A 121,896-nucleotide genomic window follows, 5' to 3' on the forward strand; every position below is an offset into this window, starting at 1 on the left:
CCGTGTCTTGGAGCTCCTGTCTGGCTGCCCAGTAGGGCCTGTCTGAGAGTGCAGCTGACCCTGAGGATCCACAGAAAGGCAAAGGGGCCAGGGCCAGGCCTCAGCCCACTCTGCCCCTGGGCTTTGAGCTACACAAGCCAACACATGAACTCACTTGTCCTTTCAGCCACCTCGGCTTAGATTTTCTATACCTGCCACCTGATGAAGTCATAAAAACTTAACTGCCACCCCTGAGTGGTCACCACCTAACTTGCTGGCCACCACTGACCTTTCTCCATCCGTACAATTTTGTTACCTTAAGAATGTTAGGCAGATGGGATCTTGAGTATGTGTGTCTTGAGACCACCCTTCTCCTTCAGCCCAGTGTTCTTGAGATCCACCCAAGGTTGGAAGCGGGGGTAGCTGCGTGTTGATGGCTCCTCCCCTTCCATTGTTGCAAATGTCCATGGCTTCCTTGTCCATTTGGGGACTGCAGGACACCTGAGTTATTTTTAGTCTTTATAAATAAAGCTACTATAAAGCTATTATAAATAAAGCTACTACAAACTTTTGTATGAACATAAGTCTTTGTTTTTCTAGCATAAATCCCAAGAAGTGTGATTTCTGAGTGGTGTGGTAAGTGTATATTCAAGTTCGACTCTATAAGAAACTACTCAAATATCCCCAAGGTGGCTGAGAGTCAGTGAGAGGTTGTTTCTCAGCAGCTACACCAGCATTTGGTGTTGTCACTGTTTTTATTTTAGTCATCCTGATGAGCACAGAGTGATATCTCATTGTGGTTTTAATCGGCATCTCCCCCATGGCCAATGATATGTTGAACTGTCTGTTCAATCTCTTGCTCATTTTCTAATTGGATTGTTTGTTTTCCTGCAGCTGAATTTAGAGCATTTATTTGTATATGTTTTGGATGCAAGTCTTTTGTTAGGCATGTGATTTGCAGAGATCTTCTCTCAGTCTGTAGCCATGTTCTTTCATTCTCATAACTGGGGTCTCTGCAGAGGAGAACTTTGAATACTTACCTATTTTGATGACTTCTCTCAGTCACCATGCCTAAATCTTGGTCTGCGTTGACTCCCCATTCCCTATTTTTCACATTCATTCCATCCTTCCAAACATTCAGGCTCCTTTGCTGTGCTGTTCTGTAGGCATATCCCTGGCTCCCACAGTGCCAGGGATATGCCTACAGAAGTGTGGCCTGATGAAGTCTACATGCAAAATGTAGTCACAACTCAAGGACGAGGCACACAGAAGGGACCCAGTAGTCAGTGGTGGGGGCAGGTTCAGGAGAGAGTCCTAGTGAGTGAGTCCTGTGCTGAGGTCAGCATGATGGAACTGAGCGGGCACAGTCAGGGCCGAGGGAGAGTATCCAGGCCAAGGCAAGCATATGCCTGAAGAACCTGGGTCCTGGGTGTGAGGCACGTTGGGTAATGGCGAGTCCTCCAGCTGCTCGGGAATCAGGCACACAGGGGAAGAGGTGGAGAGAGCTGAGACTGGAGGGAAGAACAGGGAACAGGCCTGTAAGCCACACTGAGATGCTGAGCCTTCTCACTCTGTGTCAGCAAGTCTAATTCATCTTCTCTCCCTTTTCTCAATTCCCTTACATTTCTCAGGTCACCTTCCCAAGTTGGACGATTGCTAGTTTTGGGATAGCCTCTTTCAACGACCTCTCAGATGCCCCCCAACTCCCGCCTGTCCTAACCCATCCTGCACTGGGTTGCGTAGCTTTACCCTTCACTCCCCAGCTCAGGGACCTCCCATGGCTCCCTCTGCTGCTGGAAATTAGGTTGGGTCAGATGCTGCCCTCTAAGGCCCTTAAAAGTCCCATAAACTCCAGTGACTGCTTCGCTGCGTCCTTGTCATTTTTGGTCTCCATCACTAATCCCACACTGCGTTCTACTTAACCTGCATGTGCTCCTACCATTAATCCTACTGACCGTAGACTCCTGAGTTCAAGGGCCTATCACAGCCTGTGGCACTTAGTAGGTATTCACACATGTGGGCTGCTGTAAGGAGAAGCAGTGTGGAGGGCAGCCTGGGTGCCCAGGGATCCTGCACGGTAACGGCAGCACTTTCCCATTCAGCTACACGCGCTTTTTGCATGGGTCAGGAACCACAGACTTGTTCAGCTACTCATAGAAGTGGACATGATGTCATGTCTTCCTGCTGATTTACATCTGTGGAATGTGATGGGTAATGAGAGGAGCAGGCCGTTCCCTAGTGGGCCTCAGTGGGGAAGAATCACTCCTTTTGCTCCTTCTCACCTCTTAGCAAAGCATAATTTTTCCCACCACAAAAGTGTGGGGTAAGGGGAAAAAATGCACCAGCCATCAACCAACTCCATCTCTCCTTTCTCTGAAGCAGAAATCTTCCTATTTCTTCCAACTTTTCCCATGTGAATCTAATTGCTGTGCCCTAAATAGCAATAACTGATTCTGAAATTAACAACAGAACCTTGTTAATGCCATATGAAGCCAGCTCTGGTGTGGGTGGATGTCTTAGATTATCCAAGGGAGTTTAGCTGTCTTAGTGCCGCACACTCCTATAAAAATAATGCCTCCTACCAGGCAGCTCTTGACCCAGATCTCAGAGGGGTCTAGTGAGCCGCCATCCACAGATGAGGGCTGGTAGCTGTCTAAATAGCTGACAGCCCCAGTTTTCTGGAAACTGTGCTCACAGTGAGGTGGTGGCAGCCTTATTGGTGATCCTGAGCCCCCAAATCCCCCCTCCTACCCCACTTTGGAGGCATGGGAAAATTCTCAGGCTCAGAACTTAGGGACTAAAGCAGAGAGCTGCTTCTGGCTGGTACAGCCCTGAGCAGGGACAGACCACAGACAGCAGAGCAATCCCAGCATCCAATGTTTGTGTTTTAAAAAGCCACTTCCTACCTAAGCAAGTAGGTGTTATTACGTCACACCTTTTATAACCGATGACATGTAATGGTTTATCTGAACTTTATTTTGAAATGTATATTACAACACTAAAACAGAATTCCAATAAACCGTCTGAAGAAAGAATGTGACTGGAAGTACCCGAACCTACATCCACCTTGGGGATGTGTCTCTGATTTGCATTACACAAACTTTTATGTAGTTGGTGTGGTCACAGCATAATGCCTCCCTACGACATCCACAACCAAATTTCCAGAACTGTGAATATGTTACCCTGCACACAAAAGGGACTTCTCAGGCGAGATTACGTTGAGGATTTTGAGATGAGAGATGATTCTCATTGTCACAATGAGCCAATGTAATCTCAAGGGTCCTCGTAAGAGAAAGAGGGAGGCAGAAGGGCCAGAGTCAGAGGGGGCTGGGAAATGCCGTGCTGCCGGTTTGAATAACGGAAAGGGGCCACAGCCGTAGGGACCCAGGTGCCTCCAGAAGCTGGAAAAGATGGAAGGTGGATCCTCCCTGGAACCCCCAGAAGGATGCCGCCCTGTGACACCTTTATTTCAGATTTCAGATCTCCAGAATGGTAAGATAATACATTTGCGTGGTTTTAAGCCCCCTCCCCAAAGTTAATTTTTTTCATTCAATATATACTTACTGGATGTCCATGATGTTCCAGGCCAGTGCTAGGGATCAGCTGGGAACCCAGGAGGTGAGGTCCCTGCAGGCCAGAGTGTAGACCATAGTCACACGTAGACAGAACAGAACTTCCCGTGTGTCTCCTTTCTACAATCCCATGATGGAATGTCCAAACAAGGCATTCCATCATGGGATTCAGTTCCTGGGCTAACCCAAGGTCAAACAGAGGGCAAGTTCAGTCCTGGGGGGCAGGGTGGGTGGAGTCACAAGGCTTGGCAGTGGTACCATACTGATGGGAGGGGCATGTCGGGGTTCACAAAGCCGGGAACATGGAGACCCTCAGGAAGAAATGCTTCCGTGTTGCAAGTTTCCTCTCAAGGAACACTTCGCCAGCCCTGTGGTCTCCAATAAAGTCCAAATTCTAGCAGGGCTTTCAAGACCCCAACAAGGGGTCCCAGCCGCCTTTCAGCCTCCACACCCTCCACTCCCGATGAGCCCGTTTAGATTCCAGCACACACCGCCGTCTCCACTTTTCCGTGCCCAGACCCCTCCAGGTGGAATGCGTTTTTCATTCTCAAATGCCACCTCACTTGGAGGGTGACCACATGCCCTACAGGTCTGTGTCTGCCCACAGCACGCCCCTGTTCACAGACACGCCTCCCACAGCACGGACCAGCCCCTGGGCAATGGCCTGGCCCTCCGCCCCTACGCTCCCTCGCTGTGTCCGGCCCAGCACACAACCCGGAGACGAAAAGATTAAAAAAGAGAAGATCCCAATGGGGAAAAAACCCAGCCACTTAAAAATATTGTGGAACAACCAGGGAAACCTGAACACTGATATCTGATGATTTTAAGGAATGGTTGCCAATTATTTTTAGTTGTAAATATGGAATTGTGGCTGTGTGGGATTTTCAAGCTCTTATCTGTTAAAAATACTTTCTGATATGTTTATAGATAAAATAGTAAGACGTCTGGGACTAGTTTAAAATAACCCAGGGAGGAAGTGGGTGTGGTGCAGACTAAACAGGGCAGCAATGGGCTGGCCTCACCACCATGGGGCCCAGTACTGGCTTACAGGGCCCCGAACACCGGTCTCCCTGCTTCGTCTGTGCTCGACGGTTTGAATAACAAACATCACAAACATATGAATTTATTTTCCCTGTGTTGTCTTTTACCAGCTAATTGCCTGAGACAAGAGGTTGGACATCTCTGACCCCAGCTCCTAAAATTATGGAGGTGACTGAACCAGTGTATTCAGTACGTATTCTTCATGGTGCAGAGGGAGAAGGAGGTCATAGAGGAGGTGTAACTTTCGACACTTGAGGCTCTCTGTCTAAACCTTAGGCCTTAGCAGGACGTGTATTTTTTAAGGATCTCCTCCATTTCTATCTGTGTGTTTCCTTTCATTTTCCTATTCTATAAAATAAAAACCACTAACGCCCTTCAGGCGCACCTTCCGTGTTTCAGAAGAGTTTAGGAGCAAACAAATGAAGCACACGATGCTTCAAAAGACCTTGAGCGCACAATGCAACAACGGGCTGTCAGAAACGGAAGTCCCTGTAATCTGTTCGCCTGCATCACCTCCATCTTCACAGTCCAAACCCCGAACCATGAATGCCATCCCCCCGCCCCCCACCAAGGACAGAGAGGGTCGCATGGCACCCACGACCTACCAAAGGCAAGGGAAAGCGATGCCGCATGTTTTGCTAAACCTGGCACCCACCATGCTTAGCAACACTCCTGCCTTGTTCAACAGAGGAAATGACTTGTTTTGATAAGACAGAGCTACATGCTGGTAAAATCAGATAAATGAGGTTGGACTAAAACGTTTCCTTGGCCAGCATTCCAAGTTTTTTGCTTGGCCCAAGAGTCTGGTGTCGTTTGGGGAAAGCTAAGAGAGCCCAGGGCAACCTTCTCGATGTTGTCAGGGTGCTGCACAGGACTGCGCTCTGCGACTCGGTGAACGGCATTTTTCGTGGTCACACACCACTGTGACTGGAGGCCGACCCCTCTCAGGCAGTAAAGGCCAAGCTCACCAGGTCAAACAAGCTGTAAAATCTTTACAGCCCTTGTTCTCACTTTACACACCATTGCAGCGCTTCCTCTCCCGCCTCCAGGGTGTTGGCAAAGGTCTAATGTCCCTTTATTTACTCTCAATCAGTTGCATTTTATCCATCTCTCAGAAACAAAAAACAGAAGTGTCAAATAGAGACTTGGTTCTGGATGTGACCCTGATTTCTGCAGCCCCAGGGGACAGGCATGACCTGAAATAAACTCTCCCACAGCAACCTCCCAGATAGAGCCTCTGGACTGTGATGTCAGCACCCAGTAGAGGCTGGTGGGAGGCCCAGGACACGGGGGAGCGGAGGGCCCTGGGGCTGGAGGAGGGGCCCAAGATGGAGCCATGGTTACTGAGACGTGGCAGACAGGCCCTGGGACTGTGGGCATGGACAGAGGCCACGTGAGAGGCCTAGGTGTGGTTTGGTGGTGCCCATGGCCCAGAGCATGTGCTGGGGAAGTCCCTGAATCTTGAAAGTAATTGCCATGTCAAAGATGCGTGAACTCACACACCACCTCCACCACTGTGTAGGCTGGGGTCAAGGCTAAGCCGCTCCGGCAAAGAGGCCCAAATTCACAGTGACAGTCAAGGAACTAGGAAGTCTACTTCTTGCCCACACAGTAGTCCAAAGTTGTTGGGTAACGGCCTGATGAAGTAGCTCATGGGCCCAGGCTCCTGCACTCTTGCTGCTCTGTAATTTCCTGGCCACGTGACTATGTTCTCAGAGCTGCTGAGGTTGGAGGGCACCCTCTGCACACCCTTGGCCTGGGTCTGGTTCTGCTGCACGGTAGATGCAGAGCCCTCTGAAGGTCGGCCAAGGGCGTGTGGAGATGCTCTGAGAACAGAGTCACATGGCCAGAAAGAACATTGCAGGCTGAGTGTCTCTAACTGAGGAGGGAGGGGTGAAAGCATTGAAAAACAGCCATCACCACTGCACCCGCATCTTGTATGATCAGCTTGAAGCTACATGGGACCAGAGGGCATGTGTTTACATTGATTTTGTCACAAATAAATGAGTAGCAAAGTTTTCTAAAGACTTTCCTATTGATTCTTTAAATAGGATTGAGAAAATATCCCTTGTCCTTGGACATTATTATTATTATTATTATTATTATTCTAATCACCCCTGGAATGAGTCAGTAACCAGGGCTGGCTGAGCCATATGAGGGCCTGAGACAAAAGCAAAAATATGCACCCTTGTATACGTGCATTTATATGTGTTTTTCTGAGACATTATTTTAAAAGATATTGAAAAATTGAAAAGCAGGTATATTAAAATAATATTTTAAGTTTAAATATTTCATTTATACTAAAAGAATATTTGTTATAATTTAATTTTATTAGACACAGTGGAATGGACATAAAGGCATCAATAATGTTTTCAGAGTGCACTTACGGAAAACAAGTAACTTTAGATTGGAAAAAGACGTAAGAACGTGTGTAAAGGAATACATGGAAACCCAAGAAAATAAACACACACCGGTGTGCAAAGTGGCATTATTCAAACAGCCAAAGAGTGGTGACAATTCAAGTGTCCATTAGTTCATGATGAATAAACAAAATGTGTCCATCCACACACTGGAGGACCATTCCGCCACTGGGCAGTGGAGGTCTGACACGCGCTGTGATGCGGGGGACCTTGGAACACCATGCTGAGTGTGAGGGGCAGTCACACAAGATACATAATGTACAACCCTGTTACAAGAAATGTCCAGAAGAGGCAAATCCATAGAAACAGAACACAGTTGGGTGGTTGCTAGGAGCTGGGGGGAAGAGGAATGGGTACAGGGTTTTACTATAGTGATGGAATGTTCTGGAATTAGATAGAGGTGGTAATGGTAACAGCACAACATTATGAATTCACTAAATGCCACTCACTTGTTCACACTGAAATAGTTTATTGTCTGTGACTGTCACCTCAGTGAGTTATTTTTAAAGATGTCACACACAGAGAAAGAAGGAATCAAGTTAGTATTGTTGGGATGGTAGGCACCGATAGTGTGACGTGGACCAGTCGGCGGTAGGACGTTTCCTAGCAGTGACATGGAGGTTTCTTGTACTGTAAAAGATGACAGCACCTCGCAGCCACCCAATGGGTTGCAGGAAGGACTGGGGTTATTGTAAGAGGGCTGTAGAGACACTAGAGCCCACGGAACTGGCCAAACTGAGTTCAACCACTTCTGCCTCAGACATTAGGCAAGATTCTGAGCCTCACACTCCTCATCTGTATAATGTTAACAAGGCAAAATAATTTAATTAAAGTGCTCAGCAATGTAGTAGACTCTCAAGAGGCAGCTGTGCACTAGCACCTCCCCCAGCCAACACCTTGTAGCTCTCAGATGCCTGCAGGCCTTGTGCCCCCAGTACCTAGCATGATGCTTGGCGCTTGCTAAGCCCTCAAAGATTTTCTTCTGTAGAATAACTTTTTTTTCCCCCTGAACCTACACACACAGCAACACATTGCAACTGGGATCATACATGTAAATGACAATGACCGCAACACACACTAGGCAATGTCTTCAACATGAGTTTCATAAAAATTAAAGCCATTGGCCCAGGAGTTCTATTGGACAAAGACACACAAGGAGGGTATACCATTAGAGCTTCCCTTCTGCATTTCAAATGTGATTCGATTCTCATGCAGAGTCCAGAAGCCTGTCTGTGCATGAAGTCAAGTTGACTTATAAAATCCCTTTGCAATTCTCTGGTCCTCAACAAACATGCAGTAAACAGGGGTGTCAGCCCCTTGTAGTGAAGCCTTTCAGGCTGTGGGAGGGGAGGCTGGACTCCACTGCAGCCCAGAGAGGAGAAAGCAGCATTCCTGTCTCCTTGGCTCCAGCCTCAGCATCCTCCCACCAAAATGTAGCAGCTTCCAGGCCTGCCTGCATCACACTTGGCAAATCATGACTCTAGCGGGTATAACTTCAACAAGTCATTTATTTTGTTAAATCCCTGGACATCATTAGCTCATTCTCGGCACCAGAATATACTGCTCTCCTTGCCTTTGGGGCCAATGAAATGTGTTCTCCTAAGCCCTGCTCTGTGATCATATAGGATTTGGCAACTCTGACCAACCATAACTAATTGGTTGTGTTCCTCTTGCCTTTTGCAATAAAAAGCCAGTAAAAGAAAATCCACTTTTGTGTGATGTATAAATCATGCCCGTCCCAAACCCCAAAAACCCGGAGTGGGAGGAAAGCCCCAGCATCCTGGAGCAGGCTCCTCGCGTGCACTTCCTCGGGATGGGCACGCCATTTCAGCTCTGTGCACGCACAGATCATCCCGAAGTTCCGCTCGTCCTGGGCAGGTTAACTGGGTGCTGGTCGTTTACAGGCTGGTAGCTCAATACTGCTTGCAGCAAATTCAATGTACTGGCCGGGTTTGCTCTGTGCGCAATTACTGGGAAATCTCCTGTGTCGTGCAAACAGGCGATTATAACCTTGGACTTTGTCAGTTGCAGGGGACTGAGGGGTGACTAAACATGAGAGCATCTCTGACAAGGAAAGTGCCAGGGATGAGAGGATGGACATTCTTTCTCAAAACACATGCTAGTCTGTGCTATGAAGCTGGTTCCACTTTTAAGCCCCAAGACTCTAGCAGGGAAATAGATCCCGAGGGAGCATGGGCTTTACTGTCTGCCTTTTGACAGGTCACGTAGCGTGATAGCCAGACTTGAGGGGTTTGCCCCCGTGGGAACTAGGGGGAAGAGGACCTGCGTTCACACCCCTGCCTCTGCTTACCTGACTCAGGGATAGCCTCATCACAATGTGGGGTGCCCCGTGTCTGGCATATAAACACAACCCATCAGCACGTCACAACGGACAGTGTAACAGGGGTGGGTTGATTTGCAATTAAATTCTAAGAACTCGACTAAATATATTGGTTGTATCTGGAATTTGTTTTATAGATGCCATAGTGCCTATTCTTGGCTCCCCAAAAGAAATTTCAACAAGAATTCCCTTCTCCATTAAGCACCAAATAAGAACTGCCCAACAAACCGATCTTTTGTGAAAATGGGTGGTCCTGAGGGAGGCATCTCCGGGGGTACACTGCCTGAATCCACTAAGTGATCTAGCAACTAAGTGCTTACATTTGCAAAGCTGGAATTTCTTTGTAAAAGAACTTGGCCTGTGTGCAGTCTTTCTTGTTACCTAGAATCTTTGATTCAACCACTAGTGAAGATCAGATTAAGGGCTAATGGAGAACACCCTACATGGTACAAAGACTTCTCCTGAATACTTTCTGATGCATACAGTGACCTCGTCACAGAGAGAGGCATACTATTATCGCTGTTAAGGACTATCTCCAACCTTGGAGCACGTGGCAGTATCTCTGCACTGTCACACTGGACATCTTTGACCTTCAAGACCCACCAGGCTATCTCAGCATCTCAGCAAAGCACCTGGTCTTGCGTTGCTGTTTACTATGAAGTACAGACTTAGACTCTGTAAGTTAAATGTTAACTCACAGACCTTTTCTGGTAAAGAGGCAAATAATTTCTGCCCACAATAAAATTCAAAAGATATATATTTATATACCTTATGTAAATATATTTATTTATATGGACCAGATTGGTGTCTGGCCTAGCCTGCTTGCTCTCACAGTCCCTCTTTAATGCCTGTGAACACCCTGTTCCTACAATGCTCTTTGAAGAAGCTTGATCAGCTTCCTGGCTCCCTCATGCATGAGTCAATAACTCTTCGATACTTGTTCATTCTGTATCTGGGTGAGAGTCAGGTTTTGAAACTTAAGACAACTATGCCACATTCATGGGGCAGGAGAACAAACCATCACCTGAGAGAAGCTCGGGCGGGCGCATCCAGAGGATGGGCCCACTCGGCTCTGCCGCCGGGGTGAAACAGGCAGCCACCAGTCTTACCTTGAAGCATGGGGAGGGCAGACAAGTCCCTGCAAGGTCTCTCCCCGCATCCCTGTCCCATCACCCAATGTTACGGGTTGAGAGTATCACCCCAAAGTCATGTGTTAAAGTTCTGACCCCATGGTATTTCAGAATGTGACTTTATTTGGAAATAGGGTCATTGCAGATGTAACTAGTTAAGACGAGGTCCTAATCCAACATGACTGGTGTCTTTGTGAGAAGAGAAGAGACACAAAGAGAACATTGTGTAGAGACAGAGAGATTGAAGTTACCTGTCCACAAGCCAACGTCTGCTGGCAAACTCCAGGAGCTGGAAGAGGAAGGAGAGCCAGGGTCTGGCGGGCTGCTCTGAGAAGGGCGTGGCAGACCACCTGCGGAGCCTGGACCTTCAGCCCTGCACTGGCCTGTCCTTGAAGGTTAAAACTGACTCTTCGTTTGCTAAAACAGCTGAGTCAGTTCCAAAGGCTCGGGAGGCTGCTATAAATATTCTGGATACTCTCCAAACTGACATCTCTAGACCTCTTCAAGCTCTGTGTCAAACCAGTTCTTCTTTTTTCATTAATGAAAGCAGAGGCTCTTCAGTTTGTTTGAAACTTGGAGGGCTCGGCAAGCTTCGGCCCTTACGAGATGTGTGCCACCGTTTACTCAACTTCTTTTTAATGACTTTGTTTACGTGTCCCCGGCATTCATGATCCAGGACTCAATTTCTGTCGGCCCTGGTGGGTGTTTTCCCACTGAGCTCACAGCATGACTCCTTTGGTCCCAAGACCTCCTTCCACCACTGTCTCCTGAGTTTTAAGGCAGTCCAACCGAAATACTCCACTGCCATCCTCACTGCTTCTCATACTGAGCTGATTTCAGTCCTTCCCCACAGAAGGACCCCTCTGGGACACCTATCAGAGGAAAAGGTGTGGAAGTGACACACATGAGGAAGGCCCAGTCCTGGTTTTATCAGGTCACGCAACCACACTTCCATCCCAGACTTGAAGGGTAGAGACAGGTTCTAACTCCCTTTCTACCCATTTGCTTAGTTTTCCTAAAAACTTTTCCCCATCCCTCATCAAAGAGGGGAGGCTTTTGAAATTCTTAGGGACTTCCTAAATCTCTTGTTCTTACAACTAGCCCTGATTTCTTTTAGGTAGATGTTAAGTGACAAAGCAGACCTCCTGGGCTAGTCTGGTGTGCTAACTCTTCCATGATGCTCCCCAGTTTCAACCCATCAGGCACTCTGTTGTCTCCTGGCCTCACCAAATGTGAGCAACACTCTCCCTGGGACACCCACAGAGGTGACAACACCCCCTCGCCACCACCTGCTCCCTTATGCTGCTGGGTTTGGGCTGAGAAGTGCCATTCGGTGCTTTCTCCAGAAAAATCCATGTCACTCCTACTTTCTTTTGTGAGAACCAAGTGAGCCAACTCAGTCTTCTGAGACAGTTTGTCAGGGGAGATGGTTATCAGCATAATTTTCTAAATAAATAAACTAAGTTATATGACTTTTCAAAGATCCTGATGGCTGTTATAGATAAGAGAAGTTAACGGTCAGATGAATAATCAGATAATTCCCCCCAGCAAACAAAGCAATCCTAATGACCTTGTAATTAGGTCTTTTTAGCCTTAGCTGCCTGAGCATGCCACACGCAGGCAGGTGTGTGCTCACAGCTGTCTTCAGGACGTCTGAGAGAAAGCCAGGGAAGATGCTTTCATCTGAGCCTGTGTGACGCTTCTCTGGGTGGAGTGTCCCTGCTCTCACTTGCTGTTGTGCCTTCTGTCATTTACTTAAACCCTCCCAAGTTTCTATGTAAGTTCTTCTTTTTTTTTTAAATTTTAATTTTAATTTTAATTTTTTTGGATATATTTATTGATTATGCTATTACAGTTGTCCCATTTCCACCCCTTCACTCAACTCCATTCTGCCCACCCCCTCCCTCCCACATTCCCCCCCTATAGTTCATGTCCATGGGTCATACTTATAAGTTCTTTGGCTTCTACATTTCCTACACTATTCTTACCCCTGTCTATTTTCCACCTATCATTTATGCTATTTATTCTCTGCACCTTTCCCCCCCCTCCCCGTCCCAATCCCCTATTGATAACCCTCCATGTGATCTCCATTTCTCTGGTTCTGTTTCTGTTCCAGTTGTTTGCTTAGTTTTCTTTTGTTTTGGTTTTAGGTGTGGTTGTTTATAACTGTGAGTTTGCTGTCATTTTTACTGTTCATATTTTTGATCTTCTTTTTCTTAGTAAGTCCCTTTAACATTTCATATAATAAGGGCTTGGTGATGACGAACTCCTTTAACTTGACCTTATCTGAGAAGCACTTTATCTTCCCTTTCATTCTAAATGATAGCTTTGCTGGATACAGTAATCTTGGATGTAGGCCCTTGACTTTCATGACTTGGAATACTTCTTTCCAGTCCCTTCTTGCCTGTAAGGTCTCTTTTGAGAAATCAGCTGACAGTCTTATGGGAACCCCTTTGTAGGTAACTGTGTCCTTTTCTCTTGCTGCTTCTAAGATTCTCTCCTCTTTAATCTTAGGTAATGTAATTATGATGTGCCTTGGTGTGTTCCTCCTTGGGTCCAACTTCTTTGGGACTCTCTGAGCTTCCTGGACTTCCTGGAAGTCTATTTCCTTTGCCAGACTGGGGAAGTTCTCCTTCATTCTTTGTTCAAATAAGTTTTCAAGTTTTTGTTCTTCCTCTTCTCCTTCTGGCACCCCTATAATTCGGATGTTGGAACGTTTCAAGATGTCCTGGAGGTTACTAAGCTTCTTCTCATTTTCCCGAATTCTTGTTTCTTCATTCTTTTCTGGTTGGATGTTTCTTTCTTCCTTCTGGTCCACACCATTGATTTGAGTCCCAGTTTCCTTCCCATCACTATTGGTTCCCTGTACATTTTCCTTTGTTTCTCTTAGCATAGCCTTCATTTTTTCATCTAGTTTTTGGACAAATTCAACCAATTCTGTGAGCATCTTAATAACCAGTGTTTTGAACTGTGCATCTGATAGGTTGGCTATCTCTTCATTGCTTAGTTGTATTTTTTCTGGAGCTTTGAAGTGTTCTGTCATTTGGGCCATTTTTTTTTTTTTTTGTCTTGGCACGTCTGTTACTTTAAGGGGCAGAGCCTTAGGTGTTCACCAGGGCGGGTAACGCTGGTTGCTGCGCTGTGACACTGTACATGGGGGAGGGGCCTAGAGGGAGCAATGGCGCCCGCTCCACTCTCCACCTGCTTTCAGTCTTTCACTCCGCTACTCACAATCAAATTGGGCCCCTCTGGTTCTGGTTCCCGAATGGGTGGGCTTGTGCATGCTCTGGGCCCCTGTGGGTCTCTCCAACAACCTCTCCTGTGAGGCTGGGAGTCTCTCCTGCTGCCGCCCCAACACCCATGGGCGTTTTCAGTCAGAGGTTTGAGGCTTTATTTCCCCCGCGCTGGAGCCCTGGGTTACATGGTCTGCTTCGCTCCCCACCGTTCGTCCCGGTTTATCTGTGCGCAAGTGTGGGGCCGCGGGGTGCTACCCACCGCTCTGCCTGCCCTGTTCTCCACCACTCTGAGTCCGGCCCTCTCGGTTTATCTGTGTGCGAATGTGGGGCCTCAGGGTCTGCTAGTTGTCAGACTGCCTGCCCCGTTTGTCCCACACTCCGCCAGTCTCGGTCCCCCCATGGCCACTCGAGTCCTCTCCCCCCCCCACCCCCCGGTGCCCATCTCCATCCCTCCTACCGGTCTGGTTGTATGTCTTTTTTATCTCCTTGGTGTCAGACTTTCTTGCCTTTCGATTTTCTGTCAGTTCTGGTTGTGCGAGGAGGCGCAGTGTGTCTACCTACGCTGCCATCTTGGTTCTCCCCGTAAATTCTTCTTTATGCAACAGAGAATGCTCTCCCTCAGACGGGTCAGTTGATATTTGTAAATTATACTTGTTTTAGTAATATATGCTCATTGTAAAACAATCAATAGGTGCAGAAATATTGTATAAGAATAAAGTAAAAGGGGAATTTCCCTTCCCCAGGAAGTTGCTGTCAACAGCGTGTCCCTGGGCTGTCTACAGCCACTAACGGTCATGGAGATGGTGTTTTCCACACACAGCATCCCTTGGACATTCTGGGTTCCTCCCTCCTTCTCAGCTTTGACCCAGGACATTCTGAGGTCATGATTAAGCTCCTCTTAGAAACATGGGCTCACAGCTTTTCATCAGAAGGGCCCTTCCCTAGAATATAGCATCTCTCTCTTAGGTTCTGTGAAAGCTGCTGATTATCCTAGAAACCAGGGTTCCTAGGCAGTTCCCTTAAGAATCTAAGCACCTCCCTGTTCTGGCTCAGCATCTAGCTGACACTTCACATCATCCGTTGCCCTGCACAAGCCTTTATTTCCAGAGTTTCCCAGAGGCTGGGCCTCCCAGCAGGTGGTCAGCCTCCTTACTTCAGGTACCTCAAAGAAACCTGACTCATAACTTTCTGGTGAGACCCGAGTGATGCAGGAGGCCCATCACCCAACAGCTGTCTTTTGCATGCAGGCACTGAGGAAAAGCCCAAAGGCCCCTGTTGGGCTTGGAGCACTCAGTCCTGGTCAAACTCGGGGCTGAAAGTATGGTGCCATCCAAACGGAAACAGTCCACATGGCCCTTTAGTTCCCCCAAACCCTCAATGGCTCCCATGTACCATCCAAAGAAGGTCCAGTGCCTTATCTGGATACACAAACCCCTCTACTCTCCTTCTCTGTTTTTTTCCCTGTTCAAGAATGTATCAACAGAGGTGCATGTGCCGCTTCGTGTGGAACAATGTGACATTGTCTAAACAAGGCCGGATGTTCAGCACCCCTGACTCTGTCCTCTAATTGCCAGTGATGCTCCCCAATCACCGTGACAATGGAAATGACTTCCACACAGTCCCCAGCTGCCAAGGGTCACCATGGACTGTGAGCACCTCTGTGTATGAACATGAGTGAAGGCCGGTCAGCATGGACCACGCAGGGCCTTCCACACACGCGTTTCTTCAGCTCTTCTCCCCCACTGCCCTCTCCAACCCCTGGAGCACCAGAAGAAAACCATCAATGAAATGCTAAAGGGCTTCCGAAGAGGGAGAGGCCAGATCCAGAATGAGGTCCGGGAGTCAGCAAAGCAGGGGAAGGAGGAGGCATCACAGGTTGTGAGCAGAAGGGCCAGCAAAACCCCAGTGCAGAGTAAACCCAGCTCTCTGTGCCGAATGCATAGGCTTCACAGCGTGTGTGTGTGTGTGTGTGTGTGTGTGTTTCCCTGCCTTGGCCCAGTCTGGAAGGATCTGGGTCAGAGGCCATGAGTCACTGCTTTGACAGTTGAGCTGCCTTAATGGGAGATGTGAATCCAGACTTTGAGGGCATGTGCCGCACCCCTCGGGGAGCAGTGACACCAGCTGAGCGCTGCACGCCGATATAGTGATGCGATTTTCTTCTGGGAGACCCTGAAGGCTCCTTTCCCAGAGGTAGGAGTGTGTGGTCCTCAGAACAAGAAGCCCACAGGGTTGTCCTCCATCTAGAATGACCAGTTTTGCATCTCGTGGGGACCTGTTTGGTCCTCTTCCCTTGTATCTCAAGTGAGAAGGATCACAGCGAAGACGTCTGTGGGTGGAGGCAGAGGGTGCTCTGAGGTTCCTTGTGTGTTTTCCTGCTGCCCATCTGCAAACCCAAGTTTAGAGTCTTAATAACAGGAAGTGACAGTGGCACTGAGCATGGCGGGGGCAGTGTGGGGCTTCCTGTCCTTGAGAGCAGCGCCTGCTTTCCTGAGGTCACAAGACCCACGTGTTGGGGTGTTGTGGGCCAGCCTGCAGAGTATCCAGGCCAAGCCCCTGGAATACACCTGCTCTCAGTGAGGATCTGGCTGATTTCTCTCCTGGAAGAGGGAGTTTGGAGGCAGCTCAACTCCAGTCTGCAGCCCTGGGCATCCTGCTGTTACCTAAAGGGTCTTTGCCGAGATTCCCCCTTCCTCTAATTAAGCCTTGACCATATGAGCAGGTACCCGGCTACACTGGCTTCATCCCATCTCTGGGGTGGAACAGAGGCCTCCTTTGGCTACCGAGTTTTGCTGGCATCAAAGACCCTCCAGCTGCTTTGACCAACCAGCAAACCTGCAAGCTCCATGCTCATCCCTCCTGGGCCCTCCCAGAGCCAGGCGGATAAGGAGCCTGTTACAAAGGGGACGCTTCCAGCAGTTAGTTCATGGTTACTTTGCTTCCGTTTGAAATCCATGTGAAGTGTGTTCAGAGTTGTTTAGCTAACCAAAGTTATTTGGGATGCTAACTGGATACAAAAAGGACATTTTCTAGTTGGCATTGCAAAATCTATATTTTTGTCACAATAATAACATTAAAAGTCCATCTGTAGTTATGTGGTGCCACGAATGGGGGAAATCTGACATCACTCCCTCCAGGGGGACATCAGCTGGTGGCAGATGCTGCAGTCCAGCACCCGACAAGGAAGTTTCCTGGGAACTAGGATTCCATTAGATGGCTGTGGCCACAAAGAATAGACCAAACCCTGCAAAATAATGTCAGGGTTTCAGCTCTTTAAATACATTTCTAAGCTGAATCATAAGCTTTTCTAACAAATATTTTTATCAGCCAGAAGGGAAAAAAATATTCTCAAGAAAGTTATTGTCTTGGAAGCTCTAAAAATGTAAACTTTTATATCACAGCACATTTATCTACACCCCCAATGCAAAACGTTATTCTTCTAGATAAGGGGCATCTGTTGCATTTTGTCAACCTAGCAACTTCTTCTGCTTGGAGCTCTGCCCTGCCACGAGGGGGGCCGCTGATCCCGTGGCCTATTTCCAGTTAGAGTCACATATGCACGTCCCACAGATCACGAGTGGGAGGCAGCCCATGCAAGGCCAACCAACTCATCCCGGGAGTCCTAGCAGGGGCTCTGTGAGACCATGGGGGTTTCCTCCAGATGTGAGGATATTGCACGCGAGAGCAGCTGTGCCAACCCTGCCACTCCCGAAGGAAGCATAACTTCTGGAGAAATCCCAGGGTGTAAAAAGCAGAGTCCTGGCACTGTCGGATCCCTGAGGTCAGCGCAGGCCTGGACTTCTCAGTCGCCCAAACCAATGCATTCCCATTTGCAGTGTAAGCACTTTCGCATTGGATTTCTGCACATGCAGCCAAACTGGCCCTAAATAACACATTACTGAAATCTGCAAGTCTTACTGTAGTTATCCCTGGGCAATGGCATCATAGGTCATGGGCTTTGTCCAAATACAGACGCATGAGGATGACTGTGGCAACACATTTACGCTCTACAATGCTACCTTGGTCATCCCTGCTCCTGGGACCCCCCAGACCTGTAAGTCATAGAGCTGGCTGGAGGCCCAGGGGACCCCACTTGGCATCACCATCCATCCAGCTGCAGCCCTTCCCATGATTCTCAGCTCCCACACGGTTCCTCTGTCGGGGTGATTCATTATAGCAGTTCTCTTGTGCTAGATCTAAGTATGGGGATGTGTTTGGATTGAACTAATACCTGGTTAGTGGTAGCCCTTCTACAGTACACGCTCAACAGTGAGACTGTCGCCCTTTTCTCCTCTTCTAAGACCAGCAGGGAGTCAACAGTGGGAGCCGTGTGGCTACAGCAGGACTGGAGAGCCACAAGCACAGCTTGTACTGGGGCAGGCCGAGGGGTTCCCACTCACTGCCTCATGTAATTGCCACACTGCGCCTCAACAGTTAGGAAGTATCATGCTATTTTTCAGATAAGGAAATTTGGGGTGGAGAATAAAAGCGACTTGCGAAAGGTCACATTAAGTGGAAGAGGTGAAGTGTATCTATCCAGTTTAAAGGTCTCTCTCTTCCCACCATGTACTTCCTCCCTGTCCCATCTTCTCCCCTCCCTCGCTCACTCCCTCCATCTGCTCTGCAAACTCACCAGGATGAGAACCAGGACTTAGGTGAGGGTGAGGCTCTATGTTTCAGACTGAGGAGGAGTTAACCAGGCTACGGAAGGCAGCCTTGCCTGCAAATGGTTGTTCTATGGGAGATCCCTACTGTATTCCATAAAGCCACTTATATCTGGCATGAAACCCCACTGTAAGTAACAAGTTGCAGAGGGAGCCCCAAGGGTGCAGAGTAGGGAGAGCAAACATCTTCATCTGCCACAGGCTGCGGTGGTCCTGGGAGCCAAGACTTCTGATGTTAAAACTGAGCAAGGTGGTCACCTGCAGGAAAGGCCCTGGAGGACTTTAAAAAGGCCCAAAGGGATTTTTATGTTAAGGAGGTCTGACCACCTTCTTTCACTGTGTTCAGCCAGGTTTTTCAAACTTGTGGACAGCAACCCATAGTAATAAGTACATTTTACATCATGACCCAGTGCCCACTCAGAAAATCAAATAGTGGAAATGAAGAACTCACATCTGATAAACTCTGATAACCTCTATCTATTCTGTATCGTTAGAAAACTGCTGGTTAACAAAATACTGAATTGATTTCAAGACCTACCAGTGGATTGCAAAACAAGAAAGGAACACTTACCCACTGATTCTATGAGGCCGGCATTTCTTGGATACCAAACCAAGTAAAGGTAATACGAGAAAAGGAAATACCCTCATAAACATGGATGCAAAGATTCTTAACCAAATATTTGCAAGTTGAATCCAACAACAATTTATAAAAGAATAATACATCATGACCAAGGAGAGTTTATCCCAAGGCTGCAAAGTTCATTTACCATTTGAAAATCGACCAAGGCAAATTACGTGTTAATAAATGGAAGAAAGAAAAACATAGGATTATCTCAATAGATGCAGAAAAAGCATTTGACAAAATCCAATATCTATTCCTAATTTTATTAATTTTTAAAGATTTTATTTCTTTATGTTTTAGAGAGAGGGGAGGGGAGGAAGAAAGAGAGGCAGAAACATTGATGTGAGAAACACTAAATCGTTGCCTCCTGCACGTGCCCCCAACAGGGTACCTGACCCTCACTCAACCCAGACAGTGCCCTGACTGGGAATGAAACCGGCAACATCTCAGCTTGCAGAATGCCGCCCAACCCACAGAGCCACACCCGTCAGGGCTCCATTCCTAACTTTAAAAACTCACATGAAACTAGAAACAGAAGGGAACTTACTCATACCGATAAAGAGCACCTATGAAACTCCTGTAGCTAACATTGTACTTACTGGTGAATTATTTCTTAGGATCAGGAGCAAGACAGGAATTCCCGCTATCACCGTTTCTAGTCAACAGTGCAGTGGAGCTTGCCGTCGTTGGCAAGAAGGAAGTAAAAAGCACCCAGATTTGAAAGGAGAAAATAAAGTGGCTGTATTTACAGACATGATCATTTATGTAAAAAATGTTATTGAATCTACCAAAAAAAGCAATAAAACAAAATTTAGTCACACAAAGTTGTCGGATAGAAAACAAACATACAGGCCTGGCTGGTGTAGCTCAGTGGATTGAGCACAGGCATTCGAACCAAAGGGTCGCTGGTTCGATTCGCAGTCAAGGCACATGCCTGGGTTGCGGGCCAGGTTCCTATTTGGGGGCATGTGAGAGGCAACCACACATTGATGTTTCTCTCCCTCTTTTCTCCTTCCCTTCCCCTCTCTCTAAAAATAAATAAAATATTTTTAAAAATAAATATATAAAAACCAACTGTTTAAATAATCAGAAATTAAAATTAAAAAACATTTACAATAGGATAAAAAATGTAAAATATTTAGAAACAAATTCAAAGTGGATCATAATCCTAAGTGTAAAACTTAAACCTATAAAACTTCTGGAAGAAGATCTTTGTGGCCTTGGGTTAGGCAAATATGATTAAAAAATAAGAAACTGTACTTCAAAATTAAATACTCCGCTCTTTGAAAAAGCAGAGTTTCCATTCTATGGAAACGCAAGTCACAGATTGGAAGTAACTATTTGTAAATCACACATATGATAAAGGACTTGTATCCAGAATATTTAAAGAACTCTTAAAACACAACGAATAACTCACTAATTAGAAAAGCAAACATTGCAAGTAAAAGGAAGAAAAAGATAAAATTTAAAGACACTTCATCAAAAAACATATTTGATGGCAATAAGCACATTAAGCAACATCATTACTTATTAACATCAGTAATTATTAGAAACGTGCATATTCAAGCCACCAGATACCACTGTGCACCTATTAGAATGGCTAAACTTTAAAAGACTAACCATCTCAAGTGTTGGTGGGGATGTGGAGCAACTGGAACTCTTCTCCACTGCTGGTGGGAATGTACAATGGTAAACCACTTTGAAAAACAGTTTGTCGTTTTCCTGAAAAGTTAAACAAATACCTACTATACAGTCCAAGCATTTTTGCTCCGAGATATATCCCCAAGAGAAACGAAAGTTTAGCGCATGCAATAACCTGTATGCAAATGTTCAGAGCCACTTCATTGGTAATAGCCAATAACTGGAAACAAGCCAAATGTCCGTGAACAGGTGAATGATGAACAAATGTTAGCACATCCACACAAGAGAAGACTACTGAGCTATAGAAAGGAATAAACTGTCGATACTTGTGACAATGTAGATGAATCTGAAAAGAAATACACTCAGTGAAAGCAGACAAAAAGTCTACATACTGTATGATTCCTTTTATGTGAAATCCAGAAAATGCAAATATTCTGCAGTGACGGAAAGCTGGCCATGGTTTTGCCTAGGGACGGGGGTGAGGGTTTACGCTGAGGAGGGAGGACGTACCAAAGGGCACGAGGACATGTCTCTGAGTGATGGGTATTCTCCTAACTTGGTTGTGGTGGTGGTTTCACGGGAATGTACATATACCATAGATACATCAAAACTTATGTGTGCAGTCTGCTGCCTTACCACTACCCCTCAATAAAGCCGGTCCAAAAATAAATCAAATAAGTACAAACCAAATGTGACTGGTCTGCTCAGCCCCCAGCCCAGGGTCTTTGAAGACAGTTGATCCTTGGACAACATGGTTTGAAATGTGTAGATGGGCCCACTTATAGACAGATGTTTTAAAATAAATATACAGTCAGCTCTCTGTATTGCTGGGTTTCGTACCCGCAGATTCAACCAACCATGGATAGAAAACAGTATTTTAGATCCAGGATTGGACGTGTGTGGATTTAGGGAGCCAACTGTACGCTACTTTATATAAGGAACTTCACACCCACAGACTTTGGTATCTGAGTGGCGGGGGGCATGGAACCAACCCCCCTTGAATACCTAGGGACGGCTGTAGTTAAGCTTCTGGGGAATCAGAGGTTATACATGGATTTCTGAATGCGCTGGGGGAGGTCAGCAGCATCAATCCCACCCCAGCCCCAAGCCATTCAAGAGTCACCTGTACTCAACTCGCATTTACTGAGTGAACACCTAAATAAATGGTTGCGTTGACTTGAAATCAGCACCCACAGATGTGATGACAGGAGAGTGCAGAACTTTCACTTCCCTGCAAATCCCTCATTTCCTACCCCGCCTTCCACCCCACCTCCACACTTTCACCTGTTTATCCTCAGAAAGAGCTACCACTTTCCACCTCTGGACCACAGGCTGGCTGTCCACACACAGCATCCATTGTCCTGGGTCTCATCTGTCCCCTGTGGAGGTGAGCTATGTACTTCATTGTTGCTATTTCAGGGTATAAATACAGTGCTTGACAACACTTTCCAATTTTGAAACACATTATCCAATTTGTCTATTTTCCATCTCTTATAGCAAATTCCCTGCACTGGTAACTAGGTTGAAAATTTGGGACTTAGTGTGGGTCAGACATCTTCCACTGCTCCCCATGTGTGTTTTCTGTATTCCGTAGTTATCAAAATCAAAATGAGCAAGTGAATGTGAATGCATTTTATTAAACAAAGTTTCTACATAATGGGAGGTATCATGATTGCTGGGATACCAACTCAGTAGAGGGGGTGAATGGGGAGTGTGGGGAAAGGGAGTAAGATCCAGGCCCAGGCGTCAGGGGACCTGAAAGGTTCCATCCAGTGGGGCCATACTGATGCCTGGTCACCTAAAACCGTGAGCCACACCATGTAGGCCCTCCCAGAGGGGCAGGACAGAGGCCGGAATGCTCACTCTTACTTGGATCAGACTCTGAGAATTACATGCACTCTATGAACTCTCTTCCCCAAACACACACACATGATGCAGAGAATACGTGCAAACAATTTCTAGTTCATACACTTTCTGAAATCTACCCATGGGCTGCTGGTTTAGAGCCCCTAAGAAATAGAAAGAAGTGCCTGATCACAACAGTCTTCCTGAGCTCCGCGGTGTTTGCAGGGAACTGCCCTCACGAGGCTGCCTCCGAGGGGCTGGCTGACAAGGGAGTGCCGTGTAGCTCTGGTTCAGACCCAGGCGCAGGTGACTAGTCCATTGAATTGTTAATTCTATTTTAAGATGATCCTCGTGAACATTCATTTCCCCAATTTTATTATATTGGTGCTCATTAACCCACCTTTAAATGGATGACCTCAAAGCATTCCATCAGCAATGACGTTTCATTCTCCTGCTACAGAAGGGGAGGAGAAACAGGTCACGACCCCAAGTGTTGAACCTACTAAGCAAAATGACCAACCGTGTGGGGTGGAGGTGACTTGCTGTCCCTTTCTCATTATTTTGAGGTGTGGGGGCAACCGGGACTAGGATTCTCCAGAGGCCAGGCTGTGTCCAGGACGCCCTCCCCCTGCGTGCTGGACTCACACTGTCCGCTTCAGTACCCTTTGAGTGGTCTGCTATGTTTTGGTTCTGTTTGTGTGTTTTTTGCCTATGACTTTGCGAAATATTCCGGAAGGAGAGACAGAAAGTCTTGGTCTCTGAGAACAAGTACAATGTTGCTTTCAGCTAAAATACCCACTGGGAAACCTCAAGGTTTTCAATGTCATCATTATGGAAAACACAGATTACAAAAGGAAATAATTTAATGTCACTCCCTGGCCCCCATCGGGATTCAGTTTGACCTCAGTTTATCTTTTCTTTGGTGAGTTTTAAGTCTTGAGAAAATCTGCCCAGGAATGAAGAATCCAAAACGGATACGGAATATTTGGGCTGGGGGTGGCGGGGTGGGAAAGAGGTTTAAATCTGGTGAACGGTCAAATCGGAGTACCTGCACACGTTGCACCTGGGTGTGAGTTCTTTCCTTCTACTCCACTCGCACTAATACACTGCATCGCCGATTTAATGGAAACTCCTTCTCCAGGACGCGGTAGTCTAAGCAGCCTGCGTGTGAAGTAGCCACGCCCCGATGACCTGTTTCCCCTTCAATCTTTGATCTTTCCAGCGAAAACCAGCTGGGGCGCCAGGCAGCTGGTGGGAGCTAGCAGCCCCGCCCGCCCGGCGCAGCCTGGAGTCCAGTCCTGCCCCCGGCCGCGCGCCCCGCCCCGGCCACCCCCGGCCCCGCCGCCGCCTCCGCCCAGACCGGCTGCAAGCCCGAGGTGCCGCCGCCGCCGCCACCGCCGCCACCGCCGCCGGGATGTGACCTTCAGAACCGCCTGCACAGGATGACCGGAGCCACCGCCCCGCGGCGCCCGCGGCTTGCCACGGCCTCCCCGGCACTCTGACCGCACGCGCTCCCGGCTGTCCGCCCGGCTCCCGACCCCGGTCCCCGTCCCCTGTCCCAGGCCCCCGGCCTCGCCATGCCGCCGCCGCCCGGGCCCGCGGCCGCCCTGGGCACCACACTGCTGCTACTTCTGCTGGCCTCGGAGTCCGCGCCCAGTGAGTACCGCGCGGGGGCCGTGGCGCGGGATGGATCCAGAGACCCTCACAAAAAAACCCTGCCACCCCTAGGGCCAAGGGCAACGCCAGTGCCCGCACCCCACCCCGGCCCTGTGCGCCCCTACTCCATGCGCTCCTGCCCCGCCGCGGCATCCCCGAACCCGCTGCCGGGAGGACTGTGCCTGCGGAGCCCGAGTTGACAGCGGGTCCCCGCTCTCTCCCTTATCTCTCCCCGCTCCTCCGCGCTCCCCCTGGCTTCGTCCTCCCGCTCGGGTACCGGCAGCCGTGATGCTGCGGCCGCGCGAGGCGGCGCAGTTCCTGCGGCCCAGGCAGCGCCGCGCATACCAGGTCTTCGAGGAGGCCAAGCAGGGCCACCTGGAGAGGGAATGCATCGAAGAGCTGTGCAGCAAGGAGGAGGCCCGGGAGGTGTTCGAGAACGACGCCGAGACGGTAAGCGCGGGGGCCAAGCGCGGGGGCCCAGCGCGGAAGCCGTGCAGGGGAGGCGAAGAAGTGGGAATGTGTCTGCGGGGCGTCCTTGGGATTCTGTGGCTGGGCGGGACCGCGGTGCGGATCTTTAGATAAACCAGATCACCTCCAGAGTTGTCCCTGCAGCACCGCATTTCTGGGAAGATCCATCCGTGTGCACCCTTGTAGGGAGCCCTGGGTTTCCTCCAGCCACTCAGACTTCCCTTCCGAGAGTGTGCGGTGAGTTCTTCCTGTGGGGGAACCGTGCCGCAAGTCACACCCAGAACTCTTAAATAGGGAGACATTGATTTGGGAGTGGTGTAGGGGCAGGGCTTAGGGTATCCGGACCCCGGCCCACTCTCAGACCTCCTCCACACCTTTTGAGCCCCAGGCGATTAGGTGATTCCCAGGTGCTGCTGTTACATGGAGACACAAACAGATCTTTGAGCGGGGTCCTGGTGACACCCTGCAGTTCTCTTCAGCAGACCTCTGAAGGGAGCCACCTGAAAGGAGATACGCAGTACAGCGTATGATACCTCCTCCAGAATGGCATAGAGGCCGTTTTTAAAATGGAAAAGAAATCCCTTAGTTAAAAAACCCAAACAGCTTCCTACCTCCCCTCTCCCTCAGCTGGACTGGAGGTGAGGGGTGGGGCTGCCCACAGCTTCTTCATCCTAGTGAAGAGGGAAAGAGGGTTTGCCTGAATGAGGAATTAAGTTGTGAGGGCTGGAATTGCGCTCAGCAGTAGGTCCCAAAATATGATTACAGGAATATTCTAGAGCATATATGGGGGAGAGGCGTGGAAGGGGGCAAGACGGCAGGGGGTCCTCAGGGTGGGAGGTAGGAAAGGGCCCCAGCCTGTGCGCACATGCACACTCACCAGCCCCTTTCAGCAAGGTGCTCTTCTAGGAGCTGGTGATTTTCAGGGCCTGATGGCGCTGGCTCGGGTCCTATTTCTAATAATAATGTCCTTGGAGACTGGGACTCTGGGCAGCCAAGTGAAGGCAGGGAGCAGCCCAGGTGTGGACTTGGCGTCTGTGCAGGAGTTGTGCGATCTGAAGGGAGAAGGGACGTGTAAGAACATTTGTGGGGGTCGTGACCTGTGAGTCCTGGATGTATATCTCTCCAGGTCAAACGAGTTTGGAAAGCAGTCGGGATAGAAATGGGGTGGACGTGCATTACATCACTGCACGCTGTGAGGTCAGGGCAGTTTCACAGCTGTTTTTGGTTCTCCCAGAGTTTTTCTTTTAAAGACTTCTCTGGAATGAAATAAGTGTCCCATGCAATAAACGAATGGCTCTCTGTGACAGATGTAGTCTTCTTCTGGACTTATATTTCTGATAGGTTGACTTGACAATCCCTTTTAGGTCCCCCTTTCTGAAAACGAGCTCTGAAATGATTGATGACCACGTGAGTTCTCTCTGGCACGGTCAGCAGTTGCAGCGGCCGAGCTGTGATGGGCGATTTCCTCCAGTGTTACTGCCCTCCGTGTTAGTAGCAGCACAATTTCAGTCCTGTCCTGGGAGCCGGTTTGCAGGTCTTTTCTGGCCTCACTGGTTTCCCGTGTCTTTGATGATGAATCCTGGTAGCCAATGACTCACACCTCTGCGGAGGGTTTCTGAAGGTTCCAGCGGCAGGGCCGTGTGCCTGGTCACCGGAGATCACTGCCCAGCTATGGGATTGTGTGACAGGTCCGGTGTTCTCCATCCACAAGCCTAACCCGGAACATTCGCTTGTGCAGAAAGTGTGCATAAGGTGCTTGCAGGTGACAAGAGTTGAGAGCAGCTAGGCTGCCACCTGCCTAGGCATCCCCTGCCTGCCCTGCCTGCCCCAGCAGCCCCTGCTTGCACAGGAGAGAAAAGCCCTGACCTGGCTTTCCCTTCCTTTCTGGACATCCTACCATTAACCATGGTGCCTTCTTCCCAAAATGTGAATCCTGTCTCTCATTTTAATTGCTTTTGTGTTGCAATTTTAACTTTATTTGCAAATGTATGGGGTGAAGATTTGAAAAGAAACGTGGTCGGGATCCCACTAACTGTAAGGAAACCAGTTTTTCAGCCTGTGTCTGCACCGGGACTTGCACTTCCCCGTGCCCCGTGCGGTCTTGGCCCCTCCCCTTTGAGGCACAGCTGAGCTGCTTTAATGCTGGGTGTTGGGGGGCGGCGGGGTGACTTCTCTTATACTCCAGCCCCATCAGAAGTTTGTAAACTCTTTTTCACAGCAAAGCCTTCTATAATTTCCTAGAATTCTGTTCTCCTTCCCAAGCCCCATCCCCAAATAGTATTACATTTTTTCCATTGTCTGTCAGCCTCCCAAATTGAACTGGTTACTTCTGTGTCATCCATCCCAGATAGCTGGATGGCAGGCCCTTCGTTTTAACTACACCTTGTACCCTGTGTAGACTGTTGTGCAGGCCCTGTGCTCTGTTGTCTGGGTTTGGCCCTTAGCTTGTTTTCCTTTCTCTTGAGAGGCAGTGTGGAATGCTGGAAGGAGCTGGGTTAGGGGTCAGGGGCCAGGGTTAGGGATTGTGGGCCAATTCCAGACCCAGCTGCTTTGGTAGACCAGTTGTCCACTTTGTTGTGTCCAGGTTTCCCGTTCCATCTCCTTACTTTGGGGAGATCCATGTTCCCTGGCAGTGGGGAGACCCTCCAAATACTGTTCACTGCTAATATATTTTAGTAAATACAACACTTTTGAAAAAGGCGGTCCAATGAAATAACTGAAGAGTTCCTCTTCCAAAAAGTTTGGGACTCCCACTAGGAAATATTTATTCCTTGCCTTCAAATATAGCTCATTTTGTATTTTTTGATTGAGGCTGGTGGGGTGACCCAGGATGACCCAGCACTGACCTTATTTAGTTCAAGAAGTCCCCAGGACCTGGCCATGTGACGGTCACAGGACACCAGCATCCTGATGTGAAAGGCTGCACCAACATTGGCATTTCTTGGGTTGTAATCACCTGACCCTCTCCTGGGGGTGCTTGTAGGGAATGCCAGTCCTCCCAGGCCAGGGTCACCTTTGTGGCTGATTCTACCTGTGCCACCTTGTTGTCCACTGGGTTAGGATGCTAGAAGCAGCCACCTGCCCTCGATGTGTCTGGCCCAGTTGTGGCACACACCTGCCCGGCTTTGGCTCTGCCTTGGTGGTGGAGTTTACAACACCACGCTTTCCTGCTGGCAGAGGAGGCAGTGCTACCTGTCCCATGCCCATTCCTGGGGCTTTGGGGGCACTCTGGTAAAGGAAGCCCCAGACATGGGGACAGGGGGACTTGGGCACCTGCAGCTGTTACTGGACCAAACAGGGGCCTGCCCTGAGGGGGTCTGCCCAGGGCCAGCTGTAGTGTGTGGGTTCCTGACTTCGTGTAGGAGAGATTTCACACCATGAGTCCAGGTGACTATGAGGATCCATTTATGAAAGCTGGAGACAGTGAGACGAGGAAGGGCCTAGCATAGAGGAAGCAGCAGGAGAGCCTGGGCTGGGCTGCCTGAGCCTACTGGGAAGTCAGAGAAAAGGGGGCTTTGGGGACAGGTTTAGGGGATCAGCCTGGGACAAGCTGCCAGCTGCCCATTTCCTTTAGAGTTTAGGAGTTTAGGAGACGGAATGGCCTGGGCTGCTCTCCAGAGGGAGAGTGCGAATGCTGGGTCCTTTATCTGGAGGTTTTTATCTCTCTTAGGAATCTTAGGAGTGGTCTCAGGGGAGGGTTTCAGTAGCATAGTCATCAGTTCTCCAGGTGCGCCCTTTCAGGGTCCTGGTCTCCACTCATTGGTCAGTGACAGGGCAGGGGGTCTTTAGTCACTGCAGTTGGCTCTGGCATCGCCCACCTGGTTTTGCTGCTTTTCTGAACCTGGAGCTGAAGCACCACTGAGGCCTAGATGTTCTTTCCAGGGAGGGAAGGCCAGAGGATGAGAGGTTACCCTGGGGGCGGGGTCCTTGTTTTCCCAGTTTTGCTCCCTGGTGACCACCTGCACCTGGCTGTAAATTGCTCGGCCACTGTGTTCAGCTATCTGCCTCAGTTTCCCCATTCCACTTGCCAAGGAATTTTCCTAGCTTCTCACTATCCTGTCTTAGCGCCAGCTCTCTGGACGTCAAACCTTCCCGGAATTTGGAGGTTCGTATTTGTCGAGCACGTGGTATATGCTGAGCACGTGCTCTTGCTCTTCCTTTCGGATCTGAACCTTCCAAACTGAGCTGTTTTCCTCTTTTGGGCGAGGGAGGCGCCTGACCCTCAGTGATCTCCTTTCAGCAGGCAGCCCTCAGTGCCATGGCCCTTCCCGGTTCCTGGGGTCATCACACGCCTTGCTAGAATGGAAAGGGGTCTGGGGGCGCCGTCCTGACTCCCTGGTCATCCACTTCCCTCCTGGGGATGGATGGTCTCCCGCCCATGTTCCTTCTGTCCCCAGGAGAGTGTCCCAGGCCACCCATTTCTGCCACTGCCAATGCCTGTTCCTTCTCTCTAGAGCCCCAGGGGTGATCACAGCCCCTCCTATCTTGCTTCCTTTCCTCTTGTTTTTCTTTGTTTCTGGTGTTTCCCTCTTCCCTGCTTTTCCTCATGCTGGGAGCCTGGGTGGTCCAGCCCTCCGCTCTCTATGTGGGGGCTCTCCCGAGTTTCTCTGTAAGGTCACCCAGGCCAGCCCAGCAAGTCACCTTTCTACTTAAATCCTTTAAGGCAGGTGGGTTCGAGAGGCCTTAAAGATCCCATCTCAGTAATCACCCTTGGCTTTCAGAAAGGATTCTGGACAAAAGGCTTATCCTGGCCCGACCTGCTGCCCAGGTACACGTCACCACCTGGCAGCAGCACTTGGTGCCTGCCCTTCAGCAGACCCAGGGCTTGTTGGCAGCAAAAAAATTCCGGGCTGCAGTTCTTTTATCCCACCACCTGATTTAATCTGAGGTACAAACAGTAACATTTACACTACTTGCAACTGGCTAGTGGCACACCCCGAAGACTTCACAACATGCAAGACCACTGGCCTGTTCTGCAGCGCGTTCGTGGTCACCCCGCCCACCCCCACGTCTCTGTCTCTCTGTCTTTGGCTCTGCCTCTGCCTGTTCATCTCTCTCTCTCTCATTCTCTCTGTCTCTATGTTTCTCCCTCTCAGTCTCCATCGTCAGCTTGGTCTCTGTCTCCCTGTCTCTGCCTCTCTCTCTCTGTTTGCCTCTCACTCCTTCTGTCTCTACCTTCCTCTGTCTCCCATCTCTCACCCCTACTCCCACTCCCCGCAGCTCTTGCAGAGATTGAGGAACCCAGTGGTGGTGATAGGTTCTCTACCTCAGAGAGTTTAGGGGTGCAGGTTCAGAGCCCCGTGCGCTGCTGGCCTGGTCTTGAACTGCATCTGCACCCCCAGGACCCCTGTCTTTCTGAGATCTTGCCATCTTTGGGGACAGCTTGAGGCAGGCACCCCCTACAGAGGTGAGAAAACCCTTCCCTCAAGTTACTCCTTTTTGGGGTGGCCTGAGGGGTCTCAAGGGGGCAGAAGTGGGGTCTAAGCAGGAGGGTGGGGAGGGAGGAAGAGGGAGACTTTGTCAATCCCAGTAACTTGCCTCTGCGATGCAGGTCCCCTGGCAGCCGTGGTGACACGTTGGCTGCCACAGCCAGGACAGCTGCACCTTTCTGCCTCCCCACCTGCCCTCCACACCCCACTCTGCCTCCCAACACACGCACACTCAGCCACACAGCCACACATGACATATAGACAGGCATGCACTCAGATACACACACACACACACAGGGACACAGGCACAGACAGTGCACACACAGATGCCACACAAGGCCCGGAGTCTCTCTCTGCAACTGTGGGTGCATTGAGAAGTGAGCCCAGGTCCCTGGCCCTGTGGAGACCCAGCTCTCACTGCTCTCTCCGGGTTCTGTTGCCAAGGGAGCATCCTCATCCCAGGGCAAGGGGCTGCTCCCACTGACCGCTTTGGGCCAAGGCCTCCCTCCCTGCCTGGGACCTATCCCACTTGGGCTTTTGCCACCGGAGGCCTGAGGATGCCTGTCACAGGGGCTGGGTCGCTAAATTGTTGTTCGACCGGTTTTACCTTCTCTGGACTTGGCTCCTGCAGATGGCTGGTTAGACCAGAGCTGGCACCCACAGGTCCCCAGTACCCAGGCTGCCACTCTCTGGGGATGGGTCTTGAGCAGGAAACAAGCCTTGTCTGGCTCCCCCCTGTGCTTACCTGCATGTTTGTTTTAATCTGAGGAGTGTGGAGGGACTTAGAACCAGGCTCTCCAGAGTAATGACAGGCCAGGCCCCATAAATTACACCTCACCCTCGCCAGTGGGCTCCACATCTGTGGAGACCAATTAAAGACATTTCAGAAAACACTGAACGTCTGCCTTTGTTATTTAGAAACAAAACATCCTTTTCAGAACCTGATGCTTAAGGCCCGTTTCTGGAGATTCCGAGTAGCGGGGGTCAGGACAGTCAAACGCTTCCCAGGTCAGTGGGCTCCAGCACTGCTGGCGCATGTCCCGGTTTCCGCGGGCTTCGCTTTGCCCTTGTCCGCAGGTCGAAATGGGGAGCTGTTTCTTTCTTTTTTTTTTAAATATATTTATTGATTATGCTATTACAGTTGTCCCATTTCCCCCCCCACTCCACTCCATCCTGCCCACCCCCCTCCCTCCCACATTCCCCCCCCCATAGTTCATGTCCATGGGTCATACTTATAAGTTCTTTGGCTTCTACATTTCCTACACTATTTTTACCCTCCCCCTGTCTATTTTCCACCTATCATCTATGCTACTTACTCTCTGTACCTTTACCCCCCTCTCCCCCTCCCACTCCCTTATTGACAACCCTCATGTTCTAGTTGTTTGCCTAGTTTGGGAGCTGTTTCTGTAAGGCACAGAGTAGTGGCGGGCGTTTGATGTTGGAAATTCTCTGTGCCCCTTTAGCGGTTATTATAGTGTAATGAATTCAGTGCAAACCTGGTGCTTATGCCTTGTCGATTTGGACCCTGACAGGTAGTTCATTAAAAGCTTTAAATTAATCCTTAAAGTGGAGTTGGAAGTGGAAGAAGTTGAAAAGGACATCAGTTCATTATGTCCCTCTGACAGGGGCACAGATGTGCTCTGACTGATTGCATGGATTGAAAATGTAATATTCACGAGAGATAGTAACATGCTACTGTCATACTTGTTCATATCACATGTGTTTTTGGACTTGTGTTTTCAAATTGCAGTAAAATTTGTTTCTTTCTGATGTTGTTGCTTGGGATAATAAAATACATTTTTTCCACGTCTGCCCTTAAAACCTGCCTTCCAGACCCAGTTTTTCCAGGACCTCTTCTTGGAATGTTTCGCTCTGTGGAAAGCACATAGCTGGGCTCAGCCAGCTCCCGGGGGCAGGGATGCACCGGTTACGGCTGCAGCCACACACTCAGCTGCCCAGGGGCCTCCATGAGGCCAGGCTGGGGCCATCTGCCCAGGATGGCTGTGTGACTGGCGGCTGCAGGTGAAGCCTCCCTGGAACCTTCTGCTGTGAACACACATTTCTTTAGCACGATGCATCAGAAAGAAATGGAAGAACGTGCTTAGGAGGTTCCCGTTGGCAGTTGTCAGGGGCCCACACAGGCATGTGGGTTTGTGCTTCCCTCCTGCCTCACTGGGTAACAAACTCCTCAACTTCAAAGGCACACCCCCCATTTGTGACGTAGGAATCCATTGCCTGGGTCTGCGTCGCGTGCTTGCTGCAGCCACGTTCCCCGAGTTACTCCTTGTCCACAAGGAGTCTCCACACCAGACGTGTCCTGTGCTCGGTGCCTACTCACCACACGCACGCTGTGATTTAGCATGCATCCAGAGAGGCACCAAAATGCACTTGCACTTCCCTTTCATAAGCCAGGAACAAACAAGGATTTTGCAATAACGTTTGTGGCTAGTGAGAGTCTTAGGCGTCATCTCATTTTAGGCACTTACATGGAACTTAGGCCCAAGAATCTATTTAAAGACTTGTCCAAGTTAGCTCATTAGTGGGAGGGTTCAGATGGAAACTCAAGTCGCCAGACTCCGAGTTAAACATGCAGACCTTCAGAAGGTGAGCCTGGGCCCAAAACAAAGCGTCTACACGATGCGCTAGAGCGTGACGTCTAGAGAAAAATACCTTTGCCCCAAAGGTCCTCTCGGGCCCAGGCTGTCTTAGCTGCTAAATTGTTAATTCTGTACTCTGTTGAGCATTTTATTTTGCTCTCTTACATGATGGGAAGGTACATCATTTTGTTTTTCCCAAAGAAACATAAAAAGAGAAGTACAACTTTGCATTTGTGGTGTGAGTGTGTCTTCCCTGGTACCTGCCTGGTTTCCCTAAAGGTGCGACGTGGGCCCCCGTGGGGTGTAGGAGGAGGGCAGCTCATCCCGGGGCTCCCCTCCCACACTGTTAAGCCTGTAGGTGGGCACCAGTCCTGCTTCCCAGCATACTCTCCTCCTCTTTTCTGTTTCTCATCTCTTTTCCTCCCTCAGACTGGCTTCTTTCCTCCATCCCCATTTTGGTCAGTGCTGCTGCTCAGCCTCCCAGGCCTGGGGTGAAAGTTTGATGTCCCCTCTGCTCTTCCGTTCCCTCCCACCACTGCCTGCCACCGTGGCCTTGTCCTAAGGTGTCTCCTGTGGCATCTCTCTTAGTTATCGCTCCCATGACTGCCCAGGGCCATCCCTGGACAGGCTGACATTCCATCGTATCCATAAGGCTCCCCGACTGGCCTGTCTGTCCCTGGTCACACTGCCAGACAACCGAGCACAGTCTCTCCCCTGAAAGCTCTGGGATCCAGCCCCTGCCTCTCAGCCGGGCAGGTCCAGGCAGTGTGCCCTCCCCCAGCACCTGAGATCATGCAGGCCTCTTCCCTGCCCAGAACAGACTGGATTTCCCTCTCTGCACCTTTGCTCCAGCCAAACTCATGACTGAATGTATTCTACCTGCAGGCACCCTACTTGGGGCTCTTGGGGGTGTGGTCTTTGATCCTGACAGATGGACAGCGTTTGAATCTCAGCCTGGCGTCCGTACAGCCAGGGCAACTGCTGGAGCTCTCCAATTTCCAGTGGCCACTGTCGCTGGAGACAGGAGCATCTGCCTCATGTGACTGGGAGGATGACATAAGCAAAGGGAGTGTATTGTTTCCTCTGCTGCTGTGACAGATCAGCATCAGCTCGCAGTTCTGGAGGTGGGAAGTCTGCAACGGGTCTCTGGGGGCTAAAACCAAGGCGTCAGGCAGGCTGCTTCCTTCTGGAGGTTCCAGGGGAGAATCCATTATCACCTCTTCAGCTTCCTGAGGTGCCACAGTCCCTGCTGGCAGCCCCTCTTCCACCTTCACCGCCAGCAAGCTCAGCCTTTCTTTCCAAGTTGCCATTTCTGGTTGTCTCTCTGCCTGCCTCTTCTGCATGTAAGGACAGTGCAGACATAGTTTGAAAAAAGTCCTGTTGGTTCGCTCACGTCAATCTCACTTCCCCAGTAAGAACATGGCGGGCTCAGCAGGGAGGGCCCACCACCAAACACAGCCTCCCTAGGGCCCAGTTGCTTCCTGCTCCTTCCTGTCAGCACATCTTCCTCTCTCAGTGAGTGACATCCCTGCTTGGAGCCTGGGGAACCAAGGGGGTTGCTGAGCAAAGCTGTTGATGATCAGCCAGCGCTGTGAAAGTGAGAGGGGCCTGGGCCGGGAGAGCACAAGAGCACAGGAAGAGAGGCCTTTGCAAGTGACTCCACTGAAAGCGCATCACATTACCCAGTAAGTACGGAGACTAGTCCTGGGACACGAAACTGTAAAGTGGGAAGACAAATTCAGTCCATCTCATCCTTCGTGAAATTCGGAGCATACATGCACCTAGGCACTACATTTTTTAGAACGAAGAAAGATTGAAGTAAGAATTTGGGCAGGGGGCAGGACACAATTTTTCCGAAAACAATAGTGATTTTCAGAGCTTCTCTTAACCCTTAGATAATCAGGTGGTTCTCGTCTGAAACAGCCAACCTGTGGCCCTGGCTGACTTTTCCTTCTTTTATTGTTAACGGGCCTGAGCCCTTACTGCTCAAGGGCTCTGCAGTGGGGGTTTCCCAAACCATTCTCAGGGGTTCATGAAATCTTGACTTTTGGTAGATTTATAATTTTACTTTTTACATTTGTGTTTGCACTGTTTGTTAAATTCAGCTAGCCTGAGATTTTTTGCTGCATAATTTGAAAAATGCAAAACCAGGGATAGAAGATTATTTCTTTCTCATGAGAAGGGCGAGATGCAGACTGGACTGGTGCTGGTCAGTGGTGCCCAGGGACTCACATGACCTGTTGGTCTCTGCTGTGCTGGTGCAGGGTCTTCGAGGTCTCCTCACACACCTGTCAAATGCTAGAGCACCAACCATCACTTGTGCACTTTAGCAGGGAAGGTGGAGAAGCAAAGCTCCCCACCCCCAACTCTCTTTACTGGTTTTACATTGTCCTCATGTCTTATTGGCTAGGATTTAGTCACATGGTCGTCCGTAGTTGCGAGGGAGGCTGGGAATGCAGGGTAGCTAGCTGGGTGCATTGCAGCTCTAAGATAAACCCAAAGTTCTATTTCTGAGGATGAAGGGAAAATTGGGAATCTCTGCCATGAGGAAGAGGTATTTGGGAGAAAATCTCTTTTATGAAGTTAATTCCCGTGAATATTTTCACACCTGGTGATAGACACTGGAATTAGCCGTGTCAGAGAGTTTTTGCGTAATGCATCTCTTACACGGGTCTGTTCAGCGGCACTCACACAATCCCTGCCTTTTCATGTGCTGTTTGGTGGAGGGACCAGCCCTCCACTTCCCTGGTGCCCTCTGCTTGGCCTGTGCAGTCACTTGTCAACCTGCCACCGGGAGTGAGGGGAGGGCTGCAGCCCTCATCTCTGTAGGCCCAGCCGTGGCTGGGGAAGAGCCCGAGGACTCCACTCAGGGCCCCTTGTGGTTGCCAGGGACCCAGAGCTTGTGAGAAGCATATACATAGAGTGCAGATGGGTGGTGCTGTGGACAGGTACAGACGGCAGTGAACATCACCTCTGGGGTTTAGGGAGGGGGCCAACATCATCACACCTCCGAGAGCCACTGCTGCCCACACTGCAGCCCTGAGCTTCCAGAAGAGCGTGTATCAATTCACGTTGGTTACAAGTGTTTTGTCCTAAAACTGGTATGAAAAAGGCCTGGAGGACTTAGCTTTCCAGTGGGCTCTAGCCACCAATGAGCCCCCTGCTGGCTCAGGCCCCTGTCCCTGTCATACCCCGTGTGTTGGGTGCGAAGAGATAGCCATGGAGCAGGAGGGGTGCAAGGAGCTCTGGACTGCGTACTGCACAGGCCGTGTAGAGCTGCAGCCCGCTCCTGGGGTCAGTGATGGCGCTGCTCCCAGCTTTTGTCCCTGTGACTCAGGAATGACGGCCCGCATTTTGTCCAGTAGGAGCTCTGCCCACAGACATGCACTTCAGTGACAGGGTGGCCCCCGTCCTGGGAAGCCACCCAGTGTGGACAGTGGTGTCCGTGTTTCTTTCAGGCTTGTGGAGTGGCACCTGGTTTAGAGAATCATAGAAAATGAATTTGGGAGGAAGGAAAGAAGGGTTTTGTGTGAACCGTGTTAGAAGAGCATGCCCAGGTCTGAGTAATGCCCGCCTCAGGGATGAAGACCCCTTTGGGGGTCTAAGGGCAGGACTGAGTTTGGCTCTGAATGCCTCGCAGTGCCGCCGTGAAAACAGTGAGACCGGAGTGGTGGGTTCATCAAACTCTGAGAAGCAAAAACCTCAGCAGTGGCCATTCGAGCTGACATGACTTTGACAAGCTTTTCTCAGAAGCAGGGGTGCGAGCAAGACAGTGTTATGGGATTTATTTCCGGCCAAGATGGAGGCGCAGGTAGACACACTGTGCCTCCTCGCACAACCAAAAGAAGGACACCAATTTAAAAACAAAAAACAACCAGAACTGACAGAAAATTGAACTGTATGGAAGTCCAACAACCAAGGAGCTAAAGAAGAAACATATATCCAGACCGGTAGGAGGGGTGGAGGTGAACAGCTGGACAGAGAGGACTCAGGGTGAGGTGGCGGCTGGCGGACCTGGTGGTCCCACATTTTCATGCAGATAAACCGAGAGGAACAACTAAGGAGCCAGACAGACCGCACAGCCCAGGGCTCCAGTGCAGGGAAATAAAGCCTCAGACCTCTGGCTGAAAAACACCCATGGGGGTTGAGGCAGCGGGAGAAACTACCAGCCTCACAGCAGACTTCGTTGGAGAGACCCACAGGGTCCTAGAATGTACACAAACCCACCCACCCAGGAATCAGCAACAGAAGGGCCCAATTTGCTTGTGGGTAGCGGGGGAAGTGACTGAAAGCTGGCAGAGAGCGGAGCAAGCAATACTGTTCCCTCTCAGTCCCCTCCCCCACAGACAGTGTCACAGCGCAGCGACGTGGGTTGCCCCACCCTGGTGAACACCTAAGGCTCCACCCCTTGCTACATACTGGGTGCATGGAGACCAAAAAAAACCCGGCCCAAATGAAAGAACAGATCAAAGCTCCAGAAAAAATACAAGTAAGGGATGAAAAGATAGCCAACCTTTCGGATGCACAGTTCAAAACACTGGTTATCAGGATGCTCCAGGAACTCACTAGGTACTTCAACAGCATAAAAAAGACCCAGGCAGCAATGAAGGCTGCATTATGTGAAATAAAGAAAAATCTACAGGGAACCAACAGTGACGGGAAGGAAACCAGGACTCAAATCAAGGGTTTGGAGCAGAAGGAAGAAATAAACACTCAACCAGAACAGAATGAAGAAACAACCCCCAAAAATGAGGAGAGGCATAGGAACCTCCAGGACAACTTTAAACATTCCAACATCTGAATCAATGGGGTGTCAGAAGGAGAAGAGGAAGAACACGAAGTTGAAAACTTATTTGAACAAATAATGAAGGAGAACTTCCCCAATCTGGCAAAGGAAATAGATTTCCAAGAAGTCCAGGAAGTTCAGAGAGTCCCAAAGAAGTTGGACCGAAGGAGGAACACACCAAGGCACATCAAAATTGCATTACCCAAGATGAAAGAGAAGGAGAGAATCCTAAAAGCAGCAAGAGGAAAGGGACAGTTACCTACAAAGGAGTTCCCATGAGACTATCAGCTGATCTCTCAAAAGAAACCTTGCAGGCAAGAAGGGGCTGGAAAGAAGTATTCAAAGTCATGAAAGGCAAGGACCTACATCCAAGATTACTCTATCCAGCAAAGCTTTCATTTAGAATGGAAGGGCAGATAAAGTGCTTCCCAGAAAAGGTCAAGTTAAAGGAGTTTATCATCACCAAGCCTTTATTATATGAAATGTTAAAGGGACTTATCTAAGAAAAAGAAGATCAAAAATATGAACAGTAAAATGACAACGAACACACAGCTATTAACAACTGAACCTTAAAAAAAAACCTCAAAAGCTAAGCAAACAACTAGAACAGGAACAGAATCAGAGAAATGGAGATCACATAGAGGGTTATCAGTGGGGAAGTGGGAGGGGGAGAGAGGGGGAAAAGGTACAGAGAATAAGTAGCATAAATGGTAGGTAGAAAATAAACAGGGGGAGGGTAAGAATAGTATAGGAAATGTAGAAGCCAAAGAACTTATATGTATGACCCATGGACATGAACTAAAGGGGGAGAATGGGGTGGGAGGGGTGTGTAGGGTGGAGGGGAATTAAGGGGGGAAACTGGGACAACTGTAATAGCATAATCAATAAAATATATTTTTAAAAAAGCATTATGGTCAAAGGATCAGTCAATTCTCTTGACTGTCTCCGTAGAAAACACCTTATATACAGGGGAGGGCAAAAGTAGGTTTATAGTTGTGAGTATGCAAAAGTTCATTCTTGTATTGTTGTTTATTAATTATTGTGTTATTGCTTTATATTAAACTGTAGACTGCTTTTGCCCGCACTGTATGTATCCTGTCAACATGCAACATTACTCTTCCCCAGGTCTCAGCCTACTTTGTCAAAGAGCGTAAAGAGTTTTGGAAACAAAATTTCCGCCACTTATTTACTAAAAGAAGTAATACGTTCTTCGTTTACCACTTGAAAAATGAGCACCACGTGTTATATCGTGATGTGTGACTCCTGTTACAATGTATTGTGTAAGTCCAGACAGAAGTCCTAGATGTCCCACGCCCTAAAGGTTTGTGCCCAAATGGCATTGATGTGTTTGCAAAGCAGTTTCCACACCAATTAACACAGCGGGGTCCCACAGCGGTGCTGGGAGTGACTGTCCTTGAACTCGTGTATGCCTTGCAAGGCAGGAATTAAAGCAGCTACATAAAGGTGAGTGGCAATGTCAAGGTGGAAGCGGTCCTTAATGCCACTGGCTACCCTGTCCCTGCAGGGCCATTGTTAGCCCTGAGGAGCTGAAAAAGTTAAGGTAGATTTGTACCTGAAGGTATTTAGAGGCCCTAAGTTCTGGAACCTGCCCAGCTACACATAGTCCTTGAACATAAGCTCTGTGAGGGTGACTGTCATCAGTTCCACAGGGTCTGAACCCAGGTGATGGGATGTTTCTGTCTTGATAATGTACGTTTCGACAGGCGTGGCTGTGTAATGTTTGACAGCTTTCAGAATCTGCTCTTGGCATCGAGTCTGATAGCGAGACCCACCAAACTCTCCCCAAGCCACAGAGGAGGCCGGGCAAAGAGCCCGCAGGAAGGCCGGCAGCCAGGGCTCTGGAGCTGTGGGCTGGGCAGGCTGCCCGCGATAAGGCTTGCCCAGGGTCACTAGGTGGTTCTGAAGTTGGATTCCCAAACCCACTGCCCTGCCGGTGCAGAGGTTGGGCTGCTCCCTGATGCTCTTGACCTTTGACATGTCTGGGGCCACGTGGGCACAGACTTAGCCAGGCAGATGATTCCTGGTGGTCAGCGCAGGGTAGAGGCTGGTGAGAAGTTGTCAACAGACAGGAATTCCCAAGGATTTCACCAACCTTGTTCTCCTTTCCTGCTTTCCCCATATTATTGAGGGGACCATTTGGGTGACAGAGTAATTAGGGAGCAAAGGCAGAATAGGTGTGGGGTTTTTTTTTTTTCATGAAAACACTCCCTTGTAGTTTCCAAACAAATTGGCGGGCCTCATTTTCGAGTGGACCAAATGGACCAAATGGACCAAGTCTTTCCTGGGACTCAGCTTCTCAGAGCTTGGGGCACAAGCTTCCCGTGTTTACCAACCCACAGGGAACAGGAGCTCAGTAGGATGGCATCTAAGGAGGAGGCTGGAGTTATGGGTGATGCTCAACTCCATTTACAAAGGGATGTTTCCTAGCAGGCGGGCTCCCGGCCAAGACCTGCACACCAAGCCTCCTGGAGCCAGGGCTGCCCCACAGAGGGGCGTGCCCTTTGCACTGGGCTGCTCCCTTGTGGGCAGTCCCTGTTAGTAATGGTGACGGCTTAATTGTCCAATCTTATGTGCACGCTGTCTAATCGCCAGCTGGAAGGGTAGGGCCCTTGGAGGGAAAGTTAGGTAAATGTCAGTTAAGAGTGAGGATCCAAGTTTTAAAAACACATTGGCAGTTTGTAAACTTGAAGATCCATAATAAACTTCCATATTTTGAAGGAGATGAGCTGAGACCATTGGTTTAGATATTTCTCCCAGGGTGCTTATCTATGTTCGAATTAACAATCCAGTCTAATTCAGCGAAAATTGTAGGACCCTATGTTTGCCTGAACATTCATTCACACATTCCTTCAGCCCTCTCGTCATTCACTCATTCTTCCATCTATTCACTTTTTCTTCCAGGTATCCATGCATCCATCTGTCCTTCTTCCACCCACATGTTCAACAAAGGCTCCTGAGGGCCTTTCAGGGGCTGGTCAGCTCCAGGCTCTGTACTGGCAGAATGATGTGTCCTTCCTCTATTGCAGCTTCAGCTCACAGTTTAGCAGTACGAGGTTTTGCCCACTTCTTTCTGTCTTTAGTTGTTTAAGCAAAGTAGAAGCAAATCCCTGAGGCAGGGGTGGAGGGGGGATGGTTGCCAGAAGACACATGGCTTCATTTCCAGCCCTGGTGGTCCCAGCCTCCTGCTGGTCCGTCCATTCCCTGCCCTGACCCTTACACAAACTCGGAACCCAGGCCTTGCTTTTCATGGAGTCGAGAAGACAGAGGGTAAAGTATGCAGGTGGCTGCTCCCTGCTTCTGAGCCTGGCCATCTGAGCTGTGGCCTCTCTCGTGCGTCCCCAAGGGGTGCCGCTGCTCCTGAGAGTCCACCCAGCTCCTGGGCCTTGGGCCGAGGTTACGCCCTAACCCACTTGTGATGCAAAAGAGGGCAGCTCTCTGTCCTGTCTGGTGCGCCCATTCATGGAGATTTTCACAGGCCCTCATCTTCCGTCAGAACTTTGAAGGACAGTTGGAAATGTCTCTTTCTCTTGGGAGCATGTATAACATTTTTAAGTGTATTCATTGTAGCTATGCTTTTATTCTGGGTTAATCATCTCTCTCCTAGATTACCAGACAAATGAGCACACGCTTTCCACCCTTTCCCCACCCTAAATAAATCAAGTACACACTTCAGGATGAATTGTCACCAGGTTATGACCCTGTGGTTTCAGTGACCACATTCCCAATAGGTGTGGTTAACTGAGGAGAAATGAGCATGGTTTTTCTATTAATAATGTTTTCTCACAACAGTAGAACTCATTACTGAACACGGTCCACAAAACTATGAACTAGTCGTGGTTTGGGAAAATGTGATACACCTTTCTGGAGGGTTGTGCTAATGCGAATGTTCCTGTATAACTAGGCACTTTACTCAGAGTCTTTCATTGCTTCCAGTTCTTGCTTACTCTCTCTGTTGCCTAAAGCTGAGCGCACTTTCGGCATTCATTCTAAATCTTTTCTTTCGGAACCGGCACCTTTCCTTTTGTGACAAAGCCCTGTGGCCTTTTTCTCCCTCTCGACCCAGACAGGTGTCCCTCCCTGCTTGCGCCATCTTCCAGCCTCTGGTGCACGAGGTTGCAGCAGAGCGCACCTGGCCTTGCCTGCCTTTCCGGTGCTCAGAGGTTGGCTAATCCGTGACCGAAAGCGAGAGAAAGAAGTGAGGGAAGTGAAACCAGGCCTGGCGTGCGTGGGCCTCTGAATGCTGGCGAAGGGGGACGGCGCCCGCCCTGACTTTACAGCTCTGACTTCCAAAGCCGGCCTCTCCGTCACGTCTGCACTGAATGCTGTCTTTGCAGCTGTCACACAAGTTGCCATGTCAAAGCTGCTCTGACCATTTCTTTTCCTTTAGAGGACTTAAGAGTTTTGTTTTTTAAAATCACATCTAACCTGAGTGTGTCTTAGGAAAGTGTCCCCAGTGCCACCCCAGTCTAAGAACTCTCATTGCCCTCAAGTGGCACCACCCACTTTGCCTCTTTCCCAAACCGCAGAGAAGGGGGCGCTGGCCAAGCACGCGGGTGAAGGTGATGAATGAGTTTGTGCCAGGACCAGCATAGGAAGCTGGCAAATGTGCGGAAGAATGGTGTCCTGTGTGGGTGGCCCTGGGGGCACCTCTGCCTGTCACTCTGTAAATGCAACCCACCAGCTCGCGTCCATAATCTTTTGGGGTGCAGTATGCCACTGGGAGCCCTTTGCAGCTTCGGGACCTCAGTCCAACTCTGCCACCCATGTTCAGCCTCGATTTCCTCATCTGTGATAATGGGCTAATTAAAGAGGCCTGCCTTGGAGGTGGTTGTGAAAATCAAACAAACAATGTAAAAATACGGAGTGTCACCAACAAACAGTTGACACCCAACATCTAGTGGCTGCCATTGCTTAGTCAGTCACTTGGTTCCATTAAGGGGGGTAATTAGGGCCAAACTACTCCACAATTGGCCCTGAGGGGCAGATCAAAGTGGACGTGCTGGGGCTACTTTAACCAGCCCATGGCCTGGGGTCTGTGTCTGGGGCAAAAGGATCCCGAGGGGCTTCCCAGCAGGTCCCTGCTGCTCGCCGAGATAGGGCAGGCAGTCCCTTACTTGACATACCCTGTACAGTGCAGACCTCTAAATCTGCATTCTCAGGTAAGAGGCGGTTGGCCTATACCCTCCATAACTCCCCGGCACCGCTGTGTTTTACAAACAGACTAAATGCAAATCAGTGCCCACGTGCTGAGAGTCCCACAGAGGTCTTCACGTTTCTGCGAGGACCCCTACCTCCGCGAGGGTCTAAGACTGGCGATATTTCCTGTCCTTCTGCAAGACCCTTTGAGTGGCACCTTCTAAGTCACTCTAGATGGCATCGCTGTTGCTGGCTACAGAAAGTCTAACCATGCCGACGACTTGGCGCACGTTCTGCAGAAGTACTTCCCTCCTGCCAGTCTTCCAGGCAGGAAGTGGCTTTCTGGGTGGTTCTTGCCCTGCTGGGCTTGGAAGTGAGCCAGCTGTGGAGAAATTCTCCACTGTCCTCAAACACCTGCCTCCCCGAGAGTCTGTTCTGTCTACTGAGGAAGAAAGGCGAGGTTTGATTAACCAACCGATGGTGTTGTGTGGGAAGCCTCGTATTGTGTCAGTAAACTGTTGCCCTTTTTCTTTTTCTGCAGGAATATTTTTATCCGAAATACTTAGGTAAGTTTAAATCACTGCTTCCTTTGATTGTCATAAAGGCATAGTTGGGGAATATGTGTTACAAGGCGGAGAAACGATTGGTAAAAACCTCATTACTGCGTTATTCCTGGAGGGAAGATTGCTTAATGACATAGCGAGTTTGAAACTGTCCACAGCACGCAGGGCAAAACACTTGTGTCTTTGGTACCGTAATGCTCCGTGTTAACTTCAGTCCAACACCATTATTTGCAAACCTCTTTTCTGCTCTGAGTCCAGGATTAGCTTATTATTTGGAAATATGGTTAATTTAGTAATTCTCAGGCTTTCTGATCTGAGGACTCTGTATTTCAGATATTATAGAGGATGCCAAAGAGCTTTTGTTCATGTGGGCTGTATTTATGGATATTTACCATGCTATTAATTAAAACTGAGATCATTAAAAACTGTTTTTTATTTAATTTGAACAACGGGAATGTACCAGCAAACACCCTCTTGGCCATAGAGGGGTGATGTCATTGTGTGTAGGGGGGCCTCCGGAAAGCTCTGCTGTGCCCTGGGGAGGGAACGGGAGGAAAAGGGTGAATGGCAGCTAGCCTTACCAAAACAATGGCATTGACCTCCCAACAACCGGAAAGGGGCCTGGATGCCCGAGAGCTGCTCCTTTAGTCAGTGCCCTTTTAAGATGTTTTTGGATGCATACCACTTGTAATGAGAGAAATGTATTCCAGGGTCTTCCTTTTTAATTTTTTAAATGCAGGCTGGTAAATTTTCCCTTGGCCTTACATCCTCTTAGAGGCAGGCACCTTCTCTGAGCTCAATCTGGCAACAAGCAAAGTGGACCTGCGGCTGGCCCGGAAAAGCCCGGAACCCGCCCGTTTCTGGGCTCTCTGGGTATCTGGGGTTTGTTGCATGAGGCAAAGGGTGACCAGTTATCCCATGAGCGCCCCCTTCAGGGACCATCTGTTGCCTGTGCCACTGTCCTGGTAGGTGTGGAGAAGCACCGGGGACCTGTGGAAGGACCAGATAAAGTGGCTCAACACCCATTCTGCACAGCTTCACGTTTCACATCAGGCCAGGGTGCGCGTGCTCAAAATGCCCCGCATCCCTCCTCCCCCTGCTCGTGTGGGACATCCGCTGCCACTCGGTGTCCAGATGTCCAGAATCTGCTTTTGAATTTCCAAAGCAGGTTGACTTTCAAATTGAGGGCAGTGTTTCCAAACAGGGGTCAACTTGAAATGGAAGTTGAACTCTCTGACTGCGCTCAGATCAGAAAACTTTCAGAATGCTATTAGTGAGTCTTCTGCACAAGAGCAGAGGGACCCGCCGCAGAAGCCACAGACGGTGCTCAGTAACGCTCTTGGGTGCAGGGCCTGATGTCTTGGTGGGGGCTGTTTGCTGCTGGTCAGTGTGACAGCGTTTTGTTAAGATCTATTAACAAAGCTGAACCGCGTTATGGCTGGAGGACTGTAGCATCCCAGGAAAGGGGGATGATCTACTCTTCCAGAGGTGTCTAAGAGACCGTAGTACCCTTTCTAAAGTCCGTTTCACCTCCCGTGGCTGAAGAGTGACACACCATTTCTTTCTTGCAGCTTGCATCAGTAAATATGGATCTCCGTACACGAAACACCCAGATTTTGTTAAATGCGCTCAAAGTAAGTCTGTGTCCTTCCTGTCTTCCTCAAAGCCATGTGAGTTCGGGTAACTTTAAGCTTTGTGGTGGTTTTGGGGGGGTCTTAACTATTTCCATTATCTTAAGGGGCTGTAACACCTTCCCGAAGTCTGCTCCCTTTTCAATAAACTGTCTTGTGTAAGCAAGTATGTTTGGCTTTGAATCAGCAAGAAATGCTCACGGTATGAAACCTAAACCTTCCACAAGGGTGTAAAGAGAATGCCCATCGCTGGGCCTGCCTCCTGGTCAACCATGAGCTCCCTTTCCCAGAGGCCACCACGGTTGCCAGTTCTGAGAATATATAATATGAGCGGTGTCATATGATCTGACCCCTCTCTGCCACCAGATGCCATGGGTACCTTCCATGCCAGTACACGCAGAGCTGCACGAGCACGTTCCTGTCAACACTGGCGGGGGGCGAGGAGCGTCATTTGACCAATGCGTAGTGGTGGACTCCTAGGTTATTTCCAGATTTTTATTATTACAGACAAACCAGAGCGATAGCCTTGTACATTTGTCACCTCTCACATCTAAGTGAATCTGCAGGATAAATTCCTAGGGATGGAATTGCAGGGATGGAATTGCAGGCTCCAACCTGTGTTCCCTTTTCATTGTGACTGATGCCCCCCGCCCCCCACCCCCTCCTCCCGCCCCCGCCAGCGGCTGAGCAGGAGAGCCCACTTCTTCCACAGTCTAGTGTATTTTTCAAAACTTTCTGATCTCTTCCAATGTAAATGGTGAAAGATGACATTTTATTTTATCCAGTCATTTCAGTTGATGTTTTTCTTACTAATAAGTGAAGCTGAGCTCATGTGTTTAAGGTTTTATATTCTGTGAATGATTTGTTCATATTCTTTACCTGTTTTTCTCAATTTATAGGAGCTCTTGATTAGATTTTGCAAATATGCCATTTGTACTAAAGGTAACAATTTTCCCCCTCAGGTCATAACGCATCTTTTTATTATTATTGATGTAATTTTAAGTTAGCATACAGGAAAACTGGCATTCCTGTTGCATGAATTTTAACCCACCCATGGAACCGCGTGGCCACCGCTGCTGAGCCTGACTCAGGCCTGCCTTGGTCCCAGGTGCTTTGAAGTACGGCTGATTAATCGGCACCGAGCTCGTGGTGTTGGTGTTTTCACCGCACCTGTTCTGTGGGTGAGGAGAACTGAGGTGCCAGTCACCACACAGCAGGACTCTTCCTGTGCTTGGTGTCACAGGTCACCTGCCTCTTCAGGGACAGCCTGGAAGGCTGGCCAGGCCCAGGACTGCTCATAGCCCCTGGCTGGCCAGGGCTCTGTCCACGTGCTGGCCCCATGCTTCCTCTGACCTGCTCCCATCACAGACCCCAGCCTCGGCCAGATGAACAGAGGAAATGATCGATTTACCTCGGAAAGGGAGAGGAGTGCTGCTGTGTGGCCCGACTCCCGCTCGCCACTGGGCAGAGGCGTCTATTACTCAGAGAAGCCAAAACCCATGGCCATGCATGGAGGGAGACCTGGAGCCAGCCCCTCCCCTCAGGGTCAGACCGTGACCTCAGCCTCCCCAGGGGTCATTCAGGACCTCCCGGGGGCCTCAGGCAGACAGGGGAGCAGTTCAGCTTCAGGTCATTTTGGCTTTTTGTTTTTAGTTAGCATTTTTCGTTGTTGTTGTCAATTTGCCAAACCAATTTCTTATTTTATGATAATGTATTCAAATTCATTAGGTTGTTTTAGTTCCCAGGTTTTCAACTGTCCGTTTTCTGAGATTATAAAAAAGTTATCTAATGTTTTATGTATACCTGTGTGACCACCTGGGACTTCTCCTGATGAAGGACGGATCTGGATGTGTTCGTGTTTCTCCAGTGGGCCGCCGCCGTGTTCCAACAGCACTCACTCACAATCTCTGGGTTCTGCTCAGATCGCCGCAGTCCTGGGCTGTGTGGTTCCTGTGTGAGAGCTTCTGTGCATTGAAGTGACTTGAGTTGTTTGAGTAGCAAAGACCGTTTCTTAATTGGTTGAGACTTTTCCTCCTGGGTGGCAGACAGCCTGGGAGGTGAGGAAGGAGGGAGAATCCCAGAGATGTTTCCTGAGCTGCTGTTTAGAGGGGAAATCTCATAGAGCTGCTGCTTGTGCCCGACGTGTTAAGTGCAGTTTCTGGCAGACTAGGAAGCTGCCTCCCGCACCTGCTCTCTCTGTGCCGCCCAGGGCCCACTGTGACCCTGAGCAAGCCACTCGCCCCTTCCCTCCCCGGGACCAAGCACATCCTCCTCAGGCACCTGACCAGGGTCCCGTGCACTTCAGGTGACTCTTGGGTATGACAGAAGTCCCTGAAGCCTGAGATACTGCACAAATACCCCAACTGTCCTTGAAGAGGAACCCCGTAAAGACTGCCATGGAGTTGGGCTGTCACTCTGGGAAGGACGCGCCCCCTGTCTTGCTGTCCTGGAAGAAGTGCCTTTGGGCCTGAGTGCACAGGGGATCAATTCAGGCAACCTGGCGCTGTTTTCCTCTGTTCTTCCTAAAAACAGTCTCCGCTGTGTCACCGCTGGTGATCACAGACAGTGTATAGCTGAGTGCTTTGGTTGTCCATTATTGTTAAAATTCAAGCAATAGCCTCAAAGCCTCAAGCAACCACCTTTTAGTGTTCAGCCCAGACCAGCCCCAGGCCTGGGGCGAGTCTTCCACACACGGTCAGTCTTCCCTGTTCACAGATGCCCTCTCGAGCTGGCCTGCTTCCCGCGGGTGGGCCTGCCTGCTGTTGGTTGATTTCTGAAGTTTGGGCTTCGCTGCCTTGCCCAGGGCAGGTTCTGTGAGCCCCCGCCCGACTCTCCTCATGAGGGAGGATTCCTTTGCACTATCTCTTCGGTCAGAACCCTGGGCCCCAGGTTGGAGCGTGCTGTCCAGGTTATAACTTGTCATCACCTTCGCATTTTGGGAAGGGGGAGTAAAAAGCACCCGAGACAGCCATCCTGGTGGCTGTCAGCGGATGTTTCACATTCCAGGCCACAGTAACAAACAAGTTCCTTCCTCCCTTTCCTTCAACACAGGCATCTCAAGGCCAAGATAAGCCCCTTAGCTCCTAAGCAGCTCCTTCCATTCGGACACCCTACCTCAGGGCACGGGTTGTCTGTCAGCCCAGGAACCCTCTGCGGGCTTTCGGGGACGGGGATAGGGGGTGAAGTGGGCTCCCTTGGGTCTGCGAAAGTTTGTCTTAACTCCAAAGAGGTTTTCTTTTCACTGAATTTATTGGGGTGACATGGGTAATAAATTATGTAGGTTTCAGGTATACAATTCTAGGACACCTCATCTGTAGACTGCGTGTTCACCACCCCAAGTCGTGTCTCCTTCCATCCCCATTCATCCCCCCTTTCCCTCTCCACCCTTTCCCCACCCTCCTTTCCTCTGATAATTATCATACTGTTGTCTCTGTCTCTGAGATAGGGTTTTTTTGTTTGTTTGTTTTTTGGCTTAATCCCTTCACCTTTCCACCCAGCCCTGATCTTTATTATTTCCTTCCTCTGCTGCATGGATGTTTTTGGCAGGGAGCTGTAAGTGCCTTCTACGGGTAAGCAAGTAGGAACTGGGTCCAGCGATCAGAGGAATTCGGTCATGGAATGGTGGGTCACCTGCAGCCGCCTCAAGCCTACCCAAGGTCAGCCCTGCAGTCCCCACATGGGGCTCCAGCCACCTTTCCAGGCCACTGCACTCGCTGTGACGAGGGCTATGTGGGGTGGGGGTGGGGGGACGAGCCCAGCCCCAGGACTGGAGAGATGGGGGAACAGACCTGCTTTCCTGACTTAGTTCTGGCAGGGAGAGGCTCTGCCTGGGATGGGTGTTGTGTAGAAATCTCTTAGAAAATCCCACCACAGTAGAAGCTGGTATTGGCCCTTAGGCTCCTGAACTTTTTTTTAAGAGGGGTTAGGCATTCTAGGCAAATTCTAGATGAAGTTAACAGCCCTCCACACCAAAGGTACATGTGTGTACTTCCGAAATAACTTTAAATCTTTACCCATGTCAGATGGAGACTCACACCACCTCCCCAACTCCCCACCCGTGGGGGCCCATCTGGGTCTTGTGTCAAGTGTCTTGGGAGGCGTGAGGTGAACCGACTGCTCCACCCAGGCCCAGGTGCTGGCCAGGCCCGGCAAACATCACGCGCAGCTGGCTTCTCCAGCCCCCCTACCCTTAGAGCCCCTTCCTGCCAAGACGGAGTCAGGAAAGCAGGCCTGTCCCTTCTTCTCTCCAGTCCTGGGGCTGGGCTTGGCCTCGCTCTCCCCGTTCCTCCTGCCCGCAGAGGATGACCCTCGTTACAGCGAGCATGAGAAGGCAGCAGGAGGAGCATGTGTGTGAAGCGCCATTCCATGACCGAATTCCTCTGATCGCTGGACCCAGTTCCCTCTTGCTCACAGGTAGAAGGCATTTATGGCTCCCGGCCCAAAACAGCTGTGCAGCATCTCCGAAATACTGGGGACGCTGTGTTCGGTCCACACATTTGCAACTGTTTTGTTGGCTGCGATCACGCAAAGCGAGCCCACTCTGAGGTGCGCCGTGGAAAGCCCACAAGAGAAATGCGCGATGAGAGACTCGTGAGTTTGATTATGCAGATTCCCCGAGGACTGACCAGGGTGCCCAGCCATGGGCACAGCCAAGGGCATGCAGAGCTCAGTGGGTGTGGAGTCTGTGCTGGCGATGAGGGCCGACTCAACCTTACGTGAGCTGGGGGAACGCAGAGACCAGCTGCCTCCTGAGCTGGCGGCGGGGAACAGGCCTACCAGGAATCCATTGGGATGACAAGAGCATGCCCTGGGGTGGAAATGCCGTCTCCAAGTTTGGAGTCGGGCTGGAAATGCCACTCACTTTAAGAAAGAAGACTCCGGCCTGGTGCTTTCAGTGGCTGGAGGCCCAGTTCGTTGGCTTGAGCCTGATCCTGGAGACCAGGCAGTGGGATGAGTCGTGACTTCAGGTCTGGATGGGATGGGGGCGGAGAGGAAAAGCTGGAGAACCACCTCGTCCCAGTTCTCCCGGGGTCAGATGAGCATCTACCCGCCTGCCACATTACCTAAGATGACTCCTCGCTTCTAAATTTATAATGTGGCCATGCCTGATTCAGGTGCTGTGGATGGACTCTGGCCCTTGGAAACAATGCTAGTGAAAGGTGTGAATGCTAGTGGATGCTGCGTGTTAGAAAGAATGTCGTGTAGCTGGTCTTAGCCAGGCCAGGGGGCATGCCCCTGGTGTCACCTGCCCCTGTGCTGCCTGATCCGCCACCTGCCTGGGCCTGGGGATTTTTGACAACCAGTTGGTCTAGGTGACCACAGTCTCCAGGGCTGCTGGGGAAATGCACCTAGCTGCCCTTAACCAAAAATAAAACAAAGAGAAGCCTGTTTTGCTGTGTTTGTCAGTGCAGCTGAAATCCGCTCACTTGTGGACACGGGTGAGTTTACTGAGGGTCCTCGGAGTGTCTTCCCCCTCCCCACCCCCGACTGTGAACGAGCCAGCCCAGCCCTCAGTTTGGACTCAGCTGTGGACCTTGAGCTGTTAGGGGACTGGATAAAGCATGTGCCCCCTGGACTGGAGGAGAAGAGAAATAGGGAAACAGCAGTCACTGGGAGACATTTAATGTCTGTAGGCCCATGAGAGAAAGACAGTCAAAAGATTCTTTGAGGAGTGAAGGCAAAGGTGGCTTTAAGTGAGGGACGAGAGCAGGTCGTTCAGGAGCAGACGGTCACGTGGCGCTTCCTGTGGGAACTGGGGGAGACGTGCCGTGGGAGGGCAGTGTGGACCCTGCGCCTGGAGTGGGCTGAGTCAGGGCACAGCTCACTGGGTGAGACTCTTTGGAAAGCAGTGGTGAGGCAGGGCCTGCTGCTCCCCAAGACCCGTCTGTTCCTCCACTACAGCCTGGCCAGCTCAGGGTTTGCCAGCCTCCCAGAAAGTGGCTCAGCCATCGTGTGTGTCTGTGGACACAAGTCTTTCTCAGGCCAGTGGAGTCTGGCTGCTTCACAGTGTTTGAGAACTCAGACAGTGTGGCTGATTGAGTGGCGATGGCAGAGACATGGATGGGAAGGCCTGCCCCTGCCTGCCAGGCCCACCTTGGCACGGCCAGGGGCCTTGTGGAAGGGCTCTTGGAGCTCTGGGCACGATCACAGCTTTCCCCCGAGTACTCTGCTCTCAGCTGCTTGAAGCCTGGGAGCATGTGATCGCCACACGGATGGGGTAAGTGCCCGCTGGCCGTGTGTCGTGGAAACTTCAGCTGTGTTTATAGGAAGCTCTCTGTCGCATGGAGAGCCCTTGGAAGACACACCACGGGGACGATCTCTTAACCACAGTGCCTAAAACAAGTGGAAATTATGCTGGCGATTGACACGCTTATCCCAGGCAGATGTCTCCCCAAGCGAGCCCGTCAGAGCACACCTGGTGTGGGCACTGCCACCCAGGGATGCTGTGGGAGGGCGTGGGAGCAATACTGCAGCCTGGGTCTGGGGCCGTGCCCCATCCTGTGCAGGCAGATTTCTGGGGAAAAAGGGGGCAGTGCTCCCACAGAGACCCAGCCAAGTGGCGAGAATGCTTGCAAAGGTTGATGTGCTCATGATTTGAGTGGGCAGGGGGCTGGCCTGAGAGGGTGGAGGTGTCCATCAGGGGTGGGGGAATGGTCCTCATCTGCCTCGAAGGCCCTTGGGTCAGCCAGGGCTGTGTTGACCTGCTCTCTGGGAGGTCTGAGCTCATGGGGCTGAGCCAGGCCCACTCTTCTCCCTTGCTCCCTGGTGGGCCAAGGCCTCCAATGCTCTGGCCCTATGGGTGGGTGGCCACTCCTTCCTGGAACCAGCTGGGGGCCTGGCCAACCTGGTCTGTGACCCTACTCCTGCCCAGAGGTGGCCAGCCTGGTCTGTGACCCGGGCCTGCCTCAGAGTTCCCCTGCCAAGAGCCCATGTTCCCAGGGCCCGACAAGAGGCTGTGCTGCCGCCCGGCATGACTGGTTCCTCCCAGCTGGCCGGGAGCAGCTCAGCACAGTAATCTCCTTCCTTTCCTCCCAGACCTGCCTGACCAGTGCTATCCAAAGCCCTGCAACAAGGAGGGGACCCAAGTCTGCCAAGACCTCATGGGCAACTTCTTTTGCCAGTGCAAAGCCGGCTGGGGGGATCGGCTCTGTGACAAAGGTAAGGCCACCGCAACCACGGGACAAGGCTTGAGGGTGTGAGTGCTGGGACCTCCCTGGAGGGCCACCCGAGAGGCCCCCAAGCTGGAGAGGCTGTGTCCTCTCCCTGCTTGAACTCCCTCCCTGCCCCAGTTGGAGACACAGCCATGCAGGCTTGTTCTGGCTGAGACAGGAGTGGGGAGGCATGGAGGAGCTCACAGGGTGTCCTAGCAGTGAGCCCCGCACTGGCCAGCCTCCACATAGCCCCCAGGCGAGGACAGAGAAGATGGGCGAGCGGATCTTCCTCGGCCCCTCATCAGAGTCATCCCAAGAGTGAGAATGTTTAGACAGTGCTGGAGGCCCTGCTTTTGCCTCTTGGGACAGGGGCACTGTCCAGCTCGAGAAGCCATCCGTCAGCTCCTTGGGAGAACTGGGGAGGAGCGGAGTGAGTCTTCTCCAAAAGCAGGCCTGGAACAAAGCAAAGAGCCACTGTAAAGCAGTACAATTCCATCTCCGACATCCCTTGAGTCTGCACATGCACATTGATAACAAAGAAGCTGCAAGAAAAATCCCCCAGCACCTGGTTAGGACTCTCAGGCGAGCCTCTTCCCTGTGGCCGAGAGCCCTGTTCCCCCTCAGGGCCTCCTGGGGCTCCTTCCCAGGGCAGCTGAGCTAAACTGGAGGCCCTGCCCACAGGCAGCCTGTGAGGGCGAAGCTCAGCCCGTGTGGGGCCCGGCCAGACTGAGCTGGGGCCTCGTGGTTGCCCAGCTGTGTCCATCCTGGGCACTTTTCACTCCCGCCCCCCTCCCATGCACACTCGGACAGTTACAGAGCTGGCACCATGGACTGTCAGCACCCACTGCACAGGTGGCCTCCCTGTGTCCTCCTGCCCATGGTCTGAGGGTGGATGCAGTGGAGATGGACCTGCAGACGCTGCCACAGGTTCAAGGCGGGTTGCGTGTCACCTCTGGGCTCTCCCCAGTCCCTCTGTGTCCTGTGTGTGCCCAGATATCAACGAATGCAGCCAGAAGAATGGGGGGTGCAACCAGATATGCTACAACAAGCCAGGCAGCTTCCACTGTGCCTGCTACAGCGGCTACACACTTTCCCAGGACAGCAGGACCTGCCAAGGTAAGGCCCTGGGTCTGGACCTGCAGGCTTTCCCCGGCCCCTCTCCTCCCCTCTCGGTCTCCCTCCTCCCTGCTCCTCCCCTCTTTTATTTGGTAATTGCCAAGTTGCTGAATTGTCAGTCACATTGGCTCTCTGCAAGAGGCTGCTGGCGGCAGCTGCTTCTTTTGCTCCTGGAGAGGAGGGAGGAGGTTGTCCAGAAGAACGAGCACATGCCCGGGCATGTCAGCAGCCAGAGGGAGCTGCCCCAGCACCACCTCACACAGGATGAGTCACTGTGTCTGTGGACCAGGCCGGCCCAACAGAGGCGGAGCTCAGTACCCCGGCCCTGCCCGGGTGCGGCTGCTGGGCCTCCTTCCAGTGCCATGGCACCACAGGTTTCTCTGTGCAACTCGGAGCTCAGGACATCTCCAGGGCTTGGGCAGGGGCAGAGGCTCCCGTCCCAGGGTCTCACCTCTCGACACACACCCTGCTCACCTCCCCAAGGCCCCGCCCTGCCCAGCTGCCAGCCTGCCTCCAGGAAAGACCCACTCCCTGAGCAAAGCAGCAGGCAGCTCAGCAGCCCATCCCTCTTCTGCATGCAGTCCGGTCTGGGCTCCCTCGGGGCCTAGCACCCTGTGCCTGCCCAAGAAGGACACCGCAAACTGTGGCCGTGTCCTCTGCTCCTGTGCAGCTGTGGTGTGGCCTGGTCAAAGCCGCAGGGGGCTACCCAGGAGCGGCACCCCACGTTTCAGGGGGCCGCTTCCTCCTCTCTCTCTGCCCTCCGATCCAGGCGTGCTAATGTCTGTCTGGCTGCGGCATCCCTGAGAGTCTGGGCACGTTTCTCAGTGCTGCCCGCAGTGCACCCAGGAAATGGACAGACGGAGTTCGGGGAGAGCAGTATCAGGCACCACGGGGCAGATCTTGGAGTCAGGACAAGGTCGACTTTGCCCTCTTGGAAAACAGCTTCCACTTTTGTCCACATCGGTGGCCCCCATCACTGATGACCAGGAGGCATTCTTGCATCCATGACGGTGTTTGCCTGGGTGCTCAGCGTAACCCATTCCCCTCCACCTGCCCGGCTCAACCTGAGACTGGCAGCCCTCCATCAGGGCTGCCGGCCAGGGGCCACGTCCAGACCCAGCTCTGTGGCGTCCTGAGGAAAGTCTTGCACCCTGCAGGCATGTCCTCGTCTTAAGAGCAGCTGAGGACACTGCCGTTGTTGGGCAGAAGTGTTTTACACGGCACCCAGGGGTCTCACTATTACTTGAAGGCCCTACCTGCAGAGCAGAAGCTCTTGAACTTGGTTCGTGTCTGTTGCACCTGCCACCATGGGGGAGTTCGCAGGGCTGCCCGGACTCACTGTCGGGGTCTGAGGTGGAGCTCTCTCCTGGGCTTTTCAGATGCCCCCGGCGATGCCACTGTGCACCGCAGAGGGAAGCGCTGCTTTAACCTTCTGGGATGACCCCAAGTGACCAAATTACTAGTCTACTTTCAACCTCCCACCAAGTCTATGAAGCTTGAGGGGGACACAGTGGTCTGAGAGAACCCCTGCATCCTGTGGCCTTTCCCCCCAGAACAGTATGCAGGACGGCAGGGTGGGACTCTGCACCTGCCTGAGTCAGGGGGCCGAGAGGCGCTCCCATTATCGTGGCTGATTAGTAACTAGTGCGATGGCAGGAGCCCCACCCTCATGCGGGTTTCAGGGCGTGCCTGCAGGTACTGGCCTCACACAGCTCCCCTCTCTTGGCCATCCCTATGTCTTTTTGGACCTTGAGACACCAGACTGAGGCCCAGGATGCTTTGGAGAATGAGGACCGTGAGAGAGACTGGTTCTTCCATCACGTCCTCCTTGGATGCTGGGAGGAAGGAGGCGGAGGCCCCTGAACCCCTGCTTCAAGCACTGTCCCTGGGAAGCATGAGAAAAGGGGGCGCTGGGCTGGTGAGTTCAGGGCACAGGACTCTCCACCGTCTCCCCTCGGCTGCAGGAAGGGACTAGGCGCCTCAGGCTGTGTGGCTGGGCAGGCGATCTGGGCTGGGCCCTCTCCCAGGAGGAGAAGCAGAGGAGGACCCCATGGGAGGAGGGGCATTGGCACCTGTTTCAGGGCTGGTGGGCCCCTTGACCATAGTGTACCCAGTGGGGTGGGGTCTGGGCTTTCTGCACCCAGTGCCAACACCACCCACTTGCCTGCTCACATTCAGCTGTCTTGGGTCATCGCACTCCGTGATTACCAGTTAAACAGCGGCATCCTCAATGGGCAAAGTGTCAGGAGGGCTGAGGAGGAAGGAGGAAGGAGTGGAGACAGCTAAGGCCAGGGAGGCACCAAGGATGGGGGTCGGGGCACAGTCTGGGCCCCCAGCCCCACGAGCTGCATTGCAGGAGGTTCTGCAGCAATACAGCTGCTCTGGGAGAAGAAAGTGAGGTGACTTAAGGTCATGATGGACACAGTGGAATTTGGGGTTCCAGCTGCTGTTTCTTTTGGGGAAGAGATGGCCCAGTGCTGGGTCTGCTGGGATGCGGCAAGGACAGACTCCAGCTGGGAGAGAAAGCCCCAGCCCCGGGCCCTTCCCTGGTGCTGCTGTGACAGCTCTGGGACTTGTGAGGAAGGCAGTCTCTTGGGTCCTGCCTGCCACCTGAGTCAGACAGTTTGAGGGGGGCGCCAACCAGGCCTAGCAGGGCCTTCAGGGGCTCTTGGGCAGCTAGGGCTTAAGGAACCTTGTCTAGGTTATCCTGGAGTAGCTAGCAGAGGCCAGCTGTGGCCACTCTGCCCGGCAGCAATGCCTTAGTGGCCTGTGGGGACAGGTCGCTAGGCACTGTCTTGGTTGCTGACTCAGGAAGTCTGGAGGCTGATCATCTTTGCAGATCAGAAGCCTTTGTGGAGGCGGTGAAGGCTGCTAAAGCCTGCAGGGCGGCCCTGAGATCGTAGCAGGATACTATCTGCTGTGGTCAGAATTCGCTCTGATAAGCCGCCCTTTATGCTGGGCACGGACACACTGACCCTGTAGCCCCCAGTGTGAGCGTGGTGCAGGGGGGGGGGGAGGGCTGGCCATCTCCTCCCTGCTCCTTGGGGCTCTGCCTGGGGTCCCCGGTGCAGCTGGTGCCAGGCTGAACCCACCGCCTCACTTGCTGAGGGAGGCCGGGTTTCTAAGGTCCCGGGCGTGGGGTTGGCCAGCCTGGCTCCTGAAATGAAATGCAAGTTCAGGAGCATCGCCACAGATCAATACTAACACTGATAAAGGAAAGCCCGGCAGTTTTACACACTTCCCTTGGGGAACACATGCTGTTTGCGTTGGCTCATTCTTACATCCGTTAGCAAGGTCTTACAGTTTTCATGTTCGAAAGCCTGTGTTTGTTGGTAAAGTACCCCTGTAAAGAAACGAGGAGTAGTTGTGAAACTGCAATACAGGGTTTTATGTTGCCATCTGAGGAATCACATGTTATTCGAAGTGACAATTGCACTTTCTAGATATTCCTTCTGTTGCTGAAGGAAATGGGTTTTTCACTGCAGGGTTTCCTCCTTATTGGTTGCCAAAATGGCAGAGCGGATGGAAACATCTGGACGTTGCCTTGAGTATGTGTCAGTTCCGGGGTGTTTGGTTTCCAGCGGACAGAGCCCAGTGTGAGCAGGGAGATGGGTCCGGGTGCCCAGAGGGGAGCAAGGGGCTGCAGGGTGCTGGGTGAGACTGAAGGTCTGAGGCCCCCGGGGTGACTTTTTTACCTTCCCATACTGCAGATATTTAAAGTAAACACCAGTTCTGTGCACACCTCCGGCCAAGCAGTGCTCTGTCCAGTGCCTGAAACTGACCTTCTCGATCGAGACCCTGATCAGAAATTCCCTCCATCCTGGATCCCTGCTCCTGGGCCTAGAGCTGTAAAGTCCAGTGGGTGGGAGGAAGGGGCAGGCAGCAGAGGGCTGTAGGGGAAGAGGGCAGGGTCAGGACCAGGGGGCCCGGCACCAAGAATGCCTCTCAGGTGCCTGTTCTCTGCCTGCCAGCCAGGGCTGCCGTAAATTTCTGGCTCACTACCGGCAGGCCTGGGCTGGCTGCATCCGCCCCATCAGTCTGGGCTACAGCGGGGGTCCTCTGGCGTTTTTTGCAGACATAGACGAATGTGCAGATGCAGATGCCTGCGGGGAGGCGCGCTGCAAGAACCTGCCGGGCTCCTACTCCTGCCTGTGCGACGAGGGCTACGAATTCAGCTCCCAGGACAAGGCCTGCCGAGGTACGCTGCCCCAGCCGCTGCAGGCACTGCCCACGCACACACACCTGCACCGCACACATGCATAAACACACACTGTTATGTACACATGGACAGGCCCACACACGTGCGCACACACCATACCTGTGCTGCATATGCACACCGTTATGCACACATGTGCATGTCCATACATGCATGCACAGCACACACCTGCACCACACAGAAACATGCACACATGGGCACACACACCCACAAGTGTGTGCCACACACAAACATTCCTATTATGTACATGTGTGCACACCCCCGCACATGTGTGCGCTGCACACAGACATGCACATCATGTGCACACACCACACTTGTATATACACCACACACATACACACACATGTGCTTCTTGATGCAGCCGGGCACCTTCTCCAACATGCCACAGGCACAGAGATAAGATTCCACGAGAAGACACCCTGTGGACTATGGCAGACTCAGGCTTCTCCCCAGCCTCAGCTTGACCTGCTGAATTTGGGGACAGGCTGATGAGATCTTCCCTCCCCAGTTAGTCCCAGCCGTGTCCTCAGGGAGTGCAGAGAAATGTGGTCTCTCACCAGCTTCTTGCCTAGTGCCCTGGCAGCTGCCCAAAACTTGCGGGAGATGATAGGGTGGTCCCAGCCCCACCCCCTCCTCCATCTCCCCTCCAGGCCCGTCCCTCAAGCCCCTCACACACCCGGGGACTCCTGTCCATGGCACAAACCTGCCCCGAATCTTCAGGCCAAGCTTCGCACAGATGTGCTTCGTTTGCTGACCTGGTAGCCTGCTGGTGGGCTTAGCTTGTCCTAACGTCCTCCTTCACACTGTACAATACCTGCTCCCTTCAGGAAAGGGCAGAGGAGGCATGGAGAGCTGAGGCGGGCCGGGCCTGGGTGCTGAGCGGGACTCAGGAGCCGGGGCTGGGGGCGGGGGGGGGGGAGTTCTGGGAGTGGGGTTCTGGGGGTGAGGGCCTCCTGAGTCACCTAGCCTAGAATTCGTTTTCATAGTGAACACACCAACAAAAAGTGTGTGTGGTTGTGCAAAGTGAGGTGACATTTCCCTTGTGGTTGGCAGATGTGGACGAGTGTGCAGAGGGACGCTGTGAGCAGGCCTGTGTCAACTCCCCGGGGACCTACGCCTGCCACTGCAATGGACGCGGGGGCCTCAAGCTGTCCCAGGACATGAACACCTGCGAGGTAGCACCCCCCACCCCCCGTGGCCAGGATGCTCTGGCCTTGCTCTTGATTTTGCTGGGCTGCCCAAGCTGGCTCCTCTTTTGGCCCTTTAGCAACTGGTGGGAAGGTTTGCTGGGAGAAACACTCTTGCTGAAAGGCCTGGTATACTTGGGGCCACATGGAGAGATGTGGGGTGGGCCCAGGGGTTCGGTCGTATTTATGAGATTGCTACAGCAGCCGCCTGCTCCGGGATGGACCAGGCCGTGTGGGCCTGCAGCGTGACTTGTTTGCCATAAGTGTATGTTTCCTTGCGCCCTCTCGTCTGCCCAGGTTTGGAGCCCGATGTGCAGTCAGTGCTGCCCCGCCCTTGGTGGGCCCCTGGCTGCCCCACTGAGGCTCCCTGCGGTTCTCTCCAGGCAGTGGAGAAACCACACTGTAGAGCAGCTTCCAGGAACAAGGGAAACAAAAGAAATAAAAAAGCACACCTGACTCACTCAACTTGGTAAAGACAAGCTTCCAAGAGTTTGAGTCTTCCAATGCTGCTTAACTGATAATTTTTTTAAATCACAATTACTGTATCATTATGCACGAAGAACTTGTTTTTAAAGATTTTATTTATTTACTTTCAGAGCGAGTGAACAGGAGTAAGAATAAGAGAGGAGAGAAATGTTAATGTATAAGGGACATACCAGTCACTTGCCTCACCCACAACTGGGGACCTGGCCTGCAACCCAGGCATGTGCCCTGACCGGGAACCGAACCGGTGACCTTTTTGTTCACAGGCTGGGGCTCAATCCACTGAGCCATACCAGCCAGGGCCAGGAAGAAATTTTTAAAAAAATGAAATGCGGGCCAAGACAAGTAACAGAAAACCTAGAAAAACAGTCCAACCGATCCACTAAAGTACACACACAAGTTCTAGCAGTCGGAACACTAACATGCCCACGATGGCCCCAGGACCTCAGGGAAAAATATTACTGGATAGCAACTTTCTAGAAACAGCAGTCTCCTCGGCCTCCATATTTTATCTACTTTACAATATTTGTAGTTTGTTTTTATTATTCTCTATCCTTTTCTGTATGTTTGAAATCTTTCGTAATTTAAAAAAATAAAAGGAAAAGGATCGTTAGCAGGGAGAGGCCCTGCAGGGTGTTCAGCTGTAAGTGCCCGAGCCCAAGGCTTCCAGAGAGGTCGGACCAGCCTCACCTGCAAGCCCCCGCACGGTGGGTGGGATGTCACGGGATCCCGGGGTTTCAGCCAGAACGCAGCCCTGATGCCCCAGCGCTGCCTGTGCGTGTGCCAGGGGCCCACACTGGGCGGGGTGTGGGGGCAGGCCGAGGGCTGCTCTGGCATCCTGACAGGCCCTTTGTAACTGGAAGCAGGGCCGAACCAGGGCCTGGCCCTGCCTGACACTCCTCGCTCCCGTTCCGACAGGACATTTTGCCCTGTGTGCCTTTCAATGTGGCCAAAAGCATGAAGTCCTTGTACCTGGGCCGAATGTTCAGTGGGACACCGGTGATCAGACTGCGCTTCAAAAGGTTGCAGCCCACGAGGTGAGGAGGTGGCTCCCACAAGGCAAGCACACCCAGCAGCACCCCAGGGAAGTGGGCCACCAATGGCTCCCCTCCTGTGTCCCCGGGCCGGCTAACACACAGATGACCAGTCCTGGCCTCCCTGGCCACCAGCTCAGTCTTGGCACAGATGCAGCCACAGCCCAGTTTCAGCGCTGGGCTCTGGGTTGGCACCAGCAGGACACCTCCCCGAGGAGCTCAGCTCTGGGTGCTGTGGGGCGCTCGGCCTGGGTCTGCAGTGACCTTGGCCTGCGCACCTGCTTCTCTTTCCTAGGCCAGTTTGAGCTCTCCCGGGGAAGGCGGCGGGGACCACAGACCTGTGTGTAACCAGTTTGTTTCTTGGCATTGGCCCTCAGGTTGGTGGCGGAGTTTGACTTCAGGACCTTTGACCCCGAAGGCATCCTCTTGTTTGCTGGAGGCCATCAAGGCAACAATTGGATCGTCTTGGGCCTGCGGGCTGGCCGGCTGGAGCTGCAGCTCCATTACCACGGAGTCTCCCGTGTCACCAGCAGCGGGCCTATCATCAACCATGGCATGTGGCAGACGGTAAGTGTGGCCACCCCTGCCCCTCCTGGGCCGGCCCGGGGTCTGCTGGGGTGCAGGCCCTGGCAGTTGATTGTGCGTGCACATGCCTAGCAGTTAGTGGGTGCTGCACATGGCAGGACAGGCCCTGTGCCCCCCCGGAAGCTTGAACTCTGGTGGGGCGTCAGCTCTTCATGTCATCAGCAGGGGTGATTCCACCAGGGGCCCCCTGGCTTTGTCTGGAGGCACAGTTTAGGGGTGGGGAGCCTGGCACTGGGTCGAGAGCAGGGGGCACTGCTAGATACCCTGCAGGGGGCAGGGTGCCCCCTGCAGAGGCGCCTTCGTTCAGACTGCGAATAGTGCTGAGAAACCCTGATCGAGGTCCAGGCACCTGCCCATCTCCATGTGGCCTGTCTGGGCTCCAGGAACTCACCTGTCAGCGTAAGGCAGGGTCAGATGGGACACACACCGTCTTGGGCTCTGGCTTCTGGAGTCTGCTCTGTTCCTGATGAAATCCAGGCATACTCACCCTCGGTGCCTCTCTGTGGAGAATGGCCTGGTTAGACCTGACCCGGAGGCAGCTGTCCCGCCAGATGTTGGCCTTGGAGCTCACTGCCTTGTCTGCATCCCAACGCCTGGGGCAGAGCAGCCTGTGCTACAGCAGGCTCCCTCCAACCATCCAGAGGCTCCATAGTTGGAAGTGGGCTTTCAGAAGTAAACACTTAAAAGAGAAATGAGAAAAGCATTCTCTTTTCCTTTAGAAGTGAAGATAAAATGGAAAATTTCACCCGGCTTCTGGGAATAAAAACGCTGTAGATTTTTGCTAATATTTCCATCCTGTCAAATACTACTTAGTTCCCTCTTTCCTGCCTTTAAAGTGCAAGTATCTCCAAAGCAGCAAAGCTACAGATAAAACAATAAATCTGGAAGGAAGCAGCCTCAGGGGTTGAAGCCGGTATCCCACTCCGAGGTTGTGGGGCACGAGAGGTCCTGGGTGGGTTTGGGGACGGTACCCTGTGGTGAGAAAGCTGGAGGAAGCCTGACCAGTCAGTGGACAGAGCTGCCACCGCCAGATGAACTGCACATCCAGGGTTTCTTCTGTCCCCCACTGCTAACCAGTCCCGCCCCAGCAGCGCCACTCACGGGCACCGCGTTCTCTCGGCCAGCTCAGGCCCAAGTACCTAAATGTTTCTCCACCTTTGACAAAGAGGGAATCGGCAGATTTCTGGAAAATCAGGAAGACACACAGTGTACAGAGCGATAGGTTTGAATATTTTTCTACATGGAAAGTAGAAAAGAGTGGAAAGTTTCAGAATGGACTCGTGTTCATTCAGCATTCAGTGTGTGCCAGGTGCTGAGTGAAGTGTTGGAAGTTTAGACGTAAAATGTGTTTTTCTGCCTTTAGCTGTGCACAGTAAAGGTGAGAAGGACCGAAATGGGGGAGCAGTGATGTCAGGGCTGACCCAGTGGGGTGATGACATCAGGGCTGACCCAGTGGGGTGGTGACATCAGGGCCGGGCTGACCCAGTGGGGTGGTGACATCAGGGCTGACCCAGTGGGGTGGTGACATCAGGGCCGGGCTGACCCAGTGGGGTGGTGACATCAGGGCAGGGCTGACCCAGTGGGGTGATGACATCAGGGCTGACCCAGTGGGGTGGTGACATCAGGGCAGGGCTGACCCAGTGGGGTGGTGACGTCAGGGCTGGGCTGGCCCAGTGGGGTGTTGACATCAGGGCTGACCCAGTGGGGCAGCGACGTCAGGGCCAGGCTGACCCAGTGGGGTGGTGACATCAGGGCCGGGCTGACTCAATGGGGTGGTGATGTCAGGGCCAGGCTGACCCAGTGGGGCAGCGACGTCAGGCATAATTCCCACTCCCTGGCTGAGGTTTAGGGAAGGGGCTCTAAGCCACGAGATGAGAGAAGTGGCTCCAAGTGGGTTTCCTTGTAGGGAGGGGTGTGTAGGGGTAGCAGTGCTGGCGGGGAGCCTGAGCCACAGCACCAGCTGCACGGAGGCTGTGTGGGCACTTGGATGAGGTGTAGGTGACGAGCGTTGTCAGCCAGAGCTTGGGTGTCTCTGAGTCCTAGGTGGCGATGAACGTGGTCGCCCCGAGGTTGGGTGGCCCTCAGAAAGTACACTCCCACCTCTCACAGCGCTGGTTTTCCTCAGATATCTGTTGAGGAGCTGGAGCAGAATCTGGTCATCAAGGTGAACAAGGAGTCTGTTATGAAGATCGTGGTGGCGGGGGATCTGTTTCAGCCGGACAGAGGCCTGTACCACCTGAACCTGACCGTGGGAGGCATTCCCTTCAAGGAGAAAGACCTCATCCAGCCTGTAAGTGCCGCCATTAGTCCCTGGGGTCAGAACCTGGGATCAGTGTGAAGACGAGGTTTGTCGTGAGCTGCCGCGTGTTTAGCGCTAAGCAGGTTTGGTGAAGGACCGGGAGAAAGGTAAAGTTCCCCAGAAGTTACTCTAACAAGCAGCAGGTGCAGCTTGCGTCCTGAATCTCAGCATCTCCTTCTCTGAGACACATTTGAGTTTTCACCTGAATTGATAATGAAAATGTCTATTTTTGCAGTGGAGATAAAAACACAATGAAATTATTCTTTAACAAAAAGAGCAATCAACTTTTTTGGACAATTCCCAAGAACATTTGGGTTGGTAACCCTGCCGGGATTTCCGTAGGGGAAAAAGACCCAGTGGGGAGGTCAGTACTGGTCATTTTCAAAGTCCTGCCCTTTCTCCCCCTTCCCCGTACCACATGCCTTTGCCCCCGTCTGTGTTGCTCCATCTCCCAGCATGCTGCTGTCCGTGGCCAGAATCTTTGGCATTGTGATGATGATGTCCACACCCAATATGAAAATGAGTCAGGAGTATGTTGGTGTTCCCACCAGTGGGTGGTGTTAGCACCACCTTCCCTCCAGAGGGTAGAGAAGGGGTGTCCAACACACGACCTCCAGTATCCAACCCCCATTCCAGGGCTTCTGTCCCGTAGTTCCCATTGACACCCCTTACCCCTCCTCATTTCTCAGATAAAAGCTGTGGTGCTCTAATTTGCTCAAAACCATATAGAAAGTGGATGGCCAGGCTTGAATCAGTATTTCTGGCCCCCAGACCTACCTCCACGGGTGCTTTTTGGGGGCCGGGTAAGGACACCAGGCGCAGCTGCTGTATGTGTTGCCTCATCCTGTATCCATCCCTTCAGTGTGCGGTCAGTGCTCTTCGCTCTGTTTTGTGAGTGGGGACACCCAATGCAGACAGAGCAAGTGGGGTTCACTACTTGGTCGGTGGTCTCCTTATCCTGCACGGAAAGAGGACTCACCGCGTGTGCCGCACTCAGAGGCACCCCACAGCGAGTCATCTGACAAGCACAGTGCCCTTTTGTGAGTTAAATGCCCTCCATGAGGAGGATTTGTCCATTTTGCAGTAGATTTCCACGTGCCCGAGCCCAGAGGGTAGCCCGCTTATCTGACGAGGCTGGCACCAGCCACACCAGCCATGTGGTCTCTCATCATGGTATCTGGGAGCCCGTGCGGCCCCAGGGAAGCCACTGGGATTTCTCTGTCTTTCCAGATAAACCCCCGCCTGGATGGCTGTATGAGGAGCTGGAACTTGATGAACGGTGAAGACAGCACCATCCAAGAAACCGTAAAACTGAATACGAAAATGCAGTGCTTCTCTGTGACAGAGAAAGGGTCCTTCTACCCCGGGAGTGGATTTGCTTTCTACAGCCTCGATTACGGTAAGTCTCGGCTCCTAGGTGGGGATGGCTGTGGCTGTACTTCAAGCCACTGTACGCTACGCAATAGGAAAACTGCGAAGCAGCTTCTTACCTAGAATGACAATGCCAGGGATAAGCTGGGCCCACCGTGAGCTGTGGGGCACAGGCAGCGGGGCAAGTTAGCCAGTGAGGAAGAAATGACAGATGGAGAGAGGACGGCCACCCTGCTGGTGCTGCGGTGGCTGAGATGGGGAGGCTGGGTAGGATGGGAAGGCTGTAAGAGGGCGCTTTGCAGAAGGTTCTGAGACAAGACAAGCTTAGTTTTGTCCAGGTGGATGGAGAAACTCCCCAAACTGTACTTGACGTTGCAGTCACTACTGACTCCTGAGGACTAAAAAGGGGGCAGTACCTGAAAATCACAGTGTGACTGCTTTCAGCACCCAGTGCCCCCAAGTTTTAAAAGAAAGTGAAGAACTGGAGAAGGAGAGAGGCCACCTAGGAGGAGTGGGAGCCGGTGGCCCAGCCCAAACACTGCCAGGAAGGCTGACATTCTCAGGTGAACTGAGGTTCACCAAGCCAGTGTTGAAAGCCACAAAGGAGCTTTCATTTATACCTGGAGGGAAAAAAACAGCGAAAGGAACAAGAAACTGGTGTGCGGTACCTACACCCAGCAGGAAGAAGGCGGGAGAGATGGGCGGACTAGAGGGCAGGCAGGTGTGGCGGGCCAGGTGTGGCGGGCCGGGGCCCTGAACGCTGTTTGCGCACAGAGTGTGCGTGTGGGGATGTCTAGGGGTTGGACCTGAGGTTGGTTGGGAGTCCCTTGTCCATCAGAGCGTAGCCTAGGAAGTGAGTGTAGCTGCAGACGTGGGCCCAGATGCCCTCCTGGCTTCTGTAAACAGGGCCCTTAATTTCTTACAACAAAACACAACACATTTGTCTCTTTCCTTTTATTATCAAATTAGTGACAATTCACAGTAAAAACAATCCTAACATACCGACACATGAGCATTCATTTAAACGTAAACTTTACATGAAATGAATTAACATTCCAAATTGCATGATTGATTGGATTGGCCAAAGATTCCATATATGGTTTTTCCATAAAATAAGACATATTTTTCATTTTCACAAATAACTTTGTTGTTTTGGACATTTTGAGTATGTCAGTTATTTCCTGCTATTGGCTTCTAGTGGGCAGAGGCCAGGGGTGCTGCCAAACATCTTCCAATGCATAAGACAGCCCCACAGCAAAGAATTATTTGTCCAAAATGTCAGTAGTACCAAGAAACTTCGCAAACCACTTCTGACCCATTCAGTCAGTCACAGCGCCTTCTCCACACACTGCACCAATCGTATTTTGTGCTTCGGTTGCATTTTTACCTTTCTTGAAATAACAAAGCATGATATGCCAGAAATGTTCCTTATCTTCTTCCATCTTCAATATTAAAATGGCTGCACAAAAATCCACCAATTTTGATGTTTTTTTTTTAATGCACGCTGATATGACAGCTGTCACAGTACGATCTAACAAAATTGTTCCAAATGAAGTTAAAGACAACTAAGCACTGGTAGAGCCATCGTACGGAAAAAACTAAATGAAATTTTTGGCCATCCCGATAGAGACACTCTTCTGAGAACACCAGTATGAAAGATTGGATGGGTGGTAGGTGGCTAAGAAATTTGGTTGTTTGGTTCTGGACTCACAAGATGTTCCCTACTCTTCTCCTTAAGTTAACCTTTGCTTCTGGAGCGTACACTAGCGGGAGCCCTCCCTCGATACTCTGCCTGGGTTCATAGACCTGAGTGGCTCTGAGCCTGAGCAGGTCAGAGGAGCCACAGGTCCTGGCCCAGGGAGGCACGTGCACAGAAGTGTGCAGGCGCTTCCGGCAGGGTCACAGGCCCCTGGGGTGCGCCCACGGAATGCACGTTGGAGCTTTCTCCATCTGGTAGCTCTGCCGGGCACATCCTGAGCCCCTCTGGCTCCTGGCCCACACCCCGGCCCTGCAGGCTCTCTGGGATTCCTCACGCTCCCCTTTCTGTGGCCCCAGCTGCCCAGGATCCCAGTGGCGCTGCAATGGCCACCTCTCCTGGGGCCAGTTCTGGCTTTGCCAGCCCTCTCTCCTCATTCCCACCCCGCAAACGTCTCACTGGGGTGTCCCCCGCCCCTCCCTGTTCCTAAACTCCTTTTAAACCCCCACACTCAGTCTTGCCCCTGCTCATCAGCCCAGGCAGGCAGCATGCTCCCTCCTCAGACCTCACCTGCACACGTCACCTCCAGCACCCAGTGGGACCTCCAAGTTCAAGGAGGGCCCATCCAGCCGGAGGAGATGAGACCTGCTCCTCCCTACTTAGTGAGGCAGGCCATCCTCTCAGGATGTCCTGTCACCATCCCCCTTCGTCCCTTCGCTGTAACTGTCAGAGCAGTACCATGTCGTACAGGTATTTTTGGGGAAAGAACCATTCGCTCCTAATTGTACCTCCTAATACAATACATGCATTATTGCTTTAGTCTTCATCTCTATGCATACAAAGCTAGGACACCATTATAGTGTTTAAAATCAAATCATGTAATAGAAAACATTTCATTCTCTTTTCACTTAATATTATGAATAGTTTTCACGGTGTAACAAAGACATCACAGGTATGGTCTCCAATGACTACGGACGTTCCCATTACTGTACACGGCACAGTCTGCTTACGGTTTTTGCTGTGTGGTTTTGGTCTGTACGTTTTATGACAGCGAAGTCCAACTGGTATTTAACTCTATGCGTTTTTAATAAATCTTGACTATGCCATTCATGCCCATTCTATAGCACAGAAAAGACTCATTGAGAAATCACAGGTCCTATACTCTTTCACTCTGTGGTAGTTCAAAATCGGTTTGGACTCACTAGGCCTCGAAGTCTGTGAAGCCCGGGGTGGGATGGGGTGTGTGCCAGAGCCCATCCTGTGCCCAAGAAAACGCCCTAGGAGAGCTGAGGCACTGGTGCCTTCAAAACGCTCTGACAAGCAGCCAGGCGCTGAACCCCATCGAGGGGAAACTTACATGCCAGAGAACAAACACTCTTCTCTCTTCCTTCACAAGTAAAGGGAAAACTTGGCAACAGAGGAGGAGTGTGTGTGTGTGTGTGTGTGTGTGTGTATGTGTAGTCATTTTTCTAATTCTCTGCATTCAAATCAATGAGCAATCACTGAGGACTGACCCTAGAGACCCCACTTAGGGAGGGGCCACAGATCATTCGAGGAGCTCACAGTCCTGTGGGGAAGACACAGAAGCCAGCATCATGATCCACCCTTGACACTAACCCCATCCTGACCTAGAATGCAGGGGGACACTGCTTCGGTGTCATTCGGCCTAAACGCGCTCCTTTGTCAGGACTTCGAAGTTCTGCTGAGATAGACACTCTTAGGAACCAAGAGGGCAGAGGCTTTCTTCTGGCATCTTCATCAGCAGGTGATTCAGACAGGAGGAGGAAACACGGGGTGGACTTTGCCCTCCGAGAACCAGGATGCAGCCCTTTCTACCCAAAAGTGGTATTGGGGGCTGTTTGTGTTAAAATATATACATATTATATACACATTTCATTTAGATACATTATATATGATATATCATATCACTCACATATGAGTATACATATAAATAAAAAAATCACTCCACTGAGGGATTAGAGTAGTAAAAAAAATCGCAACTCAGAATATAAAATTGTATATGGTCTGTTGAAACGATGCTAGCGGCAGCTTCTATTTGCGTTGCTTTTAAACTATTGATTCGAAGTACTTCCAACCCTGTAGAACTGCCTGAAAGCCACAAGTGAGACGTGGTGCGATGGAGGGCTACGAAGCTCCAGGGCGTTCCGCAGAAAGATCTTAGTCCTGCAAGAGAAGAAGTGAGGGGGCCCAGGCGCGGGGGATGCCCACAGACCATGTGGCACACCGGCACTTGCGGTCTCAGCGGGTCTGAGTGTCTGGTCCGATGGTCACTCACGGGGGCATTTGGGAGCTCAGGGTGCTGGCATGGCCAGGAAGGAAGCAGCTGTCCTCGGGTGGCCCCAGTGCCTTTTGACTGTGGGTGGAGCCTGAACAAGGGCCCAGGTTGTCCTGTGCTTCCCAGCTACAGGCGCTGTGGGCTCAGGCAGCGAAGGCTTCTTAAAAGCTGGACATTGAGTGATTGTTCAGCTTCCCACCTGCATCTGCAGCCAGGCCAGCGTTTCTGCTGCCCAGGGCCGGGCTGGGAGCTGTTGCTGGTGCGTTCTGCTCACTCCCGTCTCTCCCTCGTTTGTATGGCCTCTTTATGCGCCGCCTTCTTCGCAGCACGGACATCTCCGGACGTCGGGACTGAAACTACCTGGGAAATAGAGGTGGTGGCTCGGATCCGCCCCGCCACCGACACAGGGGTGCTGTTTGCACTGGTGGGTGATAACCACGCTGTCGCCCTCTCTGTGGCCCTAGTCGACTACCACTCCACCAAGAAGCTCAAAAAACAGGTACCATGTGCTATCCTGCCTGAGGGTGGAGGGGCTGCCCCAGCATCCAGCAATCAGCCTTTGGGCCTGTCCACCCTCAGGGCCCCAGCAGCCCTTCCTGGGGTCAGGTCATTCAGTACCTGCCTCGGGAAGTTCTGTCCCATCCCCACACATCTCTTAGCAGAGTCTAACCAGCCAAGCTAGGCTTGGGGACATGGTTGACACAGGTCACCTGACACCATTATATGTCCTCGCTGTTGTAGGCTGGGGAAGCCAGGGGCCTTCGAGGCAGTTGCACAGTGGGGTGACTTTCCCGCCTACACAGTTGGCCAGCTCAGTGGTTTAGAACTGTTTGAATTAGTTGTTCACCTTTAAGTCAGATGACTTCACTCCCAAAATCAGGTTCCCATTTTCTCTTGAAAAGTGAGTTGTACAGCCTGGACCCCCTGAGAACGCCGTTCCCTGGATGACAGAGGCAGAGCCCTGAGTACAGTTAGACATCTAGACACGGCCTGCCCCGTCCACTTCAACGCAGTCCCCACCTCTCCCACTGTCTCCTGACTCGAGTCAACTGTCTCTGGTCTTTGGGCTGACTCTTTTCTTAGAGAACAGCTGAGAGGCACTGGAAATAGATTTTATTCTCTTGCCTTTGTCCAGAGTGGGAAAAGGGGCTGACCCAGAGGGGTATGTGTTCACCAAGCCAGCCTGTCCTCAAGGCAGTCAAGCTCTTCTGCTGACCAGGACGAGGCATGATCCAGTTCGGTTTAGAGCCAGACTCACTCACCACCCCCAAGGCACGGGTCCCTCTCGCACCAGTGCCCGGCATTTGGAATGAGCAGCTGGGGTGACCACCCAGGCCCGGAGAGGAGAGGGCAGCACCGCTGGTGCTGCAGGGAGCTTCTGCTCTGGGTTCTTGGGTTGTCAGCGAGCGATTGTGGCCTCTGTCACACAGTCTCTGCTCTGTTATCAGCGTGTGTTTCTGGCCCATGGTGTCAGAGGCGTGTGTGTGCTGCCCAGCGTGAGCAACCCAGGCTACAGGGCCCGGCTGCCTGCTGGGGTGTTTTTGTTTGTTGCCTGCTCTTGCTGCTCTGTGTCGGTGGCCTCCTGTGATACCCCCTGGCCCACAGGAGACCCCCACTGTCCAGGAAGGCTCGGGGCACGGGAGAGACCAGCAGGCCTCTAGCCCAGAACAGGGCATACAAAGGGGTAAGTTGCAGGGCTGCACCGCCCTCCCCCCTGCGTGCTCAGGTGTGCTTCTCCCCTGCAGCTGGTCGTCTTGGCTGTGGAGAATGTCACCCTGGCCCTGATGGAGATCAAGGTCTGTGACAGCCAAGAGCACGTGGTGACCATCTCCATGCAGAAGGGCGGAGCCACCCTGGTGGTTGACGGCACCAAAGGCCAGAGTGAAGTGGGCCCTGCAGAGCTGCAAGAGAGGCTGGCCGTCCTCGGGAGGCACCTGCAGGGCTCTGTGCTCACCTTCGTCGGGGGACTGCCAGGTAGGGCTCCCTGCGGGCTGCACGCCTGGAGGTGGGCGCAGTGGCTGTCCTGCCCATCCCCAACTCACTCACCCCAGACTGAACCTGGGACTCTCCATACTGGGATGGGCTCTTGTTTTACAGCAGAGAAAACAGGCAGGTTTGTTGTCTGGCACTGTGCTGCCTTTGTGTTTGTCAGCACCAGCTTAGCAGCTCAGAGTTGAGGTTGAGAACATGCTCTCCGGGAGCAAGCATTGGCCTGAACCCGCCCCCCACCCCTCTACGTCTTCCAGGAGCACCCAGCTGAGCATGCGCCATACAGTGGCTCTGGCCCAGACCCACCGGGAGGCCCAGCTGCTGGGGCCAGGCTGGAATCAGGCGCCCCAGGGCCCCGGGCCTGCCTTCCTCCCTGAGCCCAGGTGCCCAGCTGCTGCAGCCGTTAACAGAGTAGCCACCAGCTCCTCCTGAGTCCGGGGAGGGCCAGCGTGCAGCTGCCTCCTACAAACGGGCGGGAAGTGTTTCTCGCCACAGGGAGGGTGTCCTTGCCCGTGTTGCCTGTCACGAGCCGAGCGGTCAGGGCAACAAGGTGAAAAGGCAGGCGAGGGCCAGGTGCTGTTACGTAAGCCAGTCTCCGTCTGCGCCCCTGGCATGGCGCAGGTTTTCACTTGCTTCAGAGAGCGGGCTTTCTGCCTTGGCTACCAGACACAAACCTCATTGAGTCTCAACAAACAAAGCTTTGAAGAGGGTGAGAGGGCCGGGGAGCCCCGCAGCATGGATGATTCAGCGGGGCCAAGAAGAAGATAATATTTATTTAACTGGCATGACTATCTGTGTACTTCCTTGGGGGGTGAAGGGAAGTTTCTCACCAAAGCCTGACTGGCAGCTGTTTAGTGCTTGCCTATTGGCATGTAGCCAAGCCGGGATGGCTGTGTTCTGGAAGCAATGGAAATAGTGCCCTTGAGGAGAAAGGCCAGCGATGGAGAGGTACCCACGGTGCCAGGGAGCACTGTGGCGGGGGACGCCAGGGTGGGGAGCCCAGCCTCCTAAGACGGTGTTTGTTCTTTCCCCCCTGGCCCAGATGTGCCGGTGACCTCAGTGCCAGTCACAGCTTTCTACCGCGGCTGCATGACGCTGGAGGTCAACCAGAAGGCGCTGGACCTGGACGAGGCCGCCTACAAACACAGCGACATCACATCACACTCCTGTCCCCCGGTCAAGCAGGCCACCCCCTAGACTGACCACTGCTGCAAAACAAGAGGCCACACAGCACTCCTCACACTTTCTCTCCGAAACGAGCAGGAAGGGAAGGTGTCAGGCACCCCAGCCCGCCCCGCGTGAGCTGCTCCCGAAACACTGAATCCTCGCAAGCTGAGTTCTCTTGAGACCTTTCTTTACCTTGTAAAATATGTGTAAATAGTTGAGAAGACTAATGTTAATAACCCAGAAACACCCCGAGCCCCGAGGCGTCCTGCGTGAGGCTGGGCTCTGGGGAGCCAGCCTGAGGGTGGAGGCGGGAGGTCTGCGCACGCCAGAGGGGACCCAGGAACATAATTCTCTGTTATTTTTTATTACCAAATGCTTCTTTCTGACCTAAAGATACGGGAAAATAAAATATTTACAGAAACCTTTTTAATTCCGTGTCCGCAGTCCCTGCTCTTTGCGTCTGCAGTGCTCCACTGCGCAGGGTGAAGAGAGAGAAGGGAGGGCTCACTCCATGGGGCCGAGGCCGAGGGGGCCTGTGCCCAGACGCCACTTCTGCCCGCTCCTGGGCATCTCCCCGGTGCTGACCTGCGCCCCTAGTGCCCGTGGAGCCGCCCCTCTGCGAGACACGAGCCCACTTACTCAGGAGGAGGTCCACTGGCCCCGACGCCCCTCCTCAGTGGGGCGGTGGCAGGTGAACGACAGCGTGTTCTCCCTGGACGCACCCTTCTCCCCTCACCCCGAGTTTTCTCTGAGAGGCTGTTAGCAGAGCTGCAATGACACCTGGTCTGGCGTCGGGTGCACCTGACTCAGGAGACTGGTCCCGCTGAGGCTCCGGTGGGCCTCAACTCCTGGTCTACAGATTGGGGGGGCCGGGTAGGCGGCCCTCACGCTCTGACCCCAGGAGGGTAGGGGGCAATGGCGACACTGGCTGCATGAAAATGCATTCGGGGCTGGGAGCCACCAGAACCAGCAGAGGACTCAGAGGCCCGTGGTCCTGATGGGGAGAGCGAGACCCAAGGCCAAAGTTACCATGGGTGCGGGACACGTCTGTTCTGTGCCTGACGTGACTGTCAGGGAGGGGCCACGTGCCCCACAGCCCTGGGGCCACTGCGGCTGCTGTTCAGGCAGAGGGTCCCAGAGAAGTTTGTGGCATCGGGAGGGGGCTGTACTTGACACCTGAATAGTTCTTCTAAGGTGGAGATTGATTGATTGATTTATAAAATACCAAACCACAGTGTGTATGGTCTGAGGCAGTCCGGCAGGTTTGGGTTATGTTTACTTTCAGATGTTGTTCCTCAGATGGCAGCAAACTGTTCCATAGCTTCGCACTTCACCATTATGGGGTTAATCCCTAAAAGCTACACTCACCGAACGCAGAAACGGGCAGTTGAGGTTTCTTTGTCTTTGTGTCCTCCTGGCTGCTGAACATATGTATAAGTCACAACTTGACTCAGAGATAAGCAGGTTTGGAAGGGAGGATAGAAGCCTGAAGAATCCACCCACAGCTAAATAATGACTGTGTGAAGGCAGCGTGGCTGCGGCACCGCTAAAGGAGGAGGAAGTCCCCCTAGACATCTGAATAGAGGGGAATGGCCTCAAAGACTGCGTCAGAGGCCCCTGCCTGGTTGGATTGGCAAGGTGGAATGACCCCAAATGTGGCCCTGTCGGAGGAAGCAACCCTCCCTTTGCACCAGATGGTCGGCACACCCTTGAAGGCGCAGGGGTCCCATGACACTGGGAAGAACCGGCAATCACCAACACCCATCAAGAGGACCTCCTGAGCCAAGCTCCCCTCAAAGGTGACCGGACCGAGGCATGGAAGGTACAAACTGTGTCGTTGGGGCTCCTGCTGGCTCAAACCCACTTTTCTGCTCCCTGCCCATTCTACAACCCCATGTACATGTCCAGGCACCCCGTCCCCCACCAGAAGCACGGTGCAGCTCGCTCAGGCTGGGCAGGCTGTGTCCTTTCTGCTGCTGTTCCTCCCAAACTTCAAGCAGCATCTGGGTGGAAGTTTTGTTGGCTCATGGCTTCAGAAAACTAGTCTAAGAGGTTCTTCAGGTAATTTTCCAAAACGGTGCATGAAAACAAGAGATGCAGGAAAAGTTTTGGTGCCGCATAGAGTGTATCAGGCAGCCCCTGAGCTGTTGCCACCAACTGTGTCCTCGTCCAGTATCCATCGCCAGCCAAGGTCCTGTGTGGGAGGGTGGTCCTCACCCAGCCTCTTCTCATGGCTCTGTGGGCCTCCCCACTCTCGGTCTGTGACTGAAGTGTGCCGGCTCACACTATAAGTGGACCGCAAACCCAGGCTCCTTGTGCTGGCTCTGGGATGGGCAGGTAGCCTGGTTGGGCCAAGCTGGTCAGGCCAGGGCTTGGAGCTGTAGGATGTAGCCTCAGGCTGTCCATGAGGGCCCAGTTCCTGGGGACTCTCATGTTGACCAGGAGGACCCAGGCAGGAACGCCCTCTGCTCAATAAGAACATCTTGCCCAATCCCGATGGCCCCCCAGAGCCAGCTGAGCACAGCCGAGGAGCACAGCTCTACTCCTGCGGCCCACCATGGGGCCTCATACAGCTGTAGGAGCCCAGGGCCGCTCGATCTGTTTATCGACACTGTCACTGCAGCATTCCCCACGGTGCTCTCTGTTTTTTGTTCACTGTGGAGGCGGCTCTGGAATGTTCTTGAGGAATGCTCCCCTGGCTGGCTAGGAGTCTCCTCCCATCAGCCCTAATTCCCTCAAGAAGATCAGAACGGCTGAGAACAGGAAGGACACGCTGAGCCCTGGGAATGGACACTCTGGAAGCCCCACAGAGAAACACATACAACAGGGGCCAGCATCTCAGAGGCTTTCTGACACCTCGGGTTCACCTTCTGTCCAGGGAGAGCTAGGCACACGTCTGCTTCCTGGTTTGAGTTAGACTTCCATTGGATGCCAGAGGTTATTCTAACTCTACAGTCAAGAAAAAGCTTATAGCAAGTACAGAGCCAAATGCTGCAATACGTCCCCCAGCTGTGCCAGCTGGGTTGGCGTCCTTGCCACTGTCCAGTCTGGGCAGGGCCTGTGATAGAGAGCTCCATGCCTTCCAAGTGTGGGCTACGGAGGAGGAGCTGGGAGGATTCTGAGTGTGCACCATGGTGTAGAGCCTGGAGGATTCCCAGTGTGCTCCATGGATTTGGAGCTGGAAGGATTCTGACTGTGGGCTACGGAGGAGGAGCTGGGAGGATTCTGATGCGCACCCTGGGGATAGAGCTGGGAGGACTCTAGTATGAACTGTGGAGGAGGAGAGCAGATGATTTGATTTGGCGTGTGGAGACTGAGAAATGGATTATGCTATTGGCACATTTATTGTCTGCGTTTATTTCAGGGTGTTTTCAAAGAGAGGAGCAGTCATAATCTTGTCTATTTTCGTTCTTTGTGGTCATTTATAGGGTACTATTGATCGAGAATGCCTTTTTGTGTGGAGGTCTGTTCCATACATTTGGGTCATGTAGGAGCACCCCTGCCGGCTACACGCTAGGTATCATTCGGACACCCCCCCCCCCCACAACACACATATACTTGACGATCAAAGACGTCTTCAGACGCCGTCAGATGTCTCCTGGGTACAAAATCATTGCTGTTGAAAACCACCGCATTAAAGAAAAGGAAATTTGACCGCTACCTGATGTAACACAGAGAGTTAACTATGGGCAGGGTATATATGTAGTCTAACAGTAATCTGTAAAGCATTTAGAAGATAATGTATAACTATAGCCTGTGGGCCCCATGTGATCTTCTCTTGTCTTTGTTAATAAAGCTTTATTGGCACACAGTCATATCCAGTAATTTACTGTGACCTACATCTTCTTACGTACTAAGATGGCAGAGTTAAGTAGTTGCTATGCACCTACTACCCTCAAAACCTACAATACTGTCTGGCCCTTTACAGAAAAACTGTACTGACCCCTATGATAGGAGAATATTTTCAGGACCTAGAATAGAGAACTGTTTCTTAAATAAAACACAAAATGCTCTAACGGTAAAGGAAAAGATTTTAAAATTGGGCCATGGTAAAAGCAACAACTTCAAGAAGCGCAAAGGCGGAGGACTGATGCTACCTGTCTTCTAGACTTACAGTGCAGCTTGGTGTTGCCGAGAGAAGAGATAAATCGATCCATGGAACAGAATAGAAAGTCCAGAAACAGACACGCATAAATACAGCCAACTGACCTTTGACAAAGGCACAGAGACAATACAATGGACCAAAACCAGTCTTTTTAAACAAGTGGAACTAGAACGACTGGACATCCATCCACAAGCAAAAAAAAAAAAAAAAAAAAAAAATCTACACAGATCTTACACTCTTGACAAAAATTAACTCAAAATGGATCACAGACCTAAATGTAAAAAAAACCCCATAAAACTCCTAGAAGACAACATAGAAGAAAATCTAGATGACCTTGGATGTGGCAATGGCTTTGTAGATACATCACAGGCATAAGCCATGAAAGAAAGAACCGATGAGGTGGACTTCATTAAAGTTAAAACTTCTGCTCTGCAAAAGTCGTTGTCAAGGGAACGCTGCACCCATCAGCAGCCTTCCTGACACATCCCGCCCCACCAGACTCCAGCCCAGGCACCCTGAGCCCCCACTGTCATCTGCAAACAGGAATGAGGCAGGGTAAACTCAGCAGAAGACCCGTCTGAGGGGGGTGCCCATCAGAGCTTTGGGTCCAGGTCCTATGGAGCATCAAGACTCAGGCAGAGCCAGGTCAGGGTCCACGGTAGCAAGGCAAAGGCTTTGGCAGAGATGATCCCCTCCTACACTGGGGAATGGCACCCAGACCATACTGCAGGCTGGGCGTGGCCAGTGCCATGTGCCAGGGGTGGAGAAGCTATCCCTGGAGACCAGGGGACCAAGTGTGAGTGCATGCAGGAGGTGGGGCAGATGGCCTGGGGACTGGGGAACAGGTATAGGCACATGCAGCATGTAGAAGGTGGGGGAGGTGGCCTGGGAGCCAACCCCAGACTGGAAGTTGAATTGTTCACATTCTTTGTGGCTGGGGCAAGGGATAAAGACATTTTTGTGGGCAAGAGCAAAATTGTTGGCCTCGGAGCTTAATACTTTTTATCAATCTTGGCTCTAGGCTAGATTAAAAGATTTTGCAGGACAGACAGAAGTGGGTTTGGGCGACGCTGTGCGAACAGTCTGGGGAAACACTGACGCCGCTGCATGTCTCTGACCCTGGGTCATGTGTGGGGGATGAAGGCTGTCCCTGTGTTCTCTGGCACCCGGCTGTCCTCTGGGGTTGGTGACCAGTTGGCACAGGTCCAGTTGGCACAGGCTGGCTGCCAGCTCTGCAACTCAGCTTCTCTGCTGTTAGCACCCAGGACGTCAGGGACCCTGATGAAGCTCGAGCCCCGCCCACAGGGGGGTGGCCCTCCTCCTGCTGCAGGCCCAGCAGGTGCTCTTTACACTCTCAGGATTCCTGCAGCCAAACTCTCTCCCCTGCCCAGTGCTCCTGGAATAAGAAACCCCCAAACGGGTTCAGCGTCTTAGATTGCAAAGACCTCCTGGCTCAGTTGAACAGTTTGGTTCTTAAACTCCAGGCAAGAGTGTCGCTCTTTGAGGTCCTTGCTATGTGACCCCAGACACATCAGCCACAGGGGAGGTGGGGTGGTGCTGCCACCTTATTATCATTAATGACATTCAGTCGTGTGTATTGGACCCAGGGTCAGATAGATGGCCTGCTCCCAAGCTCTGACACTGCATGGGTCTGACTGTGGTGGCCTCACTTCCTACTCTCCACAGTCTCAACTAATAAAAGAAATTTTCCTATTAACAAGAAAGCGCCATCTTTCCCGTTTAGATGAAACCCAGAGGGTGGGCACCTCCTGTCTGACAGGAAGTAGGGGACCCCATCCCTGTCCTGTGGAGGCCAGTGCTATGTGGGGCCACTGTCATTTCAGGTTCTCCTGTAAAACACTAGGGTGGGTGAGTCTGAGTTTAACAAAACAGTGCCCACGTTAACTAAGGACGGCTCACCGGCCCAGCGACCGGGCCTTTCTCTTCCCGGTCTGTACTCAGTACCCTTCCCAAGGTCAGTTAGCCAGACTCCGGGTCCTGGCTCACCCCATGTTTGCTGTGTTCTAGGTGTGTTGCTTCCTTATTTGAATGTGTGTGTTTACCTTCTTTAGAGGAAGCTTTCCGTATGCTCAGAAAATTAAACATGAGGCATTTCTATGCAGGTGAGACTATTTTGTCTGTCAGACAGAATTGCGTCCTCAGCCAGCAGCCAGCAGGGGGGAGCAGGAGACCATGTCTTCTTAAAACGCTCCTTTCCCTCCCTCACCTTCCTCCTCTCCCCTCTTCCCCTCCCTTACTCTTTCCCCCAATGGTCCAGGACTGTCATTTAGGGGCTCTGGCCTATCACTCAACCAGGATTTCTGACCATTTCCAAGGCTGTGCCCACCTACTGCCTCAGGTGTGTCTGGCAGCAGGTGGGTACACACTGGGCCCTCGGTCTGTGATAGGCAGAGCTGTACCCCAGGCTCTCTGGCCAAAGGGCCTCAGAAGCCGCCCACTCTAGTGGGGCAAACGTACAGGCTGCCCTGTAGAGCAGACCAGTGGCCCCACTCCACGGATGACAGGTGGAAGCCCAGAAGCCTTAAATAGGAAACACGCAGCCTCAGGTAACAAAACCCTCTCTAGGTGTGATGGCAGATTTGTAAATGACAACACACACACAGACCACGGTCGACGCACGGGCCTTAGAAACAACACTTTATGTTTGAGCCAGAGCGCCTTTTCGTTCAAGCAAGTAAATGCCAGGAGAACAAGCACTGGAGTGGAGACCCTGCCCCTTCTCGGGGGCCCACAGAAATATGTAAACATTTAACACATTTCCTTTAAAAACAATGGCTATCCCAGGTCATATCCCCTTTCCAAAATAATAATAACTAACTAATTAGGAGGAAATAAAAATTTGTAGGCAAATAAAACTTGGTGTTATGTAAGTGGTGAGAGTTAGAAATTTCAGCTGTTTGGTGTCTGGTTTACATGCTGGGCTCAGCGACCAAGCAGAGGTGCCACCCGGGCCTGGGTCACCTGGGGCTCCGTCCTCACCACTAGTCCTGGCCTCTCCTTGCCTGGATGTGCCCAGGAGGGGACAGAGGGCACATACTTCAGAAACCTTCTCCTGATGTCTCTAGGAGGCTGGCCACAGAAGCTGGCTTTGCAGAGGCTGCTTTGTTTTTTAACAAATCAGAAGAGAAGTTATTTTTCAGTCTGCCCTGTCTGTGTCACGGTGCGTAGGGGGGAGGCTTCTCCCCAGGGAGGAAAGGGGCTGGAGCATAGAGAGGCGGGGCGTTGGGCGGGAGCCCGAAGCTGGAGCTGGACTGGGACGGAGGCTGCGTGTCCTCGGACAGAGAGAGGTCAGTGGAGGGCGAGGCTGGGAAGCTGCTGGACGGCTGCAAGTGAACAGAAAAGGCTTCCTCAGTCAGTGGAGAGGGCTGGCCACACATGCAGTCCACACAGAGTACCCCTCAAAGAGCCCACCTGGGCGCAGGCTCCCCCCCTGACCCAGGGTCAACCGCCTTCTAGCGGGAACACTCCGTGACCACAGTGTGTTCTCAGGGAGGCCAGAGGGAGGGCCTGAGGCTGCCCAGCTGGGGCCTCCTTTGCACAAACTCTGCTCCAGCAGCCGCCTGTGGAAACACCCAGCTGTGGAATCCTCAGACTTCCCAGGCCTTCCTGCCTGCTCTGTGTGAGTCTTGACTTCCCAGGGGGCGGCCTTGTACCAGTCTGACACCAGGACACGCAGAAGTGCAAGCACGTCCGAGAAGAAAGCTGCCCAGCTCATTTGGGGACTGCTGGGTTCAACCAAGGGAAAAACCAAGAGCTCAGCATTTTCTCCCAGTGTGACGGTTAATTTTGTGTCATCTTGGCCAGCCTCGGTGCCCAGATGTTTGGATGTTGCTGTGAAGGTATCTTGTAGATGAGATTAACATTAAAATTGGTAGACTTTGAGTAAAGCAGATCACTCTACATGATGTCGGTGAGCCTCATCCAAGCAATATTGAAGGCCTTAACAGAACCGGACTGAGGTTTCTGGGGAAGAGGGGGTTTTCCCACCAGACTGACCTTGGACTCAAAACTGCAAGACCCATTCTTCCCTGGGTCTCCCGCCCTGTAGGTCTTAGACGCCTTTGCTCTATCCCCGTCTCTCGCTTTCTGTGTGTGTCTGGCCCATGTCTATGCCTGAGTCTGTGTACGCACATCCACCCTGCGGGTTCTGTTTCTCTCCAGCACCCTGACATAGACTCAAGTAAGTGGTTCTGAGAAGAAAAATCTTTTTCCAGGTTTTTTCCACCTGCTGACAAACCTCTTAAACTTTTTTCTTTTTTTTTAAGTTCTAAGAGTTGCAAACACCTACTTAAAATCAATATTTAAATAAATAAAGCAAACAGTCCCTTCTGCGGAACACACAGGGAGAGCATATGAGGGCTCCCATCCCCCGGCAGTGCGGGGCAGCCTTCGCTCTCTGCCCGCCAGGCCCCCGTGCCCCAAGGAGACTAGCCTGTCTGCCTTGCCTCTTCCTGGAGCCCCGCCCACTGAGGAGGCCCAGCAGCCCCAGCACCTCGGGATTCTGAAACAAGGATTCCCTTACAAGCTGTACCTGAAGCCAAGAATGTCACCTCCCTCAAGGTCAACAGCCTGGGCTTTCTGGATCGGACAGCCCAGGGCCCCTGCCCAGCTTTCTTTCTTTCTTTCTCTCAAATTCATGCTTCCTTTGAACACAGGGACAAAGCAAAGCTCTAGAGAACCTTCTCTCAGGTCTGCTGGAAGCTTCCAGATTCTACTCTGTAAGTCTCCACTCAGTTCTTCATTAGAAATGAGCACCCGAGCGAACCACAGCATAAGCCACCCCAGACCACAGAATAACCCACCAAGAACCAGGGAGTAAAGCAGAAGGACCCATGAAGGAAACCGCCCCACATCACAGAGTAAACTGCCAGGAACCACGGAGTAAATCACCACAAACCGCAGAGTAAACCACCACGAACCGGGGCGTAAAACACCAGACACTATAAACTACCCCGGCACACAGGGCCCTCCCAGGGACAGACTCTGCCTACACAGGAGCCCCCACCAGGGGGGTGGACAAGAATTCCCTTAATTAGAGGGTGTGAACTAAATCTCTGCTGTGTCCTTTGTTCACCAAAACTCATTGCCGCCAGCCCCTTCCCTGATTTTCCCGACCAGGCAACTGCCAGGAGCAAAGAAGATGGGCTCTCTTCAAAAATCTTTATTTGGGCCAACTGCTCCAAACAGTCCCCCGACAGCTGTCTCACTTCCTGCTGCTATGTGACTTTGCTGGTTTGTTGCTAATAACTCCAACTGGACGTTTAAGTATTCCCCTTCCTTCTCTGTTGGTCAGCAGAGACAGAAGCATCATTTCTGGTGTTTTTCTCCTAAGGAAACACAGGAACCTCATTGATTTGTCCTCTCCTCAAAATTTGATTATTGATGTAGATGTAATTATACCCCTGCATGTGCTGGTGATAATAGCTGGTTAGGCCATTGGGAGGGGAGCCCAGGCCTCCCCCAGGAGGGGGAAAGAGAGGGCACCTGCTGCTTGTGAAGAGCCAGAGGCCCCCAAAGGACGGAATATGATGCTGGAATGAAGTAGATCCGTTCGCCAGCACCGTGTTTTGGAGATGGAAGACCATCCGCCCACATCCTGCACTCCTCCAAGGAGCGCGTCTCCCGAGGGCACACGTCATACCTGCAAGAGCAGGACGCCCACGCAGCACCCCGCAGGCAGGCTCCAGACTTACCAAGAGCCCCGGCTGCGGCCCGCCTACCAGGGCCGTTTACCTGGTGCTGGTCCCCTCTACCCACAGGTGGAGATGCACATGCGGCTTCACAACAAATGATCAGGGTCTGAGTCCCCCAGCCCGTTTGCCCACAGCGCCCCTCCCGCCCGAGCACAGAAACACAATTCCTCCTGCGTTTGGATACTGTGGACTTCCTAGAACTTGGTGGTGGCTGGTCTTTTAATGATACAGGCAAGAGAATGTGTGCTAAGTCCATCTGGTTGCCCCCCCCCCAAATGGAAGCCGAACTGAGTTGTGGTTCTCATCTTTGCCCCCCTGAGGGCCCTGGGCAACATCTGGATACATTTTTTGTTGTCTCAACAGGGGCGGTACTAGAGGCTGGGGATGCTGCTCAACACCCCACAGCGCCCAGGGCAGCCCCACGCCTCAGAGCTATCTGGCCCCGGTGTCAACAGGGCCAGGGTTGGGGCCCTGGCCTGGAGTCCATAAGGTGACAGATTATCAGGGTCTGTTTCAACCAGATACTTCCTAGAATATAAAGGAATATAAAGAAGGAAAAGCCGAACCACAAATGGAAGAAAAAAGCAAACGCCACTCTACAAATAAGGTTTCGCCCCCACCAGACGTTCCTCTTCCCACAACCCCAAGGCCAACAGCGCTACTTCAGGGTGAATCTATGAAATCACCACTTTTGTGGGTACAGTGTGGTTGGACATTAGCCAATTCACATGGCTCCGCCTGAGTGACTTTGCTATGTTGCCGGGACCCAGGCACATGGTGTTATGTCCCCAGTTGCTCTGGCTGGGAAATTGCAGTGAACCTTTGTAGGACCAGGCTGTGGATTAGAAAAGGTCAGAATCCCGCAAGACACCAATGAGTGGGTCACCACGGCCACACCGAGCAAAGGGTGTCCAAACTACCAAATGGGGCTGTGGAACGTCTGTGGAGGGAGATGTGTGTGGATTTCCCGCCACGTCACCCTTCGGATTGTCCCCCTTTCCAGTCCGTGCACGCTCCGCCACGACATTACCTACATCGGGACAGGCGAAGCCCTAGTTCTTCCCTCAGCCCCAGCCCGGAACAAGTCCCGTCTGACCAGCACTGTCCTGCGTGGCTGCTGCCCGTGATGTGAGCACAGCGGCTTCAGGCAGGCAACGCTGGGCCTACCTGGAGAGGCAGAGGGTAGGACGAGCAGGTGGGGAGGGCCGCAGGTGCTGGGCAGAAGCCCGAGTAGGCCAGGATCTGCTGGGCAGGGTTGTAGAGGATCTGCGGAGGAGCAGATGGTCTGTAGGCCAGCTGGGACAGAGGGACCTGCCAGAGAGTGGAAATGCGTCAGCCAGCCCTCCCAGGGCCTGGACACCTTCAGCTGCAAGCAGCCCTCCAGGGAGCCCCACCTTCAAGTCAACACGAAGGTGAGGGCCTATCAAATCAGCCAGAGGGAGATGTTGTGAGTTCTCGGATCAATAGCTCTCAAATCCGAGCTAAACACCAAAAATGCAGGGCTTATTTTTGCTTCTTATTTTTTTATTTATTTGTCCCAGGGGCCCACCAAAATTCCAGGTTAGGCCTGGGCTCTCTTTGGTGCTCTTTTGAAAAAGCAGGAAAGCTGCTGGTCCCTCCTTTCCAGGTGCAGGCAGTGTCTCGGGCACCTCTCAGCACACCTCCGCCCCAGGGGGTGGACTCACTTCCAGACACTCGGAGGCGTGGTCGGGCTGGGCTTGCTTCCCGCAGGTGCCACCATAGATGACCACAGCCCAGGGATTTCTTCAGAGATGCAAATATTCCCAAGGCATCCCAAATTCCTCAGAGTTCATGCTTTGTTAGCTCTCTGGGAGGCTCTCATTCTCAGAAGGAGAACAGGACAAGGGCCCTGATTCTTAGCTGTCCCCCTGCACTCCAGAGAGGATGGGCCATAGGACAGACCCCTCCCCAGAAGGAAGCCAGTCACTCACATGGGGTGTTTAGGGGGTTCACAGACCAGATGTGTGCCCCTTCCTAAGAGGACAGAACCTGGATCCCATCCGACACGCATGGGACAGGCGCTGCCATGTCAGAGAGGGGCCGGGACAGCAGAAGTAGATTATCTGAAAACTCACCACCACCCCCTGAAGGTCCTGAGGAGTAGGGATGGGGAGACAAGGGAAGGCTGGAGCATGGAACCAGGCCCCGGAACTTCAGGACGGTACTAACCAGACAGGAAGGATGTGAGCCAATAGGAGACCGCCGTGGGAGATGAGAACTCACCCACAGCTGCCTGTTCCCAGCTCCCCACCGGGAGCTGAGGGGGGACCTTGGGGTCAGGGCAGGGGCAGTCACCTTGCTAACTCACCTCTCGCCTCCTGCCCTACCCCACCCAGGACCACCTTCTGTACATCCTGTGCTCAAACCTCCCCTCCACCAGCCCCCAGGAATACAGGCATCCCCCTAGAAGGAGAATGGATTACACAGTAACACTGATTCTTCTCCCTGCCAGGCCCAGCACGGGGGCCCTTCCAGCAGGAGCTTAGCACAAAGGTACTGCACCCCATTGCACTTAATTGAGGTAACAAGACTTGGGTAACTCTGAGGAGTGAACAGGGCAACTCAAAAACAGGGAGAGAGAAAGAATGGAAAACTCAGGGCAAAGCCTGCATGCCTGGCCATCTTGATGCCATATTCATGAACAGACACTGCTGAGCGCCAGCTGTATGCACTAGGCTGACCTAAGAGCTGTCCTGGCACAGCAGGAGCTGGGCCTTACAGAGGTCTGGGGGGAGCATCCTGGCCAGAGGAAACAGCTACAGCCGGAGGCCTGGAGGCTTGGGCTGAGGAGGGGTGATGGAGGTTGAAGGTCAAGGTTCACAAATGACCTCATGGGCCCAAAAGGAACCCACCTGGTCTTGCTCAGCATTTGTGCCATTTGGAGTTTAGGAAAGGATACAGGGGCGGGGGGGAAGGGGGGTTCTCCCATGAGGGAAGTAAACATTTGGCATGGGCAGGGAAGTGACAGGGGAGTGACAGAGAATGACAGCCACTCTGCGGGGGGCACTGGGAGGCCCGGCCCCACTTTGGCCCTGGTTCCCTGCATCTGCCTGGTCTTGCCCTGACCACTCACCCACCTTTCTGACCCCTGAGTGCCACTGTGTGGGTGGCCTGGAGGAGGCCCCAGCTGGGCCAACAGGACTGTCCGCCTGCATTGCTCCATGCTCCTGAGATGCAGTGCAGACCCCTCCTCCCCAGACGGGATTTAAACGACTATGTAGTAGGTGCTGTCATGTCACCAAGACACCAGCCTCAGGGGACCCTCCGCAGACTCCTCACGCTGGACAGAGGAAATGACTCTGGAACCCAGCTTGTGACAAGCATTGGTGACCTGCATTGTGAAGCCCTCATAGGCTGAGAGGGCACACACAGCTGCGGGCTGGTTAACGAAGGACCTTTGTCCCTTAAAGTAATTTTAAATTATAAAATCCATTAAACTTATAAGAGTATCTACTCAGTAGGTGTAAAATGTTAAGGAATCACCCTTTTTGCTTTGGGTTTGAGAAAGAGAATTGTCCAGATCAGAGTTTACACACTCGCTATGGTCTGCCGAGACCAGCGGCCCTCCTGGGCGTTGCTGTATTCCCAACAGGACACCCCAGCAACTGTATTATAAACCCTAATGAACACAGGGCCCCTCCCGGGAAAGCCGCCGGGCCGTCCAGACTGCCGTCCCAGCAAACTTCACCCAGGCTTGTGGGGGCGGTGAACTCTAACCAGACACACTGCGTATCTGAGTCCCAATCTAACCTTGCGCGTCTAGAAAACCTACCAAGAGAGAAACCTCTGCACTAGCTGCTGTTGAAAAAGCCCCTGTACTGAGGGTTTTCACAGAAGGCACCTGTGGGACCCTCTGTAGTACCCGGGTACCCTGGGAGAGCTGCAACACCCGCTGGAGACTTTCCTGAAGGCGTGGCAACTGGCGACTTTCCTCCTTGGAGGACGGTTGTCTTTTATGAGTTTAAAGATATCTTGTGACCCAGTCAGAGCTTGTAGAGGCCGTCCGCACCCTCCAGGGAGGAAGCCAGGAGAAAGGCTTGGTTCTGGGGGACACCAGGGTTTCCCATGCTACCTCAGGTTTTACCTAGGGAAACGAATCCTTCAGGGAAATCGCAGATCTCAGGAGGGCTCCAGGCCAAGCTACTAAAAATGGTCAATGACCAAAGTCTCCAGAATAACCCAGTAGCAAGAGATCACTGAGGAAGAGTTTTAGCTGTGGAAGCAGGTTTGGGTTCGGCCTACGAGGACTTGTCTGCATGCGCGTTTGCGCTGGCCTTAGAGTTAAAATCGGGTGGGTGGCTTCTCATCCCTGAGCTATTACATCCACGCCTTGGTGTTTGCAACTGGTGACCCTGGAGGGCTGTCCCTTCACCTGTGACACCTGTACAGATGAAGGGGGAGTTCTTGCGGTGATGCTACCTATACACCACGGGAGAATTTCTACTTTGAAACAAAAAAGTTCCCACTGGGAGAAGATTGGAGGGGGGAGATTTGCCAGCCCAGCCCCAGGCGTGAGCTGTTTCGCTGTGAAGAGAGAACCATGCTGAGGGCACTGCCCTGAGGGAGGGGCTCAGCTAGTGCCACCTTCCCCATGAGGCCCCTGCACTCACTGCCCTCCTAGGAGCTCTGACACTTGAGACCCACACTGGAAAGCACCCATTCTCCAGAGGTCTTACATCAGAGTCACCTAGGAGTTTGGGAGAATGCAGTCCCCAGCACCCCCGCCCCCGAGAGCTACTAAATCAGAGGCTCTGGTGATTCCACGTGAAGATGGGATGAGAGGTGGTGGAGACAGACACATCAAAGCGTCAAGTTCAGGTTCTCCCTCTCTGCAGCTGAACTTCCGTCTCCTGAGTGGGATCCTGGGTAGCACAAACCTCAGAGAGCGGAGGAGAGTGCTGGAATAGACTCTGCTCCCAGAAACGACCGTGAAGTCTTGCTGTCACTAAAATGTGTGGCGGGTGGTCTTCATGAGCCTCAGTTTCCCCATTTGTGAGGGAGGATAACGAGGCCACCGTGCACGCCTCCAAGGACATGGGCCCAAAGCCCTGGTCCATCTGGAGCACTGTCGCTGCCCAGCCCCAGGCGGCACTACTCACCATGTCCTTGAAGGCCCCCAGGACCGCTGCTGTGACGATGCCCAGGAACAGGCCCAGAACATTGAACACGGTGGAGGCCCAGAGCAGCCGGTAGAGGTGGAGCACGTCCTGACAGCCGCTCACGCCCACAAACTCGTAGTAGGTGGGAGAGTATTCAGTGCTGCACGGGGGGAGAAGATACCGTGTCACCCACGCCTGTGAGAAAGACCTTGCCACGTGACTGAGCAGGGCTGGGGCCAGGAGTCCCCACAGGACAAGCCATGGGTCTTTGTTCTCAAAGGCCCCGAGGGCCCTGTCGGTCATGCCTGGAGAGGCATCACCTGGCTGTACCCTGAAGCCGAGGCAGCAAGGCTCTCCCCAAGGAATCTGGGCATCTGTCTGGGGAAGGAGCCCAGGGCTCTGAGCAGAGAGGGTGGCCCCAGCACTGGGCCCACTCCTCAATCACTGGCCCTGCACAGGGCAGCCAGGGCCCGACTAGGTCAGCCCTCAGCAGGCAGGGCGCAAAGGCTGGTAGCTGCAGTCCCCTGACCCTACCACGCTGGCAGAGGGGCTTGTCCCGGCCCTCACCGCCGGGGCCTGCGATGGTCTGTCCAGGGAGGGCTCTGGACCACCGCCTCGTGGCCGTGAGCCAGTGGGCTGGCTGGGAAGCCTCTTCTTGGGGAACGGGGTGCAGCTTTACCCACTAGAATATTCAACAGTTCAGGGGAGAGGTCCCCCAGGAGCGAACATTAAACTTCCCACCAGCTTTAAGGTAAGCATTCAAGCTATTAACACAAACGTAAAAGACAATGGGGGAGGGTTTCGGGTCCGGCTTGGACCCTGCACTAACAACAAGTAAAAAGCCGATTCACACTGAAGAATCAATGACTCTTATTGGATCACAAGAGGGGAGGATGTAGGACAAACTGCTGCTCCCCAGATTGGAGAGACAGACGGGTGGACACAGGGAGCCCAGCTTTCTGGAGCAGAGACCCAGCAGTGGAACCACTGGGGGACCCAGAGGCGGGCAGAAAATGGACCTGTGGTGGATGACCCGCTGTGAGTAAGTCTGAGCGTTAAACCTGCCCCATGACTGGGTCCCCCGGAGTATTGTGAGAGTCACCTGCTGGAGCTCATCCAGGTTCCCACAGTAAATATCAGGAAAAAAATGCCCTCGGACTTCCAGCAGAGGGAGGGAAAGTATTCCAGAGTATTTGTTTTTCTTAACAAGGCCTGTCCTCAGAAGCAGGCTAACCAGAACCTAACCGGCTAGAGCATGATTGAGGGAAATACCCAGCTCCAGCCTCGCTTAGCCACCTGTCCCAGCTAAGGGGGGGAGAAAAAAACTGACAGCCGCTGGTGAAGCTCACAGTCCAGAGGCATAGGCTCACCAACAGAGACATAACCACAGGGCTTACAGAGCACTTCCCCGGCCCCTACTCACCCCATCACCAAGCCTTGGTTCTCTCATCCGTGGAATGGAGCTAGCGCCCATCCCTCACCTGAGTGCCTGAACACTAAGGAGATGATGTAGGCAAGTGCAGTGTCCCAGGACAGGGGAGAACAGAGGAGGGGGAGGAGGGAGGGATAGGATGAGGGGCTCTCAGCGGCGAGGGGGTGCTGTCCCCTGCTCCATTTCCCTCTGGACTCACCTATGGCAGTTGTAGAGGTCACAGCAATAGCAGGTGTTGCTCCTCACCTTCAGCTGGCACTTGCCATTCAGGGAGTGACAGGTGACCTGCAAGCAGAGAGACCTTGTCAGGTCTCAGGGACCTGTCACCCATGTGCCAGCTCATTCCACCCCACAGTGGGCAGGGCTGCACCTGGTCAGTCAGGCCGTTCTCCCTCCTCAGCCCACCTTTCCTGAGCTTCCTTGCCCTCCCCGTTCTGCGGGGTGCTGCGAGGTCGGGCTGCGGCGGGAGGAGTTACAGGGCCAGGCTCACTCGTGCCAGGGTGTCCAAGTGACAACAACTGATGGACAAGGACAGCGCTGTGCCTGCAGGCAGAGGCTCCTGCAGATAAGGACCCCTCCGGGCAGGGATTTCTGCAAGTGGGGATGCCTCCAGTTTGGGGGAACCTTCTCTAGGTAGGGTCCCTCTGGCCAGGGCCCTTCCTGACAACACAGAGAACAGCTGTCAGCAGCCTGACTTGACCGAGCCGGCCCCTGCGGAGCCCCTAACCCAGGCAGCGGCCGTCCCCCAGGCTACAAATGTTTGGAGGACATTTGATGTTTAAAAACAAAAAAGCAAGATTAGGGCCAAAACGGATGCCTTCCTCCTTCCGCCTGTGCTGTTCGATGTGGGGGCCTGAGCCGTGCCACCCACATTTAGGAGGTAAGCAGGGCAGAGACCAACCTGACTTCAGAAAAGAGGCAGTGACATCTGGGGAGAAGGAGCTTCTGAGGGAGGAGCATACACTGAGTGGTGGGCGGAGGTTCCAGCAAGCTCTCCAGGGCCTCTCTGCAGGAGCTGAGGGTGGCTCTGAGAGGCAGACCGGGGCAGACCACCCCCTAGAGATCCTCAGAGCCTCCCTGGGGACCCAGAGGGTTGGGAGGCTCAAGCAACGCCTTGGGCACGTGACCTTTCTTTTGAAGTTCTGTGTCTAATTTCTGGAAATCACCCAAAGTGGCAATGGGGCCCTCTGGAGCACTGAACAGGGTATGGGAAATAGACAGGGTGGAGACCAGAGGCAGGCCGGGGAGCCAGGAAGGTAGCCCCAGTGTGCCTCAGAGCCAGAATGAGACACTGGGACCGGGAGGTGTGACAGGTGACACTGGAAGACTGGCACGACAGCAGTCACGGGCAGGGACACGGAGCAAGGGCACAGCGTGGCTCTGAGCCAAGCAACCAGCTCGTGGGAAGGTCAGAGCCTCAGGGCGGGGAGCTGGGGGTCCAAAGGCCTGACCCTAACCAAAGGTATCTCCTGCTGGGAGGTGCTGCCCTCCTAGGAAGAGCGACAGCAGAGGACACCAGCCTAGAGCAGGGTCAGCCACCAGGGGCCTGGAGCGAAGCCTGGTCCACTGTCTGCTCTGCACAGCCACACTCATCTGTGTATGCGTCGCCCGTGGCTGCTCTGGCACTGGGGAGACAGAGGTGAGTGGCTGGGACAGAGAACACCTGGCTTGTGAACCCTAAAGTATTACTGACTCCTTGCGGAGAAGGTTGCTGGCCCCTGGTTTGAACCGTGTGGGCAGCTTCTTCCCCGTTATCTCTGGGGGAATTTTAAACACCTAGGTCCCCTGAAACCCTCTGCCTAGGACGGGACTCAGCATCAGGATCTGCTCCCGCTCCTGGGCTGATTTCTATGGGCAGTGTTTTGAGAACCCCAGCTGCAGGGGTGGAGGTGGGGCAGCCCCACACGTGGGTTTGTCGTCAGAAGGTGAAAACCCGGGTCAGGATGAGAACCTTGCTTGTCTATGATCCCAGAAGCAGAGTGAAAGTTGACCTTGACCTGGACTGAACACACCAGGGTGAGTAGGAAGGAAGGACAGGGCAGCACGAGGGCCTTTGGAGCGGTGAGGGTACATGTGGAGGGTCTGGAGAGCGTGACCCTCTGAGCAGGACAGGTTCCCAAGGCTCCCTCTGGCCAGGAGAAAGGCTGCGAGTACGAGGACCGGCCTTGGGAGAAGAAACCTGCCTCCTGCCTTGGAGAGAAGCAGCAAGGAGCCCCAGGCGCGCAGCAGAGCCCTGGCCTCAAAGCCACTCAGTGCCCCGTGCTGCAGCAACGCAGAACGCCCCTTCTCCTCCCATGGTTCATGGGGCACCCCAACCACCAGGCAGGACACGAACCACGGCGTTGGCTCTCCCATGTTCTCCTGTCTACTCCTGGCTACTCTGTCCTCCCCTTCTCTGACATTTGTACTCAGTTTGACAGGCTGTGTTTAGTTAAACCGGTAAGTCTACACAGCTGGAGTGAAACAGCCAGACAAAAGGAGCGACCTGCCCACCTGGGGTGGTCTGAGGGAGGATGGCCTGCCACGGCGCACTTTGTTACTCTTGGCACTTCACGCAGCTGGAAATAGAAATGGAATCACCCTGCTGACGTCCTTAGCCTGGGGGCAGTCAGGGAGTTTCTTGGCCAATGTAAGTGTAGTTTACTAGCTTTTTATTGTGGTGATTAAGTCAATTAAAAAAATGCTCATCGGATAAACCACAATGAACTGAACAAGTGAATTCTAGGACTGTCGTGTGTCAAAGAAGACAAGTCAGCAGCTGTGATTCTAAAATAAATACAAAACATTGAGATGTCAAAGCTAGCTCAACACAAAGCGTGAGCCACAAATGCCTCGCCACGGCACAGGGGGAGGACATGACAGGGAGAACTGTAAGAATCCAGATGCTCAGACTACGACTAGGGACACAGACAACAGTGTGGGAGCCACAGATGAGCAGAAGAAGCCGGAAACATCAGTTGGTACTCTCGCTTACCTCCGTCTGGTAGACATCGTGCAAGTACCCCACCCCACTGGAGTAAAACTGGCATCTTCCCGTGGTGAGCGGTCTTGTTTCCTAGACACAAACACACATGGAATGGTACAGTTTCATCTCTAAATCAGGAGTGGTCAGAGGCGATTTCAAACCTGTCTGCCAATGTCAGACCTCTCTAAAGGAGAGATGCCAAAAGCCAACTACAGCCTGCCAGATGGAGAGCCCGAAGCAGGAAATACCGCAGCTCATTCCAGAGCAGCCCAGCTCCTGCATCCAGGAGGCAGATGAGTAGAGTGCCCAGGGGAGCAGGCACCCTGTTCCTGAAGGCTGGACTGACGCGTCTCCTCTCATGGGTCAACACGGGGTGGCTGAAGGGAGATGGGTGCATGACTTTTTGAGGTGCACTCCTACAACTTTCAACTCCCCTTGGCTCCCGTCTCTTTCCCTGGAACCAAAATATATATATTTCCACTAGGAGGGGAGCAAGGTACATTTCAGACTAATTCGCTCATCCAGCCAATCATCCATCCATCCACCCAACCCTCTATCTAATTAATCAATCATTCAATTATCTATGCATCCATCGCTCCCTCCATCCATCCATCTATTCATCTATCTCTCCCCCTCCCTCCCTCCCTCCTTCCCTCTCTCCATCTATTCATCCTCCATCTATCCACCTACCCACCCTTTTATCCCTCCATCTATCCATTCCTGTATCCATCCACCCAATCATCCCAATCCATTCATACGCCCCCTGTGCATCCATCCACCCACCAAACACCCACGTGTACACCTGTGACCACACACAACTATTCATCCAAGAGTCCTCCTCAACCTTCATGGAGCAGACACAGAGTCAAATTACGGGGGTATAGTTCCTGCCCGTAGGGGATTAGTGAAGGAGACAGACCAAAAAACTGACAATTACAAAGTGCTTATAATTTCTATGGTAGAGAACAGCTAGGGCTACACAGAAGCTATAAAATGCCACAAAACTATATAATCTGTCAGTTATAAAATGAGTTAGAATCCCAACAACTATATTTAGTTTCATTACTTGTTATGTTAGTCGTTTTTCTCAAAGCATTCCTACTTCTGACCTAAGAGAAGAGTATGAAAAACTACCAAAGGGAAGAGATAAGGACAGTCATGCATTTGTCCCTCCAAGCAGCAGCTACTGACAGACTGGTTTTACTACTCCATGCCAAGCCGTTCTCCACGACACAGCAAATCGGGGGGTGGGGGGGGAGCTGAGTCTCTGTCCTCGTTGAGCCTACCTGCCTGCAGGGAGACAGACACCAGAGCACAGGAAATGTCTGTGGAACATAGAAGAAGGTGGAAAGTGAAACAGGAGGCTGAGTGGGGCTGGAGTCCAGGGCAAGTCTGTGGATCAGGGTCAGTTCCGCCCCTTAGGGACTCTCTGCTGGCCACTCCCCTGCCCGATTCCACTCTTCCCTTCACTTCCTGCGTGTCATCCCAGCAAAGCTCTTTCATCAGCAGCTCCGGCTCAGTGTCTGTTCCCCACCGAGACAGGCCAGTGCCAGCACAATCCATGTGACTGCATCGATGTGCAGGCGACAGGCTTCAGGTTCTGATGGAGTGGCCCTGTGAACAATCGCTCTTCTTCACGCCTATGGTCATGTGGAAATGTCCTTCCAGACCGAACACTGGTGTCTTGCTAAAGAGTCCAGATTCACGAGTCACTCAGAAGCCACCCTCACGCTTTCCTGGTCTGAAAGTCCAGCCCAGCTCACAGGCTGACTGCCCCGGTGCGAGAGAGCACCTCTTACCATTAGCTGTGTCTCAGTCTGCTCAGGCTGCTGCGACAAACACCACAGATGGGATGGTTTAAACTACGGAGGTTTATTGCTCACAGTTCCAGAGGCTGGAAGTCGGGATGCCAGTGCACGTAGGTACTGGTGAGGACCTTCTCCTGGAGTGTAGGCAGCTGCCTTCTTGCTGTGTCTTCACGTGGTGAAGAAAGAGCTGCGGTCTCTCTTTATAAGGGCACTAATCCCATTGGGGGCCCACCCCCATGGCCTCTCTCACCCTAATCGCCTCCCAAAGGCCTGCCCTCCAACACCATCACACAGGGCTTAGGGCTTCGACACACAGCTTTTGTGGGGGAGAGGGGGCACAAATATTTGGTCTAGAACAGCTCCAGAACATAATCAACTCCCAGCTGAGTGTCACAGTAAATCAGTGATGAAAACTTGGTTTAAAACTTGGACTTTTTAGTGAATTCTTTTCTTAACACAGAAGCACCAGTAGTTCTGTCTAATCATTACTATCCAGTCAGGATGAAATAATCCTTATTCGTTTGAGTTAAATAAAACTGTAACCAATTTTAGTCCCAGCCAAGTCACACAAACTTAGTTTGCAAATTTATGATGAAATTGAACATTGTGTTTTGCGGGGAGAACCGTAACCTTCTCTGGGCCTGGAAAAAGCCCAGAGTCAGTGTCACGGTGGCTTAGGAAAGTGGACATCAGGTGCTCAGGGAGACCGTTGAACACAGTTTTATTTCTTAACCATCACACATACAACACATTAATCATCAGACTGTAAGTTGGTAAAGCTCAGAGAAAACCTCATGTGTCCCCCGAAGGGGTTGGCCAATCGCCTGACTTTGTTAACAAAGTTTTATTGCACCCAGCCACCGTCATTTGTCCACCCGTTGTCTGTGGCTGCTGTTGTGCTTGGGCAGCAGGCCTGAGTAGCCGTGACAGAGGCTACGTGGCCACAGCCCTCATGCGTTACCTCCCTGGCCCTTTCCAGAGAAGCCAGCTGCCTCTGGTTCATTGCATGCCTGGCACAGAGACGGGACCTCAGTAGGTGGCCATGAGATGAGTAAAGGAACGAGGAACAGCCCAGGAGGTAAGAGGACACTGTGTCCCCAGTGTTGGCACTGTGCCCTTGGTCCCTGAAGATGCCCCAAAGTAGCCACTAAAACACTCTGGGGTGACCACAAAGTTGCTCTGCTAGAGATGAGTCCACCCTGAGCTGGAACAGAAGGCCCGGCCAAAGATTTCAAACTCCTGTATTTCCCATTTCTCCTGCAATGAACTGTGAACCCAGTGCCTGACAGGGTGGGAACAGATAAGTGGGCTAATAATTTCGGACAGATCTTCTGCCAGCGCAACCTTCTGATTCCCAGGGTTCACGTTCTACTTCACGAGGTATCCGGCCAATTTGGAACAAGGGAGCCTAGAATTGTAAGTGGTATTTACACTTGCCTGCAGTGATGAATTGCTTCGAAGAATCCTATCCATCCACAAAACGAGGCAGGTGGCTGAGGTGGCAGCATGCCTCCCTTTTCACTCCTGCAGTGCTGGAGGGAGAAGAGCCCTCCACCTGGGAAACCATTGGTTTTGAAGGAAATTTCTCTCAGATGGGAGCTGAAGGGGAGGTGAGGCCTGAGAAAAGCTGACATACACAGCAGCAGGGCTGGGACCCCACCTTCCGCGGCTGGGGCCCCTGTGAGCCCCCCGTCAGGAAAAAGCGTCTCTCTCAAGAAGGCAAGGCCAGTTTTTCCTTCAAAACCAGGGTTTCCAAAACCACCTGCCAGACCCAAGTCTTCAATTTGGTCGGGAAAGTAAAAACATTAGTGATCTCATTTTGAAATTCTCATAAGAAATTATATTGGCCCGTTGTTTTCCACTTCCATTGAGAGAAAGAGGTGGGTCTGTGTGGCATCTGCAAACCCATGGTCAGAGTTGCCACTGGCGCTGTTGTAACTAACGGGTCCCACGTGGCCCCACCGGGGCTTCACATGGGCTGCCTCGTGCAGCCTCTCAGGGCCCCTGTGATAAGAGGAAACCCCCTGAGCAGGGAAGCCAGTTGACTCGTATGCCCATGTCTGTGGATCTCCAGGTCTACCCGCTAACTGGGCACCCACACAGGTCTGTCAACGAGGCACTACGCCCACAACAGCATTCCAAGGACACACGTGGGATTTCCTCCTTAGAAGACCTTGGGATTACCAACCTCCAGCTGGCATGAGTTGAGCACCAGGGTGCTTGCTCTTTGAGGAAAGGGCCTAGGCACACCCATTTTTGCATCCCCAGCTTGAGTGAGGCCTTTGATCAATATTTGCTGATTCAGTGACATCTGAGAAAATGCAGGTATGACAGTCCAATGCGCAAGCAACATGCCGTCATCAGTAACTTAGGCCCAGGGTGGAAAATCAGGTTTGGATCAAAGGATATGCTTTCTGGTCCTGGCTGGTGTGGCTCAGTGGATTGAGTGCCAGCCTGGGAACCAAAGGGTCACTGGTTCGATTCCCAGTCAGGACACATGCCTGGGTTGGGGGCCAGGTCCCCAGTGGGGCGTGCATGAGAGGCAATCACACATTGATGTTTCTCTCCCTTTTTCTCCCTCCCTTACCCTCTGTCTAAAAATAAATAAAATCTTAAAAAAAAAAAAAAGAATATGCTTTCTGTTCTAACCAAGCAGAGTGCCAGAAATATGACAACAAATATCGGCCAGAGACTCATAGTTCAATTATCTTTCCCAAAATAAAAAACAAGAAACAATAGTCTGGGACAAAGGATACACACTTTCCTAAAAAGCACTATAAATGGAAATATGTGTTCAATAAACAACGAATAACCTAGAGGACCATCATGGTGCAAGTTCTGGCCTTGGCTGGGCGTGTTAGGCCTCCACCTCTTCCAGGTGGCCCTCTCGCCCCCGGCCTGCGGCCTCTCCATGATCCCTGCAGGGACCTGGCTGACTCCACAGCATCAGGGCCCGCCTGGAAGGTTCTGCTGCGTTTTTCCCTGCCTCACTCACACAACTGGCAGCACGGTGGGCTTGATTACACCAGCATCAGCACAAACAGGTGAGTAATTCATTGCACTATGGCCCTGCAATGGCTTCGGAGTCACCAAGTGATAGGAATTTTTCAGCTCCCTCACGAGACCATCATCGCAGACGCAACCGATCAAAGACCGAAACGTCATTGGGAGGCACGTGACTGCAGCGGTTCATAGAACCTTCCACCTCAGGCGTCGACGCCATTAGAGGGACCTACAGGGCTTCACGGGCTACGGTGTCGAGCTAGAAAATTCTGTCATGACTGTTTAAGAGAAACAGACTTGAATTATAAAACCTGGGACATCACGAGTCAGCGAATTTCAGGATGTATTTTATCCTGTTAAATGTAAAGGAATACCTGAGGAAAGTTACTTGGGAATCTGAAGAATCTGATTTTATCTGATGTGATGATGATGACGATGATGTGCGTGTGTGTGTGTGTGTGTGTAAGAAGTGAAGAAAAGCAAGAGAAGGAAAGGCACCAACTGACAAACACAGATGAAAAGAGAAACAGTAAAGGTCTCTGCGCTCTGGGAATCTACGTTTGTATGTTGATCCCTTAAACTCAGGAAAGCAATTGAGAACAAAACGAAAAAGATGGAACTCACTATGTGCCGAGCAGCAAACACCCCGTCCACGATGGCACAGCAGAAGGCGGCCACCACGCCGAAGCTGATGAACACGATGGCTGCCACCAACTGCAAGCAGAAAGCAAAAGGAGGGTGTGGGTGTCCAAGGTTAAACAAAAGCCTTTTTTCAAATACACACCAGTTCAAATCCCACCCTGACATTAGCTGGGCCTTTTACGGAATCCTCACTTCTTCACCCCTAACTTCTGTCTTCAATGACTTTGAGCCCAGAACAGACCCTGGGCCTGATCTCACCGCATACAAGACCCTTCTTGATGATCTTATTTCACACAATAAATAGGCTGCTTTGTGGCTGGAAGGGAATTTTCCGTCCCCCGCCTCTCTGCATGGTCCTCATGCATAATCAGGGATTATTTAACTGGTGTCTACAATGGGTATTGAGACGGTTCACGATTTCTTGCTATTACACACTGCTACAGAGAACCTAAATTTGTTCTATATGTAAAGTTTGGGCTTATGTATGAGTAGGATAGATTCCTGGAACATTCAAGAACCCATACTTTTACACAGGACACGTTCAGGGTTCTCTGCACTTCAGAATCTGCGCAAGAGGCTACACTGTCCCATAAAGGGGCTTTGCCAGCCTGACTCCCTCCCTCCAAAAGCCCGACACCCATCCCCTTCCATCCCAAACAACACTTCGTATTATTCATCTTTTGTTTTACCAATCTGATGGGAAAAAAAAGAGGCTCATTGTTATTTCCATTTGCATTTCTCTATTATTAGTGAGGTTGAGGATTGATCTTAAAGTTGTTGGCCATTTCTTGAAATTTTTTCTTGTGAAATAATTTCAAGTTTACCAAAACAAATAGCAAGAATAGCATGAAGAAGTCCTGTATGTCCTTCCCTCCATTCCAACCTTTTGAAAAACCACATCAATGACCTTCCCCATCATAACTCTTCTCTCCAGCTGTGAGAACCCCACTCTCGCGGTCCACAATGTACGTACTAACCCAGACTGCATGCAAAGCATGTCACGAATTAGAGGACAGTATTTGAATTCTTTTTGTCCTCAGCCTCCGTCAAAACCTGTTTTCCACATGACTTAGGTTGGTTCTGGCCCTGTGGTTGGGTTACTCATTAATGATGCAGTCAGGCTCACTCACTGGTCACTGTAATCCATGTGGCCCTCTCCCTCTCCATCCTTGTTAATATTCACTATTTATTTGTTCAACAAAACATAGGGAGCAGGTAAGAAACATTGCCTGGTTTGACACCCCAGAACTCTGAGTTCGGGTTTGGTGCGAAACTCGCCGGGGCTGCTCCAGGGGCAGATGCGGAGCCTCGAGGCGCCGTCCATGCTGCTGTTCCAAGGTCAGACGCAGCAGGCTGGCTCCCGGGCTTGTCTCGGAGGCAGCCCCTCCCCTCGCACCCCCACTCCAGCCCCCACGTGTGGCTTCTGAATGAAAACCGCTGCCCGACATTGCAAATCAGAGTTGTTGCCTGAGTCCTTTGCGGGGATCTCTGAACTGGTCGCCTTTTTGACCCTCAGTTTCTGTACCTGGAAAAGGAGGTGCTGGTTGTGACTTATCAAGGAATTGAATAAATGCCTCTGGATACCTGAGCCAGTCTAGGTGCTCTGGGTGCAGAGCTGACAAAACCGACAGATGTCCTTGGCCTTTCCTCAAAGAAGATGACATTTTATGACGAATTCACTGAAAGAGAACTTGGGGCTCCCTGTGTATAAGCCTTGATCTGTACAACAAAAAAAGATTTCCTATTGGATTTTCTACAGTGTGGTGGCAGTTTTAACACCAGCGGTCCTGCACCGCTGCTCTTGTCATTGACTCAGCAATGATTCGGTAGCTGTTCTGGCTGTTGGAGAGGAGGAGAGTGGGGTGGGGTTCCCACCATGAAGAACTGATGCCCCAGGGTGACAACCACTGAAAAAGGTGTAAACCAAGAGCTCTGGATGTGCAGAAAGAGGGAGGACCCTGAGGATGAGGCAAGGCCCTGAGCTATCCCTGGAGAAATACCGTATTTTTTGGACTAGGAGATGCACAGGACCATAAGATGCACCTTGGTTTTAGAGGAGGGAAATAGGAAAAAAAAAATTTGAAGCAGAAAATGTGGTCCTGCTCCTGCCTGCTGTGACCCTGCTCCACCGCTGGCCCCCACCCCTTCCACCGCCGCCAGCGAGCCTGGTAAGCTACATTCAGACTGTAAGACGCGCCCCAATTTTCCTCCCAAATTTCGGGGTGGGGGTGCGTCTTATAGTCCGAAGAATACGGTAAGCCGAATTTCCTCCAGAATCCATGCCAGCCAGGAGCTGTTCTTCCTACCAGTAACCTTTGAAGTTCACCCATGCTAGGGAAATACGGTCAAAGGCAAACATGCTTCCTTTACATCCATGAAGAAAGGAAAATCCCTAGGCTTCTTCCCCTATGAAATTACTGCATATAAATAAAATGATTAAGATGTAAAGAGTTTTGTAAAAATCACTTGAGGAATCATACCTAACCGCACTTTCCTACATTTGTGTTGCTATTATAAAAAATACATTACAACATATATAAAAGATTCAGAAGTGGGGGAGGAATCTGTGTCTAATGCGGCCACTGTGTCCTCCCAGCCTCCTCTTTGACCTTCCTGCCTGTCCCAGATGGATGTTCTTCGTCCTCCCTCTGCTCACACCCATCAAAGATGAAGTACTAAGCCCCACGGTTCATGCTTTTCTTTCATACTGGCCTTGAATCCCAAGGCCATGCCAGCTCATTTTAGCATCAGCTGGGAGAAAAGGGCATTATGTCCCCATTATTCCTGCCAAGGATGCTTCTGTGATTAATTGTAAGGCCCCTCAGCCCAGCAGAGCTGCACGGGAGGGATGGGGCACTCTGTTCCACAAGGACACCCCCTGATTCTTGTTGGACAGAATTAGCAGCCAAAGAGGACAAATGAGGAGAGACTCAAAGGAGAACAAAATCACTCTGGAGTTTCCCAATTCCTTTAGCATGGGGTGCACCTGCCAAACTTCAGAAGTGGCCCTGCACGGGCCCACGGACGCCCGGTTAGTCGTCCTGCACAAGTGGGCAACCGGAGCTGTGCCAGGAGCCGCTGCCCGGTGAGCTTATGTCATGAAGGACCAACTCGATGACTCCTCAGAGAACACCACACTCCACATCCAGCCCAGGCAGTCAGCGCTGGCCCAGCCGTGCCTGGTCAGAGCCAGGACAGCCAAGAGACATTGTACCTGCACCTGATTTTATCCAGAATTTCATAGAAAACACAAAATCCCCAAAGTATCTAACGTTGCGGGACTTCCCTCCACTGTCTAGATCTATAAAAATATCTGATTTGGTCTTGCTCAATGTCCCCATCGACTTGCAGCTGGTTCTGCCTGGTGGCCCTTCCTCCTACTACCCCTGCAAAAGTAAAATTTCACGTTAGCAAGGCCACTCCCATGATGAATTCCTGATTATACTTGTGATGAATTCAGCACTAACATGATCACACACACAATAAATTCACTGCTGGGATAATCTCACACATGATATTGCCCAAGAACTTCTTGACTGCGTAAACCCCAGGGTCCAGGCCATAGTGCTGGGAACGGTGTTGGAGAGTCTCTCCTCCAACCCTCCAGTCTGCAAATGGAAAACGTTCCAGAATCAGCGACAGGAGGGCTGCCTCTTCGGAAAGACCCGAGCTGGGTGTCGTGCCACAGCCACTCCTCTCCTTCCCAGGTTTTACTAACTCTCCGTCAAGCGAGGGGTGAGTTTGACAATACGAAGCCAGAAGAACGCACACAGCAGAAACCCGATTGGCTCTCTGAAGATGCAAACCAAATTACTTTCCATAGCATGTGAGGACTGCCGGAACCTATAGATGTTACAAATAGAAACTGTCTATTACTCTAGCAACTCTAAAAGGCTCTCGATTGAGGTTGAAAATATATTTTATTGTACTATGTGGGGGTCTCCTCTCTTGGGAGAAGGGCAACCAGGTTACTCAGTTGGAGGTCACCTTCAAATCTCTGCTGGGCTCACAGATTTGCGTTTCAACAGGGAAGGTAGATTAAAAAAACCAACACCAAATGGATAGATAAGGTTGTGGTGATAAGAGAAGACGGAGAGAAAACAGGGCAAGAAGAGCCTGTCACTGGGAAGGTTGTCACTTGGCGGGGTCAGGACTCTGTGTGTCCCTCACCCCCATGATCTCCTTCTTCTCTTTTCTGAACCAACCTCCTGAAACTTTCTGCTTTGCCCTTCAGTGTGGTCACTGGTAAAACCCCATAAACCCTCAACCCCTCTGTAACGTCTCCCCCGGCTGTGACTGGGGCCCTTCGCTCTACTAGGGGTTCCCGGGCCTCAGGACAGGCCTGGCTCTGCCCGGGCGCGTATCACCACCCAGACCCTTCTCCCTTCTCCTCCCACACCCCAGACTTTTAAGTCCATGTCCCCAACTCAGTCTCCTGCAGGCTGTCATTCACCAAACTCTAGGTCATCGCCTCTTTCCTGGCTCATGGTCGCCCTGGCCAGTGTGACTGCAGCCACGATTCTTGGCAACACTGAGGTCCAGAGTGACCCTTCCACTGCTCTGGCTCTCAGTCCCCGGCCCATGTTCACCATCTTCCTCAGTATGCAGCCCCTCAGTGCTGGCCACACGGCCTGCGTCGTGTTACTGCCCACTCGGCACCACTACGCAGGCACCGACCCTCCTCCCACTTTGGCCCTTCACCCTGGTCCCACCACCCAGTTACGGTCTTTCAGCTGTGTGTGCACTTCCCAGCTTACAGACCCTGGCCAGTCACCCCTGTGAATACCCACAACCCCTTGCTCCTCTCTCAAGTTCTTATATTCACCTGTCAAAACCCAAACTGAATTAAATACAGTTGTCCTACTTCTCCAAACCTGAATAGGTGAGCATGGAAACCTGTCCTCTCTCAATTAAGGACCACACCCACCCCTACCTGTTCCTCCCACCACCCCCACACATCCTTCCTCCCAATAGCAGGTGACTCTATGTGCTCAGTTCCCTGGGAGAGCAAAGGCCATCAGAAGAGAATTTGTATAAGATGCGACCACACCTTCCAGCCCCATGCAGGCCCCCACAATCTGTGCCCCATTAGCAGGGACAAAGGGCTACACGCCTGCCGGACCAGCAGCTCCACACCGCTCACCCTCCACCAGCACTGCACCCCCCGACCTGCCCTCCCTCCCACAGCCTCCTGTCTTCACCCTCTACTAGACTTTCCTGTCCACACAGACATGCCAGAATCCTTCCTTTCTTAAACCACAAAACCATCTTCTTCATGTCCACTTCCCCTGGAGCTCCTCTTCCTCCACCTTTCTTCTTCTGTGAAAGTCCTTCAGAGGGTTGTTGATATTGCTGTCTGCACACTCGCCTTCTGTCGCTGCCTTGTCAAGGTTAGCGATTACCTGCACAGTGCAAATCTGGGGTCCAGCCTCAGGCCTCACCTGACATAATCTATCAGCAGCATTTCACATGGCTGATCACACTCCTATGGAAACACTTTCTTCACAGTTTCCAGGATAACAATTGTATTTATTTAAGAAGTGGTATGTGGCTACTGTTCTACAACTTTACAAATATTAGCTCATTACCATTTCTCTCTCCTGCTTTCCTCCTATCCCCTGTTTACTCCATCTGATGTGGTGCTACCCCAACCAAGCAACTCAGGAGTGATTCAGAGCTCATCTCACACCATCTCACCCCTGCACTGCATCTCCCCCATCTACACCCCTGCACTCCGTCTCCCCCATCTACATCCTGTATTGCACTCCCCCATCTTCACCCCTGCACTCTGTCTCCTCCATCTACACCCCTGCATTCCATCTCCCCCATCTACACCCCTGCACTCCATCTTCTCTATCTACACCCTGTTCTCCATCTCCCCCATCTTCACCCCTGCACTCTGTCTCCCCCATTTATACCCCTGCACTCCGTCTCCTCCATGTACACTCCTACCCCTTGTATCTTCATCTTTGTTGCTTCCTTTCCTCCTTTCAGCCACAATGGGCAAAGCTAGAAATCAGTAACAGACAGAAAAAGGGAGAATCCACAAATACGTGAAAGTTAAACATACACCAACGTGTCAAAGAAGAAGTCACAAAGGATATTTAAAAAGAGTTTGAGAGGAATAAAGATGAAAACAAAAACAGCCAAACTCATGGAATATGGCAAATATACCACTCATTTAAAAAGAATCTCAAATTAGCAGCTTAATACCTTTAGAACTAGAAAAATAACAGCAAACTAAACCCAAAGCCAGCAAGAGAAAGGAAATAATAAAGGTTAAAGCAGACATAAGAGAAATAGAGAATAGAAAAACAGCAAAGGGGATCAATGCAACTGCAAGTTGGTTCTTTGAGATCAACAATATTGACAAGCCTTTGGCTAGAGTGACTAAGAAAATGAGAGAAAAAGCAAATGACTAAAATCAGAAATGAAAGTGGGAACATTACTACCAACTTTACAGAAATTTAAAAGATTATAAGAAAATAGCATGAACTACATTACACCAACAAATTTGATGATCCACATGAGACGGACAAACTACTGGAAAGCACACAAATGACCCAAATTAACTTCAGAATAGTAGAAAATGTCAACAAACCTCTAAGTAAAGGGACTGAATCAATAACCAAAACTTCCCGACAAAGAAAAGCCTAGGACCAGATGGCTTCACTGGTAAATTCTACCAAATATTAAAGAATTACATTGGTCCTACTCCAACTCTTCCAAAAAATAAAGAGGAGGGAACACTTCCTGACATTGGATGAGGGCAGCACCACCCTGACACCTATGTCAGACAAAGCTATGGAAAGAAAGGGCCAACAGCAGGCCAGATCCCTCGTGAATATGAAGGTGAAAATCCTCAACAAAATACTAGCAAATCGAATCCCACACCACGTTCTAAGGATCATACCCCATGCCCAGGAATGCAAGAGTGGTTCAACACAAGCAACTCAATTAACGTAACATACTACCTTACTAGAATGAAGAAGAAACAACCTAAATTGTCATCTTAATTAGTGAAGAAAAAGCATTTAACAAAATCCAAATCCTTTCCGATATAAACACTCAGCAAACTAGAAATAGAATTTCCTTAACATGATAAAGGGTATTTACTAAAACCTCCAGCTATCATCATACTCGATGGTAAAAGACTGAAAGCTTTCCCCCCGATACAGGGAAAGGACAAGGATGCCTGCTATTCAGCACTGTCCTGGAAGTCCTTGCCAGAGCAACTAGGTAGGGAAAAAATAAGGCACCCTCATTGGAAAGGAAGAAGTAAAACTATCTCTACTTACACGACTCTGTATATATAAGACACCAAAAATAACAAATAATCCACAAAATAACTACTACAGATAATAAATGAATTCAGCAAAGTTGCAAGGTACAATATCAATATGCAAAAATGAGTGGTTTTTCTACACAGCATCAATGAACAGCTTGAAAGGAAATGAAGGAAACAATTCCACTTATAATATCTAAAAAACTCAAATACTTAGAAACAAATTTAACTGAGGAGATGAAAGACATGTACTGAAAACTACAAAACATTGCAGAGAGAAATTTTAAAAGACCTAATTAAATAGAAAAACTCCCATGTTCATGGACTGGGCGACTTAACATTGTGAAGATGGAAATGTCCCCCAAAGCAATCTAGACAGAAATCCAGTGCACCCCCCAGCAGAACGTCAATGGCCTTTCTGCAGAGATGGAAAAGCCGTACGGAGTGCAAGGGGCCCTGAACAGACAAAACAGTCCTTGAGAAGAAAAGCATCGTCAGAGCATTCACACTTTCTGATTACAAAAAATTACTAGAAATCTACAATAATCAAAACAGTGTGGTGTCGGCAGAAGGCGAGACATATAGATCAATGTCTACTTCTCACTGAGACTAAGAGTCCAGAAATAAACCCAAACATCTATGTCCAATTGCTTTTCAACAAGAAAGCCAAGACCCTTGAATGGGGTGAAAGAACAGTCTCCTGAGCAAACGGTGCTGGAACAATTGGATACCCACATGCAGAAGAATGAAGCTGAACCCTTACCTTATACCGTATACAAACATTAACTAGAAATTGATCAGTGAGCTAAAACTACTAAAAGAAAACAAGGGTAAATCTTCATGACCTTGGTTTAGCAATGAATCCTTAAATTTCACAACAAAAGCAAGAGTAATAAAAGGGAAATAGACAAAATGGACTGCACTAAAATTTAAAACTTTAGGGCAGAGACTGTGTCCCTTGTGGTACCCTGTGAGCTCTGGATAACTATTTGTTGAAATGAGACACATCTTTTCAGACACACAGGTGGTATAATCCACTGCCTGAAATTGGGTTTTCCGATTCAAAGAAGAGATCTCTGTAGGAAATCTTGCTGGCTGTGCATCCAGCATCCACCCCCTCCTTTCTTTCCAGCAAACTATTGTTGATTTTGTTCAGGTCCCTCTCTTCCACATTATCCTATCCCTCTGTGGAATGACCCCACCCAGCTCCTCAGTGAGCTTATTATTGGTGAGATAACCCCATGACAGGGGTGGGTTTACAAATGAGCATGGACCTGGCCAATGAGATAAGAGGGAAAGTCTATTGTGGACTCTGGGAAGGTGGTCTCCTTCCTAAGAATCAAAGGAAGGCACCATCTGCTTCCTTAATTGGATGCTGCTGCCTCTGGAGGGTGACAACCGGAAGGAGGACAGAGCAGAAAGAGAGGAAGTGGGGCCTCAGGACACAATGAGCCACTGAGTCAGCTGACCACGAAACCACCCACTCTGGACGTCTTGAAGGGATACAAATCCTCGCAGTCTCTGCTGGTTAAGGCAGGGGTTTGTGTTATTTGCAGCCAAAAGCACTGCAACCATTTCCACCTAAATTTCATGTCTTCCAAAGATTGATTCATTCAGTAAACAAAGGTGCGTGGGTGCCCACTGGGTGGTGGGAAAACTGGATTCACACCTCAGGGAATATATCACTATAAACAGGTGAGTGCTAGGAAGACTACTTGTTCTAAAGGTAGGCATCCGGGAGGTTAGGGGAGCTTTCCTGAGGGCATGGCATTTTGCTGAGATCTGAAGGAGGAACTGGAGTTCACTAAAACAGGAGAAGGTGGGGTGGGGGATAAGCATTCCAGAGAGGCAGAGATCGAGAGGAGAAAGGCACAGAGACAGAGAGGGAGAGAGATCAGCTGGCCGGAACTTGGCCAGGAGTAGCACGCATTAAGTGTTTTTTCCTTACCTCGGCACCCAGAGAAGAGGAGGACAGCCTGCAATGCGCCCTGAGCTCTCCAGGCCCTCCCAGGAGGTGGCCATGATGGCTTGAACCTCTAGGTGGACATCTTGACAGGAATAAAGCAAAGGCTCTGCTCTACTTAAGGTGAAAAGGAGCTGGAAGTGGCTCTTTTCTTGTCTCCCCCACCCTCCCCGTCCTCAGAGCAGACCACACATGTCAGAAATAGAACCTGTCTTGTTCTATTAAGATAGAGGATTTTCATTACCCAAGAGAAGACCAAACACTTCTATATGTTCCTGAGGATGATTTGTCATGAGAATTTGTTCTTATCAAATCTACTAAGTGTTCTTATAGGACACAGAAATGGCATCTCTGTGATGATCAGGTGCCTGCAGCAGGACCTTGGTTATCATCACAGAGAGAAAAAGGTGAAGGGAGACAGGAAATGGAGCCAAGAAAGATTTCAGTGGACATTTGAAGTAATGATGAGAGTCAAGGTCAAAGAGGGGGAGATGATATGTAGGGAAAGACACCAGGAGGGTCATGGGTAATCCAGTGAAACACTCATGGGATTGGGGAGGGACCCCCTCCACCATATTTTGAGGAAGGGCACCCATGGCACAGCACCCACCCAAAGAAAGGGGCTTGAGAGACGTTCAGACACGGAGTTAACTCCACTTTGACCTTCTGACAGGGCCACGGTGCCATTGGTTCTCCTGGTCTATTTCAGCCTTTACCCTCCAGGAGCTCCACCTTCTCCCAGCCTTGGAATGGATCCTTCTTGGCCCTTTTCAGCCTCACCTGCCTCTTCTCTGCCCCCCCTCACTTCCCTTCCATGCTGCCCTATGGTGCTCTGTGCGCAAGTCTGAGCTCCGCGAAGTCGGAACCTCCCCGCTGGTGCCCAACGTGATACCTTGCACATGGCGTGTGCTTGGGAAATGTTGGTTGAAGAAAGAAATGGATGGATGACAACAATCCGTGCGTGAGAAATGCTTGAGAGGTGACAAGTGTCATTAAGCAATATTGATGGCTATTTTTTTGACTGCTACGTTTCACTTTATTTTGCACATAATAAAAACAACCAATTGACTAAACAGTTCCAGAACCGTTAGCATTCGTTAATCAAGAAGTAAACACAGTCAGAAGGCAAACTTTTCAATTCCTCTTGAATATTTTGCAAGAAACCCCTAACACAGGCTGGTTTTGACACAGAGGGAGCCTAAGGAAGAAGGGTTAGTATGGAATATCCACATGGATCAGACCAGGGGCCACACTCCAGGAAGCTGGACCGTACCCAGCCAGTCATTCACGCTGCCCCCGTGTCCATCTGCCCTGTGAAGTTCACTGCCGTTGTCAGACTGAAATCCAAGCAGCTCTTTCCTCCATTTCCAGGCTCATCACTTCCTCTTATTCCAAGGTGGGTAATCCATATGCAGAAATCCAGACAGCTCAAATATACTCGCCCAGCTGCTTTTCACACGGCATCTCCACAATCCAGGCTCCAGCTGAAATTCTGTACGGGAAGTTCCCATTGTCATCAAAGAACTCTAGCCCCTGCTGCACTATTTTGCTACTGAAGTTCTGGTCACCCAGTTCTCCTGCCTTCAACTCCTCCAGCTTGTTCACACTTGGCGATCCATCACTGCCAGTTCCTCCGGTGCCCTCACAATCAGTGGTGGGATACCTCTGCAGCTCTGTCCCATGACCACAGGCTGCAGACCCAGGCACAAAGTTCTCCTTCTCCAGGCTCTGGATTCCTTTTTATTCCCTGCCTCCAGCTCCTCGGTGGGTTTGTACTGGGAGTATTCTGTTCTATCACCTTCAAAGCTGGCTGTGACCCTGGCCTTGGATGGGGCTTTGCCTCCTGACACAGAGTGGCCCGCAGAAAGCAGCTTCCCCATATCCCCAGGGCCTGGAAGCTGGTGGAACAAGTGGCCAAGCCCAGCTTTCTTAAGGACTTTTTGATCCTGCTTCACTTTTTGGTCCAATGTAGGAACAAACTTGCTTTTTAAAACTTTTCTCTCACATCATGCTGACATCAAAGCCTTCAGCCAATCTAGGAACTGACCAGGACTCTGCAAGTTTCTTATGTAAATACTGGATTTGCATATGGCTTCCCTCCTCAGAGTCCTGGGCAGGGCAGCTGGCACCCCCAAGCGCCTCCGAATTTTCTGGAACTGGATGGCTTTTTTCTGTTGTGTCTAGATGCTGAGAAGAGAGCCACGGCAGAGGCCATGCCTGGAAGCAAGACGGGTGGTTAAAGAGTCTTGGGCTAAGTCACAGAGAGCTCCCAGCCCTCTTCTCTGTTCACTGCCCAGAAGTCTAACATCCAGAACGACAGCCCTGGAGCAAGCCGAATTCTCTAAATGGGCGCTGAAGTATGTCGCTGGTGAAGGGTCCCATGGTCCCAAAGGAGCTGAGCACCTGCCTCTGTGTGTCTGAAAAGCGTAGGGAACAAGGGCCGCAGTGAATGCAGAGCTGGATGCCCAGCACCAAGGGGGCGTGGCCTTGACCGCAGGGGCGGGAGGCCCTGCTTCAGGCTGAGGGCCCCAGAAGGAGCAGAGCCTCTCCACCTCCCAAAGCTTCTGCTCCTCCAGTTTCCAGCCGAACCGGAGCCCGGGCCTGCCACCCCTCAGGATGCGAAACCTCAGCAAGCTAGGGCAGCACGCCCACCAAGCAAGGGGGTCAGAGTGCGCACCCTGTGGACAGAACTGCCTTCCTTGATGGTTATTGGTAGTTATTGATGATTATTTGGGGGGGATGGTTAAACCAGCTTTGGGGTGGAATCAATAATTTCATTTTTCCTGGACAAATGCCCATGTGCACACCTGCGTCTTCTCACAGACACGAGGCTCTAGTTGCAAGTTATTCTCGGTGGGGTGGCAGCAAAACCAGACCTGGATGCAGCTTTTCATCCACAGGTTCCCAGGGCCCTTTCTAAACAGGCAGATATTTGGATCCATCCAGAGAATTGATTATTTTTCCAACAGGCCTCTCGTGGACACAGCTTGCACAGCAGTGAAAATAAAAGTTGCGGGGGTTTGTTTCAGACGGAGCACGTCTGTGAGCATGTGGCTGCAGAAGCGGAGACCCAGAGCCCCTGGCCCTACGTCAGGTTGCCCCCCGTGTGTACGACAGACCGAGCCAGTGGGTCATGAGCTGTTTGCTCCCAGGACTCTCACGCCTGCCCGCCCTCCAACGCAGCGCCTTGGGGTTGGACTGCAGGACAACATCTCTTCAGAGGGGCTGGCGGGCAAAGGGAGAACCAGTGAAAGAATGGGCTGCCAGTGAGCAGCTGGCCAGAGAGCCACATCCCAGCACACACTTGCAGCCCGCCGTGTGGGAAGCTCCAGGTTAGTGCAGCGAAACACGTTCTGGGGTGCACAGTCACCTTGCACACTTGGAAAGACTGGCCCACAGCCCCTGTGACCGATGCTGCCAACAAGAAGGAACAGAAGGACCAGGGTCCAGATGGCAAGGGCATGTGGATGGAATGGAGACCAGTCCTCAGAGGTCAGAGAGCCCATTCAACTCACACACCAGCAAGTGGCAGGGCAGAGGCCCGCCTGTGCCTCTCCTGGTGGTCCCTGGTGGAGCTACAAGAAGCAGGGGCTTCTTGTAGCTCAAACATATAGTTCATATGTACTCAGAGTCCTGAGTCAGCCTCCTAAGTAGCAGGTACACATTCCTAAAAGCCTCAACACTTGGGTGCTTACATACTGGAGCTTGCTTGACCTGTTTTCTTATAACCAGACGTAGTGTCTGTCACATACCCCAGCTGGCCAGGTGGCAGGGACAGTGGGCAATTCCAGTGGCTTCTCCATTCACCCCTTCACCCCAACCCCCACCCTTCTCCCTAAATTAACCAAACTTCTGGAAGGTGTAGGTGGCAGCATCTTCAGGGGAAGGTGTCCCTCGGGATCCCTTGTCCTTCAGTCCGTCTCCTACAGATCAAAAGCTGAGGACATTGGGCAGAGGAGTGGCGAGGAAGATAAGCAGGAGGCCACTCTCACACAGCACTCAAAGGAATAGAAAAAAAATGGTGTCTCTAGACCAGACAGACAAAGACTGAGGCCCTAACCCTTTGCGGGAAATGTTTTTAACCTATAAGTTACTTATTAGTCCTTATTGGTTCTTCTAGTTCAGTGGCATTTAAACTATATTTGGGGGAGATTATTCTGCGTGTATGCGCACACACACATATAGTGGGGAGATATTAGCAGCTAACAAAGTTTTTAGGCCTTTAACTTCTCCATCTCTGGCCTTTGGGACCATGATAGGGCTATTGTGAAATCAATGATTCATAGGTCTGTTTCGGTGACTAGAAAGTAATCTCATTCATCAATGGAAAAACATCAAAAGCTGACTCAATCTGGAGCATTCCTTAGATATCACTGCAGACTAACATAATAGTGGGCAGAGATAATGGTGAAGCCGCTTCTAATGATGAGATTGAACAGAGTGAAATGGTACCATGTAATGACATCATTACAGATGAAATGATACCATGTCTGGAATTCGTTTTGAAATAATATGAGAAGGAAAGAGATGGGTAGGAGAGGAAACAAGACTGGCCCCGAGTCAGTCGCTGGGGAAGTTGGGAGACGGGTACAGAGGGGTTCATTATACTAGTCTATCTACTTTGCAATAAATATGTTTAAATTTTTCTTTAGTAAATAACTAAAATAAAAAGAAATCAAGAAAAAAGAAAGCATTCTTTGTATTTAGAACATTTAGATGTGTACAAGCATCTTCTCTTCAGCTGACATTTTCTCAGCCTGCTATTGTCTTCTTTTGAAGACAATGTTCTGATTAATCTACGAGCTTAAATACAGGATTCGACGATGGCTACTATTCCCTGAACACCGGCTGGGGCCAGTGTGTGCTAGATGTCTCCAGATGCATTAACTCACGTGCTCCCAGTAACCCTGAAAATGAAGAAACTGAGGTTCAAATCTGTCAAGTGAGTTTCCCAAGATCACCCTGCTATGAATGATGGCCATGGGTTTTGGTCTTCATAAACCTTACATTAAACGTTAGATAGTGAAATACATGTTTATCACACAAAGGTAGCCTGGGAAGAATGCTTTCCCTGAAAAGGCAGAAATGAGATTGTGTAGGCATTGCCAACAGCGCCGGTCAGAAGCCTTAGCTCCGAGAAATGTGGGTGGCCCCAGCTCACCCCATGTACAGGGAGGCTAACCGGAGAGCTGGGCCCCACACTGCTTTGGCAGCTGCTGTCAACTCTGTATTTTCATCCTTCCTTTCTGAGACCTACATTTCTTTTACTAAAGCCATAGAAATGGACTTCCAGCATCCAGATTGGAAAAAAGAAGCAAGAAGCAAAACTCTCTGTTTGCAGATGACCTAATCTTACAGATGGAAAATCCTAAGGAATCCACTAAAGAGAGAGAGAGATGTAATAAATGAATTCAACAAAGTTGCAAGATACAAGACTAAATAGAAAAACCAATTGTGTTTTTATACACTTGCATTAAACAACCCCAAAAAAGAAGTTGTGAAAACAATTCCATATTACTCAGCCATAAAAAATAAAAGATGAACCATTGCCATTTGAAAGTAACAATGTACTTTCTTACCATTTGCCTCCGATTCTCCACTAGGTTGATGCCAATAATTCCTAAGAAAGATCCGAAGCCCAGCTGAGAGCAAAGGAAAAACAAGGAGAAAGCATCCGGTTAGCATACCTGGTGGCGCGATGCTGACTTTTAACAGTAAACAGTGTTAAAGGAAACTGCTGCCCTTAAAACATTGTATCAAAGGGCCAAGGCTGGCCACTAAGTGGCAGACAGGTCCATGCATGTTGGGGTGGACTTCTCAGGCTCAGTGGAAGCCAGTGATTGGAACAGAAAGTGCTAAGACATGAATCCATCTCATCTTCTGTGTTCCAGCATTTTAAGTCTTGTGTCAGTTTACCTCTCAAGTTCAGGGAAAGAGAGCATTGTGTGGCCCCTTTACCCTTACAGAGGACAACCTCTTCATCGTAGCCCAGACCACCTATGGCTCATCTCTGCATCTGGTGGCCAGGTGAGAGGCCCACCTGATGTTTCTCCTGGGCCTGTCTCAAGTCCCATAGTCTGAAAAAGACTCCTTGGGTAAGATATTAGGAAGCTAAAGCCATGGTATTTCAGAAGAAGAGTTACCAGGCTCCATGGACACGCTGATACCACTCAGAGACGAGCCTTTGACTCAGGTGAGCAGACAGACAGGTAAGCTTTGGGAACAAGAGAAGAGGGAGAAGGGAGGGTGCCTAGGGGCTCCTAAGAATCAGTCCTCTTGTTCCTCAAGAAAGCCTGAGCTCTTGGGCCCCTGGGAGGAAGGGACGTTGGGATGTTGGAGAGATACACGCGTGCCTACTCTCATCTCAAAATGAAGGATGCGAGGGCTGGGGACCAGGATCCCTCTACCTGAGCATGTCCAAGAGACAAAGGTGTGCCTCATCCTCTGTGCCCACCTGGTGAAAGAATATCTTAGTTTCCTCTCAGCTTAAAAAACTTGGAGTTTCAGCAGTACCCACAGAGGACATTGCTCGGGGCAGCTGGTGACAAGCCTCTCGCAAACAATGTGGAGGTGCTGCCCTGGGACCCTGTGTTAGAGCCGCACGCATGCAGCGGGTGAGCCCTGCACATGGGACTTCTGAGTGACCTGTGGGGCCAGGTTGGGGACAGCTAACCCGCTGACCAGCACAGGTGTGGAGTCTCTAAGGCCACGCAGTCAAATTTAATGCACTAAAAACTGGACCTATTTATGTCTACAGATATCTTTATCTGTAATTATGTCTGTGGAGATGGACATGTATGAGCAGATGTCGTCTTTACCAATAATTTGAGAATTCTCAAGGAGTAAGGACAGAGGAATGTTTTCTTCACATGGGCCTTCAAAATATCACCATCTAACTCGACAGTTCAAAAATATCAAAATTCCATTCCAACATAAATGTATTAAGATATATCTATTAAGTTTCACTAAGTTCCATTTTGGGGGGATTAAAAAAATCCTCTTTCCACAATGTTGAGGTATTTCCCCCATCCAGCCCCGGCTTCTTCCTGAGATCCACTCTGCTCTAAGTCTGCATTGGACCGAGGATATCCACGGAAGTGACTTTTATCCACACTTTCTTTCAGTGACTTTCATCTGTCATCTCCATTAGTCTGCGTTCAGAACTGTCCAGGCTGAAGCCAGTTTCATTCTGCACATGTCCAGGAATCAGGTCCGTTACAGAGCAAGCTCTGACAACATCCAGGCTGTTCTTATAGGAGGGAAATACTGCCTAAGAGAAGCTTAACAAGCAAACAAACAAACAACCCTCTACTACTCAAAACTGATCTTGAAACTCTGCAAGTAATTTGAAAGGATGCATCGTCGCAGCCATCAGCCCCCCAAATTCTGGGCTCCCTTCTCATCCAGGACAGGTGGCAGAGAAGCAGGGTCTCCCACCTGCCATCGACTTCATGAGATTTCACCAATAAAGCTTTTATCTGCACAGACACTATTTAGATGTGTTTACTCATAACTTATATACAGGTAATGCTAATTTATAAAGCATACATGAAAATAAGAATACATGATAATATAAAGATGATTTAAATGACACTGATAAAAATTTTTAAATATTAAGAGTGCCAAAAATTTTATCAATATTATTACTAATCTTGATAATACCTTTAGTGAGAATAATGTATTTAATGAGCTTACTTTAAAAAAAATACCTTGGCTTAGCACTGTATGATCTATAGCACCTCAAGGTTCTGGTGCATTTTAAGGACAACATAGCTGAAAAAAACAGATTTCACAGACACTTTATATACACAATTCAGACACTTGGAGCACATTTTAGTGCCAATAAAAAATATTGCCAATAACAATGGATGTGAATTCAGTCAGAAAATCTTCCCGATAATTCCAAATTTAGGTGACTGCTTCGTGCCAGATCTGATTAGCGGTCATTTTCCTGTTGTTCCCACGTGATTACATTATGAATGTAATCATCAATCAAGGCTCCTTGGCATTCTTGATTTAAAGCTACATTTTTCTGAGGACTAGCTTGGTCATCTTAGTCTCACGGGGCTAAAATCCAGGTGTTGCAGGGCTGGTTCCCTTTTAGAGGCTCTTGGGAGACGCAGGGCCAGGTCTTCCCCGTGTCTAGAGCTGTCTCATTCCTTGGCTAGTGGCCCTACATCCATCCTCAACGTCTTCTCACATGACTGAGGAGGGCTCTCCTGCGCCCTCCTCCACTTTTAAGGACTCGGCGCTAAGACTGGGCCACTCGGATGATGCAGGGTCATTGTCCACACCCTTGACACCCCCCCCCCCCATTGCTGTGTGGCCTCCCAGACTCACAGCTCCCAGGGAGTAGGACACAGATGCCTTCAGGCTCATTCTGCCAACCACAACCACCAGAACAAGTCCCCATGCCCTAACCCTCCAACTGCATGGAGCTGGAACGAAGTGTGTCGCCACCCCGTAGAAATCTGTGGTGCCCTGTGCACCCCCCCTACCCCAGGGCCCCGTCACTCACAATGATCCCTGGGTAGTAGCCCCCCACAGTCACGTTCTCCGTCCTGGTGGTGGCAGCGAGGCCGATGGTCAGGATGAAGACAGACACCACCAGCAGAGACCCCACAAACCAAAGGGAGGTCTTCTTTCTTCTCGTAAACCCTTCTGGGAAGATAAACAAGGAAGCCGTTAGTAGGGGGCAGGGCTCAGAGGGACGTCCTAGCAAACATGAGTACATTCGGTGTCTACATGGCTCTTCTCCCAGCGCCCTGCGGGCTCTGGAAGGCCTCTCTGTCCCGGAGCCAGGACACACACCCGCTGCTCTCTCCCCAATCAGTGCCCACCTCAGAGGGTGAAGCTTAGCCATGTTGGTCCCTGTGACTCCAAAATAAAATAGCGGAGGAAGGAAAAACATGATCTTTCTTCTTGTGCCAAAGTTGTCTACTGTCTACACCACCTGTGTGTGTGCATGCACATGGTGTGTAATGGGGGAAACAGCTTCATAGCTGTTGCAACCGCTGGCTCAGATGACCACGTGAATTGCAGGCATGAAGACATTTTCACACTTCAGAAGGTTTGCCTCCGAAGACGTACACTTCTGCAGTCTATCGGCAAAGCTTAATATCAAGTCAAGGTTGCAACACCTAAGGACGGGATTGTATACATACTCGGAAATAAATTGCACAAAATTATAAATCAATGTGCAAACTTAGAAAAACTTGACTCAACTGAGCGCGCTGCTTAGCAAGGGTGTATGCCTCAGGAAGAACTCTTCATTCTGGGGGCTGGAAAGGAGTCCCATGCGAGACTCTCACTCCCTTACCAGCACCCCTCTCAGACTCAACACAGCCCTCAGCACAGCACCCTCTCTCCAGATCCTTGGGAAGGTGCTTCTCCCAAGAATCTTATCCTACAGCACCTATTACCTTCACCCAGAAGGGGACAACATCACTTCATTCACTGAGATAATAAACCACCAGCTCCCCATCAGCTGAAGGTTGGGCCCAGGTGCTGCCTGCAGCTCCCAGGACCTTGGCACGGCAGAATGAAGGCAGGAGGGGCTGCCCTCTGCACAGGTGGCCCTGTCCCTAATGCTACCTGCAAGGCTCTGCTCTGCCAGCCCTGGCTCAGCCTCTCCAGACTCAGATGTGGATATTTGGGATTTAGATCCCAGCCACCTGGCTCCAGAGTTCCTTCTGTTCTTCACTCCTCTCTCTGGCTCCCTGAAAATGCAGGTTTGTCTCCTGAATCCACAGGGACATACTCTTGTATCTGCCCCCGGCTACACCCTGAGAGAGCCAGGCTGTTGCAGAGTTTTGAGCAGAGGAGGGAGGCAGGTACTCTGGTTTCCTTTTATTTTCTGGTTCCTGCAGCACTGTGGTTGTTGTGTGAAGAGTAAACTACAGAGGAACAAGGATGGACTGTGTAAAACCTCCTCTGGATGCTCACGCCTATGAGGATGCACCAGCCAGGCAGCCCAGCCACTCCATAAAGGGCAGAGTCTTCCCTGGGGGAAGGAGGGCAGGGCCTGCTGACAATGGTGCACTGCACCCCTCAATAAGAACATGGGGTACAGCAAGTCTTCTAGGCCCTATCAGGGCCCTCACTTCAAAAGGCTACCACACTTCAACAACAAAGTGGCCATGATTGTAGCCCCCAGGGGTCAGCCACAGGTCACATCTCTCATTTAAACCGCTCTGACGTTCCCTGGCTATGCACTCCCAGGCCCGGCTCAGCAGCTTCTGCAGAGTTCTTGCTGAGTGAGCTTGGAGGGACTGGAATGCATGGACCCAGAGTGAACACCGGAGTGGGTGTACGAGTGGCCCCATGAGTGGACGCATGAACAGAGAGCACAGGAGCACGGAGATGATGCTGACTGCCCACGACCACGCCCCCAGCCCCATCGCTCAGACAGGTTCTGCAGCGTCTCCCAGTGTGTCTAAACTCAGCACGTATTCTAGAGTGGCATTCTGTACCTTATGTCTAGTCACACTCGCCACCCCCAGACCCACCATCCCTCTCAAGGTGCTCAGCCCTGAGGGCATCGGCCAAACGCTAACCTGTGCGGCCTGAGGCCCAGGCCGCTGTTACACTCTTATCGAGGGGACAGGCCCTGCTTGCTGTGTGAGCAGAAGCAAGTCTCTTCCTGTCCCTGCTGCGGTTTTATAGATGGGTATCAGAGAGTGCTTTGATTGACTAATTATGTCTGGCCTGAGCATGGGAGGAAGGAGCAGCGGCACGCTGGCCAGCCCTGAAGAGGCAATCCGAAGGCCCCTCCAGCTCCAGCATTCTCGGAGTTTTCTCGACACCTGTCTTCTCTCAGTTTCACACCTCCTTTCCTCTTTCTCACATCTAACTTTTTCCTGAAGTGACCTCAGGAATTTCTCTTCCCCACACCTCTCATTATATTTGTGAACTAAAAACCAAGCCTAATTGGGGCTGGAAAACATAACCAAGGTGATAGTAACATTTTTACAAGGAAAAGAAAGACTGTTAGTTTTATATTAAAAATGCATGGCTTTTATTCTGCTCATAAAAGCAATATGTATTGTAGAACAGTTATAAAGTACAGGAAAATATAAAATAGAAAATAAAATTCACAGCAACCTTTCACCCAAAATTGGCGAGTGGGCACGCAGGCTCTGGTCTTCCTTAAAATGGGACTAAAGTGTTTTAGAAATCTGGTTTGTTCCATGATCAACCATAAGAATGTGTCCAACTTTTGAAATACTTGTCCAAAGGTCATTCTTATTTATAATTATGTATTCCACAAACGGATGCACCAATGAACCTATCCCTATTGTTGTATATTTGAGCTGTTTCTAAATTTTTTAAAATTAAAACGCAATGTGGGGAGAAGAGTGGAGGGAGCACAGGACATTTTGAGGTCAGTAATGGCAGACACGTGTCATCATCTATGTTCCCAACCCAGAGAATGTGCACTGTGGCCCCTGATGCACACTGTGGACTCCCGGGGACGAGGACGTGTCGGTGTGCTCGTTGTTTGTGACAAACGTCCCACTCTCGCGGGGACACTGATAGTGGGGGAGGCCGTGCACAGGAGGGTGGGGGAGGGAGCATGGGAATTCTATGTATCTTTCCCTGAACTCTGCTGTGAACCTAAAACTACTCCAAAAAGTAATCTATCTTTTTTTAAAAAAACACAATATGATAAACATGTTTGTATATAAATCTTTCTATCACTTCTCATCCCTTGTTTTAGGATAAATTTCTACAAGGGAAATTTCAGGGAAAGAAATCAAAACATTTTTAAGGAAAAAGTAAAAGTTTTGAAGTAAAATTTAAACTTACAAAACAGAAGATAAGCCTATAGTCCTCATACAAGCCTTGGGAAGAGTTCTCTGAAGCTCCACAGAATTCTGTATCGACAAGCAAGAGAAGCTAGGATGGCTTCGTCTGACTGTGTTAAATTGCTCTTTTCATTGTTGTTTTCCAGTAATTTTTACTATGAATGTAGAAGGATTGTTGAGGGAGAAGGATTTGTAAGCAGTTTTACAGGAACATACAGCCCTCGTGCAGGCAGACCCCTTACAGTCTTCGGGACGCCGTGTTAGCACACGCTCTGGGAGTTCCCCGTAGCGGGCTTCTCCCTCGTTTCGTATTTACAGCGTCTCACTTGCAAAGAAGCGTGCATGCAGACAGCAGTGGCCTTTTCCTTGTGTCTGTTTAAAGCCTGAAGCCAAGAGTATGCGTTCAAGGCAGTGTGCCCCAGAGTCAGGTATCGATCAGCAGTTCTGGGAATGATGGCAGCAGACGGGAGGCGTGGGGGTGTCTGCGGGGAAACAGAGGACTGAAATGGCAAAGCCCCTCTGAGAACAGGTGAGTGAGAGAGAGGAAAACAAAAGAAAGAAGCCTCCCCACGGGTGAAATTCTGCTCTGGTTAATTAATTTTAGGAAGCTAGGTAGAGTGGGAAAAAACAGACACAAAAGTTAAAAACATATCTTCTACATTTTGGAAGTTAATGTCACTGCTCTTGGGGAAGTTCTTAAAATAATCATACCGATGATAACAATACTACTAGTAACTGGGCAGCAACTTCAGCTCTTCTCCGACAGTCTGACTGTCTCATTCAGTCAGGGTCAGAGGATCAATCTCTCCCATTCTCTCTATTCCCCTTCCCAGCCTCCAGATAGCTGCGAATAGAGCCAAATTCCAATTGCTTTCAATTAGTGCGATTTCCTCGGCAGCTATTCTTCCTCGACTATTTCCCCCTTAGTTTCCCATCTTAATGTTTTGATTGTTGGCACGTGATTTATGAGCCATAGGACTCCTAAACTAAAGTTTATGGGACTAAGTATTTGAGAAAATTATCAGACAAATAAATGCCCTCCTCCTCAAAGGATTTTGTTTTGCTATTTTTCTTAATTAACTGCACTGCACATTTATTTTGCCCAAAATAATTAACTAGAAGCCTCAGCATCTGCTTCCAGCCACAGTTATAACCTTCTGTGGGTCTCATTTCCTAGTTCCCTTTGGGATCTGTCTGCAGAAGATGTGTCCCCTCGACTATATCCTGGTTCTCCAAGCTCGTGAATCTTGGTCTGAGGAGATCCACTAAGCTGGCGGCATGTGATCAGCCCTTGTCAAAGCCTTTGTTAGTGACAGTCGGACACGCTAACCACCGAGTAAAAATTTGAACACACCTTTGAGCTCACGAAAATCTTCGTATGGACGATTTCCAATACAACTTTACCATTTCACCACTTTTCCCCAAGTCTGATTTTTTCCCTCTGTAACTGCGTGATAAAAAGCAGGGGGTGTAAGCTATCCCTTTTGTCAGTATTTCTATCAGTGGCTCCAAGGTTAACAGAAGGTCAGGAAAGATAGCCCGTATAATTCATATGGGGAGCTGGGAAGGAATGGTCCCAAACAATCTCAATTCTAATGACACGTATTGGCATATTTTGAGTCCAGGTACAACAGAGGTAACAAAAAGAAAAATCCTGACCTTATTCTTTACAAATATAGGATATTTCAAAAAAAAAAAATAAGAAATTCACTTAAGAAAGGTAAGAATGGGTAATATATCCTTATAATTACCATAAGACGTGCATTTTTAGATCAGGTGAGAAAGAAAGGGGATTTTGAATTGGAGGAAGACAGCTAGAATTACCTGAATTCTTCCCTAGATTCTCCTATCCTGTTAGCAAGAATAGCATCATGTACATTGTTACAATTAAAGTGCTCTTAACATAGTGCTTGTTAACTGAAATATCAACTGTTAGGTGTGTAACCGTGGTGGCAGCTTACATGGACTGTACCCAATCTGTTCTGGACCTGCTCCGACCAGCCGTGTGACCCTAGGCAGCCATTCACCCTGTCTGAGCCCGGCAGAAAGAGAACTCGGTGAGAGCAGGGACTATGTCTGTCGTCTTCCTCACTGGACCCCAGGGCCGGGCTCAGACCAGGCGATGGCTTCTGTACTCTTGTTGAGTGAATGAATAGGTGTCAGTTTCCTGATCTGTGAAGTGGAGATAACAATAACCACCTGCTCTATCCACCTCTTGAGACTGTTAGAAGAATCCAGTGAGAGAACATACCCATGTTCCCCATGTTCTTTACACGTCTTTATGAATGTAATGAACATATTTAGGTGTTAATAAACATATTAATCATGGTGGTGTTAATGTTATGACAGTATAGCAGTTATTCTTAACCAGTGCTTCTCCAACAGGGAGTTGAGGGGAATAGTTCTGACGTGTGAAGCTGAACGGGGGTCAACAGCTACATCTCTCCCGTCTTGCTCATTGTTTTTCCAAACTCCAGTCTATTCCCCAGGGCATCCTGTCTAGAATATCTCAGAATATCACCTCGTCACTTCCCATAAGCCCCTCCATTCTCCTGCCCCTGCTTGTCCCTACTCCCAGCCTTGGCCAGAGTTGCCAAACCACAGCTTCTCTGACAAGCTAGTCATGTCTGAAAGAAGTGCAAGGGGGGTGGGTGGGGGCGGCAGATTCCATCTCTGTCACTCAGCGCTTTCTCCACTTAGTAAAGCCAGGAAGGGAAGGGGGATCTCACAAAGACTGGAGGTATTCAAAGTCATGGCCTCCCAGGTAGCAGGGCCTGGGCCTCCCAGAAAGAATGAGCCCTTTTAACCATGTGAGGACGCCCAGGTGAAGTACAGTCCCTGGGAAAGTAGACCGAGGCATAACGCTGTGCCCCTCAGCCATCAATTTCCCTGTTTTTCCTGAGTTTAACATACCATGTGCCCAAGGTGTCGAACACAAAGGTAAGGTAGAAAATACCCACAATTCCACCGAGCTACACTAATGTTTAGTGTTTTCACATAAAAGACCGACTTTCCGTGTTTTTTAATGTATAATTCCTCCTCAGAAGAAAAAACAAAGTCAAATGTTCTGTTTAAAACATCACGTCATTCTAGTATAATAATAGAGTAAAAACTAGTTAATAACAGAAAGCTATTATTCTTAAACATTAATGAGCAATTCGTTTCCTGGAGGAGGAAAATGCATGTAAATAAGTTTTGCCAACATCGAACAGTGCAAAAAATAATGTCTTGTCATAGAGCATTTTGCTTTAGAGGGTGGGAGGACATAGAATTGCCTCTTTGAGGAAGAAGCCAGAGTCCTTGATTATTATTTAAAAATCAAACAATATTACTAATCTGATTTTTTAAAAGACGCTTTCCAAAGATACTGCAAACAGGATTATGAGCTTAAAAACCCGAAGTTTTCAATGGGATCATTTCTGAAGCAAGGGGCAAGGCCCCGGGAGATCCCTAATCCCTCCCCCAGCTGTCCAGCATCCCCTACTGTGCACCTACTTTTTCTTATCTTTTCAACATCTGCTCTGCCCTCTCCCCTTCAGGAAGACACACCCAGCATTACTCCCCTCCTGATCACCTCCCAGTGGAGCACGGAGGCCAGCTCCCCAACCTGCGAACATGCAACAGGTTTCCTGTTTTCCCGCCCCCTGCCTGGCTTCCAGGCTGCATCGGTCTTGCTTCCGGAAATCAAAGAATTAGAGATTCTGGGAATTTGTGGGGGAGAAGGCTGTGGAAGGGTGCACTGGAACAGGATCAACACACACATGCGCGCGCGCACATACACACACACAAGCTGTAAGCGCGTTGTCGCCTGCAAGCAAGAAGAAGCTAACTGGCTTGTTGAAAGGAACTTCTAGCGAATATTTAGAGACTGAAATAGGGTAGAGACAAAAAGCAGGGCAGTTTGGGTTGGCCCATTCGTACACATCCTAATGAAAGGTAGTGGGCAAGAGACAGGGAGAGATGCACAAACTCAGAGACAGACACAAACAAGAGGAAAGAAGTGGGGAGCGAGAATATGAATGATGAAGGGCCTGTGCCAGCGCAAGGGTCGCCCAGATAAAGCTGCAGGGAGGCGGGAAGGACTGGACCTGCGCTCCTGGGCGAGCAGGGGCCCCTGGGGAGCCTGCGAGGATGCTCCAGCTGCCCTCACCTATCGTGTCCAGCAGGGCCAAGGGCCCCGGCACCGGCAGCGCGGGCGGCTGCATTCCGGGACTGCTCCTGGCGACGGCACGGGAGGTCGGCTCTCCCGGTGTGATGGCCACAGCGACAGTCAGGCTGCGTGGTGGCCGAAGGATCTGCGGCTCCTGAGCGCCGCCCCTTCTCTCCTTCACCCCCGCCCCTTCTCTCCGCATCTGGCTGTTTCCTTCCCACCTGCTCGGCCTTCCCTCCCTCCATCGCACCCCTCAGTCCCCTTTCTCCTCCTGGTCCCTTGTCTCTCGCCTCATCTCCTGCCCGATACTTCCCCCTCCCACCACCTCCCATTCTTCCCCTTCTTCCCCTGGTCTCTTGCACCCCCTGCTCCAATCTCCTCCCCCCTCCGCAGCCCCTGGGCGCCTCCAGTTTTCTGGGAAATCAAACCGTCCAGCCGTGACACCAGCAAGGGAGACAGACCCAGCAAGGGAGACAGACCCAGGGTGGATGGAGTATACTTCTAGATGTCTGGTGTGTGTGCCCACCACCGGGCCAG

The 121,896-nt window shown here is 51.2% G+C and overlaps 2 protein-coding genes and 1 pseudogene across 5 annotated transcripts; 1 reads left to right on the forward strand and 2 right to left on the reverse strand.

Moving 5' to 3' along the window:
• Positions 1-23,818: 23,818 nt before the first annotated feature.
• Positions 23,819-71,795, forward strand: GAS6 (growth arrest specific 6). The gene is made up of 15 exons (XM_024578859.4): positions 23,819-24,144; positions 24,428-24,594; positions 43,123-43,147; positions 44,716-44,778; positions 51,811-51,933; positions 52,920-53,042; positions 57,118-57,240; positions 58,312-58,433; positions 59,847-59,965; positions 60,340-60,529; positions 62,673-62,837; positions 64,077-64,245; positions 68,536-68,708; positions 69,955-70,183; positions 71,241-71,795. Exons 1-15 carry the CDS (start codon positions 24,066-24,068, stop codon positions 71,393-71,395), a joined length of 2,025 nt encoding a protein of 674 aa, XP_024434627.2. The 5' UTR covers positions 23,819-24,065; the 3' UTR covers positions 71,396-71,795.
• A 6,350-nt stretch (positions 71,796-78,145) lies between these two features.
• TMEM255B (transmembrane protein 255B) lies at positions 78,146-121,445 on the reverse strand. 4 transcript variants are annotated; one of them, XM_045186693.2, is made up of 9 exons: positions 121,360-121,445; positions 113,921-114,060; positions 110,982-111,044; positions 96,137-96,226; positions 90,711-90,791; positions 87,936-88,021; positions 86,305-86,464; positions 82,352-82,495; positions 78,146-78,814 (listed from the first exon to the last, which is right to left on the reverse strand). In XM_045186693.2, exons 1-9 carry the CDS (start codon positions 121,412-121,414, stop codon positions 78,647-78,649), a joined length of 987 nt encoding a protein of 328 aa, XP_045042628.2. In that variant the 5' UTR covers positions 121,415-121,445; the 3' UTR covers positions 78,146-78,646. The 4 variants fall into 4 exon arrangements, with proteins under 4 accessions (XP_045042628.2, XP_024434743.2, XP_045042629.2 ...); XM_024578975.3 differs by having other exon boundaries at positions 113,921-114,063; XM_045186695.2 differs by lacking the exon at positions 78,146-78,814 and adding an exon at positions 80,718-80,818 and having other exon boundaries at positions 113,921-114,063.
• On the reverse strand, positions 106,831-110,568 carry LOC139440501 (neugrin-like; annotated as a pseudogene).
• Positions 121,446-121,896: the final 451 nt, after the last annotated feature.

The sequence above is a fragment of the Desmodus rotundus genome, chromosome 13 (genome assembly GCF_022682495.2).
Source record: "Desmodus rotundus isolate HL8 chromosome 13, HLdesRot8A.1, whole genome shotgun sequence".
In the NCBI taxonomy this organism is placed as follows: Eukaryota; Metazoa; Chordata; class Mammalia; order Chiroptera; family Phyllostomidae; genus Desmodus; species Desmodus rotundus.

Excerpts from the sequence above, each read along its gene's own strand:
- GAS6 (XM_024578859.4), top strand. The coding sequence starts at position 24,066 with ATGCCGCCGCCGCCCGGGCCCGCGGCCGCCCTGGGCACCACACTGCTG. Across the intron at positions 24,145-24,427 it reads GGCCTCGGAGTCCGCGCCCA|CCGTGATGCTGCGGCCGCGC; the intron begins GTGAGTACCGCG and ends GGGTACCGGCAG. Across the intron at positions 70,184-71,240 it reads CTTCGTCGGGGGACTGCCAG|ATGTGCCGGTGACCTCAGTG; the intron begins GTAGGGCTCCCT and ends CCCCTGGCCCAG.
- TMEM255B (XM_024578975.3), bottom strand. The coding sequence starts at position 121,414 with ATGCAGCCGCCCGCGCTGCCGGTGCCGGGGCCCTTGGCCCTGCTGGAC. Across the intron at positions 114,064-121,359 it reads GGCCCTGCTGGACACGATAG|AAGGGTTTACGAGAAGAAAG; the intron begins GTGAGGGCAGCT and ends TTATCTTCCCAG. Across the intron at positions 90,792-96,136 it reads TGTTTGCTGCTCGGCACATA|GAAACAAGACCGCTCACCAC; the intron begins GTGAGTTCCATC and ends GTTTGTGTCTAG.